This window comes from Equus asinus, chromosome 5, assembly GCF_041296235.1.
Source record: "Equus asinus isolate D_3611 breed Donkey chromosome 5, EquAss-T2T_v2, whole genome shotgun sequence".
NCBI lineage: Eukaryota > Metazoa > Chordata > Mammalia > Perissodactyla > Equidae > Equus > Equus asinus.
This window is the reverse complement of record NC_091794.1, coordinates 106,782,808-106,915,265: the sequence shown is the minus strand read 5'-3', so window position 1 is coordinate 106,915,265 and position 132,458 is coordinate 106,782,808. Positions and strand designations below refer to the sequence as shown.

Below are 132,458 nucleotides of genomic sequence, written 5' to 3'. Positions count from 1 at the left end.
ACCCCATGGATGAGAGGAGGGGTCCTAGTGCGAAGGACTTGGAGGAGGCCATTAAGAGAGCTTTGCAACACCTCATACACACCCAGGAACTTGTGGGACCAAACAACTTGTGTATGTCACATGCCCAAGAAATCTTTTTTTGAAGATTTTATTTTTCATTTTTCCTTCTTTTCCCTAAAGCCCCCCAGTACATAGTTGTATATTTTAGTTATTGGTCCTTCTGGTTGTGGCATGTGGGATGCCGCCTCAGCATGGCTCAATGAGCAGTGTCATGTCCACACCCAGGATCCAAACCGGCGAAACCCCTGGCCACCGAAGCGGAGCGTGTGAACTTAACCACTCAGCCACGGGGCCGGCCCCCCGAGAAATCTTAAGGGCAAGAAGCCATAAAGGCAGAACAAGGGGAGGTGGCTGCACCATTGAGTGCAGAGTCCCACCCCCTGGGTAATTTCCCGTAGACCAGATGTGGGCCGTGAAAAAGAGCTGGCCCAAGAGGGCTGCCGGGAGGAAGAGGCTGAGCAGAGATGTTAAGGCACCAGCTGAAGACGTCCTCATCCCCCTCAAGGGAGCCACAGGTGAGCAATCCGCCAGCTCATGGGGAGTCTCCAAAGAACCCCAAAGCCCCTCACAGGAGAAAAAGTCAGCTTTAAATGTTTGCCATGGCCAAAGGGAGCAATGGCCAGTTACATAGGTGCCCCCATACTTCGCCCCCCAGAGGCCGAGGCTGCCCAGCGAGCAGGAGGGAGGAGGGTAGAGAAAACGTGGGCAAGTCAAGTGTGAGGGTGAATCTTATGTGTCCACTTGACTGCGCCACGGGGCGCCCAGCTACTAGGGCAAGCATTCTGGGTGTGCCTTTGAGAGTGTTTCTGCACAGGATTAGCATTTGAGTCAGTAGACTGAGTGAGGCAGATGGCCTCATCTCAATCAGGCGAAGGCCTGGATGGAATAAAAGGCTGAGTGAAAAAGAGTTCTCTCTGCCTGTCTGTCTTGAAGCTGGGATGTCCGTCTGCTCCTGCCTCTGCACTCCCTCTCGGACCGGACTGGAACTCACAGCATCGGCTTGGGTCTCCAGCTTGCCGACCGCAGCTTGTGGACTTCTCTGCCTCCATGATCCTTGGAGGCCACTTCCTTGCAATACGTATATATCCTATCGGTCCCGTTTCTCTGGAAAACCCAGACTGATACAGAGACGGGGCTTCGAGGAAGGCCCTTCTCCCATTTCCCATCACAGGTTTCCGGCTGGGAGCAGCCTGAGCTGGCTGGGAAGGAATGTAACTTCAGTGACTCCCCGTGGCACAGAGACCCTGTAGGCCACTCGAAGTGACCAGAGCACTTTTTGCTATCCAACAGCTGCCAGAGGTATCGCCGGGGACCTGAGGAGAAACCAGCCCCCCAGGTAGTGAGGAACGGGCCCAGGAGAGCAAAGAAAAGAGTTTTACTCTGGTGCACCCACTAACCCCGTCTGTGCCGCACCCCGGGTTCACATGGTGTGTGATGCCTACGGTTGGTTTGTGTTTTTAGATAGACCCTGAACATTTCCCAGTCCCTTCTCCCAAACACTAAACTTTTCTCCTCCTTGGAAATCCATGCAGCTTCTAGAGCACAATACTATGTAGAATTTAGGCCTTTGGTTTATTAAACATAAAAAGTAGCTTCAAGGAGCATAGAATTACATGATTCCTTTTTAAATGTGCATGAAAAGCAACTCATTTCAAAGCCATATCATTTCCCATCCTGCAAGAATCTGCTAGAATTGGAAGACTTGCCTCAAATCGAGTTCCAAGCTGTGTCTCAGCCAGTGAGAAATGAGTTGGGTCTTTGCACCAGACAGTATGTTGAAAACCACCAGACCAGGAGTAGCTAACAATTCTGTCTCTGCCGAATTCCCAGGAATACGGCGGGGGTTTCCAAGCCCATGTGGGAAGCATTGTCAGCCTGTGCCTGGAGGTGCAAGAAGAGGGAGATTGGGCAATTTCGGCTTCTTCACTCCCACTGCCTTCATCTCACTTGGTGTTCACTCTTTCCAAGTTCTCTTGGCCCCTGTGCCAAGGCAGCCTGGATCCAGCCAGGATATTTATAGAGCTGGTACAGGACTGGGCAGCTAGTGGGAGCAGATGTTTTCTGATATGGGGAAAGGGAGCTATTTATACTGGGAGATGAAAATTAGTCAGAGGGGAGGCTGCAGCCATAGCTGATGTTCCCGTCCTCTCAATGCTGGGGAAGTTCTCCAGATCCTCGGGTGAAAGTATTTCTCACCCTCCCCGCCTAGACAGTTCAATTCAGCAGACGCTGATCGAGTGCCAGGCACTGGGTGGGCACTTAGATAAATAAGACAAGGCCCCTCTCCTTGTTGCAGTCAGGGAGGGGAGACCTCAGGAAGCGAATCATCACGACATTTTTCATCACGGCCAGCTGAGAGTGCCACGGGAATGCAAACTCCAACACAGTGGAGGCTGCTGGGCCTAGAGTAAGGGTGGTGGGATGGGGAGAAGAGAAGGAGTGGTCAGGGAGGGCCACAAGGTTTGTGACCGCTAACCCGACTTGGAAGGATGGACAGGAAAGGTGCAGGGGGAAAGGCATCAAGGTAGTGGGAACAGAATTCAGGATGTGGAGGTTTTGCAGCCTGACTGATGCCTTCTGGAAACATCTAGGAGTCAGACATGGTCTGAGGGCAGAGGGGCTTCCTGAGGGATTTCAGAGGAGGAGCCTGAACAGGTGAGCTGGGGCTGGGCTGTAAAGGGCCATCGTCCACACTTTCAGGAATGGGGCCTCACGCCTGCTTTGCCTTTAGCAGGAGAAGCCGACAAAGCTTTGTAAGGAAGGAAGCAATTGTTATTCCAGGGAGCAACGGAAACTATGGATCTGTGAGCAAGTTCCTCCTGCGTCTCCAATGTCCTGTGGCACCATGCCTGGCACACAGTTGGTGCCCCATAAATGCTTGATGAAAGGGAAGACTCCCTGAATTACATCCCTGTCTTGGGGCGGCGTGCAGACCACCCATGAGTCGAGTCCATGCAGACTTACTGAGTGCCAGCTACAGCTGCAGGCACCGACCCCCTCCAGCCCCTTTTGGCTGGGCCAAGCCCTCCCCAAGATTTCTCCCAATTGTCCTTCTCCTGGCCGCTGCTCGCCGGGCAGTCCAGCCTCTGCCCTGACCCCCACCCTGATTCTGCCTGTTGCTTTATCTCCGCTTCAGCATCAACCCAACATGGGTGTAGCCTCATTCTTTCCACTTGAAAACCGAGTAATAATAATAATAACAGCAAAAGCTCTTTCTGCCTATTCTCAATGAAAGTCTGGGAAATGGAGCAAGTTTACAAATGCAAACAACTTAAACTGAATATTAGCCTTTTCCTCCTTCTTAAACATCCTCGAGCCATTTCTGCCAACTCGGTTCTTCACCCTCCTTCTTGCCTTTTTTCTCTCCCTCCAGCTCTTCTCTCCTCTTCTCTCCTCCCTAATGCCCATTCTTTTATTATGCAGAAGAATTTAAGGAGTTTGGGGGTCTGGTTTTGTTTCTTTGTCTCCTTTTCTCCTAACTCTGAAGGCCTCACCTTTTACCCCTTAGCTGAGCATTTTCCTAAACAAAGACCTTTTGTCCCCTAGGAAGAAGGCTGGTTCTGTAAGGTCAGATGGTCATTTTTCCCACACCACAGCCTTACGGAGCAGCCGTGGGATAGTCTGTACCTGGCACCATAAAGGAGAAGAAAAATCAGTGCTGTTCTCCAGGCAAATGTTGGAGAAGGACAAAGATTCTTTGCTTGACCAAACTTTTGCAGGCTCCTGAACCTTCTAAACCCATCTGTGCCCTTACTCGTGAAATCCAGTTTTAGCAGAAACCCTGTTAAGTCAGTTCATCAAGAACAGCCCATCCTTGATATCTCATCACCCTCATATCTGATCGGGCTCCTCATCCTCCATCACCTCCCGGGAGATGTCTGACCACCCTGGGCTGTCTTCAGCAAGAAAGCCAGTCGATCAGTTTAGCCAGAATCCCCGTTATTCTTAGGAATTTTCCATTCACTCACCCCCAAACCCCTCCTTGGCTATAAATTCCCTTGGCCCACGCCATATTCGGAGTTGAGTCCATTTTCTCTTGCCCACTGCAAGACCCCTTTGCAGTGGTCCCCGCACTGATTGCCATGGCCCCCCTTGAATAAAATCTGCCTTACCGTCTTCAACAAGTGTCACTGGATAATTTTTTCTTTAACAGGAGAAAAGACTTAACCCAGAGCATGGCAACTGAGTATTTAATCGCTTACTTAATAGGTGGCTACACTACAGATATGCAGAAAGACAGAGGAAACATCTCTGTGTGGGCTGGGAGCAGAGAGGACAGGAAAAGAGCTCTTCCAGATGCCCTTATAAGGAAAGAATTAACACTCCTGGGCAACTAATTGGGTTTCAGAGATGGAGATGATGGAGGTGAGAGAGTGGAGGCTCATTGGTTAACCTTGGAGATGAGGAGGATCGGGGGAGGGCAACAACACAATGAGGAAGATGGAAAGAGAAGCTGTTTGGGGGAAGAAGAAAATATGAGTTTTAAAGGTTTTGAGTAGGAGGAGACAGAAGCCGAGAGGCACCCACTGGGCTGAGATTGTTTTCTGAGCCCTGTGAACGAGAAGAGCGGCCAGCACCCAGGCGAGGCCAGGGAGGATGCTCCGGAGCAGCAGCCATGGGCTGTACTCATCGGAGAGCGTCTCCACCGGCAGCGACCTCTGTCCTCAGCCCCGAGTGGGTGTCACATTCTCCATGGACTTTGTCTTTCTACAGGGATTGGGATCTTGTGCACAAGTCCTGGTGTGTTCCTCACCCTTAGCAGTTTGATACAAATTCTCATTTTCTTCTCCGAATGCTTCAAAGGTTTTCAATGTAATCCAGACATGTCCCACCTGACTTGCATATTTCTGTCCCACATCCATTTGGCTTGTCGGGGTTAGTGGAGGAAGTCAGGAAACCAAAGCGGGGATGCCCCTGGGCTCAGCCACTTTGAGCAGCCCTCCACCCACCATGGCTCAAAAGGGCAATGAGGCCATTTTGGTGGTACCACAGAGAGATGCGCCAGGACGGGCGGCAGAAGCATGCCAAAGCCTACTCTGCGGGGGTCTTTGTGGAAAAGCAATGTCAATTCCAACCAGAGGCGGACACATGTCCCGAGGAGGAGAGGAGGTGAGGGAGAGGCCCCAGATCCGCAGGGCACTCTGAGGCCTGAGGACACAGTCACAGACAAGCGGTGAAATGAGAAAAAATAAGGGCAAAGGTGGCAAGTGTTTCATAAAGCTAAATATATTCCATTTAAAGGCCATTCACTGGTCATTTACTCTGAGATTAAGTAATTCCATGAGAAGAGCTTTCTTCTTTAAAAATGATCAGAATAGTATGTGGCTGCTGCCCTTCAAGTTCTTATTTGGCAAAATGAGAAGTCGGAAACATTCGGTAAGTCCTTCCAATTAGAAAGGATGAAAAATGGCTGGTTCTAGGAAGCCATGAATTTGAGGGTCATCCAGGCTCCAGTCCGCACCTCTCCATCGCCTGGTTTGCCAACAACACCCGCTGAGCGAGCCACTCTGCGGCGAGGTCTCCAGAAGGAAGGTCTGAGATGGAGAACAAGGAGTTTTTCCAACTTATTCCTGAGAATGAGCTCGAGCATCATCTTCTCTCTTTGCCTCCCCGACTCCCCACTCCCCCTCCCCACCACATGAAATCTCCCTTGTGAAACTGTCGAAGGGCAAAAACTTGCTCAAAACAGGCTGCAGGACATAGTGTGCACAGGTGCCAGTCCCCTCCAGGGCAGTGGTGGCCAGAACACAGATCCCCAGGGGACAAATGGCCAAGCTGACCCATAGAGGCCCCCAATGAAACTAGAGCTGCTTTTGAGATCCAGCGCCCCAGTTATCGCAGGAGTAGCCTGGGGCTCTGGAATTAAAGTAACTAGATTGTGAAGCCTCCTGGGCCACCTCCCCGAGGTCTCCAGCTCCCTCTGGGTGCCTGTGCTATGGGCGCTGGGAGCCCAGTGAGGCCAGGGGCCAGGCCACCAGTGCAAGAGGTGTGTCAAGACTGGCCACCTCGGGGAAACTCAGAAACAACACAGACCCTCGAGCCAAGAATGCAGATTGCTCTAGGGCATGGCTTCTGCATGAGCGTCAACTGTACCTACTGGCAGAATTGAGGGAAATTTGCATCCTTGTGACTTTCACACACATGTACACACACACCATTTTGTGGCATGACTCCCACCCCTTGCTCACCTGGAGGGAGAGTTGGGATCCCTCTTCTAGGGGGTGGCTTCACCTCTCAGGCTGAGCACCCCAAGTAATCTTCTGAGCAGCTTTCACTCGTGGGGCCCCGTGGACAGTAAGAGCTGTGATGATGGAGAGCCTGTCCTTGGATAAACCTCCCCCCACACGTATGGCAGAAGAGCGTGGCCCAACCCTTGTGTGCCTGAGGTTCATCTCCTTATAATGACCAACAGCCACCAAGAGAGAAAAAAATGTCTTGGCGCAGTTTCTTGGCATAGCAGCTGCAGCCCAGATTAATAGGGTCTATTTAGATAGACTCTTTAGAGAAAGGCCTCATTTTGTCAGATCCACTTTCTTGGGATCTCCTTACCACAAAAGATCCCAAATGGGATTGAGGCTGTACTAGGAAAAGGGGGAAATTATTTTTGAGTTATAAAATGAAATGGAAGCCAAGAAGGAAACTCAGTTGTAGTCTACTCTTGTCGTTCAACACAAAAATTGGTTCTTTTATCAGAGCCCTTGGCAGGTCAGCTGTGTTTTCTCTCATAAAATCATCAGGCTACCCAACAGGAAACTGCACTGCCTTGCAAAGTGGTGCAATTGTGAGCATCTGGAAGGAGCGCCATCCCCTTTCCTGAGCCTTTGAAATTTAGAGGCAAGACCAGGATAGCGATAACGGAGGTGTGTGGCGCCCTCTGGCGAAGGCGGATGAGAGCACCCGGAGTGGGCTTCCATCTGCACCAGGCTGGCTTCCATCTCCAGTCACCTAACGTCTCCCACCTTTGTGCCAAACCCAAGACGAATAGCTTTGCACGAGGCCCTTCAAAGTCCGCACCTTAAGGCAACGTGATGCTGATGTGCATCCATCTGTGAAGACCTAATTTAGATTTTGGCCAAGTGGGGAGGGAGGTGTTTATCCCCATCAGGAGGTGCACAGACCAGTGAAGGGCTGAGATCACAGAAAGTCAGATGGCAAGGGGGCTCAGGCCTTGTGGTCCTAGATACTGCCCACAGGTCCGAGGGAAGGAAGCCAAAAATGCTATGCTAGCCAGCCATCGCTGCTGCAGCCCGGGGTTTTCCTCCAGGGTGAGGACTGGGCAGACATAGGGAAGCCTTCAGGTTAAACTAGGCATCTCTGCCCGTCTGGGATAAAAGTATCTGTCAGATATGATCATAGAAGGCCCCGGGGCATATTAATAACAAATGCCACGTGCTTGTAAAAGGGCATGGTCTCAGAACAACCCAACACCAGGACTCACCTTAGGTCGAGGGGAAAAGTTCGTGAAAGGCCAAAGAAGATGGACTGTCCTCTCTAGGCCCCGACTTGAAGCCTAGAGAAGTTACAGGGAGTGCTTTCTGGATGCGGCCCCAATACTGCAAGAATCTCTCCAGGCTCAGAGTCACGTGCCTGATGTTTCCAGGTCCCAAACTGAGATTCCTGACAGGGCCGGGTGAGTTGATGCCCATAAATGACACCCGTCTCTGTGTGGCATTGATAAGGGGCGCTCTGCACGTGAACCCAGAGTCACTGGGGAGCCAAGAGGAATTTCTCTGTCTGCCTTATGTGAGTTGTTCAGGTGGTGGGTTCTGAAATTCTTTGGAGGGATCAGCCACAGACTGAAAGAGGCTGGCACACCTCCTGCAGAGGGTTTGAAGGTCCTTGAGGCTGGGCTCTTGGAAAGCCCAGCAGGGATCCTGAGAAAGAAATTCACAAGATTCCTTCATGACATCATCCATCCCACTAGAGAAAAGCGGAAGGTTGCCTGTACTCTCTGGCCTTAACACGCCACATTCTAGATAGATTTTTTTTTTTTTCTGGAAGTACAAGAACACCAATGATCCTTGTATATTCAGTGAAGCAGGAAAGTAAGAGTTTTCTTAGATTCAGAGTCTTGGTGGCAGTGTTGGGAGGGAGTCTGCCCCCGGAGGAGGGACATGGGTGTGGGAGGAAGAGACTGAGTTGCAGGTTCTGTTCCCAGCTCTTCATCTTCGCGATGCCTTCAGCTCTCACCCCTATTCCCTTTTTTCTTATTCTTACTTTTGTGGCATATAATTTTTTTTACTGAAATATAATTCGTGTACCATACAATTCACCCTTTGAAAGTGCACAATGCAATGGTTTTTAGTATATTCACAGAGTTGTGCTTCCATCACCACGATCCATTTAAGAACATTTTTCACCCCAAAAGAAACCCTGCACCCTTTAGCCATCATCCCTCACCCTCACATCCCCTCTAGCCCTAGGCAATTACCACTTTCTCTATGAATTTGCCTATTCTAGACATTTCATATAAATGCATTGTACAATATGCTGTCTTTTGTGTCTGGCTTCCTTCACTTGTGATCTTTTCGAGGTCCATCCATGTTGTAGCGTGTATCAGTACTCCATTTCTTTTTACATCTGAGCAATTTTCCATCAAGTGGATATATAGTAGCCCCCTCTTATCTGCGGTTTCACTCTTCATGGTTTCAGTTACCCGAGGTTAACCATAGTCTGAAAATATTACATGGAAAATTCCAGAAATAAACAATTCACAAGTTTTAAACTGTGCACCGCTCAGAGTTTCATGATGAAATCTCAAGCCGTCCCTCTTCACCCCGCCTGGGCGGCGAATCATCCCTTTGCCCAGCATGTTCGCGCCAATACCCTACCCGCCCGTTAGTGGCTTGGTAGCCCGTCTCGGTTATCAGATGGATGGCTGCACTGTTGTAGTGCTTGTGTTCACCTAACTTTTATTTTACTTAATAATGGCCCCAAAGCACAAGAATAGTGATGCTGGCAATTCGAATATGCCAAAGAGAAGCTGTAAAGTGCTTCCTTTAAGTGAAAAGGTGCAAGTTCTCGACTCAATAAGGAAAGAAAAAAAATCATATGCCGAGGTTGCTAAGGTCTGTGGTAACCTTTATTACAGCATATTGTTGTAAGTGTTCTATTTTGTTATTAGTTGTTGTTGTTAATCTCTTACTGTGCCTAATTTATAAATTAAACTTTATCATAGGTATGTATGTGTGGGAATAAACATAGTATATATAGGATCTGGTACTATCCGAGGTTTCCGGCATCCACTGAGGGTCTAGAACCGTAACCCCGGTGGATAAGGGGGCACGACTGTGCCACATTTTATTTATCCACTCACCAATTTATGGCTATTTATTTCCACCTTTTGGCTATTATGAAAATGCTGCTATGAACATTCGTGAACATGATGTTGTTTACACATGTGTTTTCATCTCTCTTGGGTAGATACCAAGGAGCGGAATTGCTGGATTATATGGAAACTCCGCGTTTAACCTTTCCAGGAACTGCCAGACCATTCTCCACCCCTATTCACTCTTCAGGAGTCCTAAGAATTGGTCAGTCATGTTTGACAAAAACTAACAGTATCGCTGGATCTTTCCAGAAAGACTCTAAACAAGTACTAGGGTGAAATCGAAATTTTAGCTGAGAAAGTTGACTAACCAGCTGCTTTGGTTAGATGAAATTAATAATAATAATTTTTAAAATCCCATTCTGTATGAACTTTTGTTGAGAAGTCTTGTAATTCCAACCAGCGCGTTATGGCCACATCCCTTCGAAAGAAGGGAGCAGAGAGGGTCGTTTGACTTTCCCTGGCAGTTAGGATGCGCTGTCTACAGGGGTCATTCATTCATTCTCTATGTTTATTAAAGGCCAGTGGCAGGTCAGGCCTGGGCCAGGTGAACAAGATAGGCACTGTCTGTGCCTTTGTGGGCTAACTTCTAGTATGCGAGAGAGAGCCAGGTGAACCTGACAAAATCATCACTTTGCAGGTAACAGAGGCACTGAGAGAAAATAACAAAGATGTCGGGGGTGGGGTCTGCTTCAGGTAGGATGGTCAGGAAACCCCTCTTTGAGTATTAGTTGTGCCACCATAAACTGTTACCACAAGCTCAGCAGTTTGAAACAACACCCACTTATTAGCTCACTGCTCTGCAGGTCAGAAGTCTGGGTGGACCCAACTGGGTTCTACTCACAGCATCTCACGTGGCCAAAATCAAGACCCTGGGCAGGCTGGGGTCTTACCTGGAAGCTCTCAGGAAGAATTCACGTCCAAGTTCGTTCCAGTTGTCCACAGAATCCAGTTTCTTGCAGTGGTAGGACTGTCAGTCTGTTCGGGCTGCTCTAATACAACACTGTAGACTGGGCAGCTTAAACAACAAATATTTACTCCCCAAGTTCTGGAGGCTGGGAAGTCCCAGACCAAAGCGCCAGCAGATTTGGTGTCTGGTGAGAACTCTGCGTCCTGGTCCACAGACAGCCATCTTCTCGCTGTGTCCTCACATGGCAGAAGGGGCAGGGGAGCTCTCTGCAGCCTCTTTTATGAGGGCACTAATCCCATTCATGAGGGCCCCACCCTCAGGACCTAACCACCACCCTAAGACCCCGCCCCCAAACGCCACCACACTGGGGGTTAGGCTGCAACATATGAATTTGGGGAGGACACAAACATTCCGTCCATAGCAAGGACTGAGGCCCCCGTCTTCTTGCTGGCTGTCAGCGTGCCCCCTCCATCCTTCCTTCTTCCGTGCCCCTCCAACTTCACAGCAGCAGTGGCCATCCAGCCCTTCTCCTGCTTTGTGCCTCTCAACTTCTCCTTCTGCCACCAGCCAGAGAAGGCTCTCTTCTTTTATGGGCTCATGTCCTCCTATCTTAAGGTCAGCTGTCATAGCACAACCACAGGAGTGACGCCTCATCATAGTCACAGGTTCAAGAGATCAGGACATGGAATGGGGGAGGGGCAGTTTTAGAATTCTGCCAAGCACAGAGGTGACACTGAGACCTAGAGCCTGAGAGGAGGTGAGTATGTGGCCAGTGGGGTTGGAGCATTCCAGACAGCGGGCAGCATCCTCCTTGAAGGAGGAAGAGGCCAGCGTGGGCTGCAGGAAGGTGAGCAATGTGGAGCATGGTCCAAGAGGAGGTGAGCGAGCCGGGGAGACCCTCTCAACCGTCAGGGTCCTCACAGACAGCTGTGCAGGATGGAGCTGGAAGTGTACTTGCTAGGCCCAGGACACTTGGAGGAGACTGCTTTCTAATCGCTTAAGATATGATGTACAATTGACATGCAATAAACAGCACGTGTTCAAAGTGAAGAACTTGATAACTTTTGACACGTGTATACATCCATGAAAATATCTGCACAATCGAGAAAATGAACATATCCGTCACTCCCAAAACTTTCCTCGTGCCCTTTTGTTATCTCTTTCTCCCACCCCTTGTGCACCCCCATCCACGGGCAGCCACTGATCTGTTACCTGTCACCATAGGGTAGCTTCGCATTTTCTCGAGTTTCTACAGTATTGTTATGAGATGAAGTGTGTCCCCTCAAAGTTCATATGTTGAAGTTTGAACCCCCAGGACCTCCGAATGTGACTGGATCAGGTGAGCCCTGATCTGTTCAGCTGGTGTCCTCATAGAGAGAGTTAGGACGCAGGCACACACAGAGGGATGACCGCGTGGAGACATCAGAAGATCCACCTACCAGGCGAGGAGAGAAGCCAGAGAAGAACCTGACTTGTCGATGCCTTGATCTGGGACTTCTGGCCCCCAGAACTGTGAGAAAATAAACATCTGTTGTCTAAGCCGCCCAGTCTGTGGTGCTTTGTTAGGGCGGCCCCAGGAAACTGATACTGATAATTAGTGTGTGTGTTTTGGTCTCCTTTCATTCAGCCTAAATATCTTGAGATTCATCTATGTTTTTGCGTGTATCAGCAGTTCATTTCTTTTTATTGTTGAGTAACGTTCCATCCTACTGATATACCATAACTTATTTATCCATTCACCTGTCGGTGGGCATTCAAATTGTTTCCAGTTTTTGCTTGTTGTAGATAATGCTTCCATGAACATTCATTTACAAGTCTTTGTTTTTTTAATTTTTTAATTTATATTTATTTATTTTTTTGAGGAAGATTAGCCCCAAGCTAACATCTGCCGCCAATCCTCCTCTTTTTGCTGAGGAAGACTGGCCCTAAGCTAACATACTTGCCCATCTTCCTCCACTTTATATGTGGGGCAGCTGCCACAGCATGGCTTGACAAGGGGTGCCGCGTCCGCACCCAGGATCCGAACTGGCGAACCCCGGGCTGCCAAATTGGAACGTGCAAACTTAACCGCTGTGCCACAGGGCTGGCCCCTACAAGTCTTTGTATGGAGAAATATTTCCTTTTCTTTGGGGTAAATACTGAGAAATAGAATGGCTGGGTCATATGGCAGGTGTATGTTCATCTTTTTAAAAAACTGCCAAACTGTTTTTCCAAAGTGGTTGTACTATTAGCCATTCTAATAGATATATAGGAGTAAGTCATTGTGGTTTTAATTTGCATTTTCCTAGTGACTAAGGGTTTCAGCATCTTGTCATAATGGTTATTGGCCATCCAGTGAGAAAAACATGTTTATTAAACAAAATATGCATTTGTTTGTTGAAATATTTTGCCCATTTTTTAAATGATTTGCTTTCTCATTATTAACTTTTGAGAGTTCTTTATATATTTGGAATACAAGTCCTTTATCATATATCTGATTTGTAAATATTTTCTACCGATCTGTGGCTTGCCTTTGGTCTCATAACAGTGTCTTTCAAAAAAACAGAAGTTTTAAATTTGGATTCAATGTATTTTCTCAATTTGTTCTTTAATGGATTAGGATTTGGTGGCACCTTGAGAAATCTTTGCCAAACCCAAGGTTACAAGGTTTTCTCCTGTGTTTTCTTCTAGAAGTTTTATAGTTTTAAGTTTTACATTTAAGTCTTGTTTGGGTTAATATTTTTATATGATGCAAGGTATGGATCAAGGTTCCGTTTTTTGTTTTTGCATATGGATATTCAGTTGTTCCAGAACATTTGTTGAAAGACTATCCTCTTTCCCCTGAATTGCCTTTGAACTGTTGTTGCAAATCTGTTGTCCATATTTGTGTAGGTCTATTTCTGGGCTCCCTATCCTGTTCCATTGATCTATTTGCTTGTCTTTATGCCAGGACCACACTGTCTTGATTACTGTACCTTTATAAGTCTTGACATCAGGTGGTGTGAGACCTCCTCTTCCACTCTTCTTTTTCAAGTTGTTTTGACTCTTCTATGTCCGTTGCATTTCCGTTTGAATTTTAGAATCAGTTTGTCAATTTCTACCCAAATTTCTGCTGGAATTTTGACTGGAATCGCATAAAACCTATAGATCAATCTGGGGAGAAGTGATACCTTAACAGTATATTTTTAAATTGAGATATAATTTACAGACTATAAAATTCACCATTTTAAAGTGTACTATTCAGGGGTTTCTAGTATATTCACAAGATTGTATAACCATCCTCACTATCAAATTCCAGAACATTTTCATCAGCCCCAAAAGAAATCCCCTACCCATTAGAGGTTACTCCCCATTTCTCCTTGCCCCAGCCCCTGGCAACCACTAATCTACTTTCTGTCTCTATGAAATTTGCCTATTCTGGACATTTCATATCAATGGAATCTTGTGACATGTGACCTTTTGTGTCTGGCTTCTTTCATTCAGCTTAATGCTGTCAAGGTTGGCCCAGGTTGTAGCAGACACCTCAGCAACATTGATTCTACCACACCTAAACAAATAGAGACACACACTGGCCTGGGACACTGTAGAAAATGCTTTTTAGAATTAAATCTCTGAGATCAGCTTTGGAAACGTGTATGTGTTTGCTTGTTCTTCCTCAGAGGAAGCCGTCCTTCATTTCCAGTTAACTGAGGGGATGGCTGGCTGGAGTTTGTAAAATCATGGAATTTCAGAATTGACAGGCAACTTAGAAATTGTGTAGTCAACAGGTTGCAAACCGGTGGCCCAGAGGCCAACTTGGCAATCAGATGTGTTTGTGTGGCCCACACAGGATGTCCTTAACAGGTGAGCCAACATGGCAGGATTTGGGAGCTTGCAAAAAATTCTTCAAAAATGCAGACGTGTGGCAGCTCAGAGCCCATATCCCGCCTGGTGGCCGTGGGCTGGGTGAGGAAAGGAGCCTGTTCTCCAGGTCTCCTTGGTCCCTGCCACCCCCAAAGGGCACCTCAGCCCTCACAGCTGTGCCCCTCATCCTCAGGTTTACCGCCCAGCCCGTGCACGGTTGAATTTGCATCTACCCCCCAAGAGTCCAGTCTATTCCTTTTATGGATAAGCCCTGGGGCAGTTACCCCATTTTCCTGGGGGCAAACTATGAATGCCGACATTGCATCCTGTGCTTTCCCTACTCTGTGGATGTCCCCCCCCAGTAGGGTGACCAACTCATTCCAATTTGCTTGGGACTTCCCGGGTTTTAGAACGTGAAGTCCTATAACCTGGGAGCTCTCTCAGTCCCAGGCGAACTGGGATAGTTGATTATCCTCCCTCTCACTTCCCACCCTTCTTCTCCACCAAAAAATAAAGTAATTAAATTTTTTAAAAAGTGGTGTTTTAGGGGGCCGGTCCGATGGCACAGCGGTTAAGTGTGCACGTTCTGCTTCGGTGACCCGGGGTTCGCCGGTTCAGATCCCGGGGGGCGGACATGGCACCGCTTTATAAGCCATGCTGTGGTAGGTGTCCCACATATAAAGTAGAGGAAGATGGGCACGGATGTTAGCTCAGGGCCAGTCTTCCTCAGCAAAAAAAAGAGGACGATTGGCAGCAGATGTTAGCTCAGGGCTAATCTTCCTTAAAAAAAAAAACAAAACCCAATAAAGATAAAACTTTAAAAAACAAAAGTGGCATTTTGTTGACCTAAGAGTTGGTCTTTTCTCAGGCCTGCTCGCTAGGCCAGACACTGTATCTGTCAGCAGCACTGTCCCTGGCTTCTTTCTGGTCCCAGAGGTGCACCATGCCCTCCTTAAGGCAGTGACTGCATGGGACTCGCCATTCTGGGCTTCCTGGGCCCCCGGCACGTGACACTGGGCCTGGTGTGGGAGGACGCCTGGCACAAGAAGGGGCCTGGGTCCCAGCTGGCGGCCGCGGGCTGACACCTTGCTGCCAGATGGCAGTGCACCTCTGTTTATGATTAGGTGGCTGACTGCGCTCGGCACCGAGCAGGCCGATGATGAAAGCTGTGAAAAGAACATTGTTATACGACTTTTCATAGTTTCCCAAGTAAATATTACACTCGCTGCTGCTTGCATTACTAATGCCTTGGAAGTGGAGGCCATGATCTGTTCCCAAACAGACTCCTCTTTTTTTCTCTGTCACCTAGGCTCTCGGCAGTGTTGTCGAATTGTTTTCCCGGCTCACCCGTGCTCACAGCTCAGTACATTCCCTCGGATGATGTTGGCACCTGTGAGACCCCATCACACAGCCACCTCATTTGCCAGTTCCTCCGCACTGGCTCCTGATCCAGCAGGCAGCTGGCCACAGGCAGGTGACCCCAAAGTCCTGTGATGCAGCTGAAAAGAGAGCCATGGAAAGGCAGCCACAGCTCCACCGAAACTCTCAGAGGAGACTCTGCTCTGAATAGACAGCTTCAGGCAGAAAAGGACCCTGCTGGACACGTTACCTCCGCGTTCCGCTCTGGGACGCTTAACTCCTTCCTCGGGCCGCCTGGAGACGGCCAGGGAGAGCGCCTGGGCCCAAAGGACTCTTGGGTCTTTGCTGCCTTCATTACTGCTTATAAAAGCTAGTAAACAGATGGTTTGGTTTAAAGAAAATATGCAGCTGGGGTTATTAAAAAGAAAAAAAAGAAAGCAGAAGAATGAAGAGAGGAAAGGGAAAAGCAAGAAGGCTTGTCCGCAGCAGGAACGGTGACAGCTCGTAAATCCCAACACCGCGGGCTCCGCGTGTGTCTCTGGTTGGGGTGACGCCATCCTCACCGAGCTGATCTGTCCTGAAAGAAGACCAAATAAAACCAACCTCGTGTAGAAACGCACTCCCCCGTCCACACGTTCTATGACATACTAGTCAGATGAGTCTGGTGGCACTTGGGGCCAGAGGGGACATGTGTGGGCTGTCCTTTGGGGAGACTGGTCACACAATAGATGGCCCTGGAAGAGATGACCCGGCTGTAAGAGGTAGGGCGGGTGAGCAACCTCAGAGATCTCCCTGGAGTAAGAGAAGACCAGACCATGGATTTCCTGCTGGAATCCTGGGGGTGCTGGGGGTGGGGAGCTTGGTTACGTGCTGGGTGGTGGCCTCAGCCAGGATAAAGCTACAGCCCCCTTGGGTCCCAAGAGCCTTCCCAAGGGAAAAAGCCCAGGGCTGAACTGCAAGACTGAGACTTGAGTAAGGAGGAGGGAAAGACGCCGCTCACACACTCTAGGGACCCCCTTCGCACCCCCCTCAGCATCTCCCCGAGGGTGACACCAGGGTGCCAGGATTCAGTGTGTGGGGGCAGAGGGAGAAGAGAGGATGGGGTGTGGCATCATCTTCTTGTCAGCAATATAATATTCCAGCCCAGCTCCAGAGGGAACTTGTCCCACATCTGAGAGAAGCCACGAGAGACCCAAAGAAGCAGAACCTAACTCTGGATCTATAAGAAGCTGAAAAGGGCAAAGCTCAGCTGCTGGGGGGCTTAGCCGAGGATCCTCACAAGGGTGAGCAGAGGTTTCTCTCTCTTTTACTTCAGCTAAAGCGACACACACAGAAATAGGAAGAAGATGGGGCCAGCAAGGAGCTGGGAAGGGGCCACAGGCAGACGCAGACTAGAGAGAGCCATCGAGGTCCACTCGGGAGGGTGGAGGGTGGGCCACAGCTGGGCTGCTCCACGCTCCTATGCCTGGTCACTTAACGCTTGTCACGAGTCCAGCAAAGTAAGTATGTCACGAGTCCAGCAAAGTAAGTAAAGGAATCAGGGGTAAGCACCGAGAAACTTCCATGTGACTTTTCCCCTTGTTGGGGCCGTCTTATTCTATTTTGTGAAATGCAACTTTGTTACCATTGAATCTAATAGTGAAAGAGAGCTGAGGGCTTGTGTTTGGGACGCCTTTTGTTTCTTCCATTTCATTTTCTGGGGTATGTCATGGTTACTGTATTTCACAATAGCCACAGTCTGCGACGCATTGGAAATTTTAAAAGCTGGTCCTTCCCCGAGGATAGTTGGAGACTTGCTGGCCCGTGGGACGTGAGACGTGGAGAAGTGCATCCGTCCCCAATCCAGGGACAGAAAGAGTGAAATCCTTGGAGCAGCAGGGGCCGCGGCCGCCCTGGGGGGCTACGCGGGGGTGCTGACCAGGCTGCCAGGAGCCCAGGCCCGCCCATGCCACAGGGACACACGGGTGTCACAGCTGCTAGAGCTGGCCCAGCACTGACCAAGCGTGAAAACGGGTGATGGGAGCCAGCCCTACAGTGGGGAGGTCCACTGGCTACAAACGGGAAGCGACTGCCCCTGGCATACTACCAGGAGCAGCGAGGGCTCTGGGGGCAGGGGCTCCCCCGACTCCGCTGGTTGGGGTTGTCAGGACTCTGCGGTTACCCTGCTTTCTCCTGCCCTGCACATCAGGTGGACGCCAGCCCTGGGAACCCAGGTTGTACAGCACAAGGAAAAAGGATGCTACAAGACCACCCCTCCCATTCTAAGTATGTTTCCCAGTCCCTGTCTTGACACCCTCATGGCCTGTGGGACAGGGAAGGTGCCGGGACTCCTCTGTGTTCTCTGCCCCCTGGAGCTGGCAGAGAAGGACCACTCGAGTCTCTCGGTACCTAAAATGCTGTTGGCTTCAACCCCAGAGAGAGCACGGTCGGGGCATGGCTCCACTTATATCAAGTACAAACCCAGGCAGACCAAGCTGCGCCGTGAGCGGCTAAGACTGCGGTTACCCTGGGGGTACAGAGATGAGGACGGGGACAAGGGGGCCTTTGGAGGAGTGGGTCACGGGCTGTTTCTTGATCTGGGTGCTGGTGAAACGGCTCATTCAGTTCGTGAAAAGAACTTGTACACTTACGGTTTGTACATTTTCTTCCTGTAGGTTAAGCTTCAGTAAAAACCTTGAAAAACCTATTGGCTCCAACCATAACGGCAAAAACAAAATAAAATATTGGGACAGAGGTCTCGCCCGGCTCTGCTCTGCTTGTGTGAAAAGCGCTGAGTCGTAGGACCACAAAAAAGAACAATTCCCCTGAACGAGAGTCAGGATCTGTTTTTTGGGTCACTGTTTTCCCAGGTGGTTGGGGGTGGGGGAACGGTTGACTCATTTGCGCCCCCCTCCCCTCCCTCATCCCCACCGTGTGGGGCTGGATGGGGGCCAAGGGCTGGGAGATTTGGGCTGTTGCCTTGGTAATGCTTAAATATTAGCTTCGAGTGATGATGGTAAAATAAATAAGCAGGAGCCTGGGGGAGCTCACAGTGGCCCTGCCCATTGTTCCAGATCCATCCTCAGTCAAAGCCCAGGCACGGAGCTGCCTCTGGGCAGAGGAGCCTGCAGCTCTCTCCAGCGGGGACAAAGGACAGGTTAGGGGCTGCATGTGCCCGGATGCCCAGGGACCCATCCTCCATGCTAGATGTCCTGTCTCAGCAGACACTCCTAAACCTCTTGCTCACAGCCGTCTGGCAAGACAGTAGCCAAGAACCCAAACCCAGAGCCTGGGAAACTTTCTCCATCTCTGAAGGTGGGGTGGGCACGGAGGGAGTTCACGGAGCTAATATCACTGCAATCAGTAGCTGTGCTTGCTTTCAGAAGGCGAGGGCAAAGAGAACAGACCTGTTTCTAGAGGCCAGGAGCCACGATGCCCCGACTTGGGGCACATCCAGGAACGGGGAGCAGGGGAGTTGAGATTCGAAGCAGCAGCCAAGGAGATGAGGACCCTGGTCCAGGAAGCACAGCATAGCTCTGCCCAGATAAATTCTCAATTCCAGTCCTGGCTCTCTCGCCAAGAAGCTCTGTGATTTGGAGGTACATAGCAAGTCCTTAACTCCTGTGGGCCTCAGTTTCCCCATCTGTAAGCCATTATTTTTATAGACGGAGGCAGGCGAGAATGGGACTCCAGCCCTGGGAACGAATCCCCTCGAAGCTTCTCCCAGCACGCTCTCCCCACGCAGCTGTGGCAGATGTGCAGCGTGCATTCCAGGGTTGACGACTCGGCTGCCCTCGGGGAAGTGGAAACTGCTCGCCTCGCCCATTCCGAAAGCATCCAAATAATAAACCTCCACTGACGTCTTGGCTCGGAAGGTCTGCTTGTCCTGCTGTGTGTGCAGGGGAGGGGAGAGCATACCAATTTGGGCAGGGGTGGGGTGAGGCAGCTCCCTCTGGGCAGCGCTGAAGCGTTGGGCGGTGCTGGGAGGGGCCCTGAGTGTGACAACGAGCATTAGGTCACCGCTGTCCTCCCCCAGGGGTGGGATGTGTCAGCAGGCAACGATGGGCCTTGAGATGTGATTCATGGCAGCGAGCATTCCTCGACCCGCAGCCTGCTGCTGCCCTCCCCAGCGGACTCCTTGTATTCTCTCCCTCCTGCTCCGTCCTCCCAGGGCTCCAGCCTGGGGCAGCCAGGAGGGCGTGGGGTGAGACATGCAGCAGCAGGGGCTGGTGCCCCCTGGGGACCCTCAGGATACTCCGTTTGACATGTTGGTCCTCTCCGGGGCCACAGGCAGCACAGTGATCAGAGTGGACGTTCACTGAGCACCTCCTATGTGCCATGGGTCCAATGCTTTCCGTGCTAACTGTCCTTTGATGGGGTGGTCTTGTTTCCTCTGGCTGCTCGTAACAAATTACCACAAACTGGGTGACTAAAAACAACAGAGATTAGTTCTCTCACAGTTCAAGAGGCGGGAAGTCTGAAATCAAGGTGTTAGCAGGCCCACAGTCCCGCCAAAGGCTCTAGGGGAGAACCCTTCCCAGCCTCCTCCAGCTCCTGGTGGCTCCAGGTGTTCTTGGTTTGTGGTCCCCTCACTCTACTCTCTGCCTCGTCTTCACGTGGCCTTTTCCCTTCTGTGAATGTCTCCCTGTGTGTCTCTCCTCTTCTTACAGGGTCCACCCTAAACCCAGGATGATCTCATCTGGAGATCCTTAACTGATTACATCTGCAAAGACCCTATTTCCAAATAAGGTCACAATCTGAGTGGTTATGTGGACACGAATTAGGGGATCCCCTTTTTACAGATGTGGAAACTGGGACCAGGGAAGTGTACTGGTTAGTCCAGAGTCCCTCAGCTGGTAAGTGGTGGAATCAGGATTCAAATGAGGGGCCGGCCAGTGGCGCAGCGGTTAAGTTCACACGTTCCACTTCTCGGCGGCCCAGGGTTTGCCAGTTCAGATCCTGGGTGCGGACATGGCACTGCTTGGCAAAAGCCATGCTGTGGTAGGCGTCCCACATATAAAGTAGAGGAAGATGGGCATAGATGTTAGCTCAGGGCCAGTCTTCCTCAGCAAAAAGAGGACGATTGGCAGTAGTTAGCTCAGGGCTAATCTTCCTCAAAAAAAAAAAAAAAAACGGATTCAAATGAGGCCACTTGTCCCAGGACCCGCCGTACTGTTTCTGCCGGAGCCGGATGCCTGCGAGAACTCCTACCCTGCACATTCAGGCAGGAGGGGCAACAGGTGGGAAATCCTCAGCCTTCAGGAACAAAACATCGTCCCACACTCCAGTCATTCTCTAACTTCAGTTGGGGATGAATCTCTGAAAGGAGCTTATAAAATCACTCTCAGACGTTCTGACCCAGTTGGCTGGTGGGGGAGAGGAGAGCCAGGATCCACCTTGTAAACATGGCCCTCAACTCCAGGTGACTCAGTGCAGGTGGTGGTGCAGGCGGATCCAGGACCACATCCTGAGAATCCCTGAAGCATCCACTGAGACCAGACCCCAGGCTGGAGATCAGTCCGTCTCCAGCTCAAGTTAGGAGCAGAGAACACAGCTCAGCCAGAGGGACCGGTCCCCATGCCCGAGCCAGATGCCCAGTGCCAGGCCTACGGGAACCAGAAGTCCTAGTCTGGCTGCAGCCAGCTTGTGCCAGCAACCCAAAGAGAAGTTTTGGATTCAGCTGCCGATCTTGAAGGAGCCAATGCAGGCTCATTCTGGGAGAGCCCCAGGCAGCGCTGGGCTTTGCCCAAACCCCCGCATGGAGGGTTTGGAAGGGCCCGAGAGGGAACTCAAACCCTCTGCCCTTTACGGTCCCAGTGCGAACAGCTTTTCCCAAAGACCAGCCCTTTCTCATGGCGGCATCACGCGCACATCCTCAGTGCCAAGTGGTAATGGAAGTCCAGCCCTCCAAGTGTTTCTGGCCAGCTGGGGCTGCAGCCCTGCACCCGATGGAGCATCCTTCCACACCCAAAGCCGGGAGGAAAGCAGGTACAGCCAGTGAGCAAAACGTCCTTGGCATCTCACTGGAGCCCGCTCTACCAGGTCTCATGAAAATACATGAGCTCAGCTTCTGGACCAGCCTCGCAGGTTTCCACGGCCCCTGCCGTGAGCAGTGGCCCCGCTGGTGCCCACTCCCAGGATTACCTCTGGCTTACAGTCCACTGCAGGTTCCAAACCCTCTGAGGTTTAAGAAGGGAAAAAGCAGGAAGAAAGGGAAGGAAAGAAGACCCTGCGGAATGAGGGAGCCTCCTAGGACGCCTGAGGGATGGACATCTGCTGTGTTTTTATTTTTTACTGAGGTGAGATTCACATAACACAAAATTATCCATTGCAAAGTGAACAATTCAGCGGCGTTTAGTACATTCACAGAGTTGTGCAGCCACCACGTCTGTTTAGTTCCAAAACATTTTCATCTCCCCAAAGGAAGCCCCCACCCATTCAACAGTCACTCTCCGTTCCCCGTCCCCCAGCCCCTGGCAACCACTAATGTGCTTCCTGTCGCTATGGATTTACCTGCCCTGGACATTTCAGATAAATGGAGTCACACGATACGTGATTGGACGTCAGTTGTTTTTACCTGCCCAGCAGCCCATTTCCCCTTCTCCTGTTCGCAGAACCCGCATTTTACTTTGGGGAAGTCATCCCACCCCTCCCCACAGTCCATGTGGCTGCCCACGCCCTGCTTGCAGCGGCGGGCCTGTGACTCAAGCCTTGCAAATCAGTCACCGTGACTGGTCCAGGGACAGGTTTGTGACTCAATCCCAACCAATGAGAACAGCCACAGGACTTTTGCTGGAGCAAGTGTCTTTCTCTGCTTGGCTCACTAAATCAGCAGACTAGAAGACTGGACTTGCTGGCAGCCACCATGCAGGGAGTGCCCACCTGAGAATGAAGCCCATGCAGAGGAAAACAGAGACAAAGGCAGAGGCTGGTTCTTGTCAACATTGTCTGAGCACCTGGATCCAGCCCTGCCTGAAGGCGGAGCTATCCTCAGACATTTCACTTTTGAAAACCCATAATAATCTTTTGTGCTCAAGCTAGTTAGAACTGGGCTTCTGTAGTATGCAACTAAAAGAAACCCAAATGATACATGTGGCCAAGGTGACTCCATTTCAGTCACCTGCCTTCAAATCTCCCTATCCCTTATGGAATAAAATGCAATTCATTGGCAAGGAATTCCTTAGCCTTCCCAATCTGGCCCCTGCCTCCCTCCCCCTTCATCTCTTGTACCCTCCTCCCATTTAGTACACCAGCCCCACAATTCACACACACACAGACACACACATGCACACACGATGCTTTTTCCTTCCTGCCTTCGGGTCTCTGCTCTTGCTGTCTCCTCTGCCCAGAATGCTCTCATCACCCCCACCCGACCCTGAAACTCTTACTCATCCTTATCGCTCGATTCAGGCATCCCCTCCTCCAGAAGCCTTCCTGACTCAGCCCCCCCTCTCCTCCAGCTGGACGCCGTAGCCCCCAGGCTCCCCACAGCCCCGCGTGCGGTTCCAGCGTGGCACCTGCCTACACATTGTTTCTAGTTATCTGTCCTTGTCTCCTCTCCGCCCCCAACACACTCAAGCAAGGATCCCTCAGGGTCAAGTCTGTGCAGGGCTCACTGCTGACCAGCACACCACTGGGGCCGTCCACAGAAAGGCCTCAGTATGTGCCTGTTGAATGAATGAGTGAACAAAATGCCTTGGAACACTGCTTTAAGAGAGAGCTTATTTTCCAAGTTTTTCCCAAAGATCCAGAGTTTAAATTGAAGCCAGCAGCCTTCGTCCAGGCAAGCATCAGATCCATCCTGTCCTGTCTTCAAGGAGGCAGTTTCTAATACTTCAGCGATTAGTCTTTGTCTTGGCTGAGATGGGACTCTGGGGCCCTCCCCTTCCTAGAGCCCCACCCACCCCCACCCATGTCGGGGACGGGCAGAGATGGGGCTCGCTTGCCAGCAGTGGCTCACAGTAAGCCTCTGAGACCCACTGTTGATGGTGGGGAGTATGGAGGTCTCGCCCCTCCAAGGCCAGAACGATCCTGATCAGGCCCTTAGGTACCACCCAAAGCCCGTCTAAGGCTTCCAGTAGCAGCCACACTCATGCTTTTAAATATGAGCGCCCAGAGGCTGTCGGAGGAGGTCATCCATCATCCCCCTGCCTCATCGGGTGATTCTGATTTGCGGACCAGCCAAGGCACTGATGTCAGGCCTCTGCCCGCCTCTCGCCAGCTGGCTCCATGCACTTTGATTCAGAGTCTGGGCCTCCAAGAACAGAGAGGAGCTCGGGAGCTGACGTTGGCAGGAGTGGGGCAAGGAGCCTCCCAGGCACATTCTTCTTTGTTCCTGGGGCTCCCAGAAAGGACCATCCCCTCTGGCTGTCAGCTAAGGTCTGAACAGACGGGGGGGCCGAGGCCTTGACCCAAACTGTAGGCGAGATTAGTGATGGCTCCAGGGTGGCCTCCTTCCTCTGCCAGTCCCTCCCTTTGCTTGTCAGGGAGCAACAGTTATCTCTCTGGACACTTGGTGCCTCCTGGAGCTGCTGGTTTAATTTTCCTGGATCGGCTGCATACCCAGCCCTAGAATTCTAATAATCTGTCCCTCCCAGGACTTAATGAAGACGAGTGGGCCCGACTTTTCCAGGCTGTATCGGGGAACCCACTGTTGGCTAAGTGTCAACAGGACTGGCTTCTGCACCAAGGTCAGCAGGACGGGGCCTGGGCGCCTGGAAGCCTCGTGCTCTGGGAGCTGCTCAGCCTCCACGGGCCTCCATTTGGCAAGCACCTGCACTCCACATCCTGCCGTGTGCTCCGCTGGGGTCACTCAGCGACCCTGAAGGTCCCAACCATAAAGCTGCCTGGCGGACAAGCACTGGACTCAGCTTTGAAAGTCTTTTGGGAATTTCCATTGAAGGCTATTTCTCAGGGATTCATTTTTCCAGGAACAGTCTATTAATTTGGGAAGAAGGGAGGTGTTTCATTCATTTATCAAACATTTATCCAGAACCCACTCTGAGCTGTGCCAGGCAACGTGTGGGGCACAGGGATTCAAGGCAGTGCCCACCCTGGACTCAATAACCATAATCCGAGTTAAAAACAGCCAAGGATAGAAGAGCACATTGATAGAGTGCTCTGGGTCCCGAGAGAAAATGAGAGAGCCAGGGTCCTTCTGAGGGCCACCCACCTTTGTTTAGTTTATGTGACAAGAACTTGCAGAACATTCTGTGCATTGTTCTAAGAACAAATGCTAAGCCATTTAATTCTCCTAACAGCTCTGTGAGGTGGGTCCTCTTATCACCACATTTTATAGAGGCTGGGGAAGCAGGGGCACACAGAGATTGAGCAAGTTGCCGAGGTCACGCAGCCATGAAGCAGCGGATCAGCGTTTGTGCCCCAGCAGTTTGGCTCAGGCACTTGCTCTGAGCCACTGTCGAGGCTGCCTCTGATGGAGGTCTCTGGGTGAGAGCCGCCTGGCCACCGAGGGAAGCAAGTGCCCTTCATGCTGGTGGGGCAGGCACAGGCACGGCTTGGCATCTAAGGGCACAGTGGGGGCCCACTCTGCCGAGGCCAGAGGTCAGGCAAGCCAAGGGGCCCTGAGGGGAGCTGGGACTCCCAGGCTGGACAGCCCGTCTCTGTCCTCAGGCCTTCCCGGCACACTCCAGGGCAGGCGGCTCCATGCAGTGCAGATGGGAGGTGGCCTCCCCGCCCTAAACAGCGAGGTTCTGGGCTGCCCTTGAAGGGACAGTTTGTTCCCGTGGGGAGCGCAGAACAAGGACGGCTGCAGGCCAGCTCATCCTACCGGGAGGGAGCGCGCTCACGCTCTGCAGGAAGGACGCAGCTCCCTCCAGGCCTGGAGCACGGAACAGATGCCAGCCAGAGAGAACGTTCCGGAGGCCCTCACGCTGCATCACCTCTCCCCAAGCCAGAGAGCGAGGGTTTATGAGGGAACCTCACAGGGAGGACCCGGCCTCAGAGGTCGCTGGCTCCCTGCTGACAGCTGCTGAGTCTGCTCCTGGGAAAAAGACAGGAGAAATTCTAAAAGCCGGAGCAGATCACGTTCCAAAGGGTCTCTGCCCTCAGAAAGAGGCCACTTCTGGGGCAGGACAGAATGGAAACTCTGCGAGGACCCTGGTTTCCATCCTCTTCCCCGCTCTGTCTGTCTAAGAGCCCCCAGACTCTTCCGTGAAGGACCACGTGGCCAGCAGTCTAGGTCCGCAGGCCACAGGGCTTAGTCGTCGCTGCTCCATCCCCAGGGGAGAGCGAGAGCAGCCTTAGACAGCACGGGAGGAATGGGCGCGGCTTGTCCCCATAATGATTTATTTATGGTCACTGAAATGTGAATTTCATGTCACCTGAAATATTATTCTTCTTTTGCTTTTGTTCCCCAACCATTTAAAAAGGTGGAAACATTCTTAGCTTGCAGGCTGTGCAAAAACAGGCAGTGGCGGGATTTGGCCCGAGGGCTGTCGTTGGCCTATGACCCCAATATGGTGGCCACAACCCTCAGGATCAAACCCAAGCAGGAGGCTCCTCAGCTCTGCCAATCAGGGTACCCCAGCCCACGTGGACCCCGTCTAACAGTCTAACATCTGCACTTCTTAGGGCACGCCTTTCTTGCGGGTTCTTCTGGAACATTCTTCCTCCCTTTCCAACGCTTGATTGTGTTTTAAGACTCAGTTCAAGAATCCCACTTCTGGGAAGCCTCTTGATACCCAGTCGGGTTTGGATGTTCTCTTTGCTGCTCGAGCCCTAAACCCAGGCCCTCAGCACACTTGTTGCTGAGTCTGATGGCAGAGGTTTGCTCCTTGGGTTGCTGCCATCAGCCTGGAAGCTCCCTGGGCACAGGGCCTGGGCCCTTCACCTCCTATCCCAGTGCCTCCACAGTGCTTGCAACAGGGTGGGGGCTCCGTAAATACTAGGAATATTGACTCCTCCACCCACCATCTCCCTCCCCCCCTCTTCCTCCCCTCTCCCTGCTCCTCCTCCTCCCCTCCCCCTCCTTCTCCTCCCCCCACCTCCTCCTCCCCTGGCCTCTAAGTTGGGGGACTCCAGGGCTCAAGCCCTTTTCCCATTCACCCTCACATCCTATGTGAGCTCAACTCACACAGGGCTTTAAGGCCATCTATGTGGTGAGAACTCCCAAATGTACATCTCCAGTCCCCACCTTTCCCGCGGGGCGCCATCCGGATATCCAGCTTGCCCCACACACGCTCCTCTACAGGCTTCCCCTCTCAGCCCACAGCAACACGGACCCTCCAGGTGCCAAGGCAGAAAACCCAGGGGTCCCCCTGAGCCCCACTTCCTCCTGCAGCCCCCTCTAAGCCATCGGAGAATCCCAGTGGCCCTACTATCAAAGTGTATTCCCTGCCCCACGGCTCCACCCATCCCAGCCACCAGGCTCCCCGTGGAGGGATGCAGAGGCCTCCTAGTTGCCCTCCTATCACCCTGGTTTCTGCCTGTCCCCGACCTCTCTTCCCATAGCAACCAGAGGGACCCTATTACAACATCAACTCCAGAGCAATTTACCCCTGCTCAAGCCCTCCCACCACTCCCGCTTCACACAGAGGAGTGCATGATGTGAAGAGATGCTGACACTCCCAGTTAATCCGCCAGGCACCATTGAAGCACTTCACTCATTACCCCCCACAACAGCCCTGAGATACGGCCTGAGAAACAAAGGCACAGAGAGGTTAGGTAGCTTGCCCAAGATCACACAGCTAGCAGTGATGAAACTGGATTTCCTTATGCTGGCCTTCCTGGCCATACCCCCTACCTCTCTGAGGTCAGCTCCTTCACGCCCAAATTGCTCCCTTTGCCCCAGGCACACCTATCACCTCCTTGTTTCTTTCTTCCTTTTAAATCTAATTTATTTTTGAATAAGTAATACATGCACATGGCCCAGAATTTCAAATGTACACAAGGGGAACAAGAAGTCTCTCTCCAACCCCTGTCCCCAGCTACCCACTTCTCCTCCCAAAGGCAACCTTCTAGAGTTCATTTTAAAATAGACAAGTATATATATATATATATATATATATATATATATATGTAGCTGGTTGAGAATGAACTGTTCTGCACTCTGCTTTGCTATGTTATCTTTATATCTTTCACTCCTTGCTTCTTGAACACACGAAGCACACCACCTCAGGGCCTTTGCACTGCTGTTCCTCCACCTAGAGTGTTCTTTTCCTGGACATCTACACAGCTCCCTCACTTTCTTTAGTCTCAGCTCAAGGGTGACCTTGTTGGAGAGTTGTGCCCGCCGACTTATTAAAGAACCTCCCCTCACCCACTCCCCCCCACAACCCTTCCCCAGCTCCATCTCATCGCTTCCTGCTCAGGCGCTCTGTTTGCTCGCAGTTGTGTCCACAGGGCCTACATCAGTACTTGGCACAGAACAGGGGCTCAGTAAACACTGGGGAGGAGGTGGTCGCTCTGAACGGAAAAGGTCCTAGGACTTAGATCTTGTAAAATGTTAACCATATGAATGAATGAATGAATAAATGAATGCATGAATGCCAAGTATCAAACCTACTGCCATGAGCATTGGTTCTCCGCCTGGCTGCACAGAGAGTCCCCTGGGAGCTTCTGAAAACCGGGGGACCTGGGCCCCATCCCAGGCCAATCGAAGCAGAATCCCTCGGGAGTGAAGCTTGAGCATCCTTGGGTTTTAAAAGCCCTATCCCGGGTGATTCTGATGCAGAAAGGCTCCAGACCACTGGCTGAAGACCAAACACTCCGGGGTCTCCCAATCTGGAAGACAGAAGGAGTTTCTTCTCTTTTCACCCTTCTAGCCTCACCAGTGCCTGGCCGCGCCAGGAAGAAACCACGAGAAGGGGCCTCAGCAGAGGTGCCTTTGGCATGATGTGGCTTTGAAACTGCCTGTCAGGTCTGTCTTCTCAGATTGGAAAGAACAGAGCCCACACCCTCGCCACCCACGTGGCACATGGCTCCTGGACCACCTAGAAGCATCACCTAGAAGCTTATTGGAAACGCAGCCTCTTGGGCCCTGCTCCATTGAAGTCTGTATTTAATCCATCCTCAGTGATCCCTGGTGCGTTGGAGCTCCTGAAGTGCTGCCCTAGTGCGTGTCGTAGGCATGGAGTCATTGCACCGTGGTCCCAGTGGTCCACACGTGGGGCCTGGGTGTGCCGACTGCCGCTGATGAAGTCACTCATCCTTTAGGGACCTCAGTTTCCTCATCAGCAAATAAGGGGACCAGAGAAGATGATCTGAATGTGTCTGCCCCTCTTAAAGTCAGCTTCAAGTAGTAACAGTGAATAGACAAAGGAAGCAATAGATATTTCTGCCTTGTCAGACAGCAGTGCTGAGGCATCATGACTGACAGGCAGAGGAAACACAGAAGCCAAATAAACTGGCCCAGAAGGAAGTGGCAAATGTTTGCTCAGCTTGGACCAGAGGCCAGAAGCCCATTGGTTGTTTACCCCAGTATTCAAGGAGCATCCCCCTTCATCTGGTCCCTTACCCATCCTCGTTTCGCTGGGGGATAAAGATGCTCTCTGGCTATCCCATCCATCTGCTCCTCTTCGCCAAGCTTGCCTCCGAGCCCGTGTTCCTGGGCCGGAGCCCCATCTACAGCCCCGAAGGCCTGGGCTGCAAACCCACAACAGCTTTTCCAAACAAACTTGTGAAAGAGGCACGGAGCCTGGAGATATGAGGTCCAGTGGGGAGGAGGTGGCCACTCCCCACAGAGCAGTTCCTAAGACTTTGATCTTGTAAAACGTTAACTGTATCTAGCCCTTGGGATGCTATTATTCTCCTACACAGGCTTTTTGCCCAGAAATCATCCTGATCCTCAGCCTATCACTTCCTTTCCGTAATATCACATCATTACTCCGCCTCCGTCCTCCCAGACTCGCCCAACTTCTCCTTCCATCTGGGACCCTTAACATCTGCCAGATGGAGGCCATGCTCCCCTAAATCTGTGCTGCAGCCAAGCTGTTGTTTCATTTTGCCTCATAATCAGGCCCTCCAGCCTCTTCATCACTTTTATTGCCTTTTCTCCTCAAAATTGCCTCCAAAGTCATCAGTGAACTCTATGCATGAAGACTCAAAAGAAGATTTTCCAGATAAGAAACATCCTCTTACTTCCAAGGGTGCTATTTTGGTACAAGTACTTCTCATCAGCCTGATTACAGACACGCAGGCCGGGTCGAGCATATTTGTGACCCTCCGGGCTCTCTGCTCTATCTGAGCGGGTGTCTCTCCCCCTCCTGGCCTGCTTCCTGCCCGCCCTCGATCCTCTTCATCAAGCTGTAAGAGGAAGCTATTTCATGTTTCGATCTCTCTGTTTCTGCCTGAAGCACGTTCAGCCTGGGGAGCAAAGCCCTGGGGTTCAGCGGTGATCCTGGAGCCCTGGGCCCTCCCACCACCTCCACTGGTCACTGCGGCAGCCCAGGGCCCCTGCACAGGTCAGAGGAGCGTCATCCCCGTGCCGGGTACTGACCGAGGGCTTTGCCACGTTTTCTCATTTCATCTGAAACAGCCACCCCAGGAGGTTTGATGGTTTCCATTATGGGGAGTGGCCGCTAGGTGGGGGCAGGGTAAGTAACGGAGCATGGCCATATGGACTGCGTGCGATGTGAACGCCGGGCTCTGCCTTACCTGTGGAACCTGCAGTCCCCCCTCACTCAAGCCTGCTCAGCACTGGACGCTATGGGCTGGAGCTTCTGGTAATGAGGGAATCACAGCCAACGACTGCTGCCTCCAGCAGGAAACAGCCAATGGGCATCTGGCTTCTGGTCCAAACTGAGCAAATTATGCTTCATTGACTGTGTTTGTTTATCTTTTTCCCCAGGAGCTGAAGCGCACCACTGGTTCCTATGGGGATGGGAGTGAAGGAAAAGTCCAGACTTCAATCACAGAGCTTTCCTATCCTATCCTATATTTGGGCAATTTATGTTTTGTTCTTCTGGATAGGACTTTACATTTATCCCTTTAAAATTAAACACATCAGGGGCTGGCCCCGTGGCCGAGTGGTTAAGTTCGCGCGCTCCGCTGCAGGCGGCCCAGTGTTTCGTCGGTTTGAGTCCTGGGCGCGGACATGGCACTGCTCGTCAGACCACGCTGAGGCGGCGTCCCACATGCCACAACTAGAGGAACCACAATGAAGAATACACAACTATGTACCGGGGGGCTTTGGGGAGAAAAAGGAAAAAATAAAATCTTTAAAAAAAAAAAAAAAATTAAACACATCAAACAATAACTTGTACATGAACGTCCATAGCAGCACTGTTCACAAAAGTTGGAAACAGCCCAGGTGTCCATAGATAGAGGAATGGATAAATACAATGTGGTATATCTGTATAGTGCAATATTACTCAGCCATGAAAAGGAATGCTGTTCTGATACATGCCACAACATGGATGAACCTTGAAAACATTGTTCTGAATGAAAGAAGCCAATCACAAAAGGCTATGTATTATATGACTCCATTTATATGAAATGTCCAGAATAGGTAAATTCATAGAGATGAAAAGTAGACTGGTGACTTCTAGGGGTTGGAGGGAAGAAGGAATAGGGAGTGACTGCTTAATGGGTATGAGGTCTCCTTTTGGAGTGAAGAAAAAGTTCTAGAATGAAATAGTGGTGGTGGTTGCACAACATTGTGAATGTACTTAATGCCACTGAATTGCACACTTTAAAATTATTAAAATGGTAACTCTTATTTATGTGTATTTTACCACAATAAAAGAAAATTAAACGGGGCTCCAGCCTGGCGTTGCAGGCCCCTTGTGTTGATCGGGGGAGGAGTGTTCCCAACAGAGAGGGCAGCTGGAGCAAAGGCCCCAAGGCCAGCAGAGGCCTCGCCAGGCGCCAGGCGGAGGCACCAGGAGAAAGCTGCAGGGGAGAGAGCGGGAGCAGGGACTGGACCACGAGGTCAAAGAGGTTAGGAGGGTGCGTTCGTCCCCTGGTGCTGCTGTAGCAAATTACCACGAACTTCGTGGCTTAGAACAATACGGGTTTATTCTCTCTCAGTGTTCTGGAGGCCAGAAGTCAGAAATGAGTCTGACAGGGCTAAAATCAAGGTGTCAGGAGGTTCCTCAGCTGGTTCCTACTGGAGGCTCCAGGGGAGTCTGTTCCTTGCCTCTTCCAGCTTCTGAAGGCTGCCCACATCCCCTGACCTGTGGCCCTGCATCCCTCCATGGCCACGTGGGCTTCTCCTCTCCTAGAGTCAGCTCTGCCTCAGCCTCCTTCTTAGAAGGACACTTGTGATCACACTTAGGGTCCACGTGGATAATCCAGGAAAAGCTCCCCATCTCAAGATCCTTAACTTGATCACATCTGCAAAAGTAAGATGTCACCACCTAAGGTGACATATTTCCCAGTTCCAGGAATTAGGACGTGGCCCTCTTTTGGAGGACTCTTATTCAGCCCACCCAGGAGGTCGGGTCCTGGAGGGTCCTGTGAGCCTTGTACCAGCTTCAGCTTTTTCTCTGAGTGAAATGTGGCCATGGGAGGTTTTGAGCAGAGAGTGACATGATCTGACTTATGATTAAAAGGATCAATCTGGGTGCCATGTTGAGAAGGTTCTAGAAGGGCAAGAGGGGGGCTCCAATAGGAAGCTATCGTGGTAACGCAGGTGAAGAGGGCGCAGGAGAGGTAGCGAGAAGTAGTCATACTGGGAACCCTTTCTCCCGTTGTGTGGAACTGACGGATTGGATGTCCAGTGTGGGAGAAAGAGCTAGGAACGACCCCAACGTCGTTGGCCTATGCACCCGGAAGGATGGAGTTGCCGTCCACAGGGACCAGGAAGTCTGGGGGAAGGGCAGGTTTGGATGTGGAGGGTGGAAGTTGCTTTGCAGAAGGTGAGTTTGAGCTTCATGTTGGTCAAGGTTGAGAGGCAGTCAGACGTGGGAGTCTGGAGTCAGGGGTCAGTTTAGACTGAACTGATGGCTGGGTGGGACCTGGCAGTGACCAGAAGGGAAGAAGTCCAAGGACAGGGTCCTAGGGCACTTCAGCATTGAAGAGCTGGGAGATGAGGATGAGCCAGCAGAGGAACCTGAGAAGGAGCCCTGAGAGGAGTAAGAGGAAAACCAGGAGGGCGTGCTGTCCTGGAACCCCGGGGAAGGCGGTCGGGGAGGAGGGGCACAAGGACGGAGGCGGGGACCCGGGCGAGGCAATGTCGGTGGAGAGACAAGGGCCACCGGCTGCCTGGAGCAGACTTCAGATCCTGTTCTGCACCACAGCGTTAGAACGCGTCCTCAGGTGTTCTGCCCACCTCCCTGGCAGAGGGCCCCTCAGTTTTGGACTTCTTTTCTTACCTTTTTAACCATTCTAAGGTGTATAATTCACTGGCTTTTAGAATGTCCACAGTGCTGTACGACCATCGCCACTATCCAACTCCAGAACATTTTCATCACACCTAAAAGAAACCCCATACCCTCCAGCAGTCACTCCCAATTCTCGCTTCCCCCAGCGCATGCCAACTGCTAATCTACTTTCTGTCCCAATGAATTTGCCCATTCAGGATATTTTGTATAAATTGAATCGTACAATATGTGCCTTTGGTGTCTGGCTTCTTTCCCTTAGCATAATATTTTCGTGTATCAGTACTTCATTCCTTTTCATGGTTCAATAGTATTCCACTGTATGGCTCTTTCATATCTTACCTACTCCTTTGTTGATGGGCGTTTGGGTTGTTTCCAGTTTGGGGCTATTATGAATAATGCTGCTATGAACATTTGTGTACAAGTTTTCGCATAGACATACAGTTTCAGTTCTCTTGGGTACATACCTAGGAGTGGAATTGCTGGGTCATATGGTAACTCTATGTTTATCTTTTTGAGGAACTGCCAGCCCTCAGGGGCTGCACCATTTTACAATCCTCCAGCCACGTAAGAGGGTGATTGGGGCCTTTTTGAACTGTAACTGCTGTTCACTCTGTTCTAATTCCTCGTGTGTGCACACGTGTGTACTGGAGGGTGTGACCCACTGCATCGGACCCCAGCTCTCTAGACTCTAATTTGGGAGAAGCCAGTCTCATGCAGCAGCCTGGAGATTATCATGCAACCTGCAACTTCCGCGTTCTGGACCAAGCTAGCCAAGGGAAGGGGCAGGAGGCCGCGAGGGTTCCCATAGCGCTCTCACTTCCAGGGTGGGAGAGAAAGAAGGCTGCTCACTCATCGAAACCACAAGGGAATGTCCAGAATAAAGAAATCTGGAGAAAGAAAGGAGAGTGCTGGTTACTTAGGGCTGGGGGCAGGGCCGAGAGGACAGACAAGCAGTCACTAAAGGGTACACAGTTTCATTTTGAGGTTATAAAAAATCCTAACATTGATGGAGGTGATAGTTTCTCATATTTGTGAATATGCTAAAAACGCCTGAATGGTATACTTTATTTTTTTATTTTTTTAAAGATTTTGTTTTTCTCCCAAAGCCCCCTGGTACATAGTTGTGTATTTTTAGTTGTGGGTCCTTCTAGTTGTGGCATGTGGGACCTCATCTCGGCACAGCTTGATGATCGGTGCCATGTCCGCGCCCAGGATTCGAACTGGTGAAACCCTGGGCCGCCAAAGCACAGCATTCGAACTTAACCACTCAGCCCCGGGGCTGGCCCCTGAATTGTATACTTTAAATGGACGAATTGTATGAAATGTGAATTATATCTAAAAAAAAAAAAATTGTAAGAAAAAGAAACTCTGGGACAGAAACCAAAGAAATAAAGTTCTCCGAAGCAACACTGGGAAAAGAAAACATCAGGAAAGCCCAATTTTCACCCACAAGTTTTCAGCAACATCCCTGCAATCTTGGCCCTCGCCTTGACCTCAGGCACATCTCCTAGGTTTGAGCCCAAACTTCCCCCGATGGAGGAGTGTGAAATCTCAGCAGATCTCAGAGGGGGTCGAGAAAGGAGCAGGGAGCGCCAGGGGGAGCCCAGTCCAGCCCCTGGGCCCTGGGTTAGTTAACGTGGTCTCAGTCGCCCCCTGGCGGGCACCAAAGACTAAGCCACAGAAAGGGGCATCTGGAGGGCGAAGCGGCTGGACCAGTCTGGCTAGCCCCGTGCTCTCTCCCAGCCCACAGCGGTACCTCTTGGTGACTCAAGTCCCTTTGCACCCAAAGAGGGTCAGTCTTAGCCCCTGTGTAGCTCTCTTTTTGGTTTTTTTTTCTTTTGAGGAAGATTAGCCCTGAGCTAATGACTGTCAATCCTCCTCTTTTTGCTGAGGAAGACTGGCCCTGAGCTAACATCCATGCCCATCTTCCTCTACTTTATATGTGGGACGCCTACCACAGCATGGCGTGCCAAGTGGTGCCGTGTCTGCACCAGGGATCCCAACCGGTAAACCCCAGGCCGCCAAAGTGGAACACGCGCACTTAACCCCTGCACCACCGGGCCGGCCCCTCTCTTTTTGATTTTTAAAACCTTTTTATCATGGAGCATTTATTATGGAGAATTTCAAACATATAAAAAACATAGAGAACTAGTTTAATGAACTCCCATGAACCCACCGTTCCACTTCAACAATTACCAACACATGGCCGATCTCATCCTCATTTCATCTTGACCTCCATCCACCCCCCGAACTGTATTATTTTGAAGCGAGTGAGCGGTTATTCCATCTGTAAGTATTGACGCATGCCTAAAAAACAAGGACTCCTTTTTAACATCACCACAATACTACTATCATACCTAAAAAAAACACTCTCCAACATCATTAAATTATTAGCATCATATTAACAAGTCTCATCAATGCCAAAAACGTCCTCTTTTTTTAACAGTCTGTTTGAATCAAGATCCACTGAGACTGGCTGATCTGCCATTTAATGTTTCTTCTATAGATAGCTTTACACCTTGCAATTTATTTGTTGAAGACACCTGCTTTTCCATTTTTTCTAGCTTTATTGAGGTACAATTGACCAAAAAGAGTTATATACATTTAAGGTGCACAAAGTGAAGATTTTATATATGTAAACACTGTGAAATGATTACCACAATCAAGCTCGTTAACACATCCATCACTTCGCGTAGTTGCCTTTTTTGGTATGTATGGTGAGAACGCTTACGATCTACCCTTCCAGTGTTTTTCTATTTTCACACATAATTTAGATTTGCAGGGGGCCTGGGATCGAAGCTGTGTTCATAAACAGGGGAACTGAGCCACGTGCCAAATGTGTTGGTGAGTGAGCTACAGAGGTTTTATTTGTCTTTCTGTCCCACTTTCTCCAGATCTCTACAGTTCTATTACTTTTATCATATAAAAATGATTTTTTAACAGGAAATGCACCTGAGATACTGTCAGAGAAAAATGGGAAATACTGCACATTGACCTCTTTCAGACGCCCAGAACCTGAAATTTATTGAAGTCTTTCAGAGATTTCTGAGCCTGTGAAGAAGGAGTCCGTGTGAAGACAGCGGTCTGAGGTAAAGGGAATGATAAGAACCGGAGTCAGGTTTGAGCAGGTGGGGCCCCCTTAGACCCCCAGTTTAGCCACGTCTACACTGGGAGCCCCTGACCCCCTCTCTCTTAGCCGACCCTTCCCTGAGCGGGATGCCCCACTGCTCCTTCCGGAACAGCATGCCATCCTCGAGCGTCGATGGCCCTGTCCCATAGCCTGTTTGCAGGCAGCGCCTCAGCTTCCCAGGCAACATCAAGGATACTGAACTTAAATATTGTGATTAACTCAGAGGTCACTTTGGGCCAACGTGGCCCTTTGAAATTTAGACAAAGCTGACTCAAGTGCCCTGATTCCACCACCTGCTCGAACCCCGACTAAAACCCCAAACACACGGTTTCTGCTGGTTCTCCCCTCCCTTCCCTGTGGTTCCCGTCCGCTCTTCCGGCCGGCAGGGGGTCTCCAGGCAGCTTTGGGGCAGCAGCCCTGTGCCCTTTGCCGCTTTCTCCAGAATCCAAGGGCCTCCTCTGCTGTTTCAGGGCTCTGCCCTCGGTCTGCACGCTTGAACTGGGGGCCACCCCAAACCTCATTCAACAGAGCAGGGGCCTGGGCAGGTCAGGATCGCCTTCCCACTGACACCACCTCCCCTCCATGGTGAACCCAGGCCCCGCGGCAGAGCCCAGGCACACGCCTCGTCTCCAGCTTGCCTTTGCAGCCTCGCCACCTCTTAGCCCTCACTGCAACTCCCAGCCCCTTAAGTGCTGGCTACAACAGACAGCAAATGGACAGGTGGTGAGTTCATCCTGTAAATATTTACTGTGAGCTCCTTGTGCCAGGCCCTACACCTGGTCCTGGGACACAAGGCCAGCTAGACCCAGTCCCTCAGGAGTGCAGTGGGAAAGAGATGTGAGTGAACCAACCACTGTAACCCAGGGGGGTTAGTGCCAGAACAGGGGTGGCACAGGGGCTTTGGAAGCTGTGCAATCTCAGAACTCCTCCTCTGTTCCTTCTCTTCGACACTCTTTTTAAAATGTTCTTCCTGCCTCCTTGGCACAGCAAACTCCTATTCATCCTGCAAAGCCCAGCTCCCAGCTCAAATATTCCCTCTTCCACGAAATGTTCCTTGGTTGTCCCTTCTGCCCAAGCAGAATTAATTGCCTTTTTATCTTTGCTTTTGTAGCCCTTGTGCATGCTCCAAGCTCCATCTGAAGGGCACCTATGCTGGATGTTCCTGAGCCCAAGTGCAACTCCCTAGGATAACGTAGTGCTAGTCGCCAGTGTCCCTATGTGGCCACCATGTCCCACCAGGCAGCCTGGGCTTCTGCTTTCAGCTACAGCTGCATCCCTCAAGTCCTCCCCCTGGTGCCAGCCTGAGAACTTTGCCACCACCCCCTCCTTTCTGAGGCAAGCACTTCAGTCACCAGCCTTCTCCCAGGACGAGCCTATCACCATTGGATTAGAAACCCCTTGAAAGCAGGCAGTGGTGCTGGGGGACTTTGGAGGCCTGGACAGGGCAACCATGTACGGTTGGGCAGGGTGTGTACATTGCACGTGATGTTTGCATCATGGACATGCTGGACATCATAGATTTGCACGTTTATTGCACTAATTTCCTGACAGTCGAGGGTCTTGAGGAAGTGATGCTTTTTTCTAATTCTCACGAGGCGATGGCCCTGGGCCTGGAGTAGTGGAGGCTGCAGAGAGCCTGGGGCTTCATGTACTGGACAACACTGAGGGTGCCAGGCCCAGCAGAGATGACGGAAAGGAGTGGGAGGCCAGAGCGGGGCTCCAGATGCAGCCACAGCCTGTGGTTCTCTCTTTGCTCCACTTTCTGCTCCTGGTAGCACCCACGGGCCCGAGTGCAAGCGCCTACCAATGAACGGAGTCCTCCAGGCAGCTGTGCGACTTTTACAGGGAACAGCAGGCATGCAAACTTTCCAAAGTCAAATGTGGGGGAAGAGGCGTCTAGCAGAGACGTTAAGAACAAGGCTGGGCATGACGAGCGGTGGGTTCAGCCCCAGCTGTGCGTGACCTTGAACGAGTTATCTAATTTCTCAGTTTCCACATCTGTGGGTTGGGGCTACCAAGGGCACCCACCGCATGCGCCTGCATGGAGAAGAAGTGAGATTCTGCATGTAAATCACTTAGCACGGTAAACCCGCATGCCCGCGACCACGAAAGGATGCAGCAGCCGTGGGAGGGAGGCCCCAGGGGCACCAGGCCCCGATACTTTTAGGAGCCCACAAAAATGTTTCACTTACTTTATGAAACAGAAAAAAAAAAGTGAATATATTAATAGTAAATATATAATAGCGAATCCAGCTTGAATTATGTTTGTCTTTATACCAACGCATAACATAATTTTCAACATTTTTTTTATGGAGGAAAGGACCCACACAACACAAGTGCTCAGGGCCAAGGAAGTCACCGTGCAGCCCCGAGCCCCACAGCGGGCATTCTGGGGGCCCTCTCTCCAGGGCCTTCCATCTACATGGTAAATAACAGTGAGGCTGTGATGTGTCCCTCTCTGAGAAGGACACAATCGAGGACAAAGTCTAGGCAGACCCTCTTGGGAGCACGCCTCCCACCCCCCACAGCCCCGCTATCTCCTTCCCACCGTAAAGGCATGTGTCCCGGAGAGAGTGGAAGACAAACCTCACGCCTGACCCTTCGAGCCTTGGCAGTGGGTGGCGACCGAGTACCGAACCAGTGATTTGATTCAGGGTTTACCGGGCTACGTTCACATTCCGATTCTCATTGGAAAAAGAACGAAAGAAAAGAACTGGGCACCAGAGACTCAGACAAACCAGTCCGATCCAGAAGTTCTGGCCGCAGCCAGGCTAATAAACAAGGGCACCGCCACTGGCCCCAGAGATGCCGTGCACAGAGTCCGTCCCACCCGGCCCGAGGCGTCCCCCTCTGGCAGCAGCCAGCTGTTATTTACTGCAAGAGGAGGAGAGAGCAGAGGGAGGCGGCTCAGATGACTTTCATGGGTGCGCACATTCTGGCCAGACAGATGGACAAGCTCCCAGTTGTGGGAAAGGTCATGAGGCTAATGTTACTTGCGTTAAACAGGTGTTCCTCAGGGCCCGCACCCTGGGAGTCAAACCGGTTTATCATTAAATGTGTCTTAACAGCCAGTACTGTTTTCTCCTGGGGTGCAAGGGTGAGAGATGGGGGTGCACCTGCACAGCCTGGGGGAGAATTGCCATCCGTCCTTAGAAGCTGTGGCTGTGTGCACGGACAGGGGGCCCCCACCCTCAGGGGGTTTCAGTGAGCCCACTTTGTCCCTGTGTTCTCTTCACGACCATTCTCCCTTCTCACAGGGCCCTGTCCGTGCCTTCCAAGCCTTCGGCATCTTGCCATCACTCCTGCTTACACACACCAAAATGAAGCAATGGGTCGACATGCGTCTCACCTTCCAAGTCAGACTCGGCGCCTCACCTGCACAGGAGAGGGTGCTCTCTGGGGTCACTCTCAGCTCTGACCGCTCACTCCCCGCCTGACCAAGCACCCTTCTCCCGAAGAGGGTACACCAGGGATTGGCAGGGGCCAGAAGAGCTGCGGTAGGAGAGGTCCTTCTGGACAGGGCAATAGGAGCCCCCCAGGGTCATTTCCACCCTGGTCACTTAAAGTTTGGTTTAACCCTTTGATTGCCCCTGGGCACCTCAGTGCTAGCTGGTACACAGAACTGAACCAGACCAGAGGCTGCACGAGGGGGCCAAGGGCAGGAGCCCTGGAAGAGCTCGTCACACAGCAGGGCTCCACTCGGCCACGGCCGGTCCCTCTATCCGTTGCACCTCCCTCTCACACGGGCAAAACGGGACTGTAACAGTGTCCACCGCACAGGTTATTCCAAGGACTAGATGGTGTAAGGAGGTTAATGCTTAACCGACACAGTACGTGGTAAATGCCACTTTATTTTAAAATATTTAGTAGACGAGGTCTGGCAACTCAGGAGGAGTGGATTAACTTCCCGTGGCGGCCGTAACAAGCTGCCACCAAGTGGGTGGCTTCCAACAACAGAAATGTGTTCTCTCGCTGTTCTAGAGGCCAGGAGTCCAAACTCAAAGTGTCGGCAGGGCCTCCCTCCCCCCAAGGGCTCTGGGGACCATCCTTCCTGGCCTCTTCCAGCTTCTGGGGGCTCCGGGGGCTCCCCGGCTTGTGGCAGCATCACCCGCTTTCTGCCTCCATCTTCACGTGCCCTTCTCCTCTGTGTGTCTTCTCCTCTTCTGTCACTTCTAAGGACACCGATCATTCAATTTGGGGCTGAGCCAGGTAATCCGGGATGATCTCATGTCGAGATCCTTAACTACATCTGCAAAGACCCTTTTTCTAGAAACAGTCATATTCACAGGATCTGGGTGGACATATTTTGAGGAGGCCACCGTTCAACCCACCGCAGGGCCTAACACCCGGGTGAGATAAGAGCGAAACAGAAGATAGACCAGCTCCTTCAGCATCTGCTGGTCGAAAGGTCTGCAGGTGGAGCTGGACCTTGAGGCAGAGGGAGTTCACGATTGCTCTGGAATCCCACCTGGCCTCCCTCTGCGTTCCCCCATGACAGGTCATTCTCAATGAGAACCGTGTGTGTGACACTGTGGGTGACACCGCCTCTCCGGTTAGCTTCTGGAACCAATTTCTTTGTCTGCTTTGCTGCTGTTTCCCAACTCTGCTCCTGTAATCACGTCTAGGTTGGTCCGGCCTCAAAAAGTGGGCTCCCTCTGAAGCAGGGCGACAGTCCTGAAGGCGGGGCTAAATTCTGTCACTTGCAAAAACTGTCCCAGGTTCCAATCCCAAATTCATGTCTTAGAGTGGAGAGAGATGAAGATTGGAAGCTGAAACACGGGTGGCTAGTTTTCCTTTGTGCACAAACTTTCGTTGTCTTTTTATCTCTGCTCAATTTCCACCACCCCAGAGCCTAAGAGATCTCACAGATGTGCACGGCCAGGTCCCTGTGTAATGCAGTTTTATGCACCTTTGAATAAGCCACCTGGCTGGTCCTGAGTCGGCCTGAAGCTCAAGTTGGGGTTGTCATGAAAGTAACCCTATCACTCCAAATCAGCCTGACACTTCACACAGTGACACCTCCCACTGTGAGCAATAGTGATCTAAATGACCACTGCCTTAAAGCAATCAGCAAGAGTTTTATTTTATTTTAGCAACAGCTCTATTAAGCTATAATTCACATACCATTCAATTCACTCACCTAAAGTGCACAGTTCAGTGGCTTTGGGTACGTTCACAGACTTGTGAGACCATCACCACATCAACTTTAGAACATTTTCATCACCCTAAAAGAAAGCCCATCCCCCTAGCCCTCCCTCCCCTCAGCCCGGCAACCACTAATCTACTTTCTTTCTGTCTCTATAAATTTGCCTGTTGTGGACATTTCATTTAAATGGAATCACAGAATACACGGCCTTTGGTGTCTGGCTTCTGTCACGTGGCGTACTGTTTTCCGGCTTCATCCATGCTGTAGCAGTGTACCAGCACCTCGTTCCTGTTTATGCTGAGTAATATTCCATTGTGTGCACAGACCGCATTGTGTTTATCCATTCACCAGATGATGGACATTTGGGTTGTTATGCTGTGTGGCTATTACGAATGCTGCTGCTATGAACATTTGTATAAGCAAGTTTTTAAAATACTGCTTTCTTTTGGAATCATCAGCCAGAAAATGTACCAATGTCCTTAAGAGAACCGTGTGCACTGTCTTACCTGCAACAACAGGAGCTCTTGGGTTATAAACGCCTTCAGGGGATTTACGCAGAGGTGGGAGCAGTTTAAGCATCAGGAACTCTAGCAATGGTCTTCTCATGATGACATGTTTTTGCAAAACTTGCAAAGGAGAGATATTTAACTGCAATCCATTAAACATTGCTTCTCTCCGTTCGGACTTGCCTCCAGTTCGTTGCTCCTGTGTCAGGGGCTGTTACAGTGGCCGCACGCAGGGCATGTTTTGAGATCTCATGAGGGGAGATGAGTTGGGTTTGGTGAAGCATATTTGGATGGCTCATAGTCAAGTCTGTATGTTACTGTAGAAAAGGCTTCTGGACTTTCTTCCACCGCCCACTGCTGCTCACCCGCCACGATGACAGGCCAGGAAGGCCAAACGTAGGAGAAAGAATGCTAGGCACTCTTAATCAGGCAGCTGATTAATGTTTTAAATGTTATTTTTTCTGGATTTATTTTTATTTTTATTTTTTTAAGTTCCCCACTTTGGGTTGATTTCTTCTAGTCTCGTGGTGGACGGCAAGAGAAGGAGGTCGGTACGGATCCTGCGGTGTTGCAGTCACCGGCGAGAACATCCTAGCGGGAGGTCTAGTGGAGATTAGAAGGAGCTGACGTCCAAAACAAGTCCGGGCGGGAGTGTCCACGTGGAAGCCTCCAGCACACAGGTACTCATTAACCCCCCGAGGGGTAATGACTCACCAGGGAGAGACACCGCAGGGCGAGGAGGCGGGCCTGGGCTTCTAACACCAGGAGGTGGCCACAGAGGGCATGGGGGACCCTGTGGGTTTAGCAAGAAGGAAACCATTGGTGACCTTGGTGGGAGCAGTTTCCGCGGCAAGGAGAGAATCAGGCTGAAGACAGCACAGTTTGGCTATGACGGGGAGAAGACACGTGATGTCATCGTGGGAGATAGCCAAGCAGCAGGGAGGGAAGGTTCTTAAAAGATGCTAAATGCAAGAGCCCAGAGAAAGTCAAGTTCAGTTAAAATGCAGAAGAGGGAGAGGGAAATCAGACGGCTGGTTGCCCAGGACTGGAAGGAGGGCTGAGTGAGCGAAGCACAGGGGACTCGGGGTGACAGGGAAACTGTTCTGTGGGACACTGTGGGGGTAGATGTCTGACACTGCTCATTGTCAAAACCCCCAGAGCTTTCTAGCACAGAAAGTGAAGCTGCATGGATGCAAATTAAAAAAAGAAAAATCAATCAGTTGGGAGGCTGGGGGATCCCAGGATGGAATGCAGACTGTGACAAAAGAATCGAACTGTATTAAGAACATATGACTTCACCGCACTGAAGGAGGTGGGAGAGAAAATAATGGATGTAGTCGCTGATCCCTCGGAGGTGAAGCATAACTCCCCATCCAGTAAGTGTGGGCTGCGCCTGGAGACTTCCTTCTGACAGTGCAGTATGAGAGCGGGCACAACAAACGCCACCGGGGCCAGGTGACCAAGGTCGGCACCAACAGTGATAAGTCATGTTGACAGCAGGCACCTTCCTACGATGTGACAAGATGGCACTGCACCTCTGGTCTTCCTCCCCCAAAACACACAACCCCAGTGTCACCATGAGAAAAACATCGGAAAAATCCCAATAGTGGGACATTCGACAAAGCACCTGATCAATACTCCCCAAAACCATCAAGCTCATCAAAACCAAGAAAAGTCTGAGGAACCGTCACGGCCAAGAGGAGCCTGAGGAGACTAAATGTGATGAGGTGTCCTGGATGGGCTCCCTGAACAGAAGAAGGACATTTGGTAAAAAAGAAAGAGGATTAAATAAAGTATGGACTTTAGTTAATAGTAATGTATCAATATTGGTGCATTAGTTGTGACAAATGTGCCATAGTGACGTAAGACATTAAAAGCAGGGGAAACTGGGAGGGGGAACTCTGTGCTAGCTTTTCAACTTTTCCGTAAATCTAAAACAATTCCAAAACAAAAGGGTTTATTCAAAAACAAACCCAAAATGTAGAAGACAGGATCACAGATGGAGCGATGGAGCAGGAGGGGTGGGGGAGCCTTGGCTGGGGGCAGGGAGGACCCCCTCCACTGCCTGGGAAGGATGCGGGAAGGGATGCTGCGTGGATCCCTGGCCGGCAGCCCTGTCATCGGTTTTCTCTTTGCAGCCGAGCTGGTGTCACATCGGGGTGGGGGGGGAGGGGTTGGTGGTAGCTGAGCCTAGTGGAGGTTTGCAGAGGCCACTGCTGGGCACAGGGAGCATCCAGCTGCGGGCAGAGAGCTTGAATGTGTCAGCACCATCTACTAAGCTGTGGAATAATGAGTACTTTGTTTCCTTACTTGTAGAAAAAAGAACACAGCTATTTTCTCTCCCTCCCTTTCCCCACCTTAAAGGACCGGGCTTTGAGGCTGGAAACTCAGGAATTCCCTGCTCTAGGACAAAGTTCAGAGCTTGTCTAGTTTCCAAAAAGAGTTGAATTGTCGAGGCTGGGGCGTAGGGAGCAGCAGGCAGGGAAGGGGCAGGTGGAGGGCTGGCCTGCAGCCTCAGAGGCCCCAGGTGGGACAGCCGCCTGGAGGATGCGGGGCCGACTCTGGCACTGGGGGCGGTTGGAGCTCCCAGCTTCAGCAAGGACAGAGGGCAGATCCGCAGTGACCAGTGAGGCCAGAAGTTCTTCAGGTCCTGCCCAACGTCTGGGCCTCAAACACCCTTAGGACATCTGCAGGGGGAAGGTGGGGGCTGCAGTAACACCTGATAAGGAATTACCCTTCCATGACAAGGCCCAGAGCAGAGACACTTTGATTTAAAGAAAATCAGGAAGGTCAGGTGTTGTAGACTGAATCGTGTTCCCACCGCCAAAATTCATATGTTGAAATCCTAACTCCTAGCACCTCAGGATGTGACTGTGTTTGGAGATTGGGCCTTTACAGAGGGGATTAAGGTTAAATGAGGTCATGTGAGTGGGCCCTAATTCAATAGGACTGGTGTCCTCATAAGAAGAGACACCATGGATGTGCACCCACAGAGGATGTGTCCCCACATGAGAGGACGCAGGGAGACGGCCGCCACCTACAAGCCAAGGGGAGAGGTCTCAGAAGAAACCCAGCCGGCTGGCACCTTGACCTTAGGCTTCCAGCCTCCAGAACCGCAAGACAATAAATTTCTGTGCAAGCCCCCGAGGCCACGGTACTTTGCCAGCGCAGCCAGAGCAGACTGACACTAGATAAATTGCCATTCCCAGCTTCAAGAAGAGGGAGTGGCATCTACACCGGGACAGGTGTGTTCCTGGGCAGAACTAGCTTGCTGGCTGTCCAGGGGGCAGTTTCCTGATGCCCCGAGTCTCGTCACATTGGCAAAACCCTCGAGGTCCAGAAGGCGTGGGTTCGCAGGGGGCGGAGACCCTGGCATCCCCTTTCAGGCCTCAGCACTGGTGCAGCCGGATCTGGGAAGAGCACCATTTAAACCTACAGGAGAGACCAAGAGTGGCCTTGGTCACTCGCTCCAGTCATTCGTTCATTCATTCGGCAAATATGTTCGGAATGTTCAGGGTTGCCTGGCATCGTGCCAGGTGCTACAGACGGGCGGGCGGCACCGTTAACTCCTTTATCACAGATATTCTAGCCCAAGGCTCAACCGACTTTCTGTAAAACACCAAATAGTAACTATTTTCAGCTTTGCTGTCTCGACTGCATGGCTCTCCCTTTGTAGGGAAAGCAGCCACAGATAATGTGTAAATGAATGGGTGTGGCTGTGACCAATAAGAAATTTGAATTTCTATTCTTTTCACATGGCACGAAATATTATTCCTCTTGTGCTTTTTTTCCTGCAACCGTTTAAAAATGTAAAAACCATTCTTAACTCCCAGGCTGTACAAAAACAGGCCTACAGTTTGATGACTTTCATTCTAATAAAAACAGAATGTCGTCAAGCCAGACATATAATAAAATGATGCTGAGTCTAACTGATTCATCAGTTTTTCTTTGTCTCATCCTTGTTGATGGACAGGATTCCTGACGTCAAATCTGAGCTATAAAAATTAGACAAGTTAAGCTGGGGCTGTCTCCACGGGATGGTACCCTACCTCCACCCGCTCCTGGGGAGTTGATCTTGGAATGGAAACACCCCCTCAAAGTCACTTTCCCAGTTTACTCCTCACTCAAGACTTGTGACTTGTGACCTAATCTGCCGTTCAGGAACAAGATGCTTCTAAAGTTCTGAGGATGGAAATGTGATCTGCGACTGTCGACTGTCGGGGCTGCCTGTGAGGGCACAGAGGGGGGCCAAGTCCCCGCGCGCTGTCCTTAACAACCAAAGTCAGAGCGCCAGCTCCGCTCCTCCGTTGAAAGATTGGCTTGTCCTTGTGGTTGCCTAAGAAGAGCTGGCAACCCCAGGCCTGTGCTAGAGCCTTAGCTGAGCCCCCGTCCTCCCTTGGGGAGAGCCCTCCCAGGGAGAGGGGAGACCTGGAGGAAGGAAACATCGCCATCACTCTCACGGTACAGCAAGTTCCCGGGGACGCTGCCAGGACGAGCCGAGCCAGTCTCCCAGGGATGGGCAAACAGGGGGAAGGAAACAGAACTCAGTGACCCAGGTGAGCCCCGAACCGAGAACCAAGAGGGACATTTACAATCTCATTGACCAGGAGGTGAATCTCACCTCCACTGAAAACAGAAACACTGACACCCACACCTTGAAGGGAGACCTGGCCTAAAATTCAGTACCTGTTTTTGATTTGTTTTTTGAGGAAGATTAGCCCTGAGCTAGCTGCTGCCAATCCTCCTCTTTTCGCTGAGGGAGACTGGCCCTGAGCTAACATACGTGCCCATCTTCCTCTACTTTACATGTGGGACGCCTACCACAGCATGCTGTGCCAAGCAGCGTCATGTCTGCACCCAGGATCTGAACCGGTGAACCCTGAGCCGCCGTAGAAGAACGTTCACACTTAAACGCTGTGCCACCAGGCCAGCCCCTCACCACCTGTTTTAAAGAATTAAATATTATTGTTTTCAAGGACACGGGGTTGTTGAAACTAAATTGAACAACTTTTCTGCAGCAAAGCTCTCCCTCCCGGGCAGGCTGTACCTTCCACGACTCTGTTATCTCTGCATTTACATGTATTTCCTGGGCCGTTCACAGGCGGTGCAGCAAAAACTAAAGCAGGAAAGAGGAATGTAAACCAATGCCTCTCTGTTGGGACATCCGGCTGGCCGAGGAGCCCGAGGGGCACAGGGGGAAGAAGGCTCCGCTAGGGCTGGCGACGGGGGCAGCGAGGGCTCCGCAGGAGGCCACATCTCAGATAAAGCTGCCCACAGAGAAGGGCCAGAGAGTCCCAGGCAGACGACACAGCACGTACAAAGCATGGAGGCCTGAAGGAGTCTCCGGTGGTGGAAGAATCTGGAAACATTGCCAGGAGCAGACTGTGCTTTGAAATGGTGGCTCTGAGCTCACATTCAGCTGGGCCTTTAGGCTGGGGATCCTGCAAAGTCTCATTGAGGGGGCGGCTTCTGCTCCACCCCCAGCAGTACCACCCAGGACTATTTAAGGTTTTTTTTCTTTTTTTTAAGATTGGCACCTGAGCTAACAACTGTTGCCAATCGTCTTTTTTTTTTTCCATTCTTCTCCTCAAAGGCCCCCAGTACATAGTTGTATATTCTAGTTGTGAATGCCTCCAGTTGTGCCATGTGGGACGCCACCTCAGCACAGCCTGACAAAGGGTGCCATGTCCGCGCCCGGGATCCAAACCAGCGAAACCCTGCGCCACCCAAGTGGACCGCGCGAACTCAACCACTCAGCCACGGGCCGGCCCCCTGGGACTATTTAACTTAATGGATCAAACATTGTCAGGGACCCACCTGTATCCCCTCAGCCAGCCCCAAGACTCACGCTGGCAGGCCCCTGGCTTGCGCATCCTCCACAAGGACATCCCCTGGTTGTGGGAGAGCATGCAATCTGAGGATCCAGGAGAAGCCCCCAGGCACGACCCTGAACCGCTAAGGAATAGGAGTCAGGGGAGTGATGCTCGCCTCCACGCCCCACAGGGGACGTTCTGAGCTGGTCCTACAGTCCCCTGGGGGTCCCCAAGGGACTGGGCCCCAGGTCCCCCAATGGTAACAGCTCATTAGCACCCCCTTCACCACTTTCCTCCCTTCCCCCACTTCCCTGACCACCTCCCCAACATACCACCTGCACCCAGGCCTGGTCGCAGGCTGTGCAAAGGCCAGTGAAACGTTCCCGTTTGGTTCAAACCCCAAACTCCCATGGGGTAGACCTGTGGGCACTAAGTTGCAGAGGAGCTTTTTTCCTTCCTCCTTGAGTCCAGATGGACAGACGAGTTTCCTCACCTGTCTTTGTTGGCAGATGTGTTAGAGTCCACCCTTCACAGAGGCTGTGGCCCTGGAGGGCCCACCTGTACCCCTGTTCCCTCAACCATCTCCCTCTGGACATCTGGGCTACAAAGTTCAACTAACACCTGGAGGGTAGCCATAAGTCCCTCTTTAGTGAGCTCTGGAGATTTCTCACGGTTCTGTGGAAAACAGCGGGGCAGTTCCTCAAAGAATTAAAAATAGAATGACCAAAGAATAAAATACCTTGGGATAAACTTAACCAAGGAAGTGAAGGATCTATACAATGAAAACTACAAGACTTTCTTGAAAGAAATAGGCGATGACATAAAGAGATGGAAAAACATTCCTTGCACATGGATTGGAAGAATAAACATAGTTAAAATGTCCATACTACCTAAAGCAATATACAGATTCAATGCTATCCCAATCAGAATCCCAAGAACATTCTTCACAGAAATTGAACAAACAATCCTAAAATTCATATGGGGGAACAAAAGACCATGAATTGCTAAAGCAATCCTGAGCAAGAAAAACAAAGCCGGCGGAATCACAATCCCCGATTTCAAAACATACTACAAAGCTACAGTGATCAAAACAGCATGGTACTGGTACAAAAACAGGTCCACAGATCAATGGAACAGAATTGAAAGCCCAGAGATAAAACCACACATCTATGGACAGCTAATCTTCGACAAAGGAGCAGAGGGCCTACAATGGAGAAAAGAAAGTCTCTTCAACAAATGGTGCTGGGAAAACTGGACAGCCACATGCAAAAGATTGAAAATTGACCATTCTTTTTCACCACACACCAAAATAAACTCAAAATGGATCAAAGACCTAAAGATTAGGCCTGAGACAATAAGTCTTTCGGAAGAGAATATAGGCAGTACACTCTTTGACATCAGTTTCAAAAGAATCTTTTCGGACACTGTAACTCCTCAGTTGAGGGAAACAATAGAAAGAATAAACAAATGGGACTTCATCAGACTAAAGAGCTTCTTCAAGGCAAGGGAAAACAGAATTGAAACAAAAAACAGCTCACTAATTGGGAAAAAATATTTACAAGCCACTTATCCGACAAAGGGTTAATCTCCATAATATACAAAGAACTCACACTGCTTAACAACAAAAAAACAAACAACCCGATCAAAAAATGGGCAGAGGACATGAACAGACATTTCTCAAAAGAAGATATGAATATGGCCAATAGACACATGAAAAGATGTTCATCATCGCTAATCATCAGGGAAATGCAAATCAAAACTACACTAAGATATCACCTTACCCCCGTTAGATTGGCAAAAACATCCAAAACCAAGAACGACAAATGTTGGAGAGGTTGTGGAGAAAGAGGAACCCTCATACACTGTTGGTGGGAATGCAAACTGGTACAGCCACTATGGAAAACAGTATGGAGATTTCTCAAAAAGTTAAAAATAGAAATACCCTATGACCCAGCCATCCCATTACTGGGTATCTATCCTAAGAACCTGATATCAGATATCTCAAGAGTCCGTTGCACCCCTATGTTCATCGCAGCATTATTTACAATAGCCAAGACGTGGAACCAGCCTACATGCCCAGAAACTGATGATTGGATAAAGAAGATGTGGTATATATACACAATGGAATACTACTCAGCCATAAAAAAAGACGAAATTGGCCCATTCACAACAATGTGGATGGACCTCGAGGGCATTATGTTAAGCGAAATAAGTCAGTCAGAGAAAGACGAACTCTATATGACTCCACTCATAGGTGGAAATTAGTATATTGAGAAGGAGATCTGATCGGTGGTTACCAGGGAAAAGGGGGGGTGGGGGGAGGGTACGGAGGGGGAAGTGGTGTACCCACAACATGACTAACAAAAATGTACAACTGAAATTTCACAAGCTTGTAATCCATCATAACATTAATAAAAAAAAAAAAATAGAATGACCATGTGGTCCAGCAATTTTACATCTGTGCATATACCCAAAAGCATTGAAAGCAGCATCTCCAACAGATATTTGTACACCCACGTTCTTAACAGTCTTATTTACAAGAGCCAAAAGGTAGAAGCAGCCCAAGTGACTGCCAACGGATGAAGGGATAAACAAAATATGATACGTATATATACATACAATGGAATAGCATTCAGCCCTAGGACGGAAGGAAATTCTGACACATGCTAGAACATGGATGAACCTTGAGGACGTTATGGTAAAGGAAATAGGCCAGTCACAAAAAGACAAATACTGTATGATTCCACATATATGAAGTACTTCAAGTAGTCAAATTCAGAGACAGAAAGTGGAAGGGTGGGGGTGGCCCTGCAGACCTACACCACTCATCGGCGGCCGTGCTGTGGCAGTGATCCACATACAAAACATAGAGGAATATTGGCACAGATGTTAGCTTAGGGCCAATCTTCCTCAGCAGAAAAAAGAAGAAGAAAGAGAGTGGAAGGGTGTAGTTACCAGGGGCTGGAGGAGAAAGAATGGAGAGTTAGTGTTTAACGAGGACCAAGTTTCTGTTTGGGAAGATGAAGTTCTGGAGATGGATGGTGGTGATGGTTGTAAAACAATGTGAATATGTTTAACGCCACTGAACTAAATTCTTAAAAATGGTAAATTTTGTTATGTCTATATTACTACAATTAAAAATAAATGAATCAGAGAATAACCCAGTTTTGTGTTTAAAAAGTTATTTGTTATGTCTCATCCTAGATTTGTCAGAGTTTTGTAGCAAGTGGGGCTTTTCAGGATCTCAAATCAGCCATATTTCCAGAAGCAGGGGCTCTGGACCTCGTAGGTCCCTCAGCATCCCTGTCGCCATCTCCTTTGCAATCTTATAAACACCATTGGTTTGCTTTGCAAGGCTGCTTCTCCCTGTGTGTGCTATTCAGCTGTGTTTGCTCTGTTACAAACTCTTGAGGCTCGAATTAGGGGAGTTTCAGCCTATGAACTACGAGGTACTCAGAACATAGGCCGCTGCAAGATCATCCCCGGACTGGGAGGTAAAACCAACCCCTGCAGGTAAAAGTCCACATCTGTGCACACACAGCCTGCCTGACCCGGTGCCAGCCCGCATCTCCACCCCCTGGTATCTCTCCTCCCCTTGCTCACCACACTGGCCACCTTTTTCCAGATTCTTACACAATCCAAGCTCCTTCCCACGTCAGGGCCTTTGCACTTGCTGTACCCACTGGGTGGGACACTCTCCCCAGGCTCTTCTATGCTTGGCTCCTTTGCGTCCTCTGCATCTAGCCTAATGCCGCTTCTGCAGGGAGGTCTTTGCCAGCCACCCTTTCCAAAGGGCATGTTAGATATGTAGAGCAATTAACCATCACAGCTCCCCACTTATTTCCTTTGTGGCATCAGACACAACATAATGATTTAATGTAGCATTTGTTTCTTTGTTTATTGATGGTCTCCCCTACTGGAATTTGAGCTCCTTGAGGGGTGAGACCACTTCTTGTTCATCCCTGAGTCCCTAGGGGCCAGACCAGGAGGAATTCAGGTAGACATGCAAAAAAACCCCCCAAATTATCAGACTTTTCAGGATTCAATGACACCATTATGCCCTGAACTGATTTCAGGCCTAGAAAGCACACTGTGGGTGGCAACATCCTTCTAATGGTGACTATCCTGTGGGGAAGATGAGGCGGTTGGGCAGACAGCAGATATGAGGGAGGATGGCATGAGGAATCAGAAGATGTGCTGTGTCAACATTAAATTCCACTTGCCTGTTCACCACCCATCTGGAAGCATCAAGTAGGTAGGGGAAAGTTCCAGAACATATCTCAGGGCAAGGGTGGAGCAGCAAACAGAAATTGGGAGCCACACAGATGCTAGATAGGTGTTTATTACAGTCTTGGGACTAGATGAGTTCACCAGAGAGAGAGGGCATGGCCCCCAGTGACGGCACTGGGAAGTTTGGCAGTCTTTGAGCCGTGGGGACCACATTTTGTACCACTTTGTCAACCCCAGTGGGTGTCCTTCAGCGGTGGGCACCAGGGTACCACAGAAGAAGCATGGACTCGAGAATGATGAGACTCAGGTCTCGTCTTCTCTCTTCCCTTACTAGCTGTATAGCTCAGCAAGACGCAACTTCTCAGAGCCTCAGTTTCCCCACCTGTAAAAAGAACATGTGTCACATGACCTAACTGATCTATCAACAGTCAAACCACATTCCCCGCCCAGTGCCCTCAAGTACTGGTGTTGAGGGGCTGGCCCAGTGGCGCAGTGGTTAAGTGCGCATGTTCTGCTTCAGCAGCCCGGGGTTCGCCGGTTCTGATCCCAGGTGCGGACATGGCACCACTTGGCACACCATGCTGTGGTAGGCGTCCCACACATAAAGCAGAGGAAGATGGGCATGGATGTTACCTCAGGGCCAGTCTTCCTCAGCAAAAAGAGGAGGATTGGCAGTAGTAGTGGACTAATCTTCCTCAAAAAAAAACAAGTACTGGTGTTGGGAGCAACATATCCCTATTCTGGATCGCACAGTTTAGTGGAAGAGCCTTGGAGGCAGAGCAGTGAGAGCTGCAAGGAAGGAGTGGACCGAGTCCCAAGGAAGCAGGAGGGGCCGCTTCTAACTCTGAGAGAGAACGTGTGTTGGGGAGAACCTGGTGAAGTAAGCATTTTAAGCATCTTTTTATAAAAGAGGAAAGTCAGGTTCAGAGATGGCAGGTAACTCTCTCAAAGTCACACAACCTGCACGTGGCAGAGCACACAATGATGATGATGGCCGTGGCCACAGCAGGCAAAGCCCTCTGGTAAGGAGAACCCAGCCTGTCTTTCTTCCCTACACCTGCCTTCCTCTGCTGTCCTTGGTAACAGATTTACATATCAGAGGCGTGATCAATGGGGAAGGTGGCTCATAGATCAGCATGACTTGAATGCCAGAGGGAGAAAGTCAGAGGGATGCATTCTCCTAGAGCCTCTGATCCAGTCCTGGGAGGGGTTGGAGCAGACTCTGGAGCAGACTCACACGGACTCACAGCCTCCATGCTCCTCATCCGTGAAATGGGGACAGTAATAGCAGTCTCCACCTCTGGGGTTGTTGGCACAGCTGAGTGAGTTAGCACAAGCACAGGCGCTCCATAAACATTAGCTAGGATTCTGGGTCCCTTTTGCAGACCTGCCCCCTCCCCTTGACCGGGGCCCAGGGCAACAGCATCCTGACTCTGTCCTACTTAGACTGTGGCAATGCCAGGCCTGCAACCGGAGCCAGCTCCCCTGGGAGGGCAGGGAACGTGGGATCGTTTCCAGGAGCTAATGAATTCTTCAAACCCCTGGGGCTCGTTGGCACACTACCCCTTCAGTCCTTTGAAGGGCGCCTGGTTCTGCTTCCCCGGGCAAGCAGGCCCAGGAAAAACCCCACTGAAAAGTGCCCCGTCAGAGCCTGAGGCTGCGCCCACTGAGGGGCAGTTCCGGGACACACCCAGGGACCTGCGTCACCTGCACTCACCTGCACGTCTGCACGAGCCGCTGGGACTCCCGGCCCTGCTCTTAGGTCTCCCAGCTCCTTCATATCTTACAGGAAGCCAGAGAGCTGTTCCTTCTCAAGACTGTCACAGGCAGCTGAGGCAGACCCGCCCCCAGACAGATGGCAGGTCCAGTAATGGAGGTAGAGCGAGCCATGCCCCTGCCAGCCTAAGCTATAACCGGAGATCCTGCTGACACCAAATGCCCACGTTAGAGGGGTCCGAGCCCCTCCCTCCTGTCCACAGGAGCTCTGCCCCCACCTTCACAGTGTCCCCCACTCCATTATAAGCAGGCTCAGAATATCAGCTCTCTGCCACAGGAGTCACGGTCTCTATCCCCTCTCCCCCCTCCCTCTCACTGCCTTGTCATCCAGTTTTCCTCCGCCATAAATTTACAGCCCTTTCCTCCGCCCCATGCCATGATTCTGGTCTAGGCCACTGGCCTTTCTTGTCTGCACCATGCAAACATCTCCCTCTTTCTGATGTTCCACCAACCATTTCTTTGTCCACACAGCAGCCAGTAGCATCTCCTTCAAAAGTCTCCAGTCACACCACTATCCCTTGAAACCCTCGGTGACTTCCAATTGCCCATGGGATAAAGTGCAAATTCCTGGGCCTTCCTGCTCTGACCTGGCCCACCTCTTCACCCTCTCTCCCTCTAGTCTGCAGCCCCATGGGACTTATTTTCCCTCCAGGCCTCAGGCCCTTTGCCCCTGCTGCTCCTCCCCCTAGATCATTCTCCCTGCTACTTTTAGCCTGGTTCATTCCGGGTCAATCTTCAGGTCTCTCTTCCCCAGGGAAGCACCCTTGAGCCTCCCCAGTCAAGCCTGGGGGCTCCTATTACACTGTGCTCCCCATCCTGGCTCCCTTCTCTTTCAGGGTTTGTTGCATTTTCTTCTCCACTAGACTGAAGCTCCAGGCATGCAGAACCCTCTAAAGTTTACTCCCTGTGGAGGCCCTGTGCCAGGCTCAGGTTTATAAGAAAGCAGTGCGCAAATCAGTATTTGTTGCATGAATGAATGAATGAGTGTTGTCTGCCCTGTTTCTCTTTCCTGCTCTTCCCCACCCGCCTCAGTGGTTGGAAGTTGCTGCAGGTCCAGACACCGTTGCCTCTCCCTATGGGACGGCCACATCCATGGTGATGCTCCTGGCCAGCACCCCTCAGAGTTCAGCAAGGTCAGCACTGGGTACCAGGCTGAGGAGAACAGTGGGCCTCTCCCCGGTTCAAGGCCACACTCTCTGGACAAGAACCCAGATCCCACTTCCCAAAGTCTCTTGCCCAACAGCCTTGCCAACTGCCAGCCATCTCCCACCAATCAATGTGGCTTAAACTCATATTGAGGGGCTGGGAAGCCAAAAGCATGACAATAACAAGGCTCATGTTTACCGACACTTTCTCCAGCCGAGGCACCATTAGCTTCTGTAATCCTTACCACAACCCTGTGAGGCAGGTACTAGCATCCATCTTCTTTTTACAGATGCTCAGAGAGGTTAAGCGACTTGCCCAAGTTTCTGGAATGCGAACCCACATGGCCTGACTGTAGGGTGGGTATGCTTAACTTCCAACCCAGCTTGGTGGTAAAGCATTCCCATTCTGTAGGCTGCGGTAGCTTGCTTAACCTCTCCTAAACTCAGTTTGCTAATAGGTAAAATGGGAATAACAAGAGGACATGGCTTGTTGGGAGGATTAAATGAGATAGCACTGGACCTGGCTAGAGTGAATGCTCTTGCCCTTGTGGCTGTGCAACCTGAGGCAAAGGGCTCAGCCTGGCCGCCCAGGCAAGAGAATGCCGACCTCTCAGGGTTGGTGGGAGGATGAAACACAACACCCCTCCGCAATCCCTCATACACAGTTCTAAGATCCAAGAAGCCCTGAAAACTGGACGTTAACTCCCTCGGTAGCAGAACCTGACCTGGCTCTGCCTCATTTGGTGGTGAACCCTGACCTTGCCTGACCGTGAGGCCATTTACAGGGTTTTTTAAAACCCACGCAGTGGGACTCTTCACAACTGTTCCGTGCTTGAGTGGAGTGGTGCCCCAGGCCGGGGGTGACATCTAGCACGTGGAATATGCACCATCTGACTTCTCTAGAATGCTTGTGAAACACACCCCAGGCTTTCGCATGAGGGATTGTGTTTATAGCACCCTCCGCACAAGGCTGGCGTATGGCAGGTGCTCAATGAATGACACTTCTTCCTTCTTTTAGGATTCCACATGTCCTTAACCTCTTTCTCTCCAGCCCACTCTGCTCTTCTACGTTAGAAAAAAGAATTCCTGTGCATTTCAATGGATTCAAATAGATACTAGTGGAAATTCTGGTAATATCTACCGGGTGTTCAGTGCTGAGCATGGGCAGGGCTGTAAGCCCTTTTGGCGTCCTGCCTCAGCCAGTGTAGCTGGGTGGTTAGCACATGCCCTCTGCCAAGGCATGCCCTCTGTTCCCATCCCAGCTCTGCCACCTACTAGCAAGGCCTGCTGTTTGACTTATCCATGACACAGAAAATGGACTACAATCATAGTTCCAACTGAAAGAGTCCTGGAAGGACTTGGAACAGTGCCTGGCACATAGTCAGTGTTAGCAGAATTATTAGAATTATTATTATATTTTTTTACTGAGGAAGATTAGCCCTGAGCGAACATCTGTTGCCAATCTTCCCCGTTTTTCTCTTGAGGAAGTTTAGCCCTGAACTAACACCCGTGCCAACCTTCCTCTATTTTGTATTTGGGACACCACCACAACATGGCTGACGAGTGGTGTAGGTTCACGCCCGGGATCCAAACCCATGGGCCTGGGCAGCCGAAGCAGAACATGCCAAACTTAACCACTACACGCAGAATTATTATCATCAATCTTCACTCTGAAGTATGTACCATAACTGGCCTGGTTGTACAGATGGGGAAACTGAGGCACGGGGAGATCAAGTCACTTGGCAGTTTGGCGACAGAGCCCTGTGTGCTACTGCCTCGCAGAAGTTGGAACAGAGAGAAGCGTGGGAGGGAGGGAGGAGGAAGGAAAAACAGCTTTGTCCACCCTGGTAGTGCCGACCTAGCTGGTCAGATAGTCCAGCTACAAGCGTCATTGGTTAATATTGAGTATCCATCAAGTTCCAAGAATTATTCAAAATATACTGGAACACAAGTCTGGGCCTCTTAGAATTGACATTTTACCCAAGGTGCTTTCCTTCTAAGAAATGGTTGGGGAAACCTGAGGGCAAGGACAACGGGCTCGCGAAGAGTTTGGAAAAACGCGTTCCAGCCTGGCAGACACTGAGAGGGAGACTGGCTGCCAGTGGCTTGTCCTTGCCACAGCCGGAGCCGGAACAGCCGGGCCTTCATGAACGAGAAGCTCGGCTTGCAGAGCCTCATTAGGACTGTGGCCGGAAACTTGGCTCAGGCTGCATCTGTTCAGGAGAAAGGAAAGGAGAGAGAACAGCGGCCTGCTGGCCATGCGTCCTTTGCCCCCAACCACACCACCCGCCCCTGCTGCCCTCCAGCCCCTGAGCAGACCCAGGCCTTTCAGCGGCTCATTCCAGGTGGGGCCTCTCAGGGGAGACACCCGCCCTGCCCCAGCCTTAGGCCCTCTGCAAAACCGAAATGCTCCTTATAATTCCCTGTGCAGATATCAAATCTCAGCCCCTCAGGGTGGGGGTGGTTTTCCAATAGCCAGCAGCTTTTGCAGAAAAACAAGGATTAAAAAAGCAATTAGAGATTTGACAGCCAAGAGTCAGAGGAAGAAAGCAAGAAACAAGCAGCAGCAGGTCAGCAGGAAGCCTCAGGCCCTTCAAAATTCAAATGGTTACAAAAAACCCAAACAAGCCTCTCCTCCTCCACCCCACCAAGTCTGGGAGGGAGGCCCTGGTTCGAAACTCAGCAACGTCCAAGTGGATCTCTGTGGACAAGTGTCTGTGCCCTCCGTCATCTCTAAACTTGCTATGTTGTCATATATTATATATGTAATCTGCCTTGCCTTCTTTCTTTCTAATCAACTTTACTGAGATATAATTTACATACAATAAAATGCACTCATTTTAAGTGTAAATTTGATGAATCTTGACCAACATATATAAGCCGATCCAGATACAGAACATTTTCATCACCCTAAGAACTTCCTCTGGTCTCTTTGCAGTCCATTCCCCAGCCCCAGGCATCGACTGATTTCTTATGTCTGTAGATTAGTTCTGCCTTTTCTAAAATTTCATATAAATGAAACCACGTACTTTTTTTTCTTTTTTTACCTCTGGCTTCTTTGTTGGTGGTGGAACTTTTTTTGATGCTATTGTAAATAGAATTTTTAAAAATTTCATATTCAAATTGTTGGCAGCTAGCGAAAAAAAGTGCTTCTTTTTTGTACATTGACCTTGTCTCCTATGATCTTACTAAATTCACCAATTTGCTCTAGCAGTTGTTATATAGATTCCTTAGGATTTCCTACTAAACTATTCTATCATCTTTAACTAAAGACAGTTTTCCTTCCTTCTGATCTTTATGCCTTTATTTCCTTGTCTTGCCTCATTGCACTGACTAGGACGTCCAGTACCATGTTGAATAAGTGGTGAGAGCAGACATCATTTCTTCTTGCCGATGGATCTTAGGGTGGCAGGCAGGCAGTCTTGTACCGTTGGTTACCATACTGGCTGTAGGTTTGTTGTACACATCCTTTATCAGGTAGAGAAATTCCTTCTTGTTCTCAGGAATGGGTGTTCAGTTTTGCCAAGTGCTTTTCCAAATGCATCTATTGACACGATCATCTGGTTTTTCTCCTTTGTTCTATTAATATGCTGAATTTTATTGATTGACTTTTAATTGTTAAACCAACCTCTCATTCCTGGGACATATCTCATTTGGTCATGATGTAGTATCCTTCTGATACATCAGGGGATTTGGTTGCGACTGTTTCACTAAAAGTTTTTTTTATCCATTTGAATCTCTGGTGTACCCGCAGAGCCTAGAACACTGCCCTCAACAGAGTAAATGCTCAATAAATATGTTGAATGAACGAAGGAATCAGATCACTTCCTTGATGTCGGGGTCAAAGGATGTGAGCATCATGACATTTTGACAGAAATGTACTGAATTCCCTCTGAAAATGTTGTCCCAGAACTCACTCCCACCAACACGTATGCCAGGCAATGAATGCTGGTGCAGCTCATTGCAATATGGCGCAGCAACACGGCCTAGTAGCCACAGCCACAGTCCCTCTGCTAAGTGGTAGAGAACGGAGAGGGAAGCACAGAGGGCAGCTTTACAGAGAAGCTGATTTCCGAGCTGGTCTCAGAGGAGGACCAGAAGGCGTCTGGCTGGCAGAGGAAGGGCGCATCCTAGGCAACAGCGTGTTTCAAGGCACGGAGGTATGAAAGATCATTGCATCAGCCACTAACCAGCTATGTGACCTTGCGTAAATCTATCCTGCTTATCCACAAAAAGGGAATGAAAACAACAGGGCTGCCAAACTTTGTGAGTATCCAACAAGATAATATACATGAAAGACCTTGGAAAAACTCTTATACAAAGGCAGCATTACCATTAACAAGGAGGTGGGGACGCCTGTTTATGTGTCCAGCACAGCCTATGCTGACTGTCCTGGGGGAAAGAAGGCAGGAGACTGGGTGCTGCCGTGGCGTTAGAAGCCTGGGTCCCAGGCTCCAAACCCCCCTGTGAGAGAGGAGTCAAGATGCAGGGCTGTGCTCCAAGGGCGGCATCTCCTCAGGTTTAGAATCCTGTCTGGATGGGAGCAGCTCCCTCCTGGTTAACAGAGTCACGTTACTTTCTCCTCCCTTCCTGCTCATGCCTCACAAATCATCTTCAGCTAAGACCAACGCTGACTTCCTAAGCAACGAAAGCAAGGGGTCTGGGAGATCCGGGAAGCATGAAGAAATTCACTTTTTTTCTTCCTGCTTGCCTTTCCTTCCTCCCTCTTTTTCCCATATATGGAGCACTAGTCTGGTTTTTCCGCCTTTCTAGGCCTAGGAGTAATGGTTTTAATACAGAATGCTCACTGTATTTGTATTTTTGGATGACTGCTCCTAAGAGTTGTTTTTAAACAGTGCCAGCAATCAAATACCTAGCTCCTGTGTGTGCGCACAATTTCCTTTCTACTTAAGCTCTCTTTGTGTTTACACACAGGACATCTACCAGCTCAGTCTGGTCAAGGTACTGCTTTCTACAGCTCCGGGAGATTGAAAACAAAGGGTTGATATATTAAGTACCTGGTGCTTCTAGAAGGAGGTGAGAGTGGGGAGTAACAGACTAAGGGGTGGAGGGATGGCCTGTCCGAGCAGGTAGAAGATTTTTTTGCCAGAAAGTAGGTGAGAGACATCAAGTGTTGAAATCAGCAGCAGCAATGGAAGGAACACAGAGAAGGATATGGCTTTGGGAGAATAGCAGGAGATAGAAGTGCAGGTGGCTGATGGGCTGCTGAGAGAAAGAGAGAGGGAGAGAGAAGAAGAGAAGTCTAAGGTAACAGGAAAGTTTCTTGGGTTGGTGACTGTGCCGATGGTGGTGTCACCACCAGGACAGGAAATACAAGAGGCAGGGCAGGTTTGGGGGGAGGGGAAGAATGCAAGGATGAGTTTAGTTCAGGACATTTATCCACTAGTTTCTTGGGCATTACTAGCAGCAGGTACCTTGTCAGGAACAACCCTGAACAAAAGAAACAACGTGCCTGCTCTCCTGAAGCTTATACTCCAGGGGCAGAAGGACAGCTTAAACAAGTCAGTCAACAAAGTACTGCGGGAGCCTACGGGAGGAAATTAAATGGAGTCATGTGATAGAATACGCTACAAGGGTGACCAGGGAAGGCCTGCCTATAGAAACCTGGAGATAAGAAGAGGCCAGGATGAGTCTGACAGTGACCCAAGGACATACAAATTGGGAAGCGTCTTGGATATAGAAGCTTGGAGCTCAGAAGTCTGGGCTGGAGATGATCAGAAAGGATACACCAAAAAGCGTTTTACAGCATATAATGCTATTTATAGAAAAATTAAAAATACACAAAATGATACTAAGGGTACACTGGCAGTTTAAGCTGTTTTCATCATGTTTTTTCGCCTAAGCTGGGTAGTGAGTACAGAGCTGTGAGGTGTAATATGTCATGTATAGGCCTTTTTGCACATCCTAAGTATCACAAAGTAAACTAAACATAGATTTTTTTAAAAAAAGAAAAAGGCTGGACCCGGGGTCTCGCTAGGTTTGCCAAGCCCAGTTTCTCTGCGTCTGAGCAGAGACCAGGCAGCCTCAGCCGGTTCTCACTCCACGCACATTGGCCCAGGCCGGTCCCGCCCAGCCGTGCGATCCGCTCGGGCCCTCGCCCGGGGTAGCGCAGTCGCCCCGCCCACGTTCGCTCGCCGGCCAATAGGCGCGCAGGGTCCGGGCCCACACCCCCGCCGCGCGCCGCCCCAGGCCCGCGCCGCCGCGCGACGTCAGGGCTCGGCCCCCGCCACGTGACGGCCGCGCGCCGGGCTGCCGCTGGCCTCCGGGCTCGCGCCGCAGAGGCCGCTGAGGCGCCGGCGGCCACGCCGCGGAGGGCGCGGAGCGAGGGCGCCGGGCGAGGGGGCGCGCGCGTGGAGGCGGCTCCGGCGGCCGCCTGCGGGCAGCGGGGCGAGCGCAGCAGACCGCCTAGCGCATCCCTCGAGCCTCCGCGCGCCCGCGGCAGCCGGCGGCGGCGGGCCTGGGAGCTGGCGCGGCCATGGCGACCGGCACTCAGCAGAAGGAGAACACGCTGCTTCACCTCTTCGCCGGCGGGTGAGCGTCCCGGCGCGCCCCCGCGCCCCCATCCCCGTCCGCGGCGCCGCCCCGCGCCCTCGGGCCGCCCCGGCCGGTTACCGGCCCTCCTCGGGCCGAAGCGCGGGCTCCCGGAGGAGGGAGTCCCGGCGGTGGGGAGGCCCGGGGGGCGCGGCCTCTCGCCCCCTCCCGACCGCATCCTCCGAGCGTGGTTTCACCCCGCCTTGCCGCGCTCCCACGCCCCTCCGCCTCCCGCGGCGTCTCTAGCTTTTTTCCTTTTAAACAATTAGTGGTTGATGTGACGAGTGTCACTTAGGGGCGGTCCTGCCTGGCCACTGTGGCTCGGCTGCCCAGGCCACACTGCACTTGCTCTGTCTCTGCCTGGGTCCTCCAGGGCCTTTTCCCGAAAGCTCGGCCCTTCAGAGCCCCGGGCGGGCTTGCTGATGTTGGGGTCGGCCTGGGACTTCTCGGAGGCAGTGCAGGGACAAGTTCAGACGGTCCAGAGGGCTGCAGGTGTTGGACATCAGCAGGGGCCTGGAAAGTGCTGGCGAGCCGTAATGCTGGCCAGCAACCTGTGGGAGGGCTCACGAGGGACCTCGGGAGAAAGTGAGGTCGGGAAGATGTGTTGAAATGCTTCTCATCTGCTGGTGGACGCGTCCAACGTCGGAGACAACGTAATTTTAAGGGGTGCCCTGTTTTGAGAGCTGCGTTAGTTTGGATATCATGCACCTGATTCTTTCAGAGGCGGCAACGCGTTTTTAGAGAGCTTGGGCGGTAGGGGTGTTCGGAAGGGAGCTGATTTGTTGTTGTTGTTCAGAAAACAGACGTTAAAATGGTTTAGAGTATTAGTAATTTTTTTTTAATACAGCCGGTGGCTTTGGGTCCTTTTGGAGTCTTCCAGATGTTTGGAGTCTTGTTAGAGGACCTCACAGGCCTGGCACAGCAATTTTTAGGTGTAGGACATTCTGCGTAAAATAGAATTTATTATGCATTATCTTCTTGACTTGAGTATTTTAGTTGCAGCTTGGACTGCTACCTAGATACATTCCTTATGACAAACGAGTAGTGGTTGAGAACTTTGAGGAAATAACTATGATGAAGTGTTTCTGAGCTCTTTGTACTTATCACTGTAGGTGATCAGCGAGTTACTCTGTTCTCACAACCAAGAGTTTTTGGTGGTTCTTCACCGACAGGGAGGATTTCTCATTCATCTCTTCCCTTCATCTCCCCATGGCCTTTCCTGAGAAGAAGACAAGGGGGGAGCATTCCTGAATTAAGATACTCTATTAATTCATCTTTCTTGGGAATTTTAAACAAGTTGGCCGTATTATTAAAGTCATTTCTCAAGCCAAGAAGAATAATTTTTTAAAATCATTTTGGGGCCAGCCAGGTGGCGCAGCAGTTAAGTGCGCACATTCTGCTTCTGCGGCCCGGGGTTCACCGGTTCGGATCCCGGGTGCGGACATGGCACCGCTTGGCATGCCAATGCTGTGGCAGGCGTCCCACATGTAAAGTAGAGGAAGATAGGCATGGATGTTAGCTCAGGGCCAGTCTTAGCAAAAAGAAGAGGATTGGCACCAGATGTTAGCTCAGGGTTGATCTTCCTCAAAAATAAATAAAATGATGTTGTACTCAGTGATTTTGCTTTATTGTTTTTAGTGAGATGGTCTTTTAAAAAATTCTTTGTATCCCAAACTGGGAGAGTTACACGGCCTGGAGAGCCTTTGTGAGGCTTACTACTAATGCATTGCCCTGTCTTGGTGAATCTCCCTAGCGCCCTTCACAGTGCCCTCTGGCTGCCGATTCTCCTAGAGCACCAGCGTCTTGCCTTGTGATGGAGGAAACTGCAGTAGCCAGCACCGCTTGCCTGGGCTGATTAAAAAGTAGGGAGTTTATTAGGGTAGTGCCTGAGGCCATTGCACTTAACAGCTTTCCATTCCTTCATTAGCAGCAATTAAGGATTACTTGCAGATATTCAAGCAAGAAAATAAATCTTTGAAAAGGATGCTTTCAGAGTAACTAATTGGATTTGGATTTGGATTCATTCCCACTAGCCTACAATATGTTACTTCCATTTCTTTTTAAGGAAGAACGTTAAAGGAGCTAAGTATTGAAAGGGTCTATCATGCAGTTAATGTTAGTCAACCTAGTGGTCCCACCTGGTCAGGTTGTTGCTGCTTTGCTCTAAGTGAAGAGTTTCCACAGTTGTCAAGCTGGCATCTTTCCAAAGAACTAAATTCACTTCTTTTGAAAAGAAGTCAGAGGGGCCAGCCCGCTGGCCGAGTGGTTAGGTTAATTTTAAAATATGCTCATAGTCTTTAAGTTGCTTTCTTCCTAGTAATAAGCTGAGTTTTAATGGCAGCATAGTCGTGAGTTCTCCGAGTGTCCCCTTAGGCGGTCCTTACCGTTGAGCGGTTACAACAAAGAGGCAAAGGCAGTTTGCAAGCCCAGTGGTTGAGTTCAGTGAGGATGTTAGAGTAATTTCCGACAGGGCTGCCTAACTTATTCTGCTGACAGAATTTCTTTCTGATCTCTCACTGCTGACTTTTTGCCATTATAAATAACTGGACGTCCTTAAGTGTCCATGTGTGGTGGTCTGATTATTTCCTTTGTATAAACTATCAGAACTACAATTGCTGAGTCAAAATACACTTTTAAGGCTTTTGACACCTGCGCAGCACATTCACAGGCCGCCTCAGGGCAGCTTACTTCTGCCTGAGCGAACCTCATTCCTTTGTCGATTTTTAGTGTCTTTAGGGATCCTCCTGTTTGCTGCTTTCTTTCCTCCTATCCCAAAATCTGGGTGGTGCTGTCAAAACAAAAAATGTACTCAAGCAAATTTTATTGTTACTACATAATAAAACCTATCTTTCCTTTTCTACCGTTTAAACTGTCCCATCGAGAGAAAAGCTGAAATCCTCTGAGGTGGCCCTTCTGTGTCTAGGCTTTATGTCTGTTGAGAAAAATCCCTTAACTTCTCAAATGACTTGGGGGTTCTGGTTGTCCGTGTAGTGTTCGTGGTGTCCATCAACTGCTGAACAAGCGGTAATGTAGCAGGTGGCGATTTAGGAGATGGACTCAGCACCTGAAATAGCTGGGCTAAGCTGTCATCCTCTTTAGAGGTGAGTGGCCTGGATTATATGCTTTAGGTCCTATTTTTATGGCATGATTTTTTCTTTTGTCATCAAATATATAGCCTTTAAAATGTGTTTTTGATGAGAATATGGTATATCTTTAAGGTTTTAAAGTATGTGAGCCAAGATATTTTCAAAATTCAGTATTTCCTTTCTGTTATGGACAGTGTCACCAGGTGTACGCCTGTACAGACCTTGTCCTTGCAGGTTCAGTCTGCATCTGCTAATGGTTCTTTTGAAGCGTTAGGCACATGTTAATGATTTTGCCAGGGGAACAGTGCAGAAGAAGATGCAAGCATATTTGAAATGCTTAAATTTTGATAAGAGAAATACAGTGTGCACATAGTATCTTATACAAGGCTTATATAAATATACTGCTAAGAATATGAATTGACTTTGGTTTCATCCAGTGTATTTCATATATGTGACATGTGGTGTTTGGATGAAAGGTTCTCACTAGAATTTAAGCTTAATGAGGGTAGCAGCCGTGTCTGCTTTCTTCACTGGTACATCTCCAGTACCGTACCAGGCACGTTACAGATGCCTAGTCAATACTTGCTTAACGATTGACTCAGTGCATGAAAGGTATTTTGGAGATGTAGATTGATGTGGCCTGTTAAATTTTCCAAATAAAGAGAAGCAGTACTTTGATTATTTCTGAATTATGAATGTAGTTCTGTATTAAGATTTGGTGAAACTGTATTGGTATAAGGTAATATTATTTTGGATTTGTGTGTTTGTGAAAGATACTGGTTCTCTTCAGGTTCAGAAAGTACTATAGAGTTTTTTATTCATTCAGGGTGCTGTTTTAAATTTTCTTTCCAACTGAGAGAGACTACAGGAAATAGCATCTAAAGGATAATCAGCTGGATCAAAAACTATGCATTTTGCCTCCACTGAGTGAATACAGAATTTGCATAATCAAAATCTTTCAAACCTTATGCCAGGAATTCAGATAAAACATTCCAGAAAAGTATAGCACTTAAAAAGAGGCAGTAGTGTTTTTCAAATAGTGACTATAGGGGTAGCAGATGAAAAGGAGAAATTACCAAAAGCCCCAAAGATTAGGATTCCGGCCTGTCTGGCAGTGTCATTTGTTGGTGGGGTCCATATTGTAGGTAATATTATAAGCTATGCGTCCAAGAACCAGTTTACTATCAACTGGGTAGCAATTATAGTAAAGAGCACATCAGTCTTGGCTTTAGTGCCTAAAATGAGTGAGTGTATGTATAGAAAACAGAGATTCATGTTGAAAACATCTAGTTTTAAAAGTGATGCTTGTTCCTTGAAACTCAGAGTTAAAAGGTGAAAATTTGTGTGCATAATTTAAAATTTTTATGTCTCTGATCGCATAAAGATAGTAGAAAAAAACCTGGTGTATGTATTGTGGTAGTAATAGTCCAGCTTTTCTGTGCTGTAAACTGGAGGACGGGAGCCTAATCCATAGGGGAAAATCAAGCAAGGCCTCTGTGGGTAAGGAGATAAACGGTAAATGTGTCTTCATGCCGAAGCAGCAGACTGCAGTTCTGGGCAGGAGGGATGAGAGAAGGTAGAGGATGAGGGAGGGGACTGTGTATAGAAAAAGAAACAAGTAGTAAAAGAGGGAAAAGGCACAGAAAAATCCAAGTAATAGATTTGTTAGAAAATTGGGCAAATAGCTTTCAGAGAATAAGTCTCTCGTGACTGCTCTTAGACACGTAGTTTAACCCTGCTCGTAGCCGTTCTACTCTGTTCAGACCCTTCGGATGGTTTCGCTGAATGGAATATCCCACAGAGAGTTATCTCTGGACTTTGGCATCAGTGGCTAGTACTACCTTGGCAACAAAATTAAATTAATATCCAGCGAGTTTCCTCATCGCTGTTAGAAACCTAGCCTACCAGAAATACCAGTCCTAACTGCTTTTTGGAAGGTTATTGACAATGGTAAAACCCTTTAAGTGCTTTCTTGAAAAGCTTGAGTGTAAATTTCTTTTTATTGACTAGGCTCAAGTTCACTTCCAGTTGGCTTGATTATTGGCACATACACCTGAATTCTAGAGCAAGCCTAGGCTTAGGTGAGGGTTTATCTAAATAGCTTAACAGTGTCATTGTGACACACCCCGCCCACCCCCTCCCCATGACTGTTCTGCCTTCCAGAAATATCTGCTCGATTCCAAGGTTGGTTCCTGCATGGACACAGAATGGCTTCCAGCAGCTCCCAGTGTTTTCTCCACGTTGAACAAGTCTTGAGCTTAACTCTGACTGGACCAACTTGGACATTCACCCACCTCTAAACCAGTCATTGCCCCCAGGGGAATTATGTTGCTCATCTTGGGCTGAATCCTGTGCCCATCTCTGAACAGGTGGTCTGGCAATGTGGATGGTATTACGTTGATTGAGTCAGGGCTGAAACTAAAAATGGGTTCGATCCTATCCAAACTGTATGGCTTAAGAAACTGGAGATTTTGTCAGAGCAGAGGAAGAGGGGAAGGGATGCTGGGGAGGCAACCACCAATGCCCTCCACATTTGTTGTGCTGCTTTCAAATATATTGTCCATTTTATTGGTCTAGAGCAGAGTTTCTCAACCTTGGCCAGATAATTGTTTATTTACGGGGCAGGGCTGTCCTGTGCATTGTAGGATCTTTAGCAGCATCTCTGGGCTGTCCCCACTAGATGCTAGTACCCCCTCCCCCAGTTTCAACAACCAAAAATGTCTCCAGACATTGCCAAATGTCATGGGGTGGGGGGTGGGGGGGAGGACATTGCCCTGGTTGAGAACCATTGTGGTAGAATAGTGGCCTTCAAACTTTGATCACACAGCCCTATGATTAAAATGTTTGTGCTTGGGGCTAGCCTGGTGGTGCAGCGGTTAAGTTCACGTGTTCCGCTTTGGCGGCCCCAGGTTCACCGGTTCGAATCCCTGGTGCAGACATGGCACTGCTTGTCATACCATGCTGTGGCAGGCGTCCCACATATGAAGTAGAGAAAGATGGGCATGGATGTTAGCTCAGGGCCAGTATTCCTCAGCAAAAAGTGGAGGATTGGTGGCAGATGTTAGCTCAGGGCTAATCTTCCTCAAAAAAATAAATAAATAAATAAAATTAATTAAATTAAATAAAATATTTGTGCATATCTACATGTCTGTTTATTACCCTATTAATTTTATACATGTTATAAAGCATGTACACAAAATAGAAATTAAATGGTGAAGATTATAAATATAAAATGAAATTTTATTTCCTTCTGTAATATCCAGTATAGGTAATGATTTAAAATGTCCTTTGGCCATTTTTCATCTAAGATTTTTTTTCCTAGTAGGTAAGGAGGGGCTTACCTACTGAGCAGTAACTTCCTACCATTGTTTGCAGTGTTGTCCTATTTTTCAGTTGTTTCCTGTGACACCGTGAGACAGCATCATCCCAGTCTTGTAGGAGGGGCACCTGAGCCTTAGAGGGCCTTGGTTGGTGCCCTGTAAGTGGTCCCAAAGGTCAGGGCCTTTTCACCACCACCGCCCACTCCTGCCATGGGCACAGTGTACAACATATAGAAAAGTGCCTGTGGTAGTGGGTGTGGCTTGCCACCCTCAAAGAGGTCACCGCCTTGCTGTCAGTAGGACACGTGCTTTGTTAGGCTGGCACACCACCTTTCGGATCATTGGATCAGTGGCATAGATTTGGAGGACAGTTGGCCAAAGTAGGAGTGCATCTGACTTGGGGTCAAAGCAAAAGTGGTTGACCTGTGTCGTATCTGAACATGTTGACTTTCTGATGAAAGAATTTACCCAGAAGCTCTGTTTTTTCAGTGACGTAGTCGTGTTATTGAACATAAATAGATTTCAGATACTTCTTCATCTTACTCTGTAGCGTGTAAGTTTTCCAATGTTTTTAAGTGTTAGACACTTTTTAAGTGCATGGTTATGTAGTAGATAAGAGGAATTGATGTGACTAGACACGGGTTGGAAGTTACTTTTCCTGTCTTTCTAGAAACACTCCCCATCATATCCCATTTTCCTTAGATATATTCTAGTGCTGAGAGCAAATTATACAAACAAGCGTTCATTTAGGCTCACAATTTTTTCTTGATACAAAAGGACACATTGGAGTTTTATTGTATTTATTTAAAGATTGGCACCTGAGCTAACAACTGTTGCCAATCTTTTTTTTTTTCCCCTGCTTTTTTCTCCCCAAAGCCCCCCAGTACATAGTTGTAGATTTTAGTTGTGGGTCCTTCTAGTTGTGGCACATGGGACGCCACCTCAGCATGACCTGATGAGCAGTGCCATGTCCGCGTCCAGGATCCAAACCAGCAAAACCCTGGGCCGCCAAAGCAGAGCGTGCAAACTTAACCACTTGGCCACGGGGCCGATCCCCTGGAGTTTTAAAGTCCTGGTTGTCTAATCAACAATTTTCTATTTTGAGTGAGAATGTAAATAGTCTAAAGGAGCTAACAGGACTATACATGATACCTGTCTTTCCATAATACTCCCGAAGGGGACACCTGAGTATAGTGGGGAGAACGGGCTTTAGAGATGCAGGGTCTGGCTTTGGGTTTCCATTTAGACACGTAACTGCTTTGTGACTTTGAGAAAGTGTATCGCCTCACTGAGACCTAGGTTCCCCGTCTGTGAAGTGAGGGTAATACCACTCAGCAAAATCCTTGAGGGTTAAGTGACAGCTGGTTCATACGGCGAGTCCTTCCTGCCGTCCTCCTTCCATTCTGATTGTGACGCCCTGCATTGCTTTAGTGGTTGGTGGGCTTTGGCCCACCGTTCAGAAAATACTGTGTAGATAAATAGCTCAACTCAGGGGATATTATCATCATGATTTTAAAGCAGATTTACCTAAATAGTCATAAATGTCTCTTTTCCTCTCCTCCCTTCTCTTCTCCATCCGCCCCCCCATCTGTAGATGTTATTTTCTGACATTCAGATTCCTCGTGGTAAATTGAGGCTAAATCGTTCCTACCTCATAGGCTTCTTAGAGGATTGCATGCTTGATCAAAAAATGATCAGTCAGTGGCAGTGGAGCTATTATTTAAATCAGCAGCTTCTAGCTCTTAGTTGTCAGAATGTTACCTGCTCTGTGGAACTGCGGGCTCCTGATTTTAAAATACTGCCTGGAGGTTCTACTTCATTCCTTACCTCCGGGTCGGGTTAGGTGCTGGGTTCGTTTGCTTCCAGATTTCCAGCACCTGCACCTTATGGAGCAGGGAAGCTAGCTTAAATATTCTGTTTGCCAGGGCCTCTCCTTCCTTCCCTTTGTTACTGTTCAAACAGAGATGCTGGTGCTGCATCATTTTTGTTGAACCACCTGTTGTGTGCCAGGTATCATACTCTAAGTGCAAGAATATATGGGTATGGATTGTAATTAGTCTTTGGGTGCTGAACATGGTGTAATCTACACAGAATTTGAAATATATTGCAGTGTACACCTAAAAGTTATGTAATGTTATAATCCAATATTACTGCAATTAAAAAAAAACACTATATGACTACACAGCCCCTCCCTGCAGGGAGCTCCTGGTCTCATGGGAGAGTCAGCCTGTGATAGAAGGTAGACAGTAAGTGCTATTTTCAAACATTTAGATCCCTTAAAAGACATTCCCCCTGAAATTTCAGTTCAGTAGTTCCTTTGCTTAGCAAATATTGTTTGTGACCTTGTGAGTCCCAACGCCAGGGATACAAAGATGAATAAGACTCAGGTCCTGATCTTGAATGTTTTCCAAAGAGTGGAACCTCTCACTGGTGGTGTGGAGGTGGCTTTAGATGGTACATAACGTTGTTAATTATAACTAGCCCATCAAATACACAATTTCATGGATATTATTGTTTAAAAAAGGATAAAAGTAGGTGTTTTAAAATAAATGAATTGTCTCAAAGAAAAATACTTAAATTTTTAGTTCAGGTAATATTTTGATATAAACAAATCATAAGGGGTAGTTAGGGGAACCCTGACCCAGGGAGACAGTGTGACTAATGAAAACATGGAGGGTGAATTGATTAGTTCTGACTGAGGGAAACACAAGGACTTTGTCCTTAAAAGTAAGCTTTAGTTTAATTTTCAATGGAATCCAAATTAATAAGATTTTAATACAAGTCTGTGTTGCATTGATTTTCAAAAAACATTGTAGCGTTACCCAAATAACGATTCTGTTTGACTGTGAAAAGGTGAATTTTCTAGAATATTCTTTGCAGCATGGTAGTGAAATTAGAAATGACAAATATCTAACAGTAGGAAATGGGTTAAAATCTTATACATCGATACAGAGGAATAGTATGCAACCATTAAAAGTCATGATGTAAGTGTGTATAGTGACATGGAAAGACATTCACAATATCTAGATAAGTCCGGGGTGGGGGGTAAAGTGGGGTTAAAAAGCCAGTAATAAAAGCCCCAAAGGATGTACTAACATGTTAACAGTGGTTATCTCTATAGCTGCTGGGATTTCAACTACTTTTTTTTTTTTTTTACCTTCCAGTATGTTCTAATTATGCAATGAACATAGGTGCTTTTTTTTTTAATAGAGAAAAGTTAAGTTTCGCATTTCATTTGTATAGAGAATGTTATAGCTTTTCTAATCGTGTTGTGATTTCTTCCTCACAGGTGTGGGGGCACAGTTGGTGCTATTTTCACTTGTCCACTAGAAGTCATTAAGACGAGATTGCAGTCTTCGAGACTAGCTCTTCGGACCGTCTATTATCCTCAGGTTCATCTGGGGACCATTAGTGGAGCTGGAATGGTGAGACCAACGTCAGTGACACCTGGACTTTTACAGGTTCTGAAGTAAGTTCAGTCCTCACTCTGGGCTTGGGCCACCAGCACACCCCCGGCCCCCCGTGTCAATACAGAATGTTTATCAGGCCCATCAGATGGGTGTTCTGTTTTTACAGTCTTTGTCCAAACTTATGAATGAGGTTTCTGTACTAGTACCTTTGAACCCTGACCTTGCTCCCTTGGCAGCAGGGCTCCCAGTGCACATGTGGTCACCATCCAGGGACAAAGTAACCAAAGCAAACCAAAAGCAAACCAAAAGTCCATGTTTAGGGGACGGCCCCGTGGCCAAGTGGTTAAGTTCTCGTGCTCTGCTTCAGCGGCCCACGGTTTCACCGGTTTGAATCCTGGGTGCGGACATGGCACTGCTCATCAGGCCATGCTGAGGCAGCATCCCACATGCCACAACTAGAAGGACCACAACTAAAAATGTACAACTATGTACCAGGGGGCTTTAGGAAGAAAAAGGAAAAATAAAATCTTAAAAAAAAAAAATCCATGTTTAAATTGTTGCATCAAGGTGTTGCTTTTGCCCAAAATCTTTGAGGACTAGCAAGAAGATTTGGGGTGGTAGAATGAAATTAAAAATTGCACAAGAGAAGAGTTGTGAATATTCTAAGAGGAAGTAGTACGAAAACAAAATGTTTTAATTTTTTACTTTTTATTTGGAAATACTTTTACATTTGTAGAAAAGTTGCAATATGTATTTAGTAAAATGTTTTTTAAAATTTTTGTTTCATACCTAGGCGACCTGCCTAATTTATTGTTTTTACTGCATTAAAAATGTCTCATTGCTGGGGCTGGCCCCGTGACCAAGCGGTTAAGTTCACACGCCCTGCTTTAGCAGCCCAGGGTGTCGCCGGTTCGGATCCTGGGCACGGACATGGCACTGCTCATCAGGCCATGCTAAGGTGGTGTCCCACATGCCACAACCAGAGACACTCACAAGTAAAATATACAACTATGTACTGGGGAGCTTTGGGGAGAAGAAGAAGAAGAAAAAGAAAGTCTCATTGCTTACCAAGTAGTTAAATATTCATAAGTTAAATTTGGCTTATCAGTCTCTATGCTTAAGGCAAAATCAGGAATTCAGAAGAGTACTTGACAATGTCTGCATTTTAGCTTGGGGCCTTGTGCTTTAAAAGAGATGTTCAATAAATTATAGTTGAATTTAACTACACTTGATATTCAGATCTCTGAAACTTATCATTGGGAAAGGGTGTGTTGAAGAAAGACATTGCTATTTGTCAGCATGGATGTTTAGTTGGGAAACCTTAGAAAAAGATACAATAAAATGGAAATGCTCTATCTTAATAACCACTACTCTTGGCACAGTGAACAGAGTTCAGTCACATTTTAGATGAGGTAGAATGAATTGGAAAGCACTTAATTTATTTTTAGGTACTTTTGTTTGGAAAGCCTACTTATGAAGTCACCCAGGCATCCATACCAAACCTGTGTATGAGGTGCATCTGAGCATATTGAGCAAAACTGGACAGAAGACCAGCTGCAAGGGCAAGGTCCCAGGTGAGGGAGTCAGAAGCCCGGCTAGAGAAAGAGGAGGCTGGTACCCGGGACTCCAGGAGAATCTGCTTTGTAAACTAAACACTGAGAAAGAGAGTGAAGACAACAGAGAGTACGAGGTTAGGGATGGGCCCAGGAGAGAAAGAAACACAGAGAGGGGAGGCATACTCTGAGCTCAGTAAGGAGAGAGACGGGCCCACAACCTCAATAAGACATGGCTGTGAAAACGCCCCCAGCCTGGTTTGCCTTTTTATACGTTTAGGCAGCTGCAATATCTCAGACGACACCTTTCTTCTGAGGAGCATAAAGTACTTCGGATGTAATGAAACAGACAGGTGATTTGCTGACTTTACTAACATCCAAAATGAACTTCCTGTGACCTGCTTGCCTCATAATTCATGACTAGTGGATTTATATTTACTGTAACTGGGAAACTGTTACCCAGAAGTTGTGGGTGTCAACAGGGCCAAGCCTGTAAGGAAAATAAGGTAAATGGGAATGTTTCTGTAGTTCAAGTTGTTTAGAATGCATTTTCTACATCTCCAGTGTCTCTGTATCTCCAGTACATCTTTCTCTATATTTCCCCTCCAAATGGGACAATTGTTTATTAAAACATAAATCAAAGGGGAAAAAAGCCTCTCCGTCTTTTAAAATACAGGAACAACACCCATATCACACTACACAGAAGACAACTCATTTCCACTGTGCACCCCAGCAGTCACTGGGTAATGCAGCCACAGCTACACAATAATGAGACATCACTTATGCATGAATACTTTCTAAGACCATTTATTCTGTGTTCACATCAAAATATAATGGAATTATTAAGAAAAATTTTTTATAATGATATTTTGTTAAGAAAAGTATTTGTAAGGTGGCATTTTTCACCCAAGAGCTGTTTCATTAAGCTTTATTTCCTTGGCTTTGTATATACATGTTTTTAAGATTCTCAGATGATATCTAATAGCTTTCAAGTTAAAAAGTGACTACAGTCATGCATCGCATAACGACGGGGTACGTTCTGAGAAATGCGTCGTTAGGCAGTTTGTTGTGTGAACATCATAGAGTGTGCCTACACAAACCTAAGTGGTATAGCTCACTACAGACCTAGGCTCTATGTTACCAATCTTAAGGGACCGCCGTCATATATGTGGTCCATCATTGACCAAAACATCATCATGTAGTGCACAACTGTACTTTTATGTAGTATTATTTTATTGATTTTTCACAGCCCTATGACATTTAGCACTCAGGTGTGATAGTACCCCTCTTTTATAGATGAGGAAATGCAAGTTAGAGGTTAAATGACTTACTCGAGGTCATTTTTAGTGTATATTCACCTATTTCTAAGAAAGATTGGAAGCAGCTAGGAGTAAACAACAGCAAAGCCCAGCAGAGGCTCTGCTTCTGCTGTCTTGACGAGGAGACCTCAGCAGGTCCCAGCTCACACGCTTCTAGGACCACCTGCTCCTGCCTTGCTGGCTGCTGCTTCTGTTTCCTTTGCTGAATCTCCAACCTGGTAACTTCTTGATGGTGGAGGGCCACAGGGCTCTGGCCTTGGCCCTCTCCTCCAACTCCAGCCCCTCCTTCAGGGACCACAGTTAGTGTCATGGCTTTACATACCTTCTGTAAGCTGACAGCGTTTCTCCTTGGAGCCTTGCACTTCACGTCCAGCTGCCTGTGATATCTCATCTTGGCATTCAAAGCATAACTTGTGCAAAACTAAACCCCCCAAAACCTGCTGCTCCCGGAGTCTTCTGTGAGTTAAAAGCGGCGCCATCCTTCTTGCTATGCAGATCTAAAGCCTCAGAGTCATCTTTGGATCTTATTTCTCACAACCCCACAGCAAATTCTGTCACTCTTACCTCCAAAATACGGACAGAATCTGACCCCTTTTCACTACTTCTTCCACTGTTCTCCTGGTGGAAGCCACCATATCCCACCTGTATTATTGCATTAGCGCTGATCTGGCCTGAGACCTCACTCCCCTCTCCATCCTCAGTCTTCCCAGCGCAGCCAGAGAATCATCTGCTCAGATCCCTCCAGGGACCACCCTCTGTCCGAGTAGAAGCCAGTGCTGTCCCTGTGGTCCCTAAGAGCTGTCACTCCTCCCCTTGCTTCTCTGACTTCCTCTCCTGATGTCTCCCCTCTTACACTGCCGCAGCTGCTCTGGCCTCCTCACGGTCCCTTTAAAAGAACAGGAACACTGGAACGTTCCACTGCAGGGCCTTTTTACTGGGCATTATCTGCATGGCTGGCTCCCAATTGCCACCTTTGCGGGAAGGCCTTACAGCGACCATGCTATTTAAAACTGACTCTCCCCCCTCACCTCTTCCCTCCTTCCTGCTTTATTTTTATTCACAGCACTTATGTCCATCCAACATGCAGTGTAGTTTCCTTATTTATGTAGTTTATTTTCTCTCCCTGCCGCCACCAGAATAGAAGTTCTTCAGAGGCAGGAACTATGATTTGTTTTGATCCCTGAGGCACCCCAAGCACCTAGGATGCTGCCTGTCACATGGCAGGCGTTCGGTAAAATAGAATGAGTGGATGCATTCTATTTTAGCACGTCGGTGAGACATTACATATAAAGAGCTTAACACACACCCCTCGCCCTGCCATGTAAATAATAAATATTAGTTGCTGTCATAATATGTACTTTCTGTACTTTTTTAAACGTAAGATTTATAACTGAGTTTCTTAGCAGCCAAGGCAAAAAGAGGAATATCATGTTACATAATTCTCATCTGAAAGCACACTCACTCTTCAGGGGAAATGTGTCCTTTCCTGTTAATAAGTTCTAAAAGCGGTCTGTTGCTCAGCACGTACATAAAGACAGTGGACCAGCATAAGCAGCGCTGTCTTGTAGGATAGTTTAATAGATGACTGCTTTTTGCTTTACCACCACCCTGGCTGAAGCTCCCCTCCTCTCTCCCTTGGATTCTTGGACTGCTTTCTCATTCTTCCATTAACTATCGCTAAGCTAAGGGCGGTGATGACGGCCCACAGACAGGGCTCTTTATCGAGCAAACGAGCACAAGGCGCAGGCCTTTTCTCTGTGCCACAAAACCCATCGAAGTGTTCTGTTCACATTTTTAGAAGACATGGGATTGATCAAAAACCCCAATGAATAAAATGGTTATTCATTTAAAACTAACCTGCTTATTACTAGTCTTACTCTTTCAGGAAGTACTCCTTTAAAAGACTTAGCAGGCTACAGAACTTGTTTACAGGAAATTTATTTTCCAAAATGCAAATCAGTGTTTGCTTGTGCCTCATGTTAGGTTAACCTATTAGAGAAAAAATATTCTCTATCGAAGTACTAATAATCTTTGTATTTTGAGTATAGTTACTTAAAAAGAAGAAAAGGCAAGATGTTAACACATTTAGGCTCTCACTATTAAATTTGCCAAAGGGTATTAATATACCAATTTATTTCAGGTATCTACTTTAAAAAGTCTTATGACTTAATCTTTTTTTTTTTTTTAAATCAGAGCTCCTATTCTTTAAACTACTCAGGTACCTTACTTTTGTTTTTTCGAGTACCATTTTAATCTGAAACATAATATGTTAGGAGCTAGTCTCTATCTTTTAAAACCTGTTGGGTTCAGACGAGATCTGTGTCTTGGATTAGTCTGTGGTGCTCACTTTATGACCTCAAACTGGTGAAGAGAAGGAAATGCTCCAAGACGACCTTAATTTCCGTTTTCATTTCTTTCCTAAATGACACTTTATATGACTGTGGGAAAATTAGTCTGGATCCTAACATTCTTTATTTTGAAGCCAAAGCATACCATTTATAGTAGGAACTTGATTGTTCCAGAAAAGTTTTGTCAACATCCAAATAGGTTAGAAGTTTGAATTATGTAATCCATTTGACCGTTTGCCCACTGTTAATATGTGTAACTATGGAGACTGCCTCTGCAGTTCTTGAAAGGCCTGAGTCACTTGAGGACACGAGTTTGCTCCTGCATTATAGATGAGAGGCTTCAGGCTTTCTGGAGCCAGAGATTCCCTTAATTGTGTTTAAATGATTCCTGGGGTGGCTGCACAGTGTACATTAATGGGACCAGAGACAGAATCCAAACTTATAAAAACTACGAATATACTGAGCATTTGGAAATCTTTTACATGCTTTATCGTAAGGTGTAGGTCACTTCAAGGTGATATTTAGGAGAAGGTTTTGTTCAGAGAGCTTGGCTTTTTAAAAGCACAATCCTTTTTGAGAAAGAGTGGAAGTACTTAGAGTTGAAAACACTAAATTCTCATGCCTCTATTAAAGGCCAAATGGCTTGTTTTTGGCCAATGTGAAAATTCACTGAAACTCCATGATCTTCATTTGGAATGTTAGGTTTATGGAAACCCAAGAATGTCTGTTTTTTTTTTTAAGAAATGTTTAGGTGCCGGCCCTGTGGCTGAGTGGTTAAGTTCGTGCACTCTGCTACGGAGGCCCAGGGTTTTGCTGGTTTGGATCCTGGGCGCAGACATGGCACCGCTCATCAAGCCATGCTGAGGTGGCGTCCCACACGCCACAACTAGAAGGACCCACAACTAAAAATACACAACTATGTACCAGGGGGCTTTGGGGAGAAAAAAGAAAAATAAAATCTTTTGAAAAAAAGGAAAGAAATATTTATTTATTTTGAGGAAGATTAGCCCTGAGCTAACATCTGCCACCAACCCTCCTCTTTTTTTGCTGAGGAAGACTGGCCCTGAGCTAACGTCCATGCCCATCTTCCTCTACTTTATGTGTGGGACGCCTGCCATAGGCAGCATGGCTTGCCAAGCGGTGCCATGTCCGCACCCGGGATCCAAACTGGCGAACCCTGGGACACCAAAGCAGAACGTGCAAACTTAACCGCTGCACCACCGGGCCGGCCTCCAAGAATGTCTTCACCCAACCCTTGTTTCCATGACTTTCGGGGAGCTGTCATCATGAATTCAATATTTTTATAACCTGTGGCTTATAGCTTTTTTTTTTTTAAGAACTTTTTATTTTAAAATAATTTCAAACTTACAGAAAAGTTACAGGAGTGTACAAATAATTTGCTTATACTCTCTACTTCGTCACCAATTTTTAACATTTTGCCACATTTGCTTTTTAATTTTTGCTCTATATACATATTTTTTCTGAACCATTTGAAAATAAGTTACGGGTATTATGCCCCTTTACCCTTAATTCTTCAGCATTTATTTCCTAAGAGCAAGTGTATTCCTTTAAAACCACAGTACAGTTTTCAAGTTCAAGGAATTTAACATTGAAATACTACTTTTTACCTATCTACAGTCCATATTCTAGTTTCATCAGTTGTCTGTTGTGATTGCTGTGGCACAAGAACTAAATTTTGTCTTCAGCTCTGTTCCTGCCCGCAGCTCTTCTGCTCCTGAGAGCTTTCTCAGTGAGCGTTTTTTCCCTCCTTGCCGGGTTTTTTTGGCAGATTTATTAAGATGTAATTCGCATACTATACAGTTAACTGTTTTTAGTGTGTTCACAGAGTTTCGTACAAGCATCGCTACAGTGTGATTTTAGAACATTTTCATCCCCACCAAGGGAAACCCCTCTCCCACTCGCAGTCGTTCCCCGTCCTCCACCCTCCAGCCCTAGGCAGCCCGCCAGGAATCTGCTTTCTGTCAATACGGATTTGTCTCCTCTGGACTTTTCACATAAACGAAGTCATGCAACATATGGCCTCGTGTCTGGCTTTTTTCATTTAATCTAATGTTTCTTAAAGGTTCATCCTTGTTGTAGTGTGTACCAGTACTTCCTTCCTTTTTATTTCTGAATAATACTCCTGTATGGCTAGGTCTTATTTTAAATACATTGCTTTGACCTTCCCCAGATGCCATGAAAAGAGAAGAAAAGAAGTTACACTGTACTCGCACTGAGTGCTCCCTAGTTATCTAGTGTGGCGAACAGAGTACCTTCATGTGACACTGAGGGGTGGCCAGAGGGTTTCATGTGGGCCACACCAGCAAGAGTGTGTCTTGGAATCACCTAAAAGGGCCTGGATTTAAATCTGCCAGTAAGAAAAGATTTTATGATTAGAAAATAAGACTATTGTCTCCCTAATATCTTGAAGTAATTTAATTATATAAATAGAACTGAGGTTTAGTTTACTACCTTTCTTTCTTTTTTTGGTGAGGAAGATTGGCTCTGAGTTAACATCTGTGCCAATTTTCCTCTATTTTGTTTGTGGGTTGCCGCCACAGCATACTTGATGAACGATGTATAGGTCCACGCCTGGGATCTGAACCTGCAAACCCTGGGCCGCCAAAGCAGAGCATGCCAACTTAACCACCACGCCACCAGGCCAATCCCTACTACCTTTTTAAATAATAGCTTTATTGAGATATTAGTCACATACCATAAAATTCATCCTTTTAAAGTATACAGTTTAATGGTTTTCAGTATATTCACAGTTATGTGACCATCACCACTATGTAATTCTAGAACATTTTCATCACACCAAAAAGAAACGTACCCATTAGCAGTCATTCCCCATCTCTCCCTCCCCAAACCCCTGATCTACTTAACGTCTCAATGGGTATTTTATTCTTTTTGATGCTGTTGTAAAAATAAAAAGCAATTGATTTTTATTTCCATTTTCAGATTGTTCATTGCTACTGTGTAGAAATATAGTTGATTTTTCTGTATTGAACTTGTATCCTGCAACCTTGCTGAACTCATTTTCCAGTTATAGTAACTTTTTAGTGGATTTCTTAGTATTTGTCTTAGTACAACATCAAGTTCTCTGTGAATAAAGATAGTTTTACTTTTTCTTTTCCAATCTAGATACTTTTTATTTCTTGTGTAATTGTTAGCCTACTGCTTTTTAGGAAAGCTCTTAAAGGTATAAGTATTCTTTATTTTCAAGCAATTGAAATATTTATAAACATCCCAAAATTTGGAGAAGAGAAGCTAAGATTCAAAATTTTATGTAGTTTGTACATTGAGGGAATTTAGACCATGAAAAGTCACACTGATCTGAAGAAGGGAAGAGCAGGGAAGAAAAGCACAAGTGGGTAAAACTTTAACGTTAGCCAACACACCAGGGACCAAAGCGTCAGCTTAACCTGTTTTGCACCAAAAATTTCAGCTTGGTTTGGGGAGCTTTTTCTCTTCGGGAAAAATGGAAGTTGGTAGAAAGAGATTTGGCAGGATTGACTTTATTATTAGCTTTATAGGAATAGCTTTTGCATAAAATGAAAGATATCTTTATCTTCAATGTCATAATGAAGGTAAAACATTAAATTCTTTTGACAATGATATGATTATTTGTGAGCCAGATCAAATTAGAATGCTGTCAAATTGGAGGTACTAATTGCCAAGTAAAGAAAAATCCTCAGTAAGAAAAGGAGATTAAATTAGAGGACTATAATTTAACAATATAAATGGATACCATGAAAATTGAGCCATTGAAAAGAATAAAATGCCTCTAGGGGCCGGCCCCGTGGCTAGGTGGTTAAGTTTGCACGCTCTGCTTTGGCGGCCCAGGGTTTGGATCCTGGGGGCGGACATGGCACCACTCATCAGGCCATGTTGAGGCGGCATCCCACATACCACAACTACAAGGACCCAAAACTAAAATCTACAATTATGTACTGGGGTTATTTGGGGAGAAAAAAGCAGGGGAAGAAGAGAAAAAAAAAAGATTGGCAACAGTTGTTAGCTCAGGTGCCAATCTTTAAAAACAAAAAAAAGACTAAAATGCCCCTAAAGGATGTTCTGTACAGTCTTTTTAGGATTTTCTTAGTCACTTTTAATCAGAAAACATATTTAACTTGTGTTTTTTTTTAAACCACATTGGCAAGGGTGTGGAAAAATTGGAACCTTTGTGTGTTGCAGGTAGGAATGTAAAATGGTGCAGCTGCTGTGGTAGATAGTATGGCGAATTCTCAAAAAATTAAACATACAATTACCATATGATCCAGCAATGCCACTTCTGGGCATATACTCAGAAGCATTTAAACTAGGGACTTGAGCAGATATTTGAACACTCATGTTCATAGCCGCATTATTCACAGTAGCTGAAAGGTGGAAGCAACCCAGGTGTCCATTGACAGATACATGGATAAACAATATGTGGTGCATACATACAATGGAGGAGTATTCAGCCTTGAAAAGAAGGAAATTCTGACACATGCGACAACATGGATGAACCTCAAAGACGCTATGCCAAGTGAAATAAGCCAGTCACAAAAGGACAGATGCTGTATGCTGCCATTCATGTGAGATCTCTAGAGTAGTCAAATTCGTAGTCAGAAAATAGACTGGTAGTTGCCAAGGGCTGGGGGGAGGAGGGAATGGGAAGTTAGTGTTTAAAGTGTATGAAATTTCAGTTTGAGAAGATGAAAAAGTGGAGATGGATGGTGGTGATGGTTGCACAACAATGTGAACGTACTCAATGCCGCTGAATTGTACACTTAAAAGTGGTTAAGTGGTAAAAATTTGTTATATGTTACCACAATTTTAAAAAAAAGAAAAAGCAGGCACAGTATTCTCTTCAAACTTGAGATACTAGGCTTTGGCTTAACATTCATCCAGCCCATGGAAATTATTAAGTTTTTCTATTCCTTATATTTTTGTTTAGGGCTGTCCTGCAATAGGTAAAGATCTAGAAGATAGGATTATTATGAACAAGGAGTAAATCCAAAGGAAATATGATCACCAGGAATCTCTGCACCCGTTTTTCAGTGAATCTTGTTGTAGTGAGGACGTTGTTCCCTGTATCCGGCCCTCTGCCAGGTGCTGCTCCTCCCTCACTAGGACTTCGATGGGTGGTACAAACCCTGAACGTCTCGCTCCTGCCTGAACAAGGGAAAGGGCCCCTTGAAGACGTGTCAGACTGATGGCTTTTGAAGTGTGCTGTTTCACTGTATTAATGAAAGCAGTATTCTGATTCCGTATTGTCATATAATCAGATAGGGTCTGAGGTCTTGTAAACATTCTGTGCTTTACTCGAGGAACTCACGTGAAGGCAGATGTCTCATAATTTTGCAGTATTGTCTAGGGGTTTTAAAGATACATCTTTTCTTATTATTCAGGTCGATCTTGGAGAAGGAGGGACCAAAGTCACTTTTCAGAGGCTTGGGTCCAAATTTGGTTGGAGTCGCGCCATCAAGGTAAGCATTAAACTTTCAGCCTGCACACTGCATACGGTATATAATATCCTGAGTCCTTTCTTCCCGAAGGGCAATACTGCGTGATGGCCAGGTTCTTTTTCTGTGTGGGATTTGCCTAAATACATCCGACATACAGAAATAATGATAACTGTTGGTGTGTATAATCTATTTAAAAAGTAGAAAGTACTAGTCTGTGAGATTATATGGGGCATGCATGATTAATAGATGGCAGAGGTACTGTACATATCTAGTAGTTAAGAAAATTGAACTGTATCTCATGTTTGTGGGTAGTGCTGATTTGATAAAATTTGTTATACACACGTACTAAAAATTCTAAAGGAACAAAGGGTTTAATAAGAATCTACATTTTCACAGCATCCTCAGGTGTACAACTTGGAGCACTGATCTGCAAGAATTCTAGAAGCTTTTAGTCTTCATCTTAGAGTATGAAACAACGTACTCATTTTTGTTATAAAGGTTAATTCTCTTTAGAGTCTGTTCGAGTATTACATGGGGTAATGTAAATGTCCTACCCCAGTCACCCAGCTCCCCTCCTAGGAGGCAGTCTACTTTTCAGAGATGCTATACACACATACTCATCTGTTCACTTTTATGTTCACACATCTCTACCCGCTATATCAGCGCTGTCCAAGAGGACTTTTGCAGAGATGGAAATGTTGTATATCTATGATCTCCAGTATAGGAGCACTAGCTACATGTGACTATTAAGTACTTGAAACATGGCTAGTGAGACCGAGGAACTGAATTTTAAACTTTACTTTAAGCACTCCATGCCGTCAGTGGCTATTGTGTTGGGACAATGTAGCTCTAAATATTCAAATAGGCTTTAAAGAGAATTAAGTCTTGTAACAAAAATTAGGATATAGATTCCTGGCTACCACACCCATTTAGAACCCTTGGGACCTAGAAAAAACGGAAGACTGTTTCACAACACAGTAATGATAAGTAGTCAGGATCCCAAGTTGAAAAATATATTCTATGGTTGATCCACTGGCCAGCCGGAAAAAAAGAAGCACTTTCCCTGGCATTGCTGATGAAGGAGCAGGGGAAATCCCAACCAGCCCTTGCCCCCCAGCCCCAACAGAGAAGACAGAAGGGGAAAAGCAGGCGGAGACAGAGAAGACCAGACCAGAGAGCCATGGAGAGGCCAGACGCCACCAACAGGGGTCACTTTTGGGGAGGAGGGCGGAGGGAGAGCTTTATGAGAACATGTATGGTGATTGCTTCTGTGTGATCCTGAGTCATCAAAATAAAGCTCAAATTATATTTGACATACTCATTTTGGTGTAAGGCAGGACAAGTGTGCTGTATTTTAGAAATAGTACAGATTTTTAAAGTTGGTGCTTCAGGGATTGCAAAATGAAGAACATAAATGGACTTCGTATGTATATTACCAAAATCTCATTTTCCTTAATTATTTTGGACATTTCCGTCATTACTGAATACTTTCTGGAATGACAGGCAGGAAGTTCCTGAAGGTGCCTGCAGCAGGTTTTGGTTTTAGCACGGATAAGGTCAAGCTTTTGGTTATATGTTAGCTTCTTTCCCATATTTTCCTAAATTTTCCAGAGGTTGCAGAGGGACATACCTATCACATAGCGCCATATCGATGTCTTCATAGTGTTCTCTCTTGGTTCTAACAGGGCCGTGTACTTCGCGTGTTACTCCAAAGCCAAAGAGCAGTTCAACAGCATTTTTGTGCCGAACAGCAATGTCGTGCACATCTTCTCAGCTGGCTCTGCAGGTATGTTCCCCAGTGATGGAGAGAAGTTTCTCACTCTCCTAAAGCATGTGTTGTGCCCAACAGCTTTTTCCAGGAATCAGAAATTAGCCCTCTGCTCCTTTTGCATCTACAGTTGTTTTTCTAAAGCTGTATATTAGAACTGAGAAAATATGAGTGTTTGAGAGCAGTTTGTAACTTGGTTCCGTTTTCTTCAACCACTAAAGCTTTTTATTCTCCCTCAAAATTTACATGTTCTCATGCGTGCTACTGGTTAGTGTTATATTTCTTTTAAAGGAATATTAATGTTTTTATGTCTTTCTATTTCATTATTTTCTAAAATTCAAGCTGCCTTTTTCGTGACTCCCCACGATGTCCAGCATACCATGTGTACAGTTGGTACTTCTCTCCTTCACGACTGGATTCTGTGATGAGGGCTCAGGACTCAGAGTGCAGTTCTTTTAGTGGCCCAGTGACACATTAGATAATTCTATTCTCTTTCGAGGGAGTCTTTCCACTTACTTAGAAAATTCATGACAGGATTTTTTCCCCAGGAAATGTATGGCACAAAACATGGACTTGTAGATTGCTGAGAGAAGACGGTGTCTTTGTAGATACTGTTTGATGTCTGTTCAAAGAGAAAGGTATTTTAGAGAACGTAAATTGGCATTTGATGAAAAATTTCCACCTTCTGCCAGCCTGTAAGGTGTAGGCACGAGTTTTGTCTGCCTGTGTTACTCCAAATAAAAGTATGAGTAACCCGTCTGAATAGCGATAGCTAATAATTTCTGGACCCCAAATAGAAAGTAATGTTAAGCAAAGCGGCTTCACACAAGAAAGGCGCTTCTACTGACTACAGAGCTCTGAGGAGGAAATGTGGAGTGTGGGAACCAGTCTGTCTTCACTCGCTGGACCAGTAGTGAGCAAGCCAGACTGAGAGCTGCTCGTCAGTTTTGTAACTTCTGCAAAATTAACTTAGAAGAACCCTTGGTAAATAAATTGGACCTGGAGGGAGGTGTTTAAACCGCTCTCTAGGTTCCTGGTTGCTAATTAATCTGCTTAGAACTGTGGAGGGGAGGAGGTGTTCCGGAGGACTCCTTGTGTCAGGCCAGTACCATGATGCTGCTTTTTTGGTTGGTCTGGAACGATATGTAGTATTAACATGGGCAAGAGTTACTAACAAAATGTTTCTGTAAGCAGATTAGTCTTAAAACTCCACTTTTCTGAAATGATTAGTCAGGTATTAAAATGCAGTGTGAGTTTGGCTTCAGGTAAATGGAGATTTGGTTCCTTCTATTTTAAGTTAGATATAAAGTAACCTTTTGGGGCCGGCCTGGTGGCTCAGTGGTTAAGTGCACACGTTCCGCTTTGGTGGCTTGTGGGTCGCCTGTTCGGATCCCAGGTACAGACATGGCACCGCTTGGCAAAAGCCATGCTGTGGTAAGCATCCCACATATGAAGTGGAGGAAGATGGGCACAGATGTTAGCTCAGGGCCAGTCTTCCTCAGCAAAAAGAGGAGGATTGGCAGCAGATGTTAGCTCAGGGCTGATCTTCCTAAAAAATAAATAAATAAAAATAAAGTAACCTTTTGGATTAAATAAGCAACTTTTTAAAACAAATTATTTCTGGCCCTGAAGCTCATAAATTGAGTTTTAGGATAGTTTCATATTTACTATAATGATTTGAATCACATGAACAGAAATGCCAACAGCACCACCTAGAGGCTGGAAAGATTAGACAGGGCTCTAGAAAATTGGGATTTTTTTTAAGTCCATAAATTTTTATTTAAATAATTTCCCATGTTGTGATTCCTTCCAATCACCTTAATTCCTCCAAAGTTTGAGTCATAATCTTCAAGATAGCCCTTTTAAAAAAGAAATTTCAAGGGGCAGCCCCAGGTTCTCCGGTTCGAATCCCGGGTGCGGACATGGCACCCCTTGGCAAGCTGTGCTGTGGCAGGCATCCCACGTATAAAGTAGAGGAAGATGGGCATGGATGTTAGCTCAGGGCCAGTCTTCCTCAGCAAAAAGAGGAGGATTGGCAGTAGTTAGCTCAGGGCTAATCGTCCTTGGAAAAAAAAAAATTTAAGAAAGATTAACCAGGCAAAAGGTAGTTGCAAGACTCCGGAGATCTAGGCGTGCACTGTACAGCCACCACTAGCCATGGTCAGTCTCATTCATGACCTTTCGTGATGTATATTTATCCTGGACAGTACTGACCTAAGCAATGGAAATAAAACAAGGGTTAGTAAAATGTTCCCAATAGGCTGAATGCTAGCAAGGTAGCAGAAAAAAAACCCAGTGGGAAGAGGTTTGTTTGTTTGTTTGTTTTTAGGTCCAGCATACCAGCAGATGTTACATTTAGGGGACCATAGTGGCCACCTGCAGTACAGAAACGTAACTGCTCCCTACTGTCCATTTTCACTATTAAGGCATTGGAATTCTCATTTCAGAGTTTATCATATGAAATAGGCAGCTTTAACAAGCATTGACTGTGTTCAGTGATGATATTTTCTGTGCTTTTTTTCCCAGCTTTTGTCACAAATTCCTTAATGAATCCTATATGGATGGTGAAAACCCGGATGCAGCTAGAACGGAAGTAAGTTATTAATTGTTCCTTCCTTACTAGAAGAATTCTTGGGGATTTTTTCTTCCCCCAGTTCCAGGTGTGGAGTGAGGTGTGCAGCGTCCTTAGCCATCCCTGCCCTTATTTTTTCTGAATACAGGCATATGTAGAAATTCCTTTTGTTTTGAGATTTGTGCTGCCAAGCATTGTGGGGAGACAAGGACCAACAGAAATAACATAAGGGGAGGTCAAAAATCTGCTCAGCAGTCCTGACTTCCTCTCGGATAGTCGGTGGGTCTCTGCTCTTGGCAGACCCCACCCCAAGTTGGAGTGCTTTGGGCTTTCCTCCAGATGACCTCTCTTTCAAGGGGGAAGATGCCAGTAAGGGCAGAACAGCAAATGCCTTCAGCCCTCGGAAGAGTGATTTTAATCTCCAAGGCCCTCAAATATACTAGATTTCTGCCCTGAAACTCTAGCCAGGGCAGCTCAACATCTTTCATGCTGTGGATTCCTTTGGCAGCTTGGGGAAGCCTGCAGGCACTTTTTAGAATAATGTTTTTAAAAGCAGTGGAAACCAATTATTGAAATATAGTTATCAATTTTTTTTTTTTGAGGAAGATTAGCCCTGAGCTAACTGCTTCCAATCCTCCTCTTTTTGCTGAGGAAGACTGGCCCTGAGCTAACATCCATGCCCATCTTCCTCTACTTTATTTGTGGGACGCCTGCTACAGTATGACTTGCCAAGCAGTGCCATGTCCGCACACGGGATCCGAACTGGCGAACCCCGGGCTACTGAAGCGGAACGTGCAAACTTAACCGCTGCGCCACTGGGCTGGCCCCATCAATGTTTTAAAAAATTGCCCAATATATCCATATACTTTTTTTAATATGTTAACGAGATCAAGCAGCCCAGTAACTACAGTGATTTCAAAGAAATGATGATGGTAAATGATTCTGTGGTAGGATTTTATCTAAGATAACCCTTGTGAAACTGTGTTGCCTAGAAATGGGGGGAGGGCGCACTGGAAACTTCCAGCTAGTCCCATAAAGAAAGGAGGAGAGCAAGCAAGAACTCCGGCTGGAAGTGTAGGCGGGAGTCTGCGTTAGTTGATTTTTCTCTCGAATGATCAGTAGCCTCTGAATTGATCTTTGATTCCATATTCCCCCCAGTCCAGTCTGCCTGAAAGAACCTTCTAAAAAAAATCAGGTCTAATCATTTTGAACAGATCCCTTGCTCAGAATCCTTCAATGAATCTTGGTGGTTCTCAGGGTCAAATCCTAACACTTTGGCTTAACATTCAAGGTCCTTTGCAATTTTCTAAAAATGCCACATGCTCTCATGCTCCCCTCTCTCTGAGTATGCCATCCCTCACAAGGAATCCCTCTTCCCCTTCTCCTTCAAGAACACATACTTGTCCTTCAGGCTTCTGACCAGCATCCTCTCCTGGAACCCTTTGTAATCACTCCCCGTTCCAGCTGTGCATGCGGTGTCCTGATAGCACTTCTCTGGAGCGGAGGATACGTGCACGAGTCGGCTGAGCGCCCCTGCGTGCATTCTTTTAAATCTGCCTAATGACCCCTGTGGAGGACATTTTGTTTGGGTGGGCTCTGTTAACATGTCCCTCAACAAGAAGTATTTATTTCATGCTTCCTGTGCACTAGGCACTGGGGAAACAGGGAGTAAGACATAAGCCCTGCCTTCCGGAAGCTCACAGCTTCAGAGAAAAGAAAGAGAATTATAGTCTGGTGGGATAAGGGGCCTGCTGGACCCGGAGGGTTCCTAGTGCAGTGTAGGCAGGACAGGCAGAGATAAGCAGCGATGCCCACCCCACCATCCGAGGAGTAGCCAGGTGGGGCATCAGTGAAGGTGCTTCAGGCAGAGAGCTGTGCGTGCAGAAAATCTGGAGGCAAGAAAGCATCCTGGGTTCTGGGGAACTGAAAGAAGTGAGGTGTGATCAGAGTGGGCTGCATGGGCACATACTAGAGAAGGAGGGAATTACAGAAAGATAGGGCTGCAGAAACGCGTGGGGGCCACATCCTTAAAAGCCCTGGGAAGGAATTTGGAGTTTGAACTTGGGCTGTATTTTGAGAGCAGTAGAGAGTCATTAGAGCAGTTTTTCAGGGTGGGGCTGGGGGACACTTTGCCCCCCAGGGGACATTTGGCCGTGTCTGGAGACATTTTTAGTTGTCACAACTTAAATGGGCTGCTATTGGCATCTGCTAGGAAAGGCTGAGGTTGCTGCTAAACATCCTACAATGCATAGGACGCATGTCACAACAGAGAATTATCTGGCCCAAAATGTCAGTAGTTCCAAGGTTGAGACACCCTGCATTAGAGGATTTTAAGCAGGAAGGAGACACGGTTGGATTTGCATTAGAAAGGTCTCTCCATCTAGGGAGCAGAGAAGGGCCTCGAAGAGACCTGTTGAGACTGACCGGAGCAGGAGGGTGTGCTGGCCTTCAGCCCCTAGGAGGGGTCTCTGCCATGCCACCAGCGTAAACACTCTCAGGTCCCATTTGTATCCAGGCGGTTATGGAAACTTCCCGTCATGGGGTAGGAGCCTCCAGGCCTGAGGTCTTTTATTGGTTATTGTAGTCTGTTTAGTGTTTAGAAATGTAGAAATTTAGAAAAAATAGAATCAAAACACACCGTCTGGAGACTAGAGTAATAAGAAAGAGCACTCCTCTGCTCACCGCCCTGTCAGAATGCTGGTGAATTTTCTTGGAGTATTTTCTTAAAGCATATTCGTACTGTAATTGTAGTTATACTTGACATGATTTTGCCCTGCTTTCCGCTTAAGCCGTTCTCCGTATCTTACTGCCTTCACAACTGTTTAACCTAGTATATGTCCCATAGTTTACTTATCTGTTCCTGTTTTTAGATGTTTGTTTTGATTATATTGCAGTTATGTTTTCCTCCGTGATGAACATCTTCCTCCATATGACCCTTTCCAAAATTAGGTCAGAGGCTGTGAACGTGTTTTTATGGATCTTGGTACAGATGCACGTGGGCTGTGGGCCTCTCAGGTGTCCCAGCTAAGAGACTCAGCCTCGCACAACAGGGAGGACACGTTGCCCTGCTGTGTGATGTCTCTTTAGGTCCAGTGGTCATTCTGTGACTTGGAACCCCGGCCAGGCTCATCGGCGTGCGTTGTAACGCCTGTCTTTGGTCTCCTTTACACAGGGTGCGAGGCTCCAAGCAGATGAACACACTCCAGTGCGCTCGCTATGTTTACCAGACGGAAGGCATCCGTGGCTTCTACAGGGGGTTGACTGCCTCCTATGCTGGAATTTCAGAAACTATCATCTGTTTTGCTATTTATGAAAGTTTAAAGAAGTATCTGAAAGAAGCTCCATTAGCCTCTTCTACAAGTGGGACTGAGAAAAATTCCACAAATTTTTTTGGACTTATGGCAGCTGCTGCTATTTCTAAGGGATGTGCCTCCTGCATTGCTTATCCACACGGTATGCTTTCTCTCTCTTTCAGAGCGGTAAAACAGCTGTCGGGTTTGTGTCGTTTCTCAGGGTCTGGGCCTCTGTAGCACACACAGAAGTGCACATACCTGCAGGTCACAAGGTGACTGCTCACGAGTGAGACCAGCTGCCCTGCGCGTAGGTTATAGGAGTGCTGGGAAGTCCTCTCCGCTCGCCTGCAGCTGGTCGTGGCCAGAACGTGATGTGCAGATGTGGGCCCTGTGTTACGGAACTTCGCATGTTTTCAAAGAAGCCGGCAATCCGGATTTTATTTAAAATTCCTTGATTTAAAAGAATGATGTGGGAGCCAAACTTTACAAACAAAATCTCCCAGCTTCCATTTTGAATGGAGTACTGAGTAAGGCTACTTTGGGTAAGATGATTTTTTAAGGAATCATAGACCTAATGTCCTATTGACCTACTTAAAAAACATAGCTCAGTTTATTGTGCCATGAAAAATAGGTTTTGTTTTCAAAAGCCTACTGCACTGTCAGCTGTGACAAATGCACGTGCTCAATTCAGTAACAGGTAATTGAGTCCCACCGTGTTCTGGGGCACTAAGGGACGCCATGGGGCTCATGGAGAAGAGGTCGGGACGCTCCCATGTCGGGAGACAGAAGCTTGAGGTCTGCTTGACAGGTGGCGACAAGGGTTGCGCTGTGGATGCTTGGGTGAAGGAGGGCCAGGTGGGCGAAGGTCTGGAAAAGGAGGAGGCAGCTTTAAGCTGGACAGAGTGGAGACGGAGTCTAGTAGGGAGAGAAAGTTGGGAAATAAATGAAAAGAATGTCCTGTTGAAGTATTACCATACTTAATACAAATTACACCTTCAGTGACGTAGTGTTTGTTTAATTGGTAATAGAAAACCATAAACTATCTTAAAATTAAGTCCCATTCAGACTGAGCTTTTTTTAATCCCTCAAAGTTATTTTGTACTCTTGTAGGTATATGTAAATGTCCCTAAATGACCATTTCCCAGAGTTAGAAAAAGTTCTTTAAAAAATCTTAACTTTTGGGGCCAGTCGGGTGGTGTAGTGGTTAATTTGCACACTCCACTTCAGGGGCCTGGGGTTTGCGGTTTTGGATCCTGAGCATTGACCTGCACACCATTCATCAAGTTGTGCTGTGGTGGCGTCCCACATATGAAATAGAGGAAGATTGGCAGAGATGTTAGCTCAGCAACTATCTTCTTCAAGCAAAAAAAGAGGAAGATTGGCAACAGATGTTAGTTCAGAGCCAATCTTCCTCACCAAAAAAAAAAAATCTTAACTTTTCATTACATCTATGTGATTGTCCTGTCCAAATACAGCTGAGAGCAGAGATACTCTGGCAAAGAGCCAGAGTTGTACATTGACGATTATAAAGTTATGTGCTTTGAATTCTCTCCTCTTATTACCTGGTAATACCGTTGATTTGTAGCATTAAGTGTGTGTTTCTCTCTGCAGAAGTCATAAGGACGCGGCTCCGGGAGGAGGGCACCAAGTACAAGTCCTTTGTCCAGACCGCTCGGCTGGTCTTCCGAGAAGAAGGTTACCTTGCCTTTTATAGAGGACTCTTTGCTCAGCTCATCCGGCAGATACCAAACACTGCCATTGTGTTGTCTACCTATGAGTTAATTGTGTACCTGTTAGAGGACCATACTCAGTAACAGGCCAGAAAATGTACTCTAGAAGAATAAAACTGAGAAACTCTAGAGAATTTTTTTTCCATTGATGTTTAGAATGTTTGAGACCGAAACAGGAAAGGCCATAAAATATCTGGTTCATATCACCTGTTGGATATTTCCTTTTGGATTCATGCTTTCTGGAAGGTTTAAAGTCATTAACGTTAATAGTTAATTATAACTTTTTTTTTAACTTAAGGGGATTCAGGATTAAGCAGCAACTAAATTAAATCATGCTATTTAATTTAAGTGTGAATTTGGTTTGTGTCCTCCTTTATGTTCACTCTACTGTAAACTCTAGTTTACTAAGAACTTTAGTGAAACATAATGCTAGAAATGCAGAGAAGAACTATAAACTCAAAGTACAGCTTGTTTCCTACTCTGACCCTGCTCTGCTGGACAGATAAGAAGTGTCACATTTTGGTGGCACTGGGTGGACCAGGACAGACTTCCCAGCTATTTTTCTCCTTTGTACCTTTTCCAAGTCTCATTCCAATTGATCATCTAAGCTTTCAAGCTGCAGAGTTAAAAAACAAAGTACGACTTTCTGGCACTAAATATTTTGAACCATACACATTTTCCTGAAGTTACCCTCTATCTCCAGTTTGAACCAAAGGCGAGAGTTTTAAAGAGCTGTTTACCAGGTGCCTTGCTCTTGCATGTATTTCTAGAAGTTAAGCCCCAGTCAAGCCCAGGTCCCTTGTAAGTGTGAGAGCATAGCCCCCGAGGTGGCTGTGAGTGTGGGGCGTGGCGAGGAACAGACAGCCTCTCCTGTCTGGAACCCTGCTCTTGGGTCTCTGCTGCTGGAGAAGGGAACCACGAGAGAGGCTGACGCCCGTCACAGACTTCACGCTGCTCTGACAGGAGGTGGTGGTGGTGTTTAAATACCCTAGATCAAAGTTAAAAAAAAATCTTAGAAGTGAGTAATTGCCAGAATTTTAAACACCCTCCCCTCATTTTTAAAGGAAATTTAATAAGGGACAAAAAGATAAGATGGAAGGCAGGTAAGATCGATAGCCTTCCATTAGCTCCTTCACTGGAATTTGAATGTATTACACAGTAAGGTTATTTTTCAGTCTGAACATCTAAAAGATAATTGATTCTAATAACTGATGCATTGTAGCTTCAGATTCACTGGCAAAGACTGTGGTAGGGATGAGAGGAGGATATTTTCAAATTGTATTTAAACTGAGTTTAATTTTGTTCACCTTTAGTCATAAGGAGGTTAGTTGGTGTTCTTGAGTTCTCTAGTATAATTTGCCTCAACTGTCAACAACTATGTAGAAGTCAAAATAAATGACTTTAGTCAAGCTGCAGGCTTCTAAAATGCATGGCAGTAAAGAGATTTCTCTATTCCACAAGCTCACGGGCACTGAGCAACATCTTCCTGTTTTAATATTTATATTAAAACCTGAATTTTTCATTAAGATTTTATCTAACATGAAGGTTAACAATTAGGTTGCTTAATATTCACTAAGTGGGTATGAGAATTCTTTGGAAATAATGTCACTTATACATTCTTGAATTAATAAATTTTATGTTGACCTGGTATAATTTAGTTCTCCGCTTGCTTCTGCACCAAGGCCTTGAAGTGAAGGAACTGAGCACCTGGAGCAGGAAGAGACCAGCGGGAGGACAGCGATGCCTCCTCTCCAAAGCGGCTGCTTGGATTGAAAATGGAAAATATCACTGTCGGAGCTGCTAATGGAGAAATCCCATGATTTCTCTCTGTCTTTTCCACAAGCTTAGTCATTGGGGTTTTGATATTTTTAAGTAGTCGTTTAATAAGACTTTTAGAACCCTCATTGCTTACCCATTGTGTTCCAAGCACTGTGCAAAGTGTTATATATTTTCTCATTTAAGGTAATTCTGACAACCTTGTGGGGCAGGTATCACCACCATCCACATGTTACAAACGAGAGGCTCCGAGGCTACAGGACTGGCTTGAGGTCTTGGAGACAGTAGGTAGTAAACTGACCAAGAGTGTTTGCACTGCTTGTTGAGTAGGTGAATATAAGGGAGAGGGGCTGCTGAGCTTGTGGAATGACCTGACCCTGAAGCTGAGGTCCAGCCGACCATTCCATTCTGCTCACTCCAGGACTATGATTGCACTGATGAAGGTGCCCTTACACTAGAAGTGCCCGGGACGGAGGTGTTGGCTGCCTTCTTTGTCCACGTGGATCACAGAGCCCTTTCTTTGAGCAGACGTGACACAGACACTGAATCTTCTTGGAAAGAAAATGGTTCTTAAATACAACGCCACACGCTTTGAAGGAGGCTTCACGGCTGTTTGTTTATCTGTGGTGAAACCAGCAGGACGCAAAGGAAAGGCCTGTGCTCTGACACCCACTCCAGGAAGGAGGAGCTTCGAGTGCAGGCTCTACTCACCCCCTGGGTTTCTGCCCTGCTCATTCCCTCCTGCCGTTCCTGGTGAATGCACTGACTAGGGTTTGGCATAGATTAACTGGCCCAGGAAACCCATCAACCCATCACTATCCACCACAGTAAGAACTCTGATGTTGACCTCGAAAAACACTGGGAATGTTGTGGGAACACTGAAACATTATATTGTGATACAAATATTTCCGACTAGATTTTTTTTAGGTGTAAAGGTAATTTAGCTCAAACCAGTAATACTAAAACGCTTGCATAAAGTAATTCTCCCCTAGATCCACCCCCCCTCAGGTAACTTTGCAATTTGGTGTTAACCAGCCTCTTTCTACAAACATACACATATGGGAGTTTATGCAAACTTAGGTATCATCAAAATTAATGTGTTGCTTTTTTTTGAAGTATGGCATCCCTCCAGGCCAATACCTATAACTGACATTCTGGCGGTTGCATTACGTCCCAATACAGTATGTCCTGTTTGTTCAACCTCGTCCCTATCGGTGCATGTTTCTATAAACTAGTTTTTTGACCATTGGAGTGGCTTCAGTGGAAGTGGCTTAAGGAGCTGCAACTTGCAGCAAAACAGCATTTCGCGCTTAGGCCGGGCCGGCTGGGCGTCGGGAAGACGAATTAGCGGGAGAAGAGGCTAGATAGATAGTAGCCAGCGAGGCTGAGGTTGCCGACTGCGCGGGAGGGGCCAAAGAGCGCGGCGGGCGCGGAGGAGGGCGCCCGGCCGGCTCCGCGCGTGGATGGGGGCCGCCTCCCGCCTCCGGCCGCTGGGGGGCGCGGGAGTGCCGGTACCGCGGCTTCCGCCGGCGCCCCGCCCACCGGGCTCGTCTCGCGCCCTGATTGGCTGCGCGGCGGGAGCGCGCCGAGTCAGGGGGCGGGCCCGCGCCGGCTACAAAGCGGCGAAGGTCACGGCGCGAGGAGGCGCGCGCCGCCGCCCCGCGTCCGGCCTGCTCGCTCGGCCCTCCGGCCCGCCGCCGCCCGCGTGGGGAGCCATGGAAGGAGTGAGCGCGCTGCTGGCTCGCTGCCCCACGGCGGGCCTGGCCGGCGGCCTGGGGGTCACGGCGTGCGCCGCGGCCGGCGTGCTGCTCTACCGGATCGCGCGGAGGTAAGTGCGCGCGGCCCACGCGGCCTCGGCCTGCTGCCGCCGCCTCCGCGGCCCGGGCCCGCCGCCTGCCGGCCGCCCTCCGCCCGCGGCCCGCGGCTCCGGGGCTGCTGGCGCCTCCCGCCCGTGCCCGGCGAGGCCTCGGCGGCGCGGTGGGGCCCGGGATGAGTGCCCGCGCGCTGAGACCAGCTCTGCACCCCCGCCCCAAAAGACCGGATCTGGAGTCCTTAGTCGGGAAGCCGCCGAGGAGTGGGTTCGCAGACCCCAGGAATGTGGGGCGGGCCAGGGCAGCCAGCGCGTGGGTTACAGACTCCCTCCCCCACGGAGACCGTGCTGGCCAAGCCGCAGGGTCTGCAGGGCCCCCCCACACCCACCCGGCTCCCCAAGCCCTGCAAGAGAATCGAGCGGGCATCGGGCTGCTCTCACTGCCTTTCGCCCTTAGCCCTGCTCCGTGGTCCTGAGGAGCACTCTGGGACGGCATGATACTAGCTGGCACTTACGGTCTGCATATGCTGGCTCAGGCGTTGTTCTGAGCTTACATTAGCCCGTTTCAGAGTCACAACTCCTGCTTTCCCTGGAGAAGGTGCTGGACAGAAGAGCTAAAACAGTTCTTGACAATGAGGCGAGTCCGGGTGTGAACTGAAGCAGCCTGGCCCTGGAGCCTGCAGTCTTAACCCCTAGGCTACACTCCCTCCAAGAGCGGGAAAACCTGGTACTGCAGAGGTGTTTAAAATGCGCTGGGGTTGCTGCTGAGCTGGTTCAGTGGCCACCGCAGCCCCCATCCTGACTTGGGCTCAAAGATCATGCATACCCCCATGTTCAGAGCTGGCCTCTCTCATGGCCTCCATGGTCAAGGGTAAAAGCTTTATGGCCCCTTGCTTTATTCACCAGGGTCTCAGGTACCCAACTGTTTCCCCACCTGATCCACCCACCGGAGAACAAGGAACAGAAAAAAGGTGGGGTTGTAGCTTCAGCAAGGGTTGTGGGGAGCTCAGATCTTAGGTGAAAGAAGTGAAGGAGCTAGCCCACAGTCGCTGGGCAGCAAGTGGCAGAGCTGGGATTGGAACCTGGGCAGTCTGGCCAATATTCCTTCACCACCACTGTTACTGCTGCTCACTGGAGGAGAAGAGTGAGGGCGACTGAGTCACAGGCTTCCCGGAGGAGGAGGAAGGGGTAGGAGGGACATCAGCTGTGTCTGCAGGATGAGCCAGACTGGCAGGCTGAGGAGGGGGCGGCCTCCCAGGGGAGGGCAGCCTGGGATTGAGAGAGCCCCCAACTAAAGGATCCTGACAACCCACGTCTAGGGTGTCCCAGTTCCTGTCCAATTTCTGGAAGCTGCGGGGGCTTGCAGGACCAACTGGTTCAAACCAGTCATTTTACACACGAGAGAGCTGAGGTGCAGAGGCGTGTGGCGATTTGCTCAGGCTCCCAGAGCATGTTGACAGCAGAGATGGATCAAGAGCCCAGTTTGTCTCCTGGACGCTGCTGCTGCCCATTTAACCCAGGACAGGGAATGTTGCCCCAAGGATCTGAGCCTGGGCCGTGGCACTATCTCCGAGCCTTGCAATGCCTCTTTTGTTTAGCATGGCTGGATTTGGACTAAGTTGGCTTAGCTTCGCCTCGCACTCCAGTATCTTGTGCTGCCCCTCTTCTCAGGGGTCCTGTCTGGGGCCAGCCACAGCTTTCCCTCTGCCGGAGACAGGAGTCTGGGGCCTTGGTGCAGTGTTGGGTGAGCTGGTACGAGGGGAGCCAGGAGAGTACCTGGAAGGCCTTGTCACTCTAGTGGCACAACATGAGTCCTAATGTGGCAATGGGACCTGTTGGTTGGGCTGAGAAGGACCAGCCCTTTCCCAGGATGCCCTCAGATTCTCAGATCACTGGCTTTTGTCTAGGGATCATAAATTGGTCACTGTTGCAATTCAGAAGCAAGACCAGCCCCACAGAGACCGAGCCCTTCTCCCTTCCGTGGAGAGAATGCATTACAGCGAGGACGTTGGCTTCGGCCACAGCATGGGTTTTGAATGTGCAGGGAGTTGGTTTTGGAAAGCACCTTGGCCAAGTGGGTGTTTGTGGGCTCTGCACAGAGATGGCAGAGCGACCTGGAGGAAGACTGACGGGGGAGCCAGGGCAAGAGGTTGCTTCTCTGAAGGGCTGGAGTCCTCCCAGAGTCTCAGGCAGGGCCACCTGGCTTCCCATCCATGAAGTGGTCTTGACTGGGTTATTGTTAATGATTCAGTGCTGGCGCTGCACCGGCACGCTGCTGTTTCCTGAAACCCCATTCTACAGATGAGGAAAGAAGGCTCAACGAGGACGTGCTTCCTGCCCTATAGCACCCGCTGTTAAATGGCAGAGCCCTGCCTCGCTCCAGCCCTTCAGCTCCTAACCAAACTGTGTGCTCAGATCTTCACTGAGCACCTTGGCCTCCACTCTGACCCCACGGGAGGTCGCTTGTCAGCACCGTCACAGAGTAGAAGCCTGAATTATACTTACCTGGCCTTGCTCGCCCTGTATCCAGGCAGTCATGATGGCTTCGTATGCCTGCCCCCACCCCCATTCCCCAGATTCCCACCCCTAGACTCTGCCGCTTAGCACTGTGTCCAGGTCTGTCTTCTGCCAGCACATCCCTGCTTGGGATCTCAGGGGCCTCCTGCGGCACCCATAGGTGTTTATTGGATTGTCCACTTTGTCGTATTTGGAGACTGAGAGGATGCATCCTCCTTATCCTTGCATCCAGAGTCCCCGTTTCCTGCCGACCTCTCGTTGTGCTCTCCTGGTACTGCACACTCTGGCTGAAGGGATGCCGCTCCCTGGACGTACGCTGGGTGGTCCCACCCTTTGCCCAGCAGTCCCACCCATTTGAATGCCATCTGCTTCTTTTGCCCTGCTTCTGGCCGCCAAACTTGTTCTTTAGGGTGATGGCAAATGCTCCACTTGTTGGCCTCTCTCCTGTGGTGTCTGTCACCAGCTGCCCTGTGAGATTGCTGTTCTTGTCCTGGTGTCCATGTCAGAAGTGGAGAGCCTTGCTCATTTCTGCCTCCCCGCAAGCCTAGCATGTGTTCAGTAAACTCGGGGAGGCAAACGAGCGCAGTCCACCCGCTCCAGGCCAAGTCTGCCCTTGGAGAGGTGGGTCCAGGGGCTTTCTGTCTTGGTGTTGGCAGGACTGCCGTGGACTTAATTGTGCTTTGCCTTGAGGCCAGGCGGGAGGCCTGGGGGCCGTGGAGCCATGGGAGTCCTGGCAATGCTGAGTTGCATTTTGGTGCTGCTGACATTGCAGCCCAGGAGATGCCTTCTCGGATTCTCCCAGTTAGATGGGGACAACATGTGTTGCCCACTCAAGGCACAAAGGAGCAAGTGAGGAGCTACCTAGGGATCCAGGAAGGACGCCTTCACTGTGAGGCTGTCTTGGGATGTCCTCTTGGGGCCGTGCCAGAGGCTAACCTCTTGGCCCCTGAGGGAAGCAGCCGGATTCTTAGAGAGACCATCTTCCAGACCCTACCAGGCCAGCACACAGTGCCCAGGGTCACAAGCTACATGCTGGGCTCCTCTCGGGGGAGACTGGGCGCTTCTCAGAGCCTGGCGGGTACTGGTTGATACATTGGCCTCCCCCATCCGGTGTCTCCTTCATGTGGCACGAGAGATGGGCTCACTGCTAGAACAGAAGACACATCCCCCCCTGCCGCCCCCGCCCCCGTAGGAATGGCAGGATGTCAGGGCATGGGCTTTGTTTTAACCACATGTCCATGTTCAGGGCTGATGGGGTGATACCATTGTTGGTCTTTTTTTCCCCAATGTGTGTTCGGGGCTTGTGGAGGGGTGGGTCCAGAGCATGCAGCTGCCCCTGGCTCCTTCCAGGGGCCCACCCTGCTCTTGGCTGCCTGAGGCCTCTTCCGGCCCTAGCAGAGCCCGAGAGCTCAGCACGCAGGTAGCGGGAGCTGGATGAGTGCCTTCCGGATCTCCAGTCTGCCCACCCGCAGGGGCCTGAGCTGCCTTGTCGAACTCTCTTGCCTGTGTTACAGGGACATTTTGTCTTGTCACCTCAAATCTTGTCCACCACTAAGAGTAGCTTGTCCTAAAGCCTTGCTAGGGACGAAGGCTGTTGGCTTTGGGGAGAAGTGAGTTGAGGGGTTTATGACAGTGGGGTGGGGGGGGCATTTCCTGAGCAGAAGCAAGACAGGGCTAAGCTGGCTCAGAATAGATTAACCCAGACCTCCCATGTCAGGCCTGGTAGAGGTGGGTGCAGGCCCAGAGGCCAAGACCCGCCAGCCATGGAGACTAGGAACTGTGAAGTTGGCTGTCGAGTGCAGCCCTGGGATGCGTTTCACATTTGCCCACGTGTCTAATGCATGAAGTCCTGGGAAGCCGCTGTGCTGGTGTGTGGGCACTGAAATTCACACTCAGCTCTCGGTCGCGTGGCTTCCTAGTCCTGCCGCTCATGGGCCTGCGGACCCTTTCAGGGCTCACTCCAAAGGAGTCATGAGAGATGACTCCCCAGCATGTGGACCCCCACCTGGCCAAGGTGGGCAGCAGCTGCCGTGGCCACGGGAGATGGCCAGTCCTGGGCAGGGATTACCAACGGCTGGGAGTGACAGGAGCTGGAGCCACTGGCCCCAGGGACCAGCGCTAATCCCCCTCCTCCCCTTCCTGCCACCAGCTTCCAGGCCAGGCTCATTTCCCTAGCAACGGAACTGGAGATTGAGAGTGGAAATGATGACTCCCTGGGGTGGGAGGGGCTTTCTGGCTGGTGCCCTGGACCAGAGCCGTAGCTCACACTCACCAGTTATCAGTCCCAGGGCCTTCCTCCTTATCCCTGCCTCTTTATCCCCTTCCCTGTCTCTCTTTATTCGTGGGCTGCCAGCTGATCTGCCTGGTTCCTCTCCAGAGGCTGAGTGTGGGGTTCTAGGGTGCAAAGGCTGAGGGGTCCTTCCACGAGACTGGAGGGGCCCAGGGGGGCAGACGAGAGGTTTGGCAGGCCTGCGGCCTGCATCATCAGCCGTTAGGACACGCCCCCATGCACAATTACAGAGACGCCTGTAAAGCGGGTACAAATTAACAAAGAGAAAGCCAAGTGCTTAATTGCCAGGAATGCCAAGTGCTGGCACCTCGGCAGAATGGAGGCCACCCCTCCAGCCGGGGCTGCCGCGCCGCCTCCACCGTTCTCTGCGCGATGCCCGGTGAAACTGTCTGAGTGCCGAGCACTGACCCTGCCAGGCAGAGCGCCTCCCTAAACTCGTTGGATCCTCTCAGCAGCTTCTCTGGGCCAGGGATTATCCCCAGTCATCAGATGGACAAATGAAGCGGAGGTTCCAAGAGGGAATGACTCTCCCTGAAGGCCACTCCCGTGGCTGGTGCTGAGCTGACCAGTGCCCTGCCCTCTGGCTCCGCGCTCTTGATAAGATGTGGCCATCCCTTGTTGTCCATTATGAGGGCTTTGGCCTGCTGTGGGGCTGCGGCTGCTGGGAGCGATCCAGGGTGCCCTCAGTGGACTCTGGAACTCTTCCCTGCAGGGCCCAGTTCCGTCTCCTCTGTCCAGCTCCTCTGGCTCCGGTGAGAAGTGGGTTGAGGGGTTTGTGACAGGAGCTGGGGGGCGTTTCCCTGAGCTGCAAACTCTCTCCACCCTCCCCACATAACTACCGTTTATGGGGCATTTGGGCTGGAAACTGTTAAATACTTCCCACACTTGACATGTTCTGGTCCCCAATTGACAGGTAATAAGACTGGGGCTTGGAGAACTCTCTTAACCTGCCCGTGGTCAGTTGTACATGGTAGAGGGGCAAGGCCGGGAGGCGGCTGCAGTGTCAGGAGCAGGGGCTCTGTTTCCCAGGGACCAGCCCTCCTTCCAGGCCTCTGGCAAGCCTGAGGACAGACTAGTGACAGAGCTGGCCTTTTTCGTTGCAAGTCTTACGTCATTGGATCCCTGTAACGTATGGATGCCGTGCGTGCTGTGATGGCTCGCACTTGGCAGATGCAGCCAAGGCAGAGAGGAGGAACTTCCTGGGGCCCACAGCGAGAAGTGGTGGAGCCGGGACTCTGGCTCCCGGAAGCTTGGAGCTGTGTTGTGCTGTGGACAGCAGGGCCGTCTGTGTGTGTTGTGGTTGCCCACTCCAGCAGCGGCCCAGGTGGCTCCCCCAGCGCTAGAGTGGCCTCTGGGGGAAGACAGAGGGACAGGAGCAGTGAGGCCAGGATCCCAGGGCTCAGGCAGCTGCCACCCATTGCCCACATTGTTGCTAGATTCCTGGGACTGGAGGGCTTTGTTGAACAGTTGCTGCACACACCGCCCCCACTCTCCATAGCCGGTAACGGGGGTAGAGGGGCCCAGAGCAGAGATCCCCCAGTGTCTGCACTGGGATTATCCTGCAGACTCCACCTGTCACCGCATGTGTGGCCAGCAAGGGCCGCTGTGCCCTGCCTGCCCTGTCCCCTCCACCAGAGCAAGTTGGCCCCAGGCTGAGCAGCTGTCTCTAGTCCCCGCCCCTCCGCCTCCTCGGCCCTCACTCCTGGGGACTTTTCTTCTGTGAAGCGCAGGAGGCTCCTTTGCTGGGAAACTCCCCAAGGAGCACTGTTTCCACAGCCTGGGAACAGGCCTCTCCAGAAGGGCAGGCAGTCCTGGAGCCTGGTCACTGTCGGCCCCGTGGCCTGACCAGCCTTGACCTCTGTTGTCCCCATGCCTGAGCCCCAGGACACGGGGGTCTGGGGGCCCTGGGTCCCTGTGTGGACACGCTGGAGCCAAGAGTTCTGGTGAGTCTCCAGCGGCTTCCCCCGGAGGGGAGGCTTTGCCTGGAGAGCTGAAGAGAGGCGCGAGCCAGCGTGGCCTCCTTGCTTGGTCTTCCCACTGGATGCAGAATGTCCTGTCAAGGTCCTTGTCCTCCTGCCTGCCCCAGCCTGCTTCCCACACCCTTTCCCTGGTCTCCCATTGCTTGGGTGGCAGAGGTCTTCCGGCTGACTGCACTCTTTCCTCGTCCACAGGAGGCAGCCAACGCACACCATCGTCAACTGCTGGTTCTGCAACCAGGACACCGTGGTGCCCTACGGGAACCGCAACTGCTGGGACTGCCCCCACTGTGAACAGTACAACGGCTTCCAGGAGGTGCGGGGCCACTGGCGGGCACATGGGGACCGTGAGGCCACACCCTTGTCCTGTCCCCTGTCCCAGGGCCCCTCACCACAGCCCTGGCCCTGCATCCCTCCTTTGAGGATGGGGAAACAGACTCAGGAAGTCGAGGTGACTTGTCCAAAGTCACACCGCTAAGACTAGCAGATTTGGAGTTCAAACCCAGATCTCTCTGGCTCTGAAGCTCATTCTGTTCATTGCCCTAGCCCAGGGGTGGGCAGGCTTTCTGCAAAGAGCCACAGAATAAGTATTTTAGGCTTTGCAAGCCGTATGGTCTCTGTCACAACTACACAGCCCTGCCGAGCCACCATAGACAGTACGTAGACGAATTCGTGTGGCTATGGTCCAAGAAAACTTTGTTCACAAACACAGCCCTGCCCACCAGCCGTAGTTTGCAGACCCCTAGGCAGACCACAGTTTGCAGACTTAGTTCCCCAGTGCTATAGGGTTCTCAGGAATGATGCTGGGAGAGGCATGTAGGTGGGAGGCGAGCTCCAGCCTGGCTGGCTGCGCTCTTGCCAGCGTCTTGCCTCTTGGGTTCCATGTGAAGTTTCTTTGGAAGAAAAGCTGCTGTTACATGTAAGAAAGAAGGGGAAGGTTTGACATCCGCCACCACTTCCTGGAGCCTCGCCACACAGGGCCCTCTCACTGTTGGGTTGGGGCTCCCCACTGACTTGGGTCCCTGTCCTCCCCCAGAACGGCGACTACAACAAGCCGATCCCTGCCCAGTACATGGAGCACCTGAACCACGTTGTGAGCAGTGCGCCCAGCGCCCGCACCCCTCCACAGCCCCAGCAGTGGGTGAGCAGCCAGGTGCTGCTGTGTAGGCGGTGCAGCCACCACCAGACCACCAAGATCAAGCAGCTGGCGGCCTTCGCCCCGCGGGACGAGGTGAGGCTGGGACAGGGAAGGGGACGGGGAGGGGGCTGAGGGTGCTTTAGAGCAGCTGAGGGGGAGGCGTGAGCCGGGCTCTCCCAGACGGTGGCTTTTCTGTCCTGAGTGCCTGCTGGGCCCCCTCCTCACCCTGACCCTGTGCTGGGCCCACATTCCAAGTGTGTTATTTCTTCCATCTCAGTTGGAGCCTTGCTTCTCGCTCTCCTTCTGTCTCAAGGTCTCTGCTGTTTGGGCTCCAAGCCTGGAAATATCCTGAGAACCCTAGTTCCTGCTAGTCCAGAGGGGTTTGCCCCTGAGCAGGGGGAGCTAGGATCCTTGGGCTCCACCTGGGGCCCTGTGAGGCCCATCCTCTCCATGTCCCTCTGAGTTAGTCTTGCCCACCGGCTGGCTGGGCGCTTGGCTCTGGAGTCGGTGGAGGACGTTCTCAGCTTCTGGGAGAAGAAAGAAGATAGGCACTGCTGAGAGCCTTGCCGTTTGGAGTTCACCTCCCCTGGGCCTGCCGTGGAACCCAGCAGCCTTGTTATCTAGCTAATCCCGCCTGTCCACCCCACCCCCAGACCCTGCCCAGTCCAGGGGTCCTGTGACCTCAGGAGCAGATCCCAGCTGAGGCCTGAGATGCCAGCTTTCCCCAAGTCCAGCCTGGGAGGGAGGGAGGGAGAACAGGTGAGTGAGGGCCAGGCGTGGAGAGATGGGGAATCTGCAGAAGGGAAGGCGTGTGTGACTCAGCAAGCAGGGCGGCTTTTCTGCATGTTTGGTCCCAACAAAAGGAGATCAAGCTGATATCCCTCCTAGCCGCTGCGGCTGAAATGTTTGGCCCCCTGGAGACGGGGAGGGAGAGGTGCTTTGCTGCATCTGCGGGGAAGGAGAAGTGGGACTCAAATCTTCTGGGCTCTTCCCGAAGCCCCAAGAACCCTTCAGCCCCCACGAGGGCCAGGCCCTGCCTCTGGGTTGTCCATCTGCTCAAGTCTAGGTAGTGTCAGCCGAGAGCCCCCTTCTCCTGGGGCACGCCTGCCTTCCTAGAGCTCTGGAGTCCAGGAGCAGGGCCTGCAGCAAGGACCCTGTCCCAAGCTCCTGGCCTCCAGGTGCATCCTGTGGAACAACAGAACTTGGCTAGACTATCTGCCATCACCTGTGGTCCCCTGCCGTATCCCAGGCTCTGGGCCAGCCCTTACAGCTGACGTTACCATATGCAGTGAGCTGTTTGTCCTGTTGGGCAGCAGGGGAGGCAGGTTCAGAGTGGGGACAACTTGCCTGTGGTCACCCCACTTGTAAGTGAACCTAGATTCGCCTCACTAGATGGGCAGCCTCATTTGCCCCCAGAGGACCCTGAGCCTCTGCTCACCCCTCTGCAGGGCAGGTACGATGAGGAGATCGAGGTGTATCGGCACCACCTGGAGCAGATGTACAAGCTGTGCCGGCCATGCCAGGCCGCTGTCGAGTACTATATCAAGCACCAGAACCGCCAGCTGCGCGCCCTGCTGCTCAGCCACCAGTTCCAGCGCCGGGAGGTGGACCAGACCCACATACAGGTCTGAGCGAGGCCTCCCAGTCTCAAGTTTGTGCAGGAATCCCTCACAGAGGGCTGGGCCCCAGACAGGAGGGCAGCTCTTCAGAGCTGGGACCCTTTTTCCTGGGGCAGCTACCTTCTAGCGGGGCCACATTCCTACCCTGTCCCCAGACCCCTTTGTGTCACCAGCCACAGTAGGTATCCCGAGAAGACTAGGTCAGGGTCGTGATGCGTTTGCTGCTGGCATACTTGAGCAGGGGTTGAGTTGCCCTGCTGCATCTGGGCAGTGACCCGACACTTGTGTTCAGACTCAGAGCACGCTTGGTGGTGGCTGCGCTCTTAGGAGCTGCGACTCCCATTTATAGCTGTGGGCACTAAACTCTCAGAGGTTAAATAATTTGCAGAGAGCCACACACCTGGGGTGTTGTGGTATCAGGATTTGAACCCAGGACCAGTCTGGCTAAAACTATCATTAATTTTTATCACTGTACTCAACTAATGGGATTATCTGGTTAAAAAAATATGATACAGTAGGAAGTGGATTCAGAAGGAAAAAACATCCCCCCAAAGAAATTCCCACCCCTCGGGTCCCCACGTGTGCCCTGTGTCCAGTTGGTGTATGATTTCTAGTCTCCAGCTGGGCCCATGACCACATGGTCACACCACTGGCCCACACGTCCATGTTTGCACAGCAGGACTCTCTGACCTTTGGTTTTCCTGCTTACCACTGTGTCCCTAGACTGAGCAACTTATTGTGGTATTTTTTAACTTAATTTTGGCCGGTTATCTATATGTTTATTGCAATTCCAGTTAAAATCACAATAGGAATTTTTTTTTAAGATTTTTTTTCCTTTTTTTCCCCACAGCCCCCCAGTACATAGTTGTATATTCTAGTTGTGGGTCCTTCTAGTTGTGGCATGTGGGATGCCTCCTTAGCACAGCCTGATGAACAGTGCCATGTCTGCACCCAAGATCCGAACCGACGAAACCCTGGGCCGCTGAAGCAGAGCGCGTGAGCTTAACCACTCGACCACGGGGCCAGCCCCCACAATAGGAATTTTTGATCAGAATTTGACAGAAGGTTTAAAAAACTTATTTTAAAGAGTATGTCACCATAATATCAAAACGATTTCTTTCTTTCTCTTTTTTTGCTGAGGAAGATTTGCCCTGAGGTAACATCCGTGCCATCTTTCTCTACTTTTTAGTATGTGGGCCGCCAGCACAGCATGGTCACCAACAGACCGGTGTAGATCCATGCCTGGGAACCGAACCCAGGCCACCAAAGAGGAGTGTGCCAAACTTAACCACTCGGCCACTAGGCCTGGCCCTCAAAAGGATTTCTTTAAAGAATGTGACAGAGAGGCCAGCCCCATGGCTGAGTCATGAAGTTTGTTCACTCCACTTCAGCTGCCTGGGGTTTCGCCAGTTCTGATCCTGGGCACGGACCTGGCACTGCTCATCAAGCCATGCTGAGGTGGCATCCCACATAGCACAGCTGGAAGGACCTGCAAGTGGAATATGCAACTATGTACTGGGGGGCTTTTGGGAGAAGAAGAAGAAAAAAAAAGAACATGGCAGAGCAGTACCCCTCCCCACACAGTAACTCTCACAGGAGTGAAGGGCCAGAAATGGCACACCTCAGTGGGGGACAGTGATAAACCAGAAACAAGGCTGAAAATGCGTCAGAATTTAGGATGCAGTAAAGACAGCATCTCTGCTCTTCAGGACCTGGGGGGATTCTTGAGCAAGGGCTCTGGGGCCCTGGCCAGACCCCTCTGCACAGAGTGGGCACTGTGGGAATGGCTGTTGGTGGCTCTGGCTGTCTCACTGACCAGTATCTCCTTCCTCAGAGCTTTTGCTCGTCTGCGGTGAAGGCCCCACTCCAGGTCATCGTGCTCCGTGCCCTCGCCTTCCTGGCCTGCACCTTTCTGCTGACCACCACGCTGTATGGCACCAGCAACCCTTTTGCCCCAGAGTCCCCCCTGCCCCCGGCCCTGCCACCTGGTGGCAATGGCTCGGCCACACCTGACAACGGCACCACCCCTGGGCCTGAGGGCTGGCGGCAGCTGCTGGGCCTGCTGCCAGAGCACACGGCAGAGAAGCTGCACGAGGCCTGGGCATTTGGGCAGAGCCACCAGATGGGCGTCGTGGCGCTGGGTCTGCTCACCTGCCTGCTGGCCATGCTGCTGGCCGGCCGTATCAGGTGCGTGTGTGGCCGGGCAGGACAGGGCTCAGTGGGAGGAAGTGCTCAGGGCTGGAGCCAAGAGGCCCTGCAGGGCCCACAGCCTTGGGCTGAGCTCCACAGTGTAGCTGGAGCAAGATGCAGTCCCTCTTTTCCAGTGGCTGGGAGTCTGGTGGGAGAGAGGAAGGCAAATGACCTGCCTTAGAGGGGGCAGCGGTGCTCAGCCGGCCCACCACTCGTTGTGTGCTGGGGCTGCTGGGACCCAGTCGCCTCACTTCGCCCGCTCAGGCTCCTCGTCTGCACAGTCGGGGATGATAACCACCGGCCCCCTGGGTTGTAGGAGGGTCAGGTGGGGTGCCCTGGGGCCCTTGCTTTCCCTCCCTGGGCAGTTGCACCTGTACTGAGTGGTGTCCCTGTTATCCCACAGTGACTAAGGGAGGTTTCTTAGCCCTGTTTTATGGGCTAGAACACTGACGCTTAGGAGAAACACCTATTCAGAGTGGGGCAGCATGTAAGTGTTGGCAGCAGGATTCTGAGGCCGGTGCTCTCCTCTTGGCTCTGGATTCTGTCCCCTGAGCAGGGCCGAGGTGGATGAAGGAGGCAGGAAGTGGCAGAAGGGGTGGGGGGTCTTGTCCTGCTGGGATGGGCCCTCACCCCTGCCCCCATTCCCCCCTCACAGGCTCCGGAGGATCGACGCCTTCTCCACCTGCCTGTGGGCCCTGCTGCTAGGGCTGCACCTCGCTGAGCAGTACCTGCAGGCTACCTCGCCCAGCTGGCTGGACACAGTCAAGTTCAGCACCACGTCCCTGTGCTGCCTGGTGGGCTTCACGGCAGCCGTGGCCACAAGGAAGGCGACAGGCCCACGGAGGTTCCGGCCCCGAAGGTCAGAGAAGCAGCAGTGACTGCGGGGGGAGGACAGACGGATGGACAGGCCCAGAGCTTTGCCCCCCACCTGGAGCAGGGTCCCTCTGTCTGGCATCTTTCTTACCTGCCTCACTTCTGCCCCCACCCTCCTAGAGCCCCTGGGCCTGACCCAGCCCATCCACTTCCCTAGGGACTCGGGCCTGCCCTCCTTTCTTCTCCCATGCCACCAAGCCATCCCCGAGCCCAAGGCACCCCTGAGCGCCCTGTAGCTCCTCACCACTCGTGTCACCGCTGGCCAAAGACCCGCACATGCCCCGAGACTGGAACACCGCGGCACCCACACACCTGCCTCTGACACCCTTGGATGAGGGTTGTGGGCCTGTTTCCTCTCCCACTTTGCCCCATCTCTGAGCCCCTGGCACATGCTGGTGACAGTGGCTGCATACTGGGCCCTTGCTGCATGGCCTGACCACTTGGGCTGCTTAGCACGGCAGGTGCTGCTGAGCAGGGGCCAGAGCAGAGCCCCCCACCTTGTCCCCACATCACTTCTCTGGTCTTTCCTCTTGGTCCTGCCCATTGCCTGGCCAGTGCTGCCAGAGATGGTGGAACCAAAAGGAAGGCAGGGTTGCCCCCCTGGGTCCACTACTCGTTTCCCTGCTCCAGAGACCCTGTTATCCCTCAGCCTCCTTCCCTGGGAATGGAGAGTACAATTCTTGGGCCCAGACTGGCCTTGATGAAGAGTTTGTGGGGTGAGGCCCTTCTCAAGGTGGACGTCCGCTAGAAAAGTCCTGCTTCCCCTGTGGTCAGCAAGTTCCTTCTTAACAGCCAGGCTGGTGTGGAAGCTTGCCTGGGGGTGGAGGGGGTCCCAAATAGTCTTTCCTTATTCATTTGTGGGCCTTACTATGAGCCAGAGAGAACCAGGGTGTGCATGCTCTGCCCATTCTCCTGGGAAGCCCCGGCTCTGCCCTGGAAAGGCAAGACCCTGACCCTTGTGGCTGAGCCCTTCACCTGCCCCCTCGGCTGGCATTCAGGCTCCCTGGGCCAAGGTTGCCCTGACGAGCTGGCATTGTAGGGCCTGAACTGCTCTTGTTGGCACCCCCCCCCCCCGCCCCCCATGCCCAGGAGGTCCCCAGTTTCCTCCTCTCAATGCCATATGATGCCTGGGAAAAGTGCTAACTGCCCAAGGTTAGCACTGAGTAAGGGGCCCCAGGGATGCACAGGCCCATCTTGACCCCAGGTCATTTGTCACCTTATTCCTCTCTGGCCTGGCCATTGTTACTCCCCTCCTGGTCCCTGGAGCCCCTCATGGAGGGTGCCAAGGCTCCTGCTTTCCACTTCCCTGTGGGGCAGCCACAGAGCCCACTGGGCGTCAGCCTCTCTCTCCTTGGGTCACCTGGAGGGGAGGGACAGTGCTGACCCAGAGCCCCACACAGGGCTGCCTCCTCCCAGAGTCACCACTCCAGGGGAGGGGCTGGTGCATGGCACAGCCCTACCACTCCTTAGCTGTGTGGTTCTGGCCAGGCCCCAGCCTCAGTTTACCATCTGTGAAATGAGAGGTGGACCCCTCTCCAGGGCCCTTGACTGCTGACCTCAGTGTGGACCCGCTCTGGAAACTGAGGTGCCTTCCACATGCAGAGGAAGTTCTCAGCCTAGGGGCTGCCTCCAAGGGTCATGTCAGGACAGTGGACCAAGGCTATTCCTTACCTGGCGTCTTGCATTCTGATGACCCCAAAGTGGGCCTCACACTCCTTCCAGGGCCTGTGTGTCTGCCACTCTTCAGTCTGAGCATAAATCCCCCTCCAGGTGTGGCCCGAGTATGCCAGCACCTCCACTCCACTCTGCATGTCAGAGCCCAGGGAAGGCAAAAGCAGATTACAAGTTTGTGAGGGTCACATTCAGCAAGGGGCCACCCGCTAACTGGGCCTGAAGGGGCAGGTGAGCGACTGCCCTGGTCAGGCCCCTTATAGCGCCCCCTAGAGAGCTCGAGCGTCATGCCTGAGTCCCATTGTCACCCACTTGCCTGAGTGATTGGGTGGCAGCCTGTGCCCGCTTGCATCTGTGTATGGAGAGCCCGGATGGGTCAGGAGCTGCCCCCACTTAGCTGTGCAGGCTCAGCTGGTTCTGTGTGGAGGGTGAGGTGGACAACCATTTGGAAGATGGGGGCGTGGTGTCTGAGCCAGGAGCAAGGCCCACTGGCCTGTCTGTGTGCAGGGTAGGGGGCTCTGCCTGTCCCTCCGGCCCCAGGCAGCCTGCCTAAGAGGGGAGGGGAGGCACAGGTACCGGGTGGAGAACCAGTAGTCTGTTGGCTGTGCATGCCCTTGTATCTAGAATCTCCTATTCTCAAGGAAACTGACAGTGCGATGCTAATTACTGCTTTTCTTGGCATTGAGTAGAAACCAGACATCTGTGTGTATGTGTGTGTTTAAGTTAAATTATTTATAATAACCATAACCAGCTCTCTTGCTGGCCAGGAGCCCCTGCTGCGCAGATGTCTTTCTTGCCCTCTAGCAGGCTTAGAAAGACACCGTCTTGAGCTGAACCTCAATCGGAGGAAGGCATCCTGGCCTTTGTGGAGTTATGTGTGACTTTTTAAAATTATCCTCTGTCCTTTAAAGTTTCATTACTTGGAGCATAGTCCAGCACCTTCTGATGTTACTGGCAACAATGAGGAAGTGCAGGCACCACTGGGATCATGGCTTATTAACTCAGAATGTGTCACCCCTGCCAGGGACCTCTCCCCTCCTCTGGGGACGATGGTCAGACCATCTGGGGTTGGGGTGACCATCCCGAGACGTGAGGGAGGTCCATGTCACTGTCTTCTCCCTCCAGGTCTGGGGTCCCCACCCTGGGCTGAGTAGCTCCTCCCACACTTGCCCAGGAGCAAACCGCCTCGACGCCCCGCCCTGGGAGGAGCTGTGTCCCTGGGACTGTTGCCGAGTGTCTCGTCGTCTCTGGTTGTGTAGTAGAACTGTGGATGATTGTCTAGTGACCCTCTGCTCGCTGTAACCACAACGCCTGGCCGTAGATGGTGTGTTTTTAATGCTGTATTTTCAATAAATGCCTCCGGGGTCCTGCTTTTACCGGTGGGCGTCAGGTACCACGTCTTTTTTGTTTTTTCTTTCACCTTCCTTCAGAGGCTTCTGTACCAGGGGTGGGGGACTTTGGGGGAGAGATGTGCCCACAGGAGTCAGGTGTGGGAGCTGGTGACGTGGACACCAAACGACTTAGGGCCCAGCTGTCTTCACATGCCGTCTTCACATGCCTCCTGCGTCGTATTTTCCCCATCTCAATAAACTGCTTGAAATGTAGTCCTCTCTCTCCTTCCACTCCCGGCTTGGACTAGGATTGAGTTGAAAAAGACCAAATGTCCTGTGTGTGTCAGGTGGGAGACAGTTGCACAGCCCAACCACTCCCCAGCACCCCTTTACCCCAGTGGATGTGCAGACTTGGATTCTGGGCTGAGTGCCTGTCTGAGACGGGGTTTGAGGGCGCGGGGCGGCCGGGGGGCCTCGCCAAAGCAAGCGTCGGTACCTTTGAAGCTCTCAAGCCTGGCGGAAATGGAAGGCTTTAACGGAGGCTCCTGGGGGACCATCTTCCACACAGCCATGGAGAGAGCTCACATTTGGTGCTTTACGAGGATCCGCTAGTTGAGTAATGTTGCTGCCTGTCACAGCAAGAGGGGTCAGACCAAGAACTGTCTCCCCGGCACTGCCAGCATTTTTAGTGGCATCAGAGATGGGGAGCAGCGCCTGTGCCGGATGGACCAGCGCCTCAGGCTGTAAGCACTGAGGCAGCCCCGGTGTGAGCAGGATCTGGGGAAACAAGAAGAGCTGGTGAGACCCAGCTTCCCATTCCAGCAGCTGACCACCTCTGAGACCCGCAGCCTCACTCAGACCTGCACCCCTCACCCGCTGGTTATTGAGGTGGCCCTTAGAGACTCCTGGCCTTGCTTCCGGGGTGCTCGGTGTGGGTGGGCGTAGGATGCCCTGCACAGAGTCCTGCTGCCACCTGGTGGAAGGGCCTGGGTGTCGCATGCTCTTGTCAGGCTGCCGCTCTGCATGACAGACTTGGGTCCTCTAGGAGGTACAGGCCCCCACAGGGGACAGAGCTTCATGCGTGATCAGAACAAGCTGGGCAAAGGTCCCAGCGTACCTTCACTGCCCCTGTAGTACCCAAAGTGTCCCCCCAACTCAGGCCATTCCCCAAGGTAGTGACCCGTCCTGCTGAATGGTATTGCAATTTTAGAATGACAGCACAAAATCATATCTTCTGTTGAGAGACGGAACTTTCCCCTGGTATCTTGGGGGCAAGGAGGTGGGTGTCAGACAGGCTTGGGCAGGACAGATCAGCAGGTGGAGTGTGGGCACGTCTGTCCTAGGGCCACCCAGGTTGACCAGATCCTTCTGCATATTCACTTGGTGAACTCCTGCCTTGATTTACCCAAATTCCCCAAACACTGGGGCCCCGCCTTTGTTTCTGGAGTCCAGATGGCCTCCTGGTGCTTTGAAAGGTATTAAAAAGATCACGTGATTGTACAGGAAGGCAATGGCTGACCCCACACTTTCCTCATCAAACTTGTTTAAAGTGAGGGGCGGAGATGAAAAACTGAGGAAATAGGTGGAATGTGGCTTGGCTAATGGTTCCCCGAGCATTCGGTCGTGGTGGGCCCGGGTGGGTACCTTAGCCGGCCCCCGGCTCTGCTGTAGGGTCTGAGCCAGCCTGCCCGGCCGTCGGCACATTGTCCATGGGCCCATTTGTCCCTTGGGACCGAGGTAAGGCTGGACCCCGCAGCCCCGTCAGATGGCAGACTAATGGATTAACTGCCTCTGCCCCTCCCCCTCTGTAATCGGTTGCCTTAATCAGAAGCATGGTTGACATTCCGGCTTGGGGCCACTGGGTCCTGTGGTGTTGTTTGTACTGTTCTCGAGTTAAAGAGACACTGTCACCCTCTGTCTTTCGGGCAGCTTCGCGATCGTTTGTGGGTCTTTTCTGAGTTTGGGTCTGGCTTATGTCCTGCGAGAGCCTCTTCCCAGGAGCCCCAAGGCTGGCCACTGCCCCCTCCTCGCTGCCAGGGCTCTAGCGGAGTGTCGGGTGCCGAGAGCAGAGAGCAGCAGGGGGCTCCCTGAGCTGGCCACTGCGGCAGGAGGCTCTGGGCTTGGAGCAGGAGGTGGCAAGGGGGCACCCAACACCTCTGGCCTGTACTGTGTGCCTGGCATGGCCGGCATCTTGCTTCAAGGCGAAGGGTTGGTGTGAGGTTGGTAAGGGTGACAGTGTCACTTTAATACTGAGACTCGTAGTGGAACTAGTTTGCTGTGAGGCTGGGCGGGGGGTCGGGGGGCATGCGGGAGGGGTGGGCACGCTGGCACCTCCCAGCCACCCGCTCCTAATGGCGTGAATGTGGTCGGACTGCTTTTCTGCTTCCACTAACACACGCCTCCTCGGGGACCCTGACTGAGGCCCCACCTTGCACGGGGGGAGAGGAGCTGGGGCCTCCGGAGCCCCCTGGGCTGACTTTCTCCTCTCTCTCGTGCCCGACGGCTCTTGCAGGTACTTCCCCGGAGACTCCGCCGGCCTTTTCCCCACTAGCCCCAGCCTGGCCATCCCCTGCCCAAGTGTCGCAGGCTCTTCGCCATCTCTGTTCATCCCCACCCCACCTGGCTTCCTGCCACTCGCCAACCAGCAGCTGTTCCGGTCTCCCCGCCGGGCCTCGCCCTCCTCACTGCCAGGCCGCCTCAGCCGGGCCCTCTCGCTGGGCACCATACCCCCTCTGACTCGAGCAGGTAAGAGGCACTGGGCATTGGTGGACGGAGCGAGCCGGGGGCAGCAGGCACAAGGGACTGCAGCCGAGCGCAAGGTGGGAGGGGCTGCAGGAGGGGTGTTGGAGCTCCTGCTGTAGAGACGGGAACTGGGTTCAAATTCTGGTGTGGCCACTTGGTAGCTGCCCTTAACCAAGGGACTTAACCACTCTGAGCGTCAGTTTCCCTCAAAAAAAAGTGAGACTACTGGTAGAACCCGCCGTGCATGTTGTGAGGGTTAAATGGAATGATATGTTTAAAGTGTGTCCAGCAGGTGTTCAGTAAGCGTTTGAGCTTGTTGGGGGTTGTCTTTTACCACCATTCTTACCATTATTATTACTGCTGTTGTTTTGAGGCACTAGGGGCTGGAAAATTTGCCCCCGCCTTTCTGTGTGGTCCAGAGGGCAGGGATTCGGTTCAGGTCATTTTTGGAGCACTTGCTGCACGTGGGCCCTGGCGTGACCCAGACCTGGTTCCTGTGATGAGAGTTTGTCTCATCCCCCACCTTTCACAGCAGGGTCTTCCTGGGAGGTTGGTTCTAAGTCAGATACGGTGTTACCCACTCGGAGCCCTGCGAGTGTTCCATGATGAGCCTCGTCACTTTGGGAAGGCGTCTGGCGCGGGCTGGGTTTGCCTCCTCTCAGGGGTGTGGCCAGGGCTGGCTCCCTGGCTGCCTGGCTCCCAGGCCTGGTGCTGCGGAGGCAGGATGCCATCCTAAGAGCGTGGGCGGCTTTTTGGTTAAACTGGGCTTGCTCACGGGCAGTGTCTCATTTAAGCCCCTCAGCTGCTCTGCAGGCAGGGGCTCCAGCTCCCGTCAGAGGCCCCGGCAAGCCCCAGCTTCCTTCCGGGACTTGCCCAGGGCCCCACTGCTGCTAGCACCTGGGGTTCAACCCCAGCTCAGGCTCTCCTAGCCCTGTTGTGTGCAGTCAGGCATCGTCCCAGGTCAGGAGGGTCCCACCTCAGGAGGGGCAGCTCACTGGAGAACACGCTGTTTGTGCTGAGTGCTGTCGAGGGTTCAAGGCCTTCAGGGTGGGACTGAAGGTATGATTGCCCCACGTACAGAGACCTGCACTCCACATGTTCCTGTGTAACCAAACGTGAACAGGTTGCTGGAGGAGAGGGGCTGCTGCCTGCCCCTCGACAGGAATTGTTACTCAGCAGAGTTCTGAGCCCCTGCCTGCCAGGAGAGTGATGGCTGAGGCCTGCCCAATTCAGGCCCTGGGGCTGACAGGGCCACTGTGGCCTCTTCATGAACAGCTGCTGGAACGGGGACCATGGAATGCCCTGGACACGGGAGCCTGGGAGGCCCCGCAGCCAGGCCCTTCCCCAAAACAGTGTTCTCTGGAGCTCCCCACCAGGAGCCAGGGAGGGCACGTCAGGCCCTCAGGGTTGGAGTGGGCTGGTTGGGGCAGGGCCCCAACTCCTGGGCCTCTGCAGGACCAACTCGGGTGCAGACCCTTCCAGAGCCTCCTGATGGCCATCTTGTGGGGAGAGAGGGGTGCAGCCTTGCGGGGAGGGCTGCCTCGTGCTTTGTCCTTTAAAAAATGAAATGACTTGAGCTAATAGTCCCGCAGGGTGAAAGGCAGGGACTTGACCTCCAAGGGACACATCCCTGCTCCCCATGTTCCCTGTAAGGCAAATGTAGGGTTGAAAACAGCCCCGGGCCCCTGCTGCCACCCTTTCCTCCATCTGGAGAAGACTCCGCTCAGTCTGACGGAGGTGAAATGTGGGGTGCCTCCCTCTCCCCATCTGTGAGCGGGGCTGGGAGTACACACTTGTCGTTGTCGTGAAGACTATATGCAGGAAACAAAGGTCCTAGGACCATGCCGTTGGCTGGGCACAGCCAAGCAGGCCCTCCGTCCATGACCTTGGGTGAGCACATGCACCTCCCCACACCCTAATCTCCTCTCAGATGGGGCAGCTGTGCCTGGGGGCTGGTGGGCATGATGTGACACCAAGTCAGGAGAGCTTCCAGAACAGGGCCCTCAGCAGGCATGGCTGCTGTTATCACTATGGGGTGGGGAATACCAGTAACAGCAAAACCGGAGGCCTGGCTGCTCTAAGGTGGTTAAAGTTCAGGCCATTCGCTCGTACCCCGAATTGATATTCAGGTGGTTTGCTTTTCCCCTAGCAGAGCTGTCCCTCCCCGTTTCCTGTGGAACTTGGGGTGGAGGAGGGCAGACCGCCGAGGGGACCAGGAGCCCAGCGTCTGTCTGGCCAGGAGCAGCCCTGCTTGGGCCCGAGCAACCCTGAGAGGACTCTGTGCATGCTGCCCAGGATGGCTAGGCTGAGGGGCTTCCATTTCAAGCCCCTTGGGAAGGGCTCAGGCCTTTGGGGCAGAGCCTGCCACCCACTGTAGATAACACACAGACTCCCTGTGGCCCTTCAGGGCTGGAGGCAAGGGCTCAGGAGTACTGCCCCCAGGGTGGCAGGGCAGTTCTGTGGGCTGCAGGCTGGTCTCAGAATGTGTGGTGATGGAGGGCGGATCCTGGTCTCCATTGCCAGGGGTCAAGGGGGAGTTTTTGCAGGACCTCGGGTCTTGTAGTCAGGAGGCCTTGGCGGTCCAGGGCTCAGGCGCTGTGCCAGCTTCCATCTTCCCGTGTCTCTCTCAGCTGTGCTCGCCTCTGTGCCTCTGCTGCAGGCCTTGTCCCTGCATCTCCACAGCTCATGCTCAGCTGAAGGACCAACATCCAGAAAGCAGATTCTTCGAAGGGCTCCCGCTGGGCTTGGGCTGTGTGGCCATCCTTACACAGTCACATGGGTTGACCTGGCTCTGTGTCCCCGGGCCTGGTGGGGGCAAGGGGCAGGCAATGCGCTGTGACAGACAGACCCCTCAGAGCCCCATGGATGGTGAAGCAGCAGCCACCTACAGCAGGGCACATGGTGGCTGGGGGATCTTTCCCGGCTCAGCTCTCAGCTGAGCACTGGGGGATCATGGACTACGTGAGATGGAGTCCCTGCCCTTGGGGTGCACTTGACTGAAGAAAAGGCAGCGTGTCCAGTGCTCCCTAAGGTCCAGCGCAGGCGATCGGGTGACTGGGGTTAGGAGGAGGCAGGACTCGAGATGGCGGAAAAGGCGGGGCCTTGCGGGGAGAGAGAGGCCCAGAAGGAGGCGTCGAGGAGTCCAGGTTGATCCAGGTGCTGACTCCTCGCGTGCAGCCTGCTGTGTTCCGGTTTCTTTGTCTGCAAAGAGGGAGTGTGCCTAGCGCACCTCAGGTGGTGGTTTGAGGAGTCAGTTGAGAGCCTGTGTTTCTGTGAAAGCATCATGGGAAGACAAAGGTTGGGTTCAGCAGATCAGCCATGGGGCGGGGCGCAGGGGAGGGCAATGGACAGGGCAGGCGCTCTTGGCCCTGAGGACCTGACTGTGTCACCTTCCTCTTTCCTCTCCAGATTCAGGGTATCTGTTCAGTGGGAGCCGCCCACCGTCTCAGGTGTCTCGATCTGGGGAGGTTCCCGTTTCAGGTACAAACAGAGAGCCAAGAGGAGTAATAGGGGAGCTGCTTCAGGTGGGGGCAGCGTATGGACCAGGTTTTCCAGAGCGGTGGGTGGGGTGGGACAGCCGAGTGGTTAAGCATGAACTTTGGGGTCAGACAGATTCAAGTCCCAGCCCTGTGCCTCCCAGCTGTGCAGCCCTGGGCAAGTGACTGACAGCCCTGTACTCAGTTTCCTCCTCTGTGAAATGGGCGTGATAGTTACCAGGATTAATAGAATGCTATCATGCGTATCGGTGACCGCTGGTGGAGGCAGTGCACTCAGGACCCCACCATCAGCAGGGCTGGGGTTAGCTGAACTAAAGTCCCAAGAGTTTGTTCCTACTGGGCCTTGCTTCGGCTGGGGGAGGTACTAGGGGCTTTGGATAGAAATTGGGGGGGTGGGGGGGGGCAGAGGGGACCTGGATGGGGCTCCGGGATTCTCTCCTATCCCTCAGGTGCCTGGTGGGGTGCGGGCCCTCCTCCCTCAGTTGCCGGCCAGACTTCCCTCTGTCCTGCAGTGCCTGCGCAGTCTTGCTTTCCTCCTGACTGTGCAGGAGGAGCAGCAGGAACAAAATAGCCTAGTGGGTGTTACTGTAGCCAACGTCACGCCTTCCTCGTCCTCCACCCTCCAGATTACTTCTCCCTGCTGTCGGGGAGCTGCCTCTCCTCCCCGCTCCCTTCCCCGGCGCCCTCCGTGGCCGGCTCGGTGGCCTCCAGCTCTGGCTCTCTGCGACACCGCAGACCTCTCATCAGCCCTGCACGGCTCAACCTGAAGGGGCAGAAGCTGCTGCTGTTCCCATCGCCCCCTGGGGAAGCCCCCAACACCCCCAGCAGCTCTGATGAACACTCGCCCCACAACGGCAGCCTCTTCACCCTCGAGCCGCCCCAGGCCCCGCAGAGGCAGCCGGCACAGGACAGGAAGCACACTCTGGGTACGGCCCTCTGACCACCCTCCTGGAAGGCAGGACCCCCTGGTGGGGCTGTGGAGGCACCTCTGTGGCCTCAGCCGACTGTGTGCAACTGTGGGGACACGGTTGAGGGGCTGCACGGGGCCCATCCTTGCTCCTGTCCACGTTTGTGTGGCTCCTCTCCCAAGCTCCAGACACATCTGGCCTGGCTTCTGGTGACCTTGAACCCTCCAGGACATTGCTCTCTGTTGGGTGATTTTATTTTCTTCTTTGCAATTGACCTTGAGGGTCCTCTGTTCCTTGGGATAGATAAAAAACACATCAAGCACTGCCAGGCTGCATCTGGTCACGGCTGTTTTTGTTTTGCTCAGATGGTGGTGGTCTGCAAAGCATTTCTACATTTTTTAAATTAGGCCTCAACTTTTAAAATCTAGAACTTTCACATGGATGTGTGGATTTCTTGACTCTTATGATGTCAGAAGATCTGGCTGCACTGGGCCCGAATACTGGGCAGACAGGTAGAAGGGCAGGTTGAGGTCCCCTGTCCCATTGACCTGCCCCCTCCTGATCCTTACTTGTGGCCATCCTCTGTCAGCACCTGCTGGTATTTGAATTTGCTGCTCCTGATCTAAAACCGGTTCCCTTCACGGCAGCTACACAACTGGGATCTGAACAAGGACCTGACCTCCCACTGCCCAGGGTGGGATGAACGGGTTGGGACAGGCAGGGCTGTCCAAGGACTGTTCTGGGATTGGAGGTGGAGCTGTCCCACATCTGTCCCTGCAGGTGAGCTGTGAGCACCCACTGAGACACCCCTTCTCTCTGCAGACACAAGTTCAATGCCAGAAAGAGGCAGCCCCTGCAGCAGCCACTCCATCAAGAGAGAGGACGACTCGTCACAGTCATCCACCTGTATGGTGGACACCACCACCAGAGGGTGCACAGAGGAGGCTGCCGCCTGGAGAGGTCTGCGCCCTGAGTTGGGGGAGGAGGGCAGGGCAGCATGGGGGCTGCCGGTCTGCAGCGGCCATCACCTCCTGGTCTGTCTGAGAAGGACCCCTCGAGGGCCCTTGAGTGACGGAGGACAGTTAGATAACGTGCCAGCGCTGTCCGGGTCCAGCCTGTGACTCAGCAGACAGCAGCCCCCTCGGGTTAGGGTTTGGAGCTGTGCTGTTACAGTAGTTTCTGGCCACAGGCGGCCACTTAAATTTAACAGAATTAAGATTTAACAACCATAAAAATTCAGCTTCTCAGCTGCACCAGCCAGGTGCTCTGTCGCCCCAGGTGGCCCACGACTGCTCTATTGGACAGCACAGACACAGAACACTGCCACCGTCGCAGAGTTCCCTGGCAGGGTGCTGGCCTGGAGAGCGGGTGCACTGCAGCGGCTGGTGCAGTGCTGAGGCCTCCCTGGGCGCTGAGTTGCCTGGGTTCCGATCCGAGCTCTGCAGGCTGCGGCGGGTGTGAGATCAGATCCTGTCCCGTGGGAAGCACAGCCTGTAGCAGGCCTTGTAGTCAGCACCTGAGACCCTCCCCGGAGCATGGGGGCCACGTGTGTTGATGAAGATGGGTGGCCCAGCACGCAGGGAGTTCTGGAAAGATTGTTGGGAGCTGACTGGAGACGGGTGTTGCCCCCAAATCAGGTGGGGTCTGGGGGTTGTGACCTAGCAGCATCGAGGCCGTGGCCAGAGCACAGACTTGGGACAGGGCACCCTAGTCGGCAGCTTATTACCTCTGAGGCCTAGGCAGGATACCCATCTCCCTAAAGCCCCCATTTCCTGTCTGTAAGGCAGATATCATGCACTCCCACCCCCATCACCAAGGGACAAGCCCACAACGTCCAAGGCCTTGGGGACATACCTGGCGGCAGGAACTCAGGAAAGGAGGCACCTTTGGAGAGGCAAGACTTGACCAGGTGACCCTGAGTTTGCGAGTCTTTCCAAGTGGGAAGGCCTCTGGGTGCCAGAAAAGAACCCGGGGTGAGGCCTCAGCCCGAGTGAGATCCCACAACTGCGTCTCTGGTGGGCTGGGCTGACTGCTCAGCGACTCCACACACAGGTTCCTCTTCTGACCTTTGGCCTTTGACTGGGTCTTCCCTCTTTCTGGCAGGTCTGTTCGGCCCCTCCCTGGTCCGGGGCCTCCTGGCTGTGAGCCTGGCTGCCAATGCCCTCTTCACCTCCGCCTACCTGTACCAGAGCCTGCGCTGACCCGGTACCCGGAGTCTTGGAGGGCGCGTCCAGGTGCATGCTGCTTCCACCACTGCCGGCCTCAGGCCCTCCCCAGGGCTGCCGCCTCCGCCCTCTTCTCCAGGGCCCGTGACCTCGCTGGACTGAGTCCCGTCCTCGGGACGCCTTCTCCTCACCTAACAATCTGCAGGGCTGAGTGAGGTCTGTGGGTTCACCCTCCTCCCTGCCCATCTCCTTGGCTGACGTTGGTTGTGTGTTTGGTGCTGACACTCTGATCCCAAAGCCAGGGATCCCCGAGGGGCCTCACGACCCTGGGGTCCCCTCCCCACCGTCCAGCCCTGCCTGGCAGGAATGCCACTACTACTGTAACTCCAGCAGGAGCCGGGCTGCCTCCTGACCCCTCGCCCACGGGCTGTGATCACATCTCTGTACTGTACTCCCCTGTCCCACCTGGCCGCCTCAGGCTCCCTGGGGGAGGAGGGAAGGATGGTCCCTGTGTCACCGTCCTCGACCCTGCCCCGTGGAGAGTACACCTCCCTTGGGCAGGCCCCCTTGAGGACCAGCATTCTCTGACCCTGTCTTGCTCCTTCCTGCTGGGCCAGGCCTGCCCTGTGGCTCTCCCAAGGTGGGCAGGTGGGTGCCTGGGGTCCCCTGCCCAGGGCTCCTCAGAGCTCCTGGTTAGGGGCCTAGCTGGGCCTTCAGGCTAGTGTAAGCACCCCCCGAGGCTCTCTTCTGCTCACCTGCACCACCGTTTTATTACCTCTGTTGACCTTCCCAGGCAGCAGCCCCATTACCCTGAGAACACTACCCAGGGCCCACCTTGCCCCATCTCCAGGCCTGTGCTTCTGGGCCCCTCCCTCATGCTGCCCAAGGGGGCCTTGCTGGACCCCTCAGCCCACGTTGTACTGAGGGACAGGCCCAGGGTGGCCTGCAGGTCTCAGATGAGACTGGACCCCGTCCCTGCCCTACTGCGCACCTGGTTCTTTTCAGCCACTGAGACCCCAATTTCCTCTCTCATTCTGCTGTCACCATGGGCTCAGCGTGACCTCTCTCTCCCAGGCTTTCTTTCCTATCCCACTGCCCTCAGTCCCTGCCACTGCCCTTCATTCTGACCTGCACTGCAGGTTCCTGCACCCTGCCTTGTGCTGGGGTCCCCAGAGGAGGAAGGAGGGACCTCAGTCTGGCATAGGGACCCTCCCAGTGCTGTGAGGACTGAGAGACTGTGCATGTGCTGTGGACGTGAGAATCCCCAGTCCCTGCTGCCCTGGGCCTTGGACACGGGTACAGCAGCATGTGTGCGTGTCATTGCACGTGTTCGTGCCACTTGGGGAGGAATCAGCAGCCTCGGTGGATTCTGGGACTCACGGGGGGGCAGGAGGGCAGGAGGGCAGGGTCTTCACTTTGTCATTCAGGGATAAAGTTTAATTTTATTTTTCTACACATTTTTGCCAGGTAAGGCATTTTGCTGATAAGCAGGATGCCCCCAATTCTCCCTGCCAGGGAGGTTTAGTTTTTTTAAGCTTTGGGTGCTTTTTTAGTAATTTTTTTTATCGTGGGGAAGGAGACTGCTCTGACTTCCCTTCTCTCCTCTTCCCCTACTCCTGTCCTGAGTGCTACTGTTTGCCGCCCTGCCCCACCCCCCAGGACTTGGGGACTTGGGGGCCAGGGGCCGCACCAGGACCCTGCGTCCAGCTGCCAGAGAGGATTCCAACTCGGAGGTGGCGCCTCTTGGCCCCCGTTTGTATAGTGGGCATGTGTGCTGAGTTTTTTAATTTTACTTTTTGCCTGACAAGCCAAACTCCATTCCCAATGCCCTTCCTCTCTGGCTCTGAGGAGCCCCCGCACCGAGTGCCAGCTCCTCTCCTTCAAGGCCCGGCCACCTGGCCCCTCCTGCCCAGGCCCAGCGGGCCCAGCACCCCCAGGGGCAGGGGAGAAGCTGGGCAGGGAGGGGGCTTATGTTCTCTTTCAAACAAAAAACACAATCTTATTTTTCTTTACAAAAGCAAAAAAAGGAAACCAAAAAAGATACCAACCTTTGAACTATACCTCAGTCTGTCTTGTCTTTATTCTCTTTGCTGGGACAGCTCAGGCCGGCGTGAGAAGGGCCCCAGCGGGTGGGGGCAGAGCCCCGACTGAGGTGGAAGTGATGTCACTCACTCCCTTCTCCAGCCCAGAGTTTGGGTTGAGTCCCCAGGCTCATGGTGTGGGGTGGCGGGCTCAGTGTGACGTGTTCCCGGAAGGGCTAAGGAATTTGAACAGGAGATTAGCTGCGTGAGCCGGGCCTGGCCAGAAGGGTGACCAGGACTTTTCTGAGCAGAGAAAGGAGGGTGTTCCGGGAGAAAGTGCTCACTTGTCTCTTCAGAAAAGCCTGTCCCAACCAGCGGTCGCTGACCTGGCCCCAGGGCTGCAGGGGTGAGGGTCAGCCGTGGGACAGAGACCTGCTTTTCTCCTGAGCCCACTCGGAATGGCCAGTCATCCAGCAGCTGGGTGGCGCCAGCCCTCCCAGTGCACAGCTGGACACCGCCCGCCCAGGCAGAGCGGCCTGGCCAGGAGGCCTGGCTCTAAGTGCAGGAGGGCCGACCCTGGGCCTAGCAGTGTGGGCGGGTGCAGGCTGGGCACTGAGAAAGCAGTCGGAGATAACTGCACCCACCCCACGCTGAGCCAGGACCCCAGGTGGGGGCCAGGGGCCGGCCTCCTAAGTGTCACAAGCAAAAGTGCTCGGGCTGCCCGGTGACCCAGGTCTGCATTTCTTTCTTTCTTTCTTTTAATCTCTTATTTGTTTGTTTGTTTATTTTTTGGTGAGGAAGATTGACCCTGAGGTAACACCTATGCCAGTCTTCCTCCATTTTTTGTGGGATGCCACCACAGCGTAGCTTCACAAGTAGTGTGTAGGTCTGCGCCCAGGGTCTGAACCTGTGAGCCCTGGGCTGCCAAAGCAGAGCACACAAACTTAAGCCCTACGCCACCAGGCTGGCCCCTAGGTCTGCATTTCTGTGGGCTTCAATTCAACTCTGAAGTATCAGGCCCACCATCCAGGGCTGAGGTGGGGAGAATCAAACCACAGCATGATGCAGAGGGAGCCCCGATAAATGCACACGCGGAGGATGGGCGCTGGGCAGTTGGCTTCCCGAGGCAGCGAGGCAGGCCATCTCAACCTGACCGTGAGGGCAGACAGGAAGGGGCAGGGCTGGCTGGTCTCTCTTCACCCGGAAACTGGCCGTCTGGGACAGCAGGGCCAAGCTGCCCACCGGTGGAGCCACAAACACACGTCTGAGTTCACTGACTTCAGGGGTCCTTGTGATGTCCTGAGCCGTGACCTCAGGGGGTCGAAGGGAGCCCACTTCTTGGAAGCCATCTCTTCCAGCGACCCTGCAGGTATGTGCCCAGGAGGAGTGTGTGGCTCCCACGAAGTCGCAAGCCCGTCGCCTCATCCAGGGCCCCCACCCTCCCCTGCACTGTGAGAAGGGGACCTGACAGGGCAGCAGGGGCTCGGTCCCAGCTGGGGTGTCTTCTGTGAGGGCTTTTTTTTCCTTCTTTAGGTGTATCTGTATTATCTTGCTAACGTCATCTTCAGTTTTTTTCTTATGAAAGGGAAATAGGTTTATCGTAGAAAATCTAAAAATACAAATGAGTGAAAGGGAAAATGCTCCATAATCCCACAATTAAAATGTGTCTACTCTGCCTTTTTTTCTATACGTATCTACATGTTTTTTTTATGAAAATGGAATCTTTCTGTACACTGCATTTTGTCACTTTATTTCTCATCTGTCTCCGTCCTAAACTATTCCCATGTCATCGAGTATGTTTTCTCATCCGTCTTGCCGGCTGCCTTCCGTGTGAGCGCGTGCCAGGACTGTTTACCTTCCCTGCTGCTGAGCACCTTCAGGACTCTTCCATTCTCCCTGCTTTTGTGACCGGGACGGTGGTGAACGTCTTCCTGGGGACCTACAGCTTCTGCTTTTCTTAGGGTAATTCTTGAGAGCTGAATCGTTCTGTCAAAGGTTCATCAAGACTAAAGCTTTTTACATGCGTTGTCCAGTTGCATTCTAGAAGGGTACAGAACTGATCTAGTTTTTTCAAAAATTCTGAGCTGACTTTTCCTTTGGGAGCCTGCTCCTGGTTACGGGACAGCTTACCTGGTGGGGTGGAAAGGTAACCAGAAGATCCAGGTCCTCCGAGTAGCAGTTGTGGAAATGCTTTCCACCGGGGCTCCAGGAAGGAGCTGGGGGGGAAAGGCGAGCGGGGCTTCTTCCAGCAGGGAGGCTGGGGTTTCCTAGGCTGGCCTCCACTGGAGGCTGGATGTCAGAAGGTCTGCTGATTAAAAAAGAAAAAGATTTCAAAAACCACTGCTGGCAAACCACCCTCCTTACCAGCTGGCCCCGTGACACCGACCCCTCCTTGCAAGAAGGGAGGAAGGTTGCAGGTGATTTCCTGACCCTTTTGAGGGGGAACCGGAGGCAGAAGGCCCTGGTTAGGGGACATCTGGGGGGTCTGGAGTCGCTCCACCACTGCAAAATGCTTTTGGTTGGTAGCAACTCTAGGAGGGGAAAGCTGTTCTTCGCCCGGCGAGGCTGGGTTCAGGGCCAATGTGGTGTGTCTGTGCACACTTTCGCTGGCTTCGAGTACGTGTCCAGGCCCTATTTACCAGGTAAGAGAGCTGGAGCACAGTGAGGGAAGGGGGAGATCCAGGATTCCCACAGCACGTTCTTTCCTTCCTTTGTCCATCACCAGCCAGACTGCAATAATTATGGTGCCCCTAGCGTGTGTCAAGCTGTGCTAGGCACTGGGGCTACGATGGCAGGCAAAACGGAGATGCCCCTGCTCCGTAGAGCCCACCTGGAGCAGGGGAGGCAGGCTTAGGTAAGCACACAGTCGTGACGCAGTTACACACCAGGAAGGGCTGTGAAGCGGTGGACAGAGCGCCTCCCTGGAGTGTAAGCTCAGGAGGTTAGAGATGCAACTTGAAGGCAAGATGAGGGAGCTCCCCATAAGCGGAAATGCATGCTGATGCAAAGGCTGGAGGAATTGAAAGGCCAGTGTGGCAAGAACCAGAGGGGGAGGTTGTGGGCTCAAGATGAGCCCAGGAGGAGAGCAGGGCCACCCATGAGGGGTGTGCAGTAGGGAGTTTAGATTTCATCCTGGAGCAAAGGGAAAGCCGCTATCGAGTTTAAGCCAGGGAGCAAGGTGCATTTTTAAAAGATGGTTCAGTGGAATACGGAGACTGGGTTGGAAGAGCACAAGGCTCTGCGTGGCTCACGAGTGAAGGTGGCAGCTAGGACAGTATGGAGGTGGGGTGAAACTGTCAGGTTCCAGCGACAACCCACAGGACTTGGTGATTGGAGGTGGGGGCGGAAGGGGTGCCCAGGTTGACCTTGGGTTTTGGTGTGCACACTTGGCTGGATGCAGAGGCCCCTCCCTAAGCTACGGAAACTAGAAGCAGGGCAGGGGCAGAGCATAGGTTTTTAAATTCAGCTCTGGGCATCTGCGCTGGGTGCTTCGAGAGAGCTGAGGGAGAGGCTCCCCCATCTGCACAGCATCGGGTCCCACTACAAGGCCACTCCTTGAGTGGCCTGCTCCGAATGGATTCCCCTGTTCCTCTCTCCCAATATCCTATGATTACTTCCATTCAATTACAAGCCATGGCTGCCCCCTGTGACTACTTGGTCAGCTACCTCCCTCTTTAGAACGTGATTTCCATGAGAGGAGAGACTCATTCAATATTGTTGAATGAATGAATGAAATGTCCATTAGACAGCCAGTGTGCAGGTATTTCCAGGTCTCAGCTCCAAGAAGAGGTGCCAGGAGGGACACATATTTTGAAGCCAGGGGAACAGTGCCAGATGCTAGCTGTAGCTGAGGCTTGAGAACCCCTGCCTTCGTGGGTCCTTCGTGGAACTGGAGGGCAGAACAGAAGCAGACAAGGAAAGAGAAGATGGGCTGAGCCCAGCGGCAGCTCCTGTGATCAGGACAGGAGGTAAGCTGGGGGCTGAGTTGAGACTAGGTCCCCAGGGTGGCTGTGGGGTCTCGCATATTCCATCTCCATTGGAGGGGGTGGGGAGCACATTCCCTGCCTCCTAGAGTTTACACTGTTGGGGGGAGACGGGATTAAAGGAACAGTCACAGACAATGAATTACTACTGTCATAAGAGAGCATCACTTAGGACCACAGAGATCAGGAGGCATCCAGAGCCCCTTCCCACCCTGAAACTCCATGACCCTGGATGCGTGGGGAGGGCTGCTCTGGAAGTGGGGTGGGGGCAAAAGGTGCCGGAAGGCTGATGCCCAGAGAAGGGGTCCAGCAGGTTTAGATGCAGAGGCCTGAGTGTCACAAGCTTTGACCCTCCTCTCAGATCAAAACCAGGATGCTAGGGACTGGCCCCGTGGCCGAGTGGTTAAGTTCACGCGCTCCGCTGCAGGCTGCCGAGTGTTTTGTTAGTTCGAATCCTGGGCACGGACGTGGCACTGTTCATCAAACCACGCTGAGGCAGCGTCCCACATGCCACAACTAGAAGGACCCACAACAAAGAATATACAACTATGTACTGGATGGCTTTGGGGAGAAAAAAAAGGAAAAATAAATAAAATAAAATCTTTAAATTCTTTAAAAAAAAAAAAAAACCAGGATGCTAGAGGCTGACCAGGCTGTGAGGACTGGTGGGAGTGTCCCTGGGTGGAAGCCCACCTCCATGAAAGCCTCTGGGGAATGGGTGTGACCTGCGCAGTTTTGCTTTCTTGGATCCATTTGGGAGAAGGTGCCTGTCACCCACACTCAGAGATTTAAGATGGCTGAGGGCCAGGTAGGGAGAGTCCGACAGGGGAAGAAAGCGGGGATGGGCATTTGCCAATGTCCTGCCTGGTCTGGGCAAGAGGCTCAGGTGGGATCTGGGGGCCAGGAGGCGTGAGCGGGGATTAGGGGTACTCTGCCCGGCCCCAGGGCGCCCCTGGCGCAGAGACAAGCGTGGGACGCACGGAAGCGGAGCCAGGGCGGCTGGATGGCCTTGCGGGGCCCAGGTCACTCCCTTGGCGCCTGCCGATGGAGCCTCCGACCTCAGCTGGGGTGCACAGACCGTGGGCCCCGGCAATGGGCGGAGCGGCTTACTTTGGACCTGAAGAGAACCAGAGAAGAAGCTGCAGCTGACTCTTGGGATAGTCGTCCTGACCCCCTAAAACCAAATAAGGACCATTAATAATGCTTAGGAGCTGTTCGAGGACGGGCAGCTCGGGGCGGAGTCGCCAGCCAGTGTCCCACTTGGTGGGAGCATAGGGTTTGAGGGGACACCGCAAACTGATGCTGAGTTGGCGCTGCCTTTCCACGCGGAAAAAGCGTATGCGACATCAAATAAAGACGGTTTGGGTGAGTGCCAGGGGGTTATCTACCCCATTCAGTGCATCCAGCGGCCCAACTGCTCAGGGCTGAGAGTGCCTGTGAAAATTTATTGGGGCCCTGGCATTGTTCCCCTCGATTCTCAAGGTGGAAAGAGTTCTCTGATGGTAATTTTTTTTTTAACCGGAAGTTCTTCAGTTATTGGAGAACCGAGTTAAACCTGAGTCCAAGATCTATGTGAGTGGCAGCATTTTCCATGTTTGGTATTTTCCTCTCTGTACATAACTAAATTAAATATTTGCTACTTAGCTTGAGTCATGTGTGAAAAGTAATCAATTACTAAATATGCACGGTCTTCCTCGCTGCCTGTGGCATCTTAGCCAGAATCAGGCAGCCTGTGGGACAGGGGTGCACTGCTGGGGCCACTCAGTGCCTTTTATAGAAATAATATCTCTAAACAAATTTAACTCTTCCTTCTCATGCTAGTGGACATTTCCAAGTTAATCCATCTAAATTGCACACATTAGCACAAATCCAGGCTGCATGGCCCTAGCTTGCAAACCTAATTGCAGGAATGTTCCCTGAGAACTGCTAGGCATTGCCTTCCCGGCCAGGGGGTGAGTGATTTCCCCATTTCAGCTCACTGTAGACAGAATGCGGAAGAATAATGGGGTTAAGGCCAAGCACATGGTTTTCTGAAGTTGATTTTCTGGCACAGTCTAGCACAGAGCAGCCGTCACCGCCAGGGCGTTTTGTGACCTTGAGTCCTCCCTGCAGCTGCTAAGAGGTTTGCTGAGCTGGGATGTCCTCTGGAGGTTGGTGTTCTTGCTTCAGACACACTGACAGCTGGGCGTGAACTTGCAGCTCCCAAATTCACTGTGGTTGGGCTCGAGAGACAACAGTTCTCTATCTTGACCTTATAAATGGTAAAAGGGGGAGAGCTGGATTCAATATTTCATTATACTTGGCACCTTCACTCAAACCTGCCAAATTATCAACTGCATTCGCTGCTGACTTTACAAAAGGGCTGGTATAAATGTCCCCAAGTGACCCCTGACACCATGGAGCCGTGTAGGAAGGGACCAAATTAGCAGGTCCCTTTTTCTGCTTCCGTTCTGAGTAAACGGTAAGCAGCCTGAAGTTGCTTTTAAGCAAACTTTGTTGAACTTGTATTTCCCCCCACAAAAATCACTAGAATACGTGCAATTAGTATAGATTTCCTAAATATTACCCTATGTAAAAACATAACCTTATTATGGAGTTTTGCAAATAGTAATATTAGTTCATTCGTTGTGATAAACACCATAATGATGTGAGCTAGTAGATGAGAGTGTGCAGGAACTCTGTACTGTCTTTGCTGTAAATCTATTTTACTCTAAAATTAAAAGTCTGTTTTAAAAAAACTCACAGAACTTGGGGGATCCTTGGCCATTACATTAACGCTGCTTCATGGGAGAGTTGCTTTAATTGTTTTCTTATGTGATTTCCCCTAATAAATGTCCCCACTCTTTCACTTGGTTCCTAAGTCATCATTAGAAACACACTGCCAGCCAAATACAGCTTTTTGAGATTACTCTCTCTTTTAAGGCATCAGCACAGCACTTCATGGCAACTTAAAAGCTTTTACCTACACCTAAGTGAGACTCGGTCCAAGTTGGACCAGAGACTTTTTTTTTTTTTAATTTTTTTTTATTTTTTAGATTAGCACCCGAGCTAACAACCGTTGCCAATCTTTTTTTTTTCTTTTCTGCTTTATCTCCCCAAATCCCCCCGGTACATAATTGTCTATCTTAGTTTCAGGTCCTTCTAGTTGTGGCATGTGGGACACCACCTCAGCGTGGCCTGATGAGCAGTGCCATGTCTGCGCCCAGGATCCGAACTGGTAAAACCCTGGGCTGCTGCACCGGAGCACGCGAACTTAACCACTCGGCCACGGGCCAGCCCCTCTAGACCAGAGACTCTGTTGGAAACAATCTCAGAAACCATTTGACCGGGGCCGGCCCAGTGGTGCAGCAGTTAAGTTGGCACATTCTGCTTCTTGGCGGCCCAGGGTTCGCCAGTTCGGATCCCGGGTGCGGACATGGCACCGCTTGGCAAGCCATGCTGTAGTAGGTGTCCCACGTATAAAGTAGAGGAAGATGGGCATGGATGTTAGCTCAGGGCCAGTCTTCCTCAGCAAAAAGAGGAGGATTGGTGGCAAATGTTAGCTCAGGGCTAATCTTCCTCAAAAAAAAAAAAGACTCATTTGACAGTTGTGGAAACTGAGGTACTGCTTCTCCCCGTGGTAATACACAATGTCAGCAGCAGCCACGCATGCCACTCTGGATTCCATATTCTGAAACTGTCTACTTTTTAAATCAGTGGGTTTTTGTTTTGTTTTTAAGATTGGCACCTGAGCTAACAACTGTTGCCAATCTTCTTTTTTTTTTTCTGCTTTTTCTCCTCAAATCCCCCCAGTAAATAGTTGTATATTTTAGTTGTGGGTCCTTCTAGTTGTGTCATGTGGGACACTGCCTCACCATGGCCTGATGAGCGGTACCATTGATGAGGATTATTTTGGGCTGATTACTTTTAAAAACTGCAGACGGGAAGAAGGCTCTGAGGAGTGTAATTTGCTTTTCCTTTGTTGGGAGACATTTACATTACATTACAGATCTCCATCTGTAGGGGTGTCTCCCTCTCTGCACCAGGAGGAAGGGGGGATGACCTTATCTCTAGAAACTCTTAATGGGGGCAGCAAGGACTTAAGTCTTGTTTATTGTGCTTGTCTGGTAACCTCACGTAGCTGACTCCCCCCACCATCCAACATCCTCTGGGTCTGATTCTTATCTAAAGTCATACGACCACCCAATAACCAGACCCCACCTGCACTGAGACCATTTTAACAACTTTTTTACATATTCTTTCCTTTGTCTTGTAAAGAGATAACTCACAGACCTATGCCTTAAATTTAGCCCTACCATCAACCCATGTTTGCAGCAGCTCTTACTGCCCATGGGTCCTGTCCCCATGCTATTCCATACTATTCTCTAAATAAAAAAGCACTACTGCCAGACTTTGAGAGTCCAAGAAATCTTTCTTTTGACTCCTCGACTCACCGATCCCGCATCACCATGTCCATGCCCAGGATCCGAACAGGCGAAACTCTGGGCTGCCGAAGCGGGGTGTGCGGACTTAACCGCTCAGCCACAGGGCCGGCCCCCTCAGTGGTTTTCAAATTTTCATGTGTACAAGACTCATTAAAAGTCTGAGCCTTGGTCTGAGAGGGCTGTGAATCTGCCTTTCTTCCAGAAACTTCCTAGGGGATGTGATACTGTGGTCTGCTCCAAAGCTGGTACTCACAGCCTGTTACCAGGTGAAGGGACTCTGAGGGCGTTTCCAGGAGGCAGTGCCTGCTTTCCACCACCCCCGATCTTCCTTCTGATCCCAGGCTGGTATTTATAACCCACTACCGGATGCAGGGCCAGCCAAGAGCACCCAAGCAACACCCACATGCCCACAGGCCGCTGGAACTGGCCTGCCTCGTTAAATATGGCTCTCGAATTTCCAGTCAAAGTCACTGGTCCTCAACATTGCCAAGATATTGAAATCATCCAGGGAACTTTAAAAAGTACTGATGCTCATTCCCATCCCCGGAATCCAGATGGAGGAGGGGAACACATGGAAGCAGATAAATGCAGAACAGTGATGCTGGGCTGGGGGGCCAGGCAGAGCACTTTTGGGACCCAGAGGAAGGCAAATGACCAAATGATCATCCACGTGAAGATGCCTGGCTCGCAATAGGTGCTCAATAAAAGTGTGAGTCCTTCAACTGTGAGAGTCTCAGAGGCTGAGCTTTATCCAGCACAGTCTGTGTCTGTTCTCCTGCAATTGCCACAGGATCCGAAACTAGAAACAACCTACATGTCTATCCATGGTGAAACTGATAAGTTATGGTAAATGTGGACATTCACACGTGTAGACATCTACACAGCAAGAAAATGAGCAGACTATTGCTAGATGCAACAACATGGATGAACTCACAACATAATATTGAATGACAGAAGCCAAGCACAAATGAGTACACAAATATTTATTTATAAAACGAAGTTCAAAATCAGACAAAAATGATCTATAAGGGTAGAATCACAATAATGGTTACTCTTTTGGGGGATAGTAAGTACCTGGAAGGGGACCCCTGGGGGCTCTGGGGGCTAAAATGTTCTATTTCTTGATCTGGATGCTGTCAACACAGTTTGTGAAAACTTATCAAGCTGTACACTTAGTGGTTGTGTGCTTTTCTCTGTGGATGATGTTAGGGACTGAATTATGTTCCCCCGAAAATTCGTATGTTGAAACCCTAACTCCCGATGTGATTGTATTTGGAGAGTGGCCCTTTATGGAGGTAATTAAGGTTAAATAAGAGTATAGTACTGATCCCATAGGACTGGTGTCTCTGTAGGAGGAGGAAGAGACGCCAGGGATGTGCACACACAGAGAAAAGGCCACGTGAGCACAGAGCAAGAAGACGGTCACCCGCAAGGCAAAGGGGGAGGCTTCTGGAGAAACTGAACCTGCCAACACCTTGATCTTGGACTGCCAGCCTCCAGAACGTGAGACTAAGTTTCTGTTGTGTAAGCCCCCCAGTCCGTGTGGTATTCTGTTATGGCAGAAGTAGCAAACTCATACAGATGACATATCTCAATACAAAGTTAACAAAATGGAAAGTTCCCCAGGTTATTCTAACGTGGACACCAGGCTGAGAGTCACTACGCCAGCCCAAACACTGTCAAGTTGAGACCCTTCCTTACAGTCCGGAGCAGAGGAGCGGAATATGTACACCTTGGGCTGGGCTGAAGGAACCAGGGCCTTCTCTGTTTTATTTTAAGGACATTACTGGTTCATAAAATCCGGCTGGATTTTATCATTGGAAAAACCTTATAGGTAATTGACTGTTTATGAGTCTCTATGATATATGTTATAGATCTATACTATATATACTGTTCTTCTATTTTTAATAATGTCTTTATTGAGATGTAATTTACATGCTGTAAAATTCATCCTCTTAAAGTATACAATTCAGTAATTTTTAGTATATTCACAGCATTGTATAAACAGAACCACTACCTAATCCCTAAACATTTCATCATCCCCAAAAGAAACCCTGTGCCTATTAGCATTCATTCCCCAGTTAGTCATTAGGGAAATGCAAATCAAAACCGCAGTGAGATCTCATTCACACCCACTAGGATGGCCGTAATGAAGAAGGCAGACAGGAACAAGTGTTGATGAGAACTTGGAGAAATTGGAACCCTCATACATTTCAAAATGTTAAACACAGAGTTACCATATGATCCAGCAAGTCTCCTGCTTGGTATATGCCCTGGAGAACTGAAAACACACGTCCACAAAAAGACTTGCCCGAGAAATTCATAGCAGCTTTATTCACAGTAGCGCCAAACTAGATAAAGCTCAAATGCCCATCATAGGCAAATGGATAAACAAAATGTGACATAACCAAATCATGGAATACTACTTAGCGAAAAAGAGTGAACGACTGATACAACCATCAACGTGGATGAGTCTCAGAATCATTCTGTTAAAAGAAAGAAGCTAGGGGCCCGCCCCATGGCCGAGTGGTTAAGTTTGCGCGCTCTGCTCCAGCGACCCAGGGTTTTGCCAGTTCAGATCCCGGGCGCGAACATGGCACTGCTCATCAGGCCGTGCTGAGGCAGCGTCCCACATAG

The 132,458-nt window shown here is 50.4% G+C and overlaps 2 protein-coding genes and 1 non-coding gene across 5 annotated transcripts; 2 read left to right on the top strand and 1 right to left on the bottom strand.

Moving 5' to 3' along the window:
- The first annotated feature begins 60,742 nt into the window (after positions 1–60,742).
- On the top strand, positions 60,743–92,543 carry SLC25A33 (solute carrier family 25 member 33). Its single transcript, XM_014849857.3, has 7 exons — positions 60,743–61,038; positions 70,734–70,913; positions 81,471–81,548; positions 83,213–83,313; positions 85,822–85,888; positions 89,040–89,320; positions 90,772–92,543. Exons 1-7 carry the CDS (start codon positions 60,983–60,985, stop codon positions 90,972–90,974), a joined length of 966 nt encoding a protein of 321 aa, XP_014705343.1. The 5' UTR covers positions 60,743–60,982; the 3' UTR covers positions 90,975–92,543.
- Positions 85,541–85,637, bottom strand: LOC123286204 (small nucleolar RNA SNORA32). Its single transcript, XR_006528473.1, has one exon. It is a non-coding gene; the product is annotated as a small nucleolar RNA SNORA32 (small nucleolar RNA).
- A 1,713-nt stretch (positions 92,544–94,256) lies between the features above and the next one.
- Positions 94,257–121,453, top strand: TMEM201 (transmembrane protein 201). 3 transcript variants are annotated; one of them, XM_044769631.2, is made up of 11 exons: positions 94,257–94,494; positions 101,455–101,575; positions 102,296–102,490; positions 103,846–104,022; positions 105,851–106,203; positions 106,862–107,065; positions 112,594–112,826; positions 116,232–116,303; positions 116,947–117,246; positions 118,051–118,188; positions 119,332–121,453. In XM_044769631.2, exons 1-11 carry the CDS (start codon positions 94,382–94,384, stop codon positions 119,427–119,429), a joined length of 2,004 nt encoding a protein of 667 aa, XP_044625566.2. In that variant the 5' UTR covers positions 94,257–94,381; the 3' UTR covers positions 119,430–121,453. The 3 variants fall into 3 exon arrangements, with proteins under 3 accessions (XP_044625566.2, XP_070367253.1, XP_070367254.1); XM_070511152.1 differs by lacking the exon at positions 116,947–117,246 and having other exon boundaries at positions 94,258–94,494; XM_070511153.1 differs by lacking the exons at positions 116,232–116,303; positions 116,947–117,246 and having other exon boundaries at positions 94,258–94,494.
- The last annotated feature ends 11,005 nt before the right edge of the window (positions 121,454–132,458 follow it).

Coding starts and splice junctions, on each gene's coding strand:
- TMEM201 (XM_044769631.2), top strand. CDS start 94,382: ATGGAAGGAGTGAGCGCGCTGCTGGCTCGCTGCCCCACGGCGGGCCTG. Junction 106,204..106,861: donor CTGCTGGCCGGCCGTATCAG/GTGCGTGTGTGG, acceptor CCCCCCTCACAG/GCTCCGGAGGATCGACGCCT. Junction 118,189..119,331: donor GGAGGCTGCCGCCTGGAGAG/GTCTGCGCCCTG, acceptor TCTTTCTGGCAG/GTCTGTTCGGCCCCTCCCTG.
- SLC25A33 (XM_014849857.3), top strand. CDS start 60,983: ATGGCGACCGGCACTCAGCAGAAGGAGAACACGCTGCTTCACCTCTTC. Junction 70,914..81,470: donor GGACTTTTACAGGTTCTGAA/GTAAGTTCAGTC, acceptor CTTATTATTCAG/GTCGATCTTGGAGAAGGAGG. Junction 83,314..85,821: donor CTTCTCAGCTGGCTCTGCAG/GTATGTTCCCCA, acceptor TTTTTTTCCCAG/CTTTTGTCACAAATTCCTTA.